At 35.1% G+C, this 144179-nt stretch overlaps 3 protein-coding genes across 5 annotated transcripts; 2 read left to right on the top strand and 1 right to left on the bottom strand.

Annotated features, from left to right (window-relative positions):
* Positions 1-8278: 8278 nt before the first annotated feature.
* On the top strand, positions 8279-15260 carry LOC129252310 (prolyl 4-hydroxylase subunit alpha-2-like). Its single transcript, XM_054890918.1, has 9 exons — positions 8279-8540; positions 10703-10854; positions 10920-11070; positions 11165-11352; positions 13994-14130; positions 14208-14663; positions 14731-14784; positions 14859-15024; positions 15102-15260. The coding sequence occupies exons 1-9, from the start codon at positions 8350-8352 to the stop codon at positions 15161-15163; spliced, it is 1557 nt and encodes a 518-aa protein (XP_054746893.1). The 5' UTR covers positions 8279-8349; the 3' UTR covers positions 15164-15260.
* A 2512-nt stretch (positions 15261-17772) lies between these two features.
* On the top strand, positions 17773-27947 carry LOC129235761 (prolyl 4-hydroxylase subunit alpha-1). Its single transcript, XM_054869793.1, has 8 exons — positions 17773-18000; positions 23664-23815; positions 26143-26299; positions 26384-26732; positions 26808-27284; positions 27353-27412; positions 27624-27789; positions 27857-27947. The coding sequence occupies exons 1-8, from the start codon at positions 17801-17803 to the stop codon at positions 27925-27927; spliced, it is 1632 nt and encodes a 543-aa protein (XP_054725768.1). The 5' UTR covers positions 17773-17800; the 3' UTR covers positions 27928-27947.
* Positions 27948-31487: 3540 nt separating this feature from the next.
* LOC129247826 (J domain-containing protein) lies at positions 31488-114539 on the bottom strand. 3 transcript variants are annotated; one of them, XM_054887159.1, is made up of 5 exons: positions 114290-114539; positions 113275-113411; positions 58529-58630; positions 39024-39179; positions 31488-33841 (listed from the first exon to the last, which is right to left on the bottom strand). In XM_054887159.1, the coding sequence occupies exons 2-5, from the start codon at positions 113359-113361 to the stop codon at positions 33620-33622; spliced, it is 567 nt and encodes a 188-aa protein (XP_054743134.1). In that variant the 5' UTR covers positions 113362-113411; positions 114290-114539; the 3' UTR covers positions 31488-33619. The 3 variants fall into 3 exon arrangements, with proteins under 3 accessions (XP_054743134.1, XP_054743125.1, XP_054743144.1); XM_054887150.1 differs by having other exon boundaries at positions 113275-113446; positions 114290-114531; XM_054887169.1 differs by having other exon boundaries at positions 39063-39179; positions 113275-113446; positions 114290-114460.
* Positions 114540-144179: the final 29640 nt, after the last annotated feature.

Here is a 144179-nt window from a genome sequence, read left to right as displayed (position 1 = left end):
TATAGTAGAACCGAAATTTTGCGAATTTCTAAAAGAAATGCAAAACTGTTCAAATACGATGTAGTGCAAGGCGGCGCAAAATTAATCTGTCTATCGGAAGTTTTTTAGTTTTGCATATGTCGTAATAGGCCATCATATTTTACACTTGTGAACTAGAGAGACAGCAATGCATCGGGTGAAGGTTGAAATAAAGATTTCCATCATGGTGTGATACGCACCAGAATGAAAGGATCTGCTCCTAAATTAAAAAAAGAAATGAGTGAACAGTTTTTCCTACCTTTTTGTAAGCCCCTTGAGTTATGGAACAACACCAAGACGCACACTACGAATTCGCCAACTATGTGTAAGTATATATACATATACGTAGGTATATGTATTAGGAATGCCTATTTTTTGATGCTTACGATTCCGGGACTTACGGGATGCCCTTTTTACAATACGGGAATCACGAGACCAATCTCAGAACTTAGGTTTTTGTATTATGTGCATGTATTTAAAGCCGTTATATACCAGTTTTATATGTTATTTTTTTCTATTTCTACTAAAAGATGCAAAAATACCCATATGCGAGCGAGGTTGCGGATAATGGCGCATTGGCACACTAGCCCTTGGTAGTGCGTATGTCTACCCTTATACTGGGTGTTCGGTGGCAGGAATTAAAAGCTAAATTAGAAAAGAAGCATGATAAAAGTTTATTTCAGTATTTTTAGTGCTGAAATGGTCGCTATGTTAGTTTCATAGACTTTATTTTTCAGGTACTCCCATTGCTCCATAGGGAGCCAGGATATGTCACCGAAACGGCAAACAGATAAGGGAAAAAATCATGCAGTATCACCATGATATTTCTGGTCGTAAACGATGTGGCTAGAAACGACGTGGCCAGAAACGACGTGAAACCATATGTGCGTACCGAAAGAAGGATGCTCTCGCTTTATTGGCAGAAAATAATCGTTCAGCATGCGCTGATAAGAGACATTGTCCACAAAAATTGCTTACTCTTGACATTGCACAACAAATTGCACACACTTTGGGATTGTGAAGTGGCTGTTGGAGTTCTAATAGTGGATTCAACCGTTAAAGTGACCAGTAATGACGAATTTGCGTCTTTACACTTCCTATTTTAATGAGCTTCATTGAATGTTATAAGCCATAACTCGAGAAAAAGTTTAAATATTTTTAGGAAATTTAGCAAGGGCACTTATTTTAATAAAGAGTAAATTTATGCTAGAAATGGGTGAAATCTGTTAATACCACGCCCACGTTCCAAATAACGGTAATTAAAAAAATGAAATAATGTGACTACTCTGTTAAGGGGACAGATACTTGTAAACGGCCATATTTTCCCTGATTTTCATTAAAATTATTTAAAATGAAGAAGTCAATTTATTTTTTCCAAAATTGGCATACAGTTTATTTATATATTAAAATAATATTATATAATTTTTTTTTAATCATTTAAAATGGCGGATGTATACTCAATTCTTCCAGAAAGGTCGAAGCGGGGCTTTTCAATCGGCGGGCATTGTAGCATCGGCGTCAGTGACCTGAATACAAAAAACCAAACATTTTTTTGTTTATTAATTTCATAATTTCTATATGAATTAAACAAAAAAAAAAGAAACAAAATCGCGGAATAAAATACTTCAAAAAAAAAAAGGAATTTCAGGGCGAATTTCCCTACTATTTTTGCTTCGTAAAAATGATTTTTTCGAAAAATTTTCGAATTGTAAATTCCCACAGAAAGTAATATCATAAAAAGATTTTTGTTTTTTTTTTTTATTTAAAAACTTTATTTTGTATTCTGTCTATACTTACAATTCTTAGAAGACATTTTACAAATATTTGGTTACATTTAGGAGTGGCTTTGATTTTAGTATTAAAGGAATATTTCCAGTGAAATATCCTTTCTAATAAATAAATTCAATATTTTATAGATGGCTCTTGGACGAACTGAATTGGTGTTTTTCTTTTCAACCTTAAAAAGACACATGATGGTGACATGAGGGTAGAGGCCAGTTCATTTGGGTGCGATTGAAGTCGATTTCGGTATTTACTGGTTACATTTTGTATTTCCCCTTTTATTGAAGGGATGTCTAAGTCCCGATGAATTTGGGCATTTGTCACGTACCACGGAGCGTTGACTAGGGTGCGTAGAGTCTTGGACTGGAAACGCTGCAGGATTTCCAAGTTTGAATTTGACGCAGTACCCCACAGTTGGATTCCGTAAGTCCAGACTGGTTTTATCACAGATTTGTAGAGGATAAGTTTGTTGTCCATTGAGAGGGTGGATTTGCGGTTTAGCAGCCAGTACATATTACGAAATATTAAAGCTAGAGCTTTCCTTTTTGTAAAGATATGCTTTTTCCACGTAAGCCGTTTATCCAAATGAATGCCTAGATATTTAGCACTATCACATTGCGGAATTGGAATACGGTTTAACTTGATTTGTGGGCAGGTGGTTCTTTTTGTGGTAAAGGCTACGTGTTGAGATTTATGTTCGTTTACTTTCAACCGCCAGCTCCGGAGCCATTTGGAGATTTTATTTATGCTTATTTGGAGCATATAAGAGGCTTCTACGGGATCCACTGCTGTCGCCATAATAGCGGTGTCATCGGCAAAAGTGCCAGTTAGTACACCTTTTGTGGTTGACAGATCGTGTGTAAAAATTAAGTACAGGATTGGACCTAATATACTGCCTTGTGGGGCCCCAGCTTTAATTTGTTGGAAATTGGAAATTTCATTTTCGTAATTTACGTAGAACATTCGTTGGTTTAGATATGATTTAAGGAGCAAATAGGCATTTAGTGGTAATTTCTTTTTTATTTTAAAGAGTAGGCCTTGGTGCCACACTCGGTCGAAGGCTTGTGATATGTCCAGGAAAACTGCTGAACAGATTTGTTTTCGGTCGAGCGCTGTTTGTATTTTTTCGACAAGTCTATGGACTTGCTCAATTGTCGAATGCTCATTCCTGAAACCAAACTGATGTGTTCGATAAAAACCATTAAACGTTTAAGGAAGATCTTTTCAAAAACTTTTGACAGTATTGGTAGAAGACTGATAGGGCGATAGGATTTCACTTCATCGCCTGGTTTTCCTGTCTTGAACACCATTTTAATTTCTGCTACTTTCCATTGAGCTGGGAAAATGTTTCTGTTTAAGCACGCATTAAACAAATGGGTAATGAAATTAAAGGGTTCAGGAGGTAGTTTTTTGAGAATTTCGGCCGTGATGCGATCATATCCTGGTGCCTTGTGATCTTTTAGCTTTTTAATAGTGCTAACTATTTCACTTTTGGTGAACTTCTTCATCGGTAGCTCCATTTGGTAGGGTTCGTTTAAAAAGGCAGCAACAGTGCTGTCAAAACAAAGATCAGCTTCAGTATCGTTTGGTGTAAAAATATCTTTTAGATATTTAGAGAAAAGCTCAGATTTCTCGATTGCGGTTTTCGCCCATGAACCATCTTTTTTACGAAGTGGAGGACGGTGCTCTTTTGTGGTACTTACTTTTTTGCTGACTTTCCACAGGGAATAATTGGTGAGGTGTGTTGGCTCCGAACCCCATAGAAACTGCCTCATTTCTTTATCGTGTTGCTCTTTCAATAATACTTTTATTTCTTTTGATAATTTGTTGAAACGGCTTTTATATTCAGGAAATCTGGTTTGTTGCCATATTTTTCTTGCCTGACGTTTCTCTTTCAGTTTGTTTCTTAGGAAGATACCGATGTTTGAATTTCTTTGTGTACGAGTATGAGGACTCACATGAGTGGTGGATGACCACGCTGCATCCTGGATGCATTTTGTTAGATATTCAGTAGCCTCGATTACATCTTCCTCGTTTTTTAGAGTAACTTTTATGCCAAAGGTCGACGTCAAAATGGTTTTAAATTGAGTCCAATTTGTACGGCTGTTGGTAAGTTGGCAGTTTTGGGGCCTATTTTCGAGTTTATCATTTATTGTGATTATCACTGGCGAATGGTCAGAAGAAAGATCCAGGCAGGATTTACAGGTTATCTGCAGGTACGATAAAAAAGATGTGTGCGAAATTTCAGGGAGATCGGTCAATAACTTTTCGAGCGCTCGAACGCAAAGAATAGAGTCGTCACGGTTGACGATCTGTAATATAAGAAATACTTAAATTTACGTTCTAAAATTTTTTTGACATATTCTTAAAGGATTATATTAACATTTAATGAAAAAAATTTTTTTCCGAAATTTTACAGGTATCTGTCCCCTTAAAAACGAAGTAAAATTACTCAAATTTGGTGCAAATGATATCTGTCCTACAAGAAAAAAAATTATTACGAAACCAACAAAAATAATATATGCCTTAAAATAACACTTCAGGCTGAATTTTATTTTATGAGTTAAATAATAATTTATTTTTTAAAACTGTTCTCAAAAAACCTGGAAAATAACAATTTCAAAGCAAATTATGAAAAAGCCTTAAAGGAGATTTGGACCGTTTTAAGCAAAAAATAGTTTTTTGTGCTCTGCTGCCTGTGTACGTTGCTTCACTTTTACTTGCAAGCTTTAAACTGGGGCGAGACGGCTGCTCGATCTTGACGCTGCACGTTACATAGTAGAAAAAAAATCAAACAAAATCATAGAGGCATCCACAAAGTCATTGATTAAAGCATGAAATGATAGGCAGAAGGTACTCTTTGAGTGTGTTAACCTTGACCCAGATCGCTCCCTACTTACAGCTTATGTACACATACATTATCTATACTAATATTATAAAGAGGAAAACTTTGTTTGTTTGTTTGTTTGTTTGTTTGTTTGTAACGAATAGACTCAAAAACTACTGGACCGAATTTAAAAATTCTTTCACCATTCGAAAACTACATTATCCACGAGTAACATGGATTACATTTTATTTTGGAAAAAAATAGGGTTCCGTAAGATATTTGGATTTTTCGGACACAAACTGAAAAAAATCTTATATATCAAATAAAGTCAACTTTTTGTGTGTGTTCGCTAACCGGCCGTGTCTGCACCGAATTAAACCAAACTTACACACATTGTTAAGAAGGTATTGAAGATGGTTTCCGTATAATTTGGATACCTATTGGTGGATAGGGTCTCGAGATATAGGTCAAAACGTGGACCCGGGTAACCTTCGGACGTGTATGTACAATATGGGTATCAAATGGAAGCTGTTGGTGAATGCTTTAGTACAGAGTATTTTTCATGCCGCTCCGTGACTGGGGTCTCGAGATATAGGTCAAAACGTGGACCCTGGTAACCTTTGGTTGTGTATGTACAATATGGATATCAAATGAAAGCTGTTGATAAGTGCTTTAATACGGGGTAATTTTCATACCTATTGATGACTAGGGTCTGGAAATATATGCCAAAACGTGGACCCGCCGTGTCTTTGCACCGAATTAAACCAAACTTACACACATTATTACGGAGGTATTGAAAATGGTTTCCGTATAGTTTGGATACCTATTGGTAGATAGGGTCTCGAGATATAGGTCAAAACGTGGACCCGGGTAACCTTCGTATGTATATGTACAATATGGGTATCAAATGGAAGCTGTTGGTGAATGCTTTAGTTCAGAGTATTTCCACCCGCTCCGTGACTAGGGTCTCGAGATAGAGACCAAAACGTGAACCCTAGAATGTGTTTGTACAATATGGATATCAAATGAAAGCTGTTGATAAGTGCTTTAATACGGGGTAATTTTCATACCTATTGATGACTAGGGTCTGGAAATATATGCCAAAACGTGGACCCGCCGTGTCTTTGCACCGAATTAAACCAAACTTACACACATTGTTACGGAGGTATTGAAAATGGTTTCCGTATAGTTTGGATACCTATTGGTAGATAGGGTCTCGAGATATAGGTCAAAACGTGGACCCGGGTAACCTTCGTATGTATATGTACAATATGGGTATCAAATGGAAGCTGTTGGTGAATGCTTTAGTTCAGAGTATTTCCATCCGCTCCGTGACTAGGGTCTCGAGATAGAGACCAAAACGTGAACCCTAGAATGTGTTTGTACAATATGGATATCAAATGAAAGCTGTTGATAAGTGCTTTAATACGGGGTAATTTTCATACCTATTGATGACTAGGGTCTCGAAATATATGCCAAAACGTGGACCCGCCGTGTCTTTGAACCGAATTAAACCAAACTTACACACATTTTTAAGTAGGTATTGAAGATGATTTCCGTATAGTTTGAATACCTATTGGTAGATAGGGTCTCGAGATATAGGTCAAAACGTGGACCCGGGTAACCTTCGGACGTGTATGTACAATATGGGTATCAAATGGAAGCTGTTGGTGAATGCTTTAGTTCAGAGTATTTTTTATGCCGCTCCGTGACTAGGGTCTCGAGATAGAGACCAAAACGTGAACCCTAGAATGTGTTTGTACAATATGGATATCAAATGAAAGCTGTTGATAAGTGCTTTAATACGGGGTAATTTTCATACTTATTGATGACTAGGGTATCGAAATATATGCCAAACCGTGGACCCGCCGTGTCTTTGAACCGAATTAAACCAAACTTATGCACATTGTTAAGTAAGTATTGAAAATGGGTTTCGTAAAGTTTGGTTGTAAATCGGAGCAGTGGCAACGGGTACAGCGTTCTTTTGAGCCAGCCATAATGTCGCTTACTTTTTTAACGCTTGGGGCGGAACTGAACTGTCAAATTGACAGTGTGAGTTACAATGTGTCAATATTTCTTTCTGATTTGGATGCCATAAGGAAAAAACGTAAGTGCAACATGTAAAAATAATTTGTGAATTTTTTTGGAGTGGATTTTGGAACAGTGAATAATTTTTTACCAAATTTGAGAATTTAATGTGAAATCCGAATGAAATTATGTGTTCGTGGAAAAAACAATTTTTTTCGTTTTTTTTTTGAAAAATATAAATGGATAATGGTTAAAAAAGCTCCAATGCTTAAAAAAACATATAAATTGAAACGAAAAATTCATGGATGATCAGGAAAAAAGACGATTGTTTATTCATATGCGTTGATTTGAAATTTAAAAACAATCTTCTTTTTTCCTGATTTTCAATTTATATTTTATATTTACTCAAAAACAAATAGAAAAACAAAAAATATTGTTTATGCCAAAGCGCTTGAATAAAGAATAAAGAAATAAATAATATGAAAACCATATATTTTCTGTTCTAAACCATATCTATTCTATTTTAGTGTGCCCAGCGAAGGGGGCCGGGTTTGCTAGTTTTCAATAAAAAACGTGAATCAGGCAAGGCAATGACTGTTTAATATCGAGATACTTCAATCTCAAAGAACCGTCGTTAATTTTCTCACTTCTCTCTTCCCATTATGCTTAAGCAACTTAGCTTAACTTGCAGGGCGATGAGGGTTGCGGCGAAGCTGTGGAGAAATGCAGTGAAATGCGTCGCCAACTACAGTTGAATGATATCGAACATATGTGAGGGAGGAGAGACGTCTTCTCGAGAAGACTGTCTCGACGAAGATAATCATCAGATCCTTACAAGCTTGACACTCACATCAACTCTCCCCAGCTGAGTTTTAAGTATTTTCTTGCTGATTACTGCAATCCATCAACTAATGACATTTAAAAATCTGCACATTCTTCAAAGCAAATAACTTGGCAATAAAAGTTATCAAATTGGATACGCAAGCATTCATCCGCCGTTCGAGTAAATCACCCAGCTCTAATCAATGTGCATTTTTACACGCACCGGCGTAGTATCTTTATAGTGGCAACAATAAATAAGTGACTCAAAATGCAGCTGATAAGCGAACAAATTGAAAAGAGTTGTACGCTATTCATTTTTGCTTCGACCTGATAAATGAGATAAATTAAAACGATAAAAAAGCAGGGCCGTTTCAGGTGGGAAAAGTGCGCGAAATTAACCTATTAAAAAGTAGCAAAGATCAACAAGCAGTAAGAGTACCAGTATTTAATTTTGTTTTGTTGTAACTAAAAATGTGTTACCTTATCAAAAACACTATGTAATCGTACACCAGCTTGCACCTACATACGTCTGCACAAATAGTAGAAGCGCACCTGATAACTACTCATGGAAATCAACGTGGTACAGTGCGATGTTGCCCACCTAGCAGCGATTTGAACCACCAACGTGATTTGGTTCAACTTTAATTGCTTTTATTTGTCAAACATAATGATAAACAAAACAAAATAAAGGCACAAACAAGCAGTGAAAAAAAGTTGGTATCATCGCGCAACTAAACATACTTTGATACGTTCTGTTAGAATTCCATCTGCTACCACTTCGAGTTGAACGCCTGTAGTATTTAATAACTCTTCTGGGTGTTGGGTCAAACTATCGCTTTCATTTCAAAAACCATTGGCTGCGCATCGGAGACATGTGCACTTACGGTTTATTGTTTTTGATATTCGGTTTCGGTTTTGGTGCGACGCAAAATGCTGCGGATGTAGGCAGTCTTACGACATCTATTGCCGGCCTGGAACAATTGCTAGCAACAGAATATTTGCTTATAAAAAATTTGGATGACTACGCGAACGCGTTAGAGGAAAAGCTACTTGTCATACGCAGGTGGAATATTGAGTCGAGTCTTTGTGTTGAAATTATTTTTAATTGAAACTAATTGGGTTTTTATCGTTTTCTTTACAAAGTGAATACAATTTTTTGTCGATTCAAAAGCAAACTGCGGTGGAAACAGCTGGTGTTCAATCGTTAAATAATGTAAACATAGATACCAGCAACTGCAAAGACTTTCCCAAAACCAATGAAGTGAGAAATTAACTTCCACAACTCTCGATAAAGAGTCAAGGGTCAAAAATCGACTCATAGAAATAAAAAAAAAATGTTAATATAAAAAAATTTATTCTGCGTTAAAAACATGTCGAATTCGTATTTTTCTATGTAATAGTGCTGAATGTCCTTCCTTGGAAAATTTAATTAATTCGAAAATGTAAATTCGCACGCTGCTAAATCAAGCAAATGGATGATTGTTCAAATGTGACTTTTAGTCAAACCATAGGTCAAAAGTGTCAATCAATGTGATGACTCATTATTGTGCAAAAAACGATCGCTTTCTTCTGTATGAGTTACATATTACGTGGCGCAAAATTAATGAACCAATTTTGTTTTTGAATTACTTGTTTACTAGATACAAAAAACCAAAAAAATTATTTCGAGTGCAGGAAACCTTTATTCTAATCGTTACGCGCTCCATTGCTTGTCTGCTGGTATACTGCAGCTGTCCACTTTACAAGTGTCAAAAAATATAGATATTCGGAATGATTAATTTTGCGCCACTTTGTACAACTACCAAACGCTTCGCAACATCAAGATAGGCTGCTGCATTAACAATTGGTTCAGTGAAATGAAGTCTTTGTGGGCAATGCCTTTGGAGGCGTAAAAGCAAATAAACATGCAAATATGCCCTTAAAACCTTTTTCGAGTGCTTAAAGCATGCAATTAAATTTTATAAATATGCTACGCGTTAAATAACTGTAGCACAGGAGCTTCTTGACATGTTTTGACAATTTATTTGTTTCTAATTTAATTTGAATAATTTTTCTTGGAAAATGCAGCTCAATAGCCCAAAAAAATTCAAGTTTGAAGCTTAGTGCAAATTACAAAAACAAAAAAAAATCAACAAATTTTCAGCAAAATTCAGTTAGAATTTGTAAACAATTCTATAGCCCATTGAGTCTGTTATAATAAAGTGCAACTTCCAAATGGCTCAAAATTCAGGAATGCTCAAAATCAGAGGTGGGCATTTTGCACTGCCATTGATTTTTTAGTGGTAGTTAAAGTAGGGGTTTCATTATCACTAAGCTTTCAGTTCTTCAGTGTTGAACTATCCGTTTATTGCATTAATTATTTAGTGCACTACGCCCAACACTGCTCAAAAGTAGAAAAAACCAAACACCATCAGCAAATCTAAAAATAATTTAAAAATCAACTTGCATTCCAATTTCTGAAATCAATGGGCTATAAAACTGCATAATCTAAAAATGTTGAATAAAAATGTGTAGTTATATGAAAATTTGTTGAATTTTTTCTCATATTTTCACTAAGCTTGAAATATGGATTTATATGGTTTTGGTAAGATGGAATGAACTATGTTTTCAAAAAAGGAATTATGAAATCTAAATTGGCATCAAATAAATTGTCAATAAGTACCTGTGTTACAGTTATTAAACGCTGTATAGTCATATTGGTACGTGCCTACAGACCATATTAACTTATTTTAGCGCTCTGCCCGATACTCTAAATATATTGGAAATATTCGGAGGCGGAAAATTTTTTAATTATTACTAACTTTGAACTGTGTCGCACGTGATGACTAGTTGTGAATCAATAGCAAAAGCCAATTCAACGATCCAGCCGAATTGAATAATTACTTTTTGTAGTCTTGCCATTAATATGCCAGTGTGTATGTTCACAAGCATCGAAACAAAACAAATGACAATTCCTCCTCCGCGTTCTCCTCTTCAAAAGCGTCCTCCACTCTACCTAAGCTACACTAATAACTTTTCCCTTGCTTTTAATTAACTTTTTGTATTTATCTGTTGTTAACTTTTAGTAGAATTTTTTTATCGCACGACCAGGTTTCTAGTTAATAATTGATTATCAAATAGTTAGCGGAAGGTAGCGCTTTTTAAATAATATTTAGGCAGGCATCAAAAGTTTTGTTCATTAACTCCTAGGGATCCACTCTAATGTTATAACTTTCTTGTCTATAGAGTGGCTACCATCCTCCGTGAAGAAAATGAAAAAGCACAACAAAATTCGGAATATTATTTATCCATACCAACAAATATATTTTCTTTGGTGCGCCGATTACAAATGGATTGGGTATATTTGGATATTTTTATGAAACAAAGAGCGGGTGAAGGTAAATATCTTCTATGTTTTTTATTTAAAAGCTAGCATAAATATTAATGCAATAATTTTCCATAGAGCAAATCAAAGTGTTAAAAGATCATTGGATTCATTTACCTAAAACTGATGATTTTAATGAAGCGGTGAATGCTATAAGTCGGTTGCAGGACACCTATGATCTCAAAGCAGCAGACCTAGCAAAGGGAGTGATTAATGGCAAGAAATATGAGTGCGTATCAATGAAAATAAAGGGAAATGGTTTGATAAAAATTAATTGACTTTATTACATCAGATAGTTAATCGATATTGAATTTTTTTTATAGTACGAAACTATCTTCCCTCGATTGCTTTGCTTTGGGTTCTGAGCTTTTCAACCAAAACGATTTTATAAACGCTGGCTATTGGCTATATACAGCATTACAATTATATGAGGAAGATGTAATGACACGACTACATACCTTAAGTCAGTCAACTATCATGGAACTCTATGCCGAAACGCTTTTGAGGCAAGGTAAGTGTGCTTAGTACATAACAGGTCTGTTTTGTTTTCATTTTCGGTCTAATGAGCGTAAAAAAAAATGCACTCTTAATAGAGCGTAAACAGCCCAGAAGCAGTGGTGCACAAAAAACATTACTTTTTGCCAAGAATGCAAGATTGCGCTCACAAGAATGTAAGAAGAAGAAGAAGTTACATAAAAACCCACGAATAAATTACACAACTGTGACGTGACATACACTGCGATTCTGTCAAGTTCACTAAGCGCGGAATAGCGGTACGAGATGGCCGTTACCTTGAAACTATATTTTGTACACCGTGATTTCTTGTCCGAAACAAAACGTTAAAGTTATATGTTATTCTTTGTTATTGTTTTCCATTCCTCTACTTCTAACACAAAACAGTGGACAATTCAATTTGACAGTTTTCAAAAACTCGCCTGGATTTCTTTTGTTGCCGACTTCCGGCAAATGAGAAACATAAATTAGTCTCTCAAAGTGACTCTCAACAGCCTGAGGACCGCGAAAAGAAACACAAAGACAATTTCGCGCGCCCGCGGGCGAGCAGAGAAAGCTCATTAAGACCGCCGTTTTTTGAAAGAGTTGAGACTGTAGACTTATAAGTATGAGACACAATATCCAATGAAGGCAGGATTATTGTTATTATTATTATAAAACTATTATTAAGGTAATACTGTTAATTTTATAGCCTTCCCTAGCAGAGTTTTAGAATGGTTGAATGAGTTATGGTCTCCTTTTTCCTTTTTTTCTTTGACCTACCTCGGTAGGCGCCAAACACACTCCTCTTATATTGCACAAGTCCACATGTGTGTTGTTTTTTGTTTGTGATATGAGACTGACTTCTGATATGCACAGAAAACGTGGTCGAAACCTCTCACGTCAAGGTTTTGAGAAAATCGGGGGTAAAATCCATAAGCTCCATGAATTACTAGGTTAGGTTGAAGCGGTTGCCCTGTGGGACACACTCAGGCTCATAGCTCATTATGATGCCGCGTGGGGTGCTTTCTCTATTTCCCTATTTCTTCTAAAACCAGTGTGTGCTTTTCAAAAATTTTAGAATACCTCGTATTTCTGCAGAACTGGGAGCATCCAATTCATTAAAAAATTGTCTGCCTAGAATGGCTAATCTCCATTTGGATAGAGCAGGACAATGGCACAGAAGGTGCAAGATTGTCTCTTCCTCTTCCTCATCAAGACAACTTCTACAGAGGTCATGTGCTTGCGCACCCATCCTTTGGGCTTGCCTACCTATTACACAATGTCCCGTTATGATTGAAATTAGTGTGCTAAGGCTGTGCTTGTTTTGGCTAAGCAAAGATTCTGTGCGTGTAGCATTGACGGGTGATTTTGCAGGTGGCTTCAATATGCCGTCTTTCCTTTGCATTCCTAACAATTTCTTCATTGCCTACGTACTCATCGGTCAACTTGGTGCCGAGTCTCGCTAGTTCATCGGCCTTCAATGTGGCGACGGCCAGGAACCCATATTATCCTTAAGCGAAATGACTCAGCCATTTAACCACTTACTTAGAGTGTTCAGCCTTATTGCCGCACTACACGCGGTATATTTCAATGGTGTGGTTGACATCGCGCCAGTTATGAGAACAGATGCTAGTCTTTAAATTAATTACTAATTCCAAATTATTAAACTACAGTTGGACTAAGGCCATAAAAATGGATACTTTAAGATTTTCGGGATCGCTTATTACTAATTCAAAATGACGGTAATGGGGGCTCGGGCAAACATTTCGGAGTACTTAGTAAGATGACAATAGTTCAACACCGGATTTGTAATCAACGACCACAAAACCTCCGAGTATCCATTTTTAGAAGTTCAGCTTAGTCGTAGCTAAATAAATAAAAAAGAAGCGAATAAATAAATTTTGTAAGGCTGTGTTATGCAAGTATTTCGCTTTACTGAGTATTCTCGCTTTATTGTATCGCACAATTTCACTATGTAATTAGTGAAGTAGATATATATATATATAATATATATTTATGTATTGTATATATATATTTATAAATATATATATTTAGCTTCTGCTTCTATTTGATTTTTTTCACACAAGTGGAGGCATCTACAGTTTTAAGCCGACACCAAATGGCGGATATTTGTTTTTATGAGGACCTTTTTCATGGCAGAAATACATTCGGAAGTTTGCCACTGCTTACCTCTATTAGAGACAATTTTGTTATCAATTGCGCTTTCCGAATGGTATATATATTTGCCTTTGCAATTTCACTAATTGCGCTTCGAATATATGTCGACGTTTAGTTCAGAAATTGTTCTCAGGTTATTGACTTAAATATTTTCTTAAAAACACAAAGCGTCTGAATAAGAAATTTAACAGCATCAAATTGCATGGTCGTGATGGCAAACTCAAATTACCCAGGTGCGATATAATATAATTTTCGAATCATCGTTGCAAGACTTTCATCATTTCCATAGTGGGCTTGCATAATTCTGTACGTTGTCACACGCGACAGCTGCGAAACAAGAACACTGCACGAGCAACACACACATTTTTTTCTACCTGAAAAATATATGCACTTATCGTCCTTGTATGATACTTGCATATCCTTTGTAATATTTACTTTGATTTCCTGATACATTAGCAAACACATACTCGCCATTTCAGGTCGCCATCAAGACTCTCTATTAGTGATGAACGCAATACTGGTCTTACCTTCCGATGCGCCGAAAAATTCGCTTATAATTAAGAAAAAAGCCGATCTGGAGTTGCACATTAAAACATACAAACCACTTCCAGTAAAGGTGAGTCAGAAGCGATTCACTCATATTAAGGAACGTTAGTTTAATTCTATAAAACCCCTTCTACCTACCTTCCCCAGCATCCGAAAACGGAGCCAACTGTGTATCAACGTTGCTGTCGTGGTGATTTTTCAAATCGAAGCTCTAAATTCTACTGCATCTACAATACAACAACAACCGCATTCCTTAAATTGGCTCCTCTTAAAATGGAAGTTATAAGTCTCGATCCATATATGGTCGTATTTCATGATATTATGAGCGATGTGGAAATCACCACGCTTCAGGATATGGCGCGACCTCACTTGCAACGTGCGACAGTATACAATCATGCCCGTAAACGCAGTGAAGCTGTTGCTGGGCGCACGTCAAAGTTTGCCTGGTTTTATGATCATATGAACGCAGTTACCAAACGCGTTAATAAACGCATTGAAGACATGACTGGGCTAGATTTGGTTGGTTCGGAAATGCTACAAGTGATGAACTATGGACTAGGGGGTCATTATTCTACGCATTACGATTTCTTCAATGTTTCAACGGTACGTAACTTATTTAGCTAAAAATTTTATGAAATAGGATATTTATCTAATATATGTGTGTTTTCAGGAAAACGACATAGTATCCATGCAAGGTGACCGTAAAGCCACCGTACTCTTTTATGTAAGCAAAATCATTTATAGTACTCAAATTTTTCCAATACATCCAATAATATTATATTCTTTGTATAAATCTAGATGACTGATGTGGATCAGGGGGGCGCGACGGCGTTTCCAAACTTAGAAACTGCTATTTTCCCTAAGAAAGGCACAGCTGTAATGTGGTATAATCTAAATAATCGTTTCGAAGGGGACCACAAAACTTTGCATTCCGGTTGCCCAGTATTGGTTGGTTCTAAGTGGGGTAAATAAACATTTTTATTGTGTGTTTGTATAATTTTAGAATATTTTATTAAATTTTTTGCAATTAATTCATTACAGTCACAAACAAATGGATACGCGAGAGGAACCAAATTTTCAAGCTTCCCTGCTACAAGGAATAGTTTTTATAATAAGAAATAATAAAATTTTTTGTATTTTTTATATTTTAATATTGTGCAGCCTCATAGTTATTAATTAAAGGAATCTTAAAAAAGCAAATCAGCGCCTAAATTCGGGCGGAGTGGATCTTTGATTTGCAAAATCTTATGCGACTTTTATTTCCGACTTTGTGACCATAGTTTATGTGATGAAATTTTATTAAATACAAAACGTTGCTACTCGACTCTCAGCTATAGCATAAAGCCTTTGTTACAGATTATGTGACTTAATTCTTCTTCTTCTTAATTGGCGTGATAACCGCTTACGCGATTTTGGCCGAATTTAACAAAGCGTGCCAGTCGTTCCTTTGTCGTGCGGCGCCAAGTCCTACCTTCACCATTTTCCAACGCAGAGGAGGCCTTCCTCTTCCTCTGCTACCACTAGCTGGTACCGCATCGAATACTTTCGGAGCCGGAGCGTTTGTATCGATTCGTACCACATGACCCAGCCAACGAAGCCGCTGGATCTTCGTTCACTGCGCTAGGTATGTCTATGCTTATGCCGTCGTAAAGCTTTTACAGCTCTTCGTTCCATCGCCTGCGATATTCGCCGTTGCCAACGTACAAAGGTCCAAAAATCTCCCGCAGAATCTTTCTCTCAAACACTCCAAGCGACGCTTTATCGGATTTTGTTATTGTCTACGCTTCTGCGCCATACGTTAGGACGGGCATGATGAGAGCCTTGTAGACTGTTATTTTTGTTCGTCGAGAGAGGACTTTACTACTCAATTGCCTACTTCGGCCAAAGTAGCACTTGGTGGCAAGAGACTTTGTGACTTAATTGGATTTACAAAATACTTGCGAAGAGGTGCATGGGAGTTCAAGGTAAGAAGGGGATCAATACGTGTAGGGGTAGCAGCAGTTGTCTCTGAGCCAGTGTGCTTTTGCGCTTGCTTGTTGCTAGATAAATGATTTCTTTCTTATCGCTCTACATGACCCCGGAATATAAACTCAGCTCTATGTGTATTATTTTATCAAGATCGCATCTTTCTCAGCTTCTTGCAAGGATGCGCTGACAATGCTAACAATGGGTAATTCACAAACTCAAAAAAAAGTAATATGGTCCTCTTGGATAGATATAATATTAATTCGTACCACACTTAAAACCATACATCAGGGTACTAACATTCTAATAATAAATAGGTGCAGGTATGACTCCGAGCGGAGTAACGTGAAAATTGGTGCTACTCATTGGTGTCCAGTACCATCTGTTCTAAGTGATACGCCACCGTTATCTGTGCTGAAAATACTGTGCAAAGTTTAGGTCCCGGGTTCTCATCTTGTCGTAATTTCAATACCGGCTTACGATATTGAATAGCCTTTAGTGATGGCTCCGAAATTGGTAGAGGTAATAGGACCAAACTGCACCTTTCTCTTAGAAAATATGTCTCTCATAGTCAAGCTGCAGTTATGGCATTGGTAAGCTCTCTAACTATTTAAAACTGGCTCGGGAGATAAGAAAGTACCGGGAATGTTTAAATAAAACAAAACAGAGCTCCATAAATTTTAGTCAAATTTATTTTATCTCCTTCAAAATATCACCCATCTGAAGCAGCACACATATGCCAACGTTTAATCCAGACCTCCATGTACCCCTGGTAGGTCGACGAAGGGATGGAATTCAGCTCTTTCGACGCATTGTGTTTGATCTCCTCTGTCCACTGAAATCTCCTTCCACGTAGTGGTAACTTCAACTTGGGAAGCAAAAAGAAGTCGCACGGGGTCATTTCGGTGATTACGGTGTTTGACCGATGGTATTTACTTGGTGTTTGGTCAAATAATCCAGTACAATTTGGGTTAGGTGCGATATCATCATGCAAAATCGAAGAATTGTTTGCCCACATTACAGGGCGTTTGCGACGTACATCATCTCTCAAACGTTTCGAAACGGATAAATAATATTTTTTATTAACTGTCTGGTTCGATGAAAGGTTCTCATGGTGCACTACGCGTTGGTTATCGAAGAAAACAGTCAACATCACCTTCCTGGTACTGTTTTGATCATATAATTGAATAAAAGTAGTAAAATATGTAAGAATCGACATTTTTATATGATTTATTTTAAAACAACATCTCGGCGCGTGTTTTGAAAGACCTTTTATATCCCTTCAAGTTAAATTAAATATTTTGGAAGTTAATTGAATGCAAAAACACATCCGATATTATGCCATATTTATCTCTTTTACCAATACAAATATGAGTGCTGTTTTGAACTTACCAGTTGGCGCATTGACCCGAAAGCTCGCCGCTGCCGGCAAAACACTCAGTTTACAAAACATGGTACATATGTAAATTAGAAACCGGTTAGGTAATCGCCCCACACAATCAACGAGACTACAGCGGTTATGCCACTTAAACTATAATGGCCTTTCTCCAACCTTTTCAGCCATGCCGATTGCTGTTAACAGCGAATTTGCTAAAGCTTACTATTATCGTGTCTATGTGGTCGATTGATCTCCTTGGGTTTATGTGACTTTTAGTAAGAATTTTGGTTTTGGCTAGAGCGGGTAGTTATATATGTACATAAATAGCTATAGTGCAGCGTGAAATATACTAATTATTGGATTTTATGTTTGTGTGGTGATTTTGGCTTGTTAGAAAATGCAGTTCAACTTTTGTACTATTTTTCCGGTGAATTGCATTCTCCTGCTGCTGCTTTGTGCCAACGTGTTTACGTTTAATATGGAGTTCTACTCATCCGTACATCAAATGGCCAAATTGGTGCAATTTGAAGCGGTCTTTTTGCGACATATGCAAAAATATATAAAAGCTAATGAAAATAAGTTGGAATTTCTGAAGGCGTAAGTGAGGGTGCGAGTGGTAAAAAGCGTGAAGTGATTTGAGATTTTCTCAGTACTCACGTACACCAGGCGATGAAACAATAGCACATCTCTATTTTGATAATTTTGTTGTTTTCTTTAAATTTTCTTGTTTACCAATGCAATGTTCCCTTTACCAAGGGATAAAGGTATAACAAAATCAATTAATTTTTTGGCAACTTCAAGATTGTACTTATTATATTATACTAAAATTTAATAAGTTGTGAAAAATTTTCGGAAAATTCGAATTAAAAACCTTGAAATTGTGATGAAAAGTTTAGAATTCTTCTAATTTTTGTGCAAAGTTTGAAACTTGGATTTGGTTTTCCTAGACATCGAGGCATACTTTTATAAAAAAAAAAATGATGAATATTTACAAAAAAAAAAAAGTAGTCGAAACTGGTCAAAATATTGATGCGCTATACAGCATTTGAGAAACTTAAATATGTTAAGGTAAAACTTGTTCATTAACACGTTCACGCCGGCGCTGTTATTCATGGCCTTCGCCCACAGACGGCAATGTTTACATCTTTTCGCTCTATCGGACGGGAGCGATTGCAGGACATAAAACGAAATTTGTTCGTAAGGGTAGTCGTTTATGGCATCTCATCTCATAGGAAGCGCTGCCAGATGACGCAATATTGTCCGGGTCACCGGTGGTACGCGTCGCCCCATGAAGCAGACTTGTGCGGGCCACCGGTGGTACGCGCCGGCGTGAACGTGTTAATGTTAATAATTAACTCCAGGCGGAATAGAGTGATAAAAATTATGCGGGTACGCGCAAGGTGTAATTTCGTCTTCAATGCTTTAGTAAGGCTGCGAAGTTTGATTCGACAAAAAGGGCTGTTCATGTTTATATTTCCGTGGAACACTTCAGTTAATTATGTTTTCCTAGAAAGCTTGTAAAAGGCAGTTTTAAGTTGGAAGACTCACATGACCCAAATAACCTCTACGATCGGCAAATTTCTCTGATGGGAGTAACAGCTTTTTTGAGTTATTTGTCCCTGACTGATTTAAAGCAAATATATGGATATTAGAAAACACTGAATTCGTTGAAACTGATTTATTGTGTTTAGTAGCGCTATATGACCTTATGTTTATATGGCATAAGAGAAGAAAATCAACCCCTTTTAATGACATCTTGTCGCCAAACTGGCGGCCTCGACTTTTAAGACGACTTGCGAATGCCGCCACTGTAGTGCAAATTGTTAATATATAAATTTATATTTTCTTTTACTGTTTAGTAATGTTTAGCGAAATAGTTTTTAATTCTTTAAACTAAATCTTAGAACTTAAACAACTTCGTGTGAGCCCTTCTACCTGTCAAAAATGTACTAAGAGTGAGAGATCATTTGTATAGCTATTACTGAGATATTCATCAAATACAAGTAAACGAATATTTTCTTTATTAACCAGTTAACTGTGTCGCACCGCTTACAAAGCGCCCACAAATTTGTGTCGCGAAAATCGAACGACTACGGGTATAATTGCCAAGCGTAGAGTAAGAATTGCATGAAACAGATAGGTTTATTTTGTAAAATCAAATTAAAATTACGAATATTTATTTATTTCACTAATGTTATTCACTAAAAACGTAAGTATACAAAGTTTAAGATTAATTTTCCTGTTGTGGAGTGGTATTTTCTGAAACGAGGTACAACACACAAGGGCACATTCCAACAGAACACCAGTAAGCATCTTACGTTTATTATAACACAGGGAACACCTTCGCGGGGCGTTGCTTGCACTCGAGGTTCCGGGTATTTGTATAATCCGGAAAATGATTCGCGAGTAATTGGGTTACATGATGTGTGTTTTCAGGATCGCTGTCGGTCAGTAATGCTTTCAGACGACGACGAAAATGTTTGTAAATGTATTATCTTTTTGTAGGCGAAATCACATCATCGTCGCTTCCGCGATTGCTCATTTTGAGAATAAAAAAATTAAAACTAAAAAAAGAGTATTATTAGTATTAGAGTAGAATGGGGTAAGATAGGTATGGGGACACAATAGGTAGGTGGGGTTTTCGTCGCACTGTCTTTGCAGAGGTCACTCGTCTTATGTGAATTGAATACGTGGTGGGGAACAACGTTCGTGACTGTCATTTCGGCCGTCACCATTGATTAGTTATCCTAGTTCTGGCGTCGTTTAGTTTTTTGTGAGCTTTTCTCCGACATAGCATTTTTTTTATTCTACGGTGCAGTGCATTTAATGTATGTAAATATTTGTCAGGTGAGTTTTATTTTACGTAGAAAATAATGCTGAACACGAATAATGTGTTAGTTTTTTGATATTTTTGCTTTTAAAAAAAATATCGACACTAACATAAAATATGTGCTTGGGGGCACTATAGGTCAGCCGTCTGGGGGCATTATAGGTCACTACTTTTAATTGAATAAAATAAATTTTAATTGTTTGGTGGTGCGTAATTATGTGGGAAAAACGCCGAAACGAAGTGAAGAGGAGGTAAAAAACGCAATCGCGGCAGTCCGAGATGGCGCTAGTGTTCGATCAGCCTCTAAACAATATAAAATTCCGTTCGAAACATTACGTGCTCGCGTGATGAATTAAAGAAAAATTCCTAACTTTTATAACATGTGCAGTGTTCATACTCTATAAATAAAAGTTAAAACGTTAATTTCCAAGCCATGTACATTGTTCTTTTCCCCTCACATATAGTGACCTATTGTGCCCCCCGATTTTGAAAATATCGAAAAAAGTACCTTTGTCTTATTGAATGCAGCTTCCCAAATATTTAGCCAAACATAAGTCAGTATAACCAAAATGTTAGCAGATAAATAACCTTTCAAAATCTTGCTTATTTTTCAAAATCAATGCAAAAACACCGGAGCGAGAGCTCTCCAAGAAAAAATGACCTATCTTACCCCATTCTACTTATTTATTAGAATAATACAATATAAAATATTACACTAACTTAAAAACAAAAAAAAAAAAAAAATGAGCACACTAGCTGCTTGGGCCTTTACAAATATTTCTGGAAAACTTTGTAACATTTATGCACTCATTTTATAAAAACCATTGACTCGTGAGATCTTATACTCACTTTTATGGTACGCTTTGTACTCAATTGACAATAACTATTCCCCAAATACCACTAAATCGCTGATATATACCATGGCTGATTTGGTATGCGAGCTAATACGCTGCTTCTGCCGGTGTATGCGGGGAAGCATGAGTTTATTACACAATTTTTCATATTTTTATGTTTTTTTTTGTTTTATTTCGGCCTGGTCTCATATGCTTCTGAACATCTTGAAATTTAAAAATAGTTTTTTTTTTACAAAAATGACAATTTATATACTCAATGGTAACTACTTTTTTGTTATGACTAGTATTGTCGTGATGACAAAAAATTTTGCCACTTTTCCATGACGAATATACTCGCCAAACACAGTTAACTGGTTAGTACTCGGGTAAAAATATTCTTATCGCGATAAATACCGTTGCTGTAGCGCTCCGCTGTGGATATGAAGCATCAAACATTATTTATCCAGCAGCAGTAGCTCGTAGGTAGGTAATGGGCAAACCTCTGAAAAGGGCCTTTATAAGGCCGTTAAGCCTTTGTTGCTGGAACCTACTCGAGAGAATGGTTTAAGATGCATATGAAAAATTAGATTATTGTCAAGAAATTGCAGTGAAAGAAGCTAGACGGCAACTTCTTAGGGCGAGTCATTCAATCCTGCCTCAATTAACATTACTGAGTACAATGTGTTATATTATTCATGTTAAACGCTCTATTTTTTAATGAAAGTAAAAAAAATCATCATTTCAAAAATATAAGTTGTTCTAAAGGAACTTATAAACAGAGAAAAAGAGGGGATTACGGTAAACCGAAATTAGTGAAATGAAATGCGGAAATAATAGCATAAGAGACAAAATTCAAATCGGGAATATCTTTAATGAATACTTTACTAAGAAAGTACCATTTTTTTTAATTATATTGATAATTGACAACAGAATTCAGTTATCCTTTTCCATTGGAGGAATGCAGTATTTATTAGCTTGAAAGGGCAATCAAAAATTTGAATATAACGTCAGCAAATGATCCGTATGGGATATCAGCGCGTTTTATAAAGAAATATAAGACTTTCAAGTTGGCTGATTGTCCAAATTTATCAATGAATGTTTTGCAGTTAATCAGGAGTTAGGGGTATTAAAAATTGGCTCCGTTGTCCCAATCGACACAAGAAGAAGTTAATAAATATTTTCAAGCTGCCTATAAATAACGAAATTAAGCAGTATTGCTCCAAAATTTTAAAATGTTATTTAAATCGATTCAAATTCTTTCTAAAACATAACCAAATATTTAATGAGAACCAATTTGGAGTTGCACAAATCCCAAACTCAAGAAAACTCTGCTTGTTTCTCATGTACAAAAATATTGTCTATAAATTAAAATATGTACTTCGCCTGGTGATTTAGTTAAAGCAATTTATTTGACTAAATATACAATAGAAATAATGGTCAGAAGACTTTTAGAACTGGGAACAGAAAAGAATTTTGTAATGACGTAATAAGTTCCACGCGCGCAATAGGGACAGGTGTACCGCAAGCTCAAGGCTTTATTTTTAAAATATAATATCTTAATAACGTACTTGAATTAAACTCGATAAGAACACTTTATGCTGATGATGAGCTTTTCATGTACTCAACGATTTCGATACAAGAACTTTTAACAAGCATGAAATCAAACCTGCAAACAATTAAAAATAAATACACAATAATTATAATCAAACATGATATCCATATAAAGCTGAAATATAAGGAAATTGCCTTATTCCTCTTTGATTTATTACTTTAATCGCTTAAGCGATTTTAATCGAGTTTAACAAAGCGTACGTGTCGCTTTTTTCCGTGCGCCAGTTGGATACACCAAGAGAAGTCAAATCCTTCTGTGCTTTATTTTCCCAGCGCAAAGAGGGCCTTGCTTTTTTCTACATTGTATACTTTCAGAGTTGGAGCGTCTGTGTTTTGGGGGTTATGGAGAATACCGTATGTTGACTACTTGCGGTTGTGTCCTTCACACTACTGGGTAATTCCGCAGATGAATGATAGATAGAGCCATGATGCGAAGTACAAGGTGCTTAGATGGTTGCCGCTGCCAAGCTTCATAAAGCTTTCGCAGAATATTTTTCTCGAAAACTGTAAGGACCGCCAGCATGCGATGTTGTCATCGTCTAATCTTTTGCGTCATACAATAGGATGATGAGAAGTAATGTGTAAAAATTTGTATGATACAATATTCTATACTAAAAATTTTAGTTTTCAAAACTCTACCGGTTCAAATTCTGTACCTCAAAAAACTTATAAAGTGTGGTTTAATTCGCCTACTTAGGCAGCTTATGTTGCCAATACAGCTTCTCCCCGACCCCAATCGTCTGTGAATTAAATAATTTTTTTTTACAACTAACAGAATATTTGTGCAGTGAAGTGTAAGAAGAGATGAGGAAATTATATTCAAAGTGCAGGTATCTCTGCTGAAATGAATATGTGTATAGACATTTTCAAATTGCTTTTCGTGTTGCTTGGTTAGAAACATTTTACATTATTACGAATTATGAAAATTACCACTCTGAAAATCCTTCTCTAGTCACTCAACTTACTGGTTACTTACCGTTTTGCAGTCGATTGGAAGAATTGGAAACTGATCGCGATGAAGCACTTCGAGAGGGAGCGGATTACTTTGAGAGCCCGTTAAATATCTATATGCTAACCAAACGCTTGACAATGGATTGGGAGCGTGTTGAAAACCTTATGCAATATGAATCAGGAAAAAGTAATTCAAACATGCCAATATCTTTAAACATAATGTAAATTTAGTTTTAACCAAGGTCATATTTTGTTATCTGTATCTTCTTTTTTTACGGAAGAGGAATGCATCGACAGCCTATGGCCATTGCAGCCGTCAGTGTGAGACTTTAACCCGAATTAAAACCCCCTCTTGTCCGAACGGATCAAGTATCTGTATCTGTATCTGTATCTGTATCTGTATCTGTATCTGTATCTGTATCTGTATCTGTATCTGTATCTGTATCTGTATCTGTATCTGTATCTGTATCTGTATCTGTATCTGTATTTGTATCTGTATCTGTATCTGTATCTGTACCTGTATCTATATCTGTGTCTTATCTTATCTTTATCTTTATCTTCATTTCGAAATTGACTTTAGAGTTATGCTGTAGTGGACCTTTTTTCTTAGAATCTTATGTATGTAGACCCTGAATCTGCTGCTAATGATGTCGAAAAAGTATACTTCAGGGTTTGATTGAAAAGTAATGAGCATTATGTTTTTTAAGCAGTTTTATTAAACCTTTTGGCTTATACAACTAATATTCTTCAAAATAGGACCCTTGGCGTCTATACACCGCTGGTAGCAGTCCTTCCACTGCAGAAAACATTTTTTAAACTCAACCGCCGGAATCGCGTTCAATTCGGCTGTCACAGTTTCTTGGATCGCCTCGATGGAGTCGAAATGCCCCTCCTTCAGCTTTCTTTTCAGGCGCGGGAACAACAATAAGTCCGGAGGGGAATGTTCAAAAATTCACGAACCCGGTTCACATCTTCGTCTGTTTGCGTCGTCGAAGATCGCTGTTCATCTTCGACGTCCTCCCGGCCTTCCTTGAACGACTTGTATCACCGTTTGACCTGGGCACTGGGCAGAGATTGGTCCCCGTAAGCCTCCTTGAGTAACCCAATGCTTTCGGTACTCGTTTTGTTTAGCTTTACGCAAAATTTGATCGAGTAACGTTGCTCTAACGATCGCTGCATTTTCGGCACTGCAAAATCCTAACACACTTTTAAAACAGCTTTCACGCGCGGAGCGATGTTGACTGCACCGCTGTTGCCAGCGAACTGGGACCGGTTTCTAGTGGAAGGGGAAGGTCCAACGATCATTTTCCCTCACCAGCCGATTCGGTTGAACGCTTGGCAACCACTCCGCGCGGGAATGCTCATTACTTTTCAATCACACCCTGTAATTCATAATTATAGCACGGGAACTTATTAGACGTTATGTAAGTTTAGTATTGAGTATTTTTAGTATTTCAATATTTTTTTTTGCTAATAAAGTTTAGTTTACTATAAAACCTATATAAATTCCAGTTGCAAACCTTGTGTCAACTCATAAAAAAATCTATACATTTAGATAAAAATTTCAAACCTCTTAGTCAGAATTAGAAAGCTTTCAGGTGTGCAGTTTTATAGCTCATTAAATTTTGGTTTAATAAAGTGTTAGTTTGAAGTGTCACACAAATTCCGTAAATTTTTGAAAAATTTTTCTGGCTATCTTCAGCGTTTCCTCCATATATCGAATGCTCGATACTTTTATATCTTGTGATTTAGGGGTTTATTACAGTAGTTTCCAAATTTTATAATTTAAAGATAGTCGTTGTAGCTACTAACAATCATTATTAATAGAAATTTATTCTCAATAATTTGCTGTTTAAAGTTCATGCAAGCCTTTCACAAGATGTTGCTGATATATAAAAGAAAATGGGAGGAGAGCAAGGAATCATTAACGGGTTTCCTATTTTGAAAGACTTTTTACAAGAAAAAATACCTCCATCTGAATTTTTATAGTACAGGAGTAGCAATGAACCATATAAGCAAATTCATGAGTAATTACCAAAATAATAATGTCCTTATGTATCAAGGCGGACTTTCTCCGTAGCCCTGTAAATGTGATTTATCATTATAATACTTATTGTCTTTATAGTGCTCTTTCAAATATCTGTGTTTCCTTTTCCTTAGGTTCATGTTTTATTTGTTGGTAAAATGGTTGACAAAGCTTAAAATGTTCGTATGAATCCAACAGTATTACTTCGTCTCTCATGTGCAATTTTTTTATTATGACCTTATTTCACTTTTTTCATAGAACTAAAGCTATATAACTTTATTTCTCGATGTGAAGCGAAATAAAGTAATATGACTTTATGAATTTATACATATAGCTTTGGAATTGGTTACATTATTTCGTAGTACTTAATGTTGGTGTTGAAGCAATAAAACCATAATGAATTTGAAATTTAGGCACAAAACCTATACGATACAAAGAAAGACGAGTTTTTAAGAATAAGAATAAATAAATATGTTTGATTTCCGCAGAATCACTCGACGCAATTGAGCGCTACAAGGACGCCCTTCCATATCCTGCAACTTCCGAATTAGATGGCGCTATTGACGGCTTGGTGCGCATACAGGATGTCTACCGGCTCAACGCAGCAGATATGGCTCAAGGTATACTGGATGGTGTAAAGTATGAGTGAGTGCTGTCCTAGTAATTCCATCACAATCATTTAGGAATATTTTCTTCAATATCTTTATTTTCTCATTCGTTCATTCCCAGCGTCAATCTAGATGCCCGTCTTTGTTTTGATATTGCAAAATACGCTGTCAAAGAAAATAAAACGCGACTCGCTCATGCGTGGGCTACAGAAGCGCTACGCTTGCGCAACGTCGAAGTGTTACCCAGCGAAATGCTTTCGGTAGAGGAGAAAATCGATAAGGCAGAAGTTTTGTTGATGCTGGCCAAAACAAAAACGGAGCTGGGAGATTTGAAGGGCGCAAATCAAACCTTTGCGGAGCTGGTGCAGTTGCGTCCAAATGTCGAGCACTATACAACGACTTACTTGCATTTTCAGGCTAAACATTTTGAAAGTGAATATGCGAGCGTTAATCTAACGGAAGACCATGAAGTGCGTGAAAATTTGCGCAATGTGAAATAATTTTTATTTTCCCAGTATAAAATCTATTCCTTACCACATTTGCAGCCATTACCAACCAACCTATTCACTACCGATCCACCTACGCTTTACAAACACATTTGCAATGGCTTATTTACGCAAAGTCCGAGCGAAGAACGGGATCTACGTTGTGGCTACCTCACCGAGACGCATCCTTTTTTACTGCTTGCACCCATAAAAGCCGAAGAACTAAATCACTATCCTTTGCTTGTGCTCTATTACGATGTGCTTTCGGATGCTGAAATCGAGATAATGAGAAGTTTAACAAAAAATCGCATTGTACGTTCGAAGATCTTTGGTGCTAATGAATCTGTTGTCTCACGTGTGCGCACAAGTCAAGCCATATTTTTACCGAAAACAGTGCACAAGATACTGCAGACGATTGATGTGCGTGTTGAGGATATGACAAATTTAAATATGAACTTTGCAGAGGATCACCAGTTTCAGAATTATGGCATCGGTGGGCATTATGAACAACATTATGATTGGTTTGATTTAAGTTTGGTGAGGAGGATTTATTTGTTTTAGAAAGGAATTCTAACAAATCCAAATCTTTTATATTTTCATACCAGACTGATGGTGTTGTCAGCGATAAAGAAATGGGCAATCGAATTGCAACAGTTTTATTTTATGTAAGTCAATTCACTTTTGCTTCGCCGAAATTAAAGTTCAAAAAAGTTCTGGCACAGTGATCCAATATTAGCTATGCTTTTCTACATTTTTTCTTTTTAATTTTTGAGGGATGAAGAACATTGCGAATATTGTAAAAAAGTCACTTTGCCAGAAAGTCTTTAACTCACTATACTTGTATCTATAATTTTTTATTTGAATTTTTTTTTCAAGTTAACTGATGTCGAGCAAGGCGGCGGCACTGCTTTTCCCTATCTCAAACGTTTGTTAAAGCCCAAAAAGGGTGCTGCGGCTTTCTGGTACAATCTGCATGCTAGTGGCGAAAAGGATCAACGTACTCTCCATGGAGGTTGTCCGATTATCGTCGGCTCCAAGTGGGGTATGTTGAGAACAAATGAGTTCGAAGACATTTTTTCCCATAAATTAATGTTTTGTGTTATTTTCAGTACTCAATCGTTGGATACGTGAACATGATCAGAGTGAGCGCCGTCCCTGTGAATTATGGTCTAATGTATAGGTTAAAGTCTTGTGTAGTTATGTGTGTGAAATAATAAAGTGGTTAGTGTTAAGATTTTGAATGTTTTGTGTCTTCGTAATTACTCACACAAATTTGCATTTTCGGAGTTTAGTTTGGGTTATGTTAGGCTGGCTCAAGGCGCATTTATTAAAAGTGACGGCACTAGCCAAACAAAACATTTAGTACATTGTCATTTGAGTTAATTATACTTTCAATAACTTTTTTCAATCATTATTGTTGTAAAGGTCTTAACTAAAAATATAGAATTAAAAATAAATTGAAATTTCAGTAAAGTATAATTTTCAAGTATATCACTTTTTTCCTTCATTTTATCAAAAACAAGGCGAATCTATTAAAGGTGATATCAGTGGACCAGCTGATTTGATTATTTTCTTTGTCCGTGTACATTTAGATGTCAGCACAAAATGAAAAGCCGTTTCATTCGCATCATCGTCGTATGCTTCTAATTCCAACTACATGTCGGCTGCTCAACACAGTTTGGCCTTTCTATTTCCTTTGTCGCGACATTACATTAGGTACAAAACGTTGTTGTTGGTCTAGTGCCATCACCTTTATTTAATGCGCATGGACCAAAAACTGGCAAATTTGTTTTCTTTTTTGTTTACTGCATAAACCAAAATATATACAGGGTGCTTACGTTATTTGAGGGCAACTTCAGAGCAAGACTAATTAGCTTTTATTTTGAACAAAATTTAATAAAACTTTTCGAATTTTTTACACAACTTTAGCTTATTAACTTATTTTAACCTACTTGATCCCGGTCCAGAAACGATTGCATGCCCAAATCAAAAGCTTTTTATTCATACTAACCATAACAGTAATAATTGGTGTTTTCAGAGAAGAAATGGTGTTATGAGGATTTTTATTGGTTTCACGCTCAACTATGGCTTATACGTAGTAATCCAGATGATTAAGGTTTGGGGAGTAAGGCGGCCATAAGTTCGTTGTTGGGGTGGTTATGGAAATTTTCAGCCTTCAATCTTGTGTCGCCATCGCTTTGCGTGAAGGAGCAGAGATGCTAAATTCTGCAGATCCGATGGTGTCCGAACGTTTCTCATGTTTTTTGCGTTTTTCAACAGACTCCGCATTGCGGCTTGATGCCTCCAATTCACGTCGAACCTTATGAGTGAACGAATGGGCGCCCTTAAGAAAATATGGTATTTTTAAATCGGTGTGATCTCCACATACATCAAAAAAAAAACTGCAACTTGAGTTAAATTGCAGTAGTGCATGCCATATCTGAAAAAGAGCAAAAATAAAAATAAACGTTTCGGGCAGTTATAGCCATATATATGCATGCCCTTAACTCCCGCATACACCCAGTATTTTAAAAAATCCATAGTCCATATAGTTAAAAGAACTAAATTTTTGAGTAGATGAGCTTTTTATCGTAATTTATATCAAATATGTACAATAAATAAACCATTTTTCGGATTCAGACTTTTGTCATAGTAAAAAAGAGAAATCTTAATCTTAAAAAAAATATAAAAAGCAACTATAACATACAAACTTGCCTGAGAGATTGCATCAGAAGTATTTTTAAATTTCTGTTTTTTCAGTTATTATTACAGTGGAAATATGGTTTTGACTAAACGTTTTCTGTTAAAATGGGTTTAACGCATATACTCGCATACTGCCATAACCTGCCGCGACTGTGGGGTGCAATAGAGCTGGCAAAATATCGATGGCAAAATATCGGACAGCGATATATCGAGTTTTTTAAATTAAAGTGTTATTATCTATATTTTTTTTCCACTAATTATAGTTTTTTTTTTTAAATATACATATTTCTCTGGTTCAGGTTTAAAAAACTTGGCCTGAGAACTAAAATATGGGTAATCAAAATGCATTAAAATTTCATACAACAATTACTTTCAGTTTAGTTTCTATTATTATATTATAGATGACTTCGAGCATGGAGAAATTCTTGTTTGGTACCAACGAAGATGACAAACATTTTGTATCCTGGCAGCACAACTGACCTAATCATCACTAATAATGAGATTGGATTTTACCATTGAATAAGTCTATATTTTTCGGGTTTAAGGGAATATTTTTGTTTTTGAATGAATTTTAATAGTATAGATAGGATCGATAACGAAAATATCGAAAGGAGCCACAATTTTAGTTTGCCAGCTCTAGGGTAGGCACTTTCTGTAGACAAGTGCCACTTAAGAGGTCAAAAGCTACTCATGTGCATAATATAAATCAAAATTTATAATGTGTGTTATTGAAAGCTTGAGAACTTAGAATAATAATACAAAATAGAAATATGATTGGAATGCATTTTTTTCTATCATAATCTAGTTGATAATTTCATGGCGTTTATTTGTGGAATATGATATCCGGCATATGGCCACCGTGGCTATGAGTTACATGATTCATTAGATCAGTTCTATTTTTATACTTTTTCCAATAAATCTGAATCAGTGAAAATTCGATTGCTGTTAGCTAAAATATTTCTGCTAGCAACCTTACTGCATGGATGTTAGTTGTATGCCAGTTGTGATAGTCTGTGTCGTAGTAAACTTAATGTCCTCTACAACAACATCGCCAGATACGTGTATTGTGTATAACGTCGTCATCATATATCAGTTCTTGTCTGAAAAATATTTTCTATCATTACTCCAGCTTAGTATGAAATAGTGGTACCTGGTATCTAAACGACAGATCTTCGTTTTTGCTGTGCGTTTTTAGCACTCTTTCAAACCCATCTGAAGTACAGTACGCTTTAAAAATGAATTCCGTTATTATTTTGACGACTAAGTTGTCATGTTGTATATGTTCTTCTAATGCTTCATTGTTCTTCCTAATTCATACTTCCACTATTTTAGAACCTACTATTTCCCTTTGCTAAATTTTTTTCTCTAAAACAGCTCTATTTTTAATGTTATTACTAAGCTTGTAGAATTAAGCTCAAACGCTGTAAAATAAGTTGTGTTTATGTGTTCGATTTATAAATGAATAAAATCTAAATGAGCTCAATCAGTAAAAATGCAACGTAGTCTATGATCATTTCGGTCGAATTCTTGCTCGAGCTGTATTTTACTTACATAAGCACGTAAGGCAAGATGCTAACGTAAAATTTTTCCGCGTAGTCGAATGACAAAAGCCAACAAGTTGAAAACGGTGACGAATCGACATTTCGCTTTATCAACCATTTAGTTTGTTTTCAAAGTAAATTTCCGCAATGTGGAAACTTATTCTGGCGTTAAACGATTCATGATGGCTTGCCAAAACTTACTGAACTGAAATGTCAATACAGTTTGCCATTCTCAGCTGTAAAACCGTAGTTATCGATATCGAAAGTTCTCATGCAGCTAAAAAACACTCGACATATGAAGATTATTTTTTTTTAATTATTTTTTTACATGAAAATTCATACTTACAAGAAAATTCAGGCAAAACAAAGTTCATTTTTTATTAAGTGTTTCTTTTTATTTTTTTATTGATTTAATTTTTTTTTTGTTGTGAGTGTCTTCTGAAGAAATTTCAGCAATTGAATGTGGTTGATTCCATTTTCTATTAATACAATGTGGTTCGTTACCAAACAAGTTCTATGTTTTTATTTTTTTTTATTCTTGCTTTGATGTAAACATCTAATAAGTTCGATTAAATGGGTTAAAAAATCTTTCTCATTTTTTTCTAAATTAGCTTTATTTTTAGTCACTGCGATGCTGCACCGTGTATTACATGCTTTCAAAGGAGTTCAAATAAAAGAAAAAAAGTATAAAAAATATACAAATTCATGAAATATTTTCTTTGCTGTTATCTAGTATTTTTTACGCTCGTTAAGGTTTATTTTAAGTTTACATTTATAAAACAAAAATATCTATTTTTCTTGTTCGTTTTGTAGGTGGTCAATTTCACGTGGATATTCGTAAGTCAGTATTGTATTTTGCAGTTTTAAGTTGCTAGAATGCACATACACACATCTGATATAAACTCCGCCGTTGAAAGCAAAATATCTATGCATATATAATATATGTTTTTTTTCTTTTTTAACTTCTGATGTGCTGTATTAAGAGGATCGTAGTTTTTCATTATTAGTTCTCCAAAGTCATGGTTTGCAAGCAAACTCCAAACTAGCCTCATAATTGATCTATCTTTTTTTGCAAAGTATATTTTTGACTTATCAATTGTCTTTATTATTTTTTTAAGTTTAATTTTAATTTTGTTTTATAACATTTGATTTTGTGCGGTACATCAATTGCATTAGAGGCAACGGAAGTAGTGTTTGCATTTTAAATAAATTTATTTCCTTTTTCACTGGGGCTCACAAGTTTCTAAAATTGTAGTTAAGTATTTTTCACACTTTTTAATATTTTATTTGATTATTTTTATTTTTCTCCCTTTTAAATTCGCTTCAGATTTGATTTTAGTTTACGGTGTTTTTGAAATACCAATTTGACAGCCTTTGCCTGTTCGTGTGTTTGTGTAGGACTTTTGGACAAGCTGCTAACTTCTTTTATGGTGTATAGAATATATGTTTGTATGTAAATATTATTAATATTTTTTTGTTGCAATCTTTTCGAGTCGAGCTTAGTAAAGTTTTCAAAAACAGGGATTGTCATAAGGGGCACACATTTAACATCAATAGATATTTTTCTTCAATACAGTATAGATCTTAACATTAGGTATGTAATTCATATATTTTTATTTTTAATTTTTATTTTTATTTTCATTTTATTTTTATTTCTTTTTTTTTGCTTTTTTAACATTTTTAAATTCAATCTGCGCAATAAATAAAGACATTTAATGCAGTTGCTTTGTGGTATATTTATTACTTTCAAGTTCCTCTTAAAATATATATTTCATAATATTTGGTTTACACTTAATATAAATTAGTTTTTTTCTTAAGGTTTTGTTTCATAATCATCGTCTTTTTCTTGTTCTTCATCATTTTAGGCGTTTATTGAAATTACAGTTTCTTAGTTTCGTTTTTTTTTTTCATTTGTTTCATTCGCTTCTAGTCATATACGTTAATATATTTATTTATTATATAATATTAATAATAATTTTACTATTTAATAAGTAACAACATATAGTTAATATTTTTCAAAACATTCAGTGTATACATTTAGATAAGTTTTGAAAATTTTGGATATGATAAAATTCATCGAAATTTTAGGCAACCAACCATGGTCAAACCGACAAAACGGGCTTGTTTGCCTGTGTATAGCTTTTTCTCCTTCTCCTTATCCCGCTTTATTTCGCTCACCAGCGTGCATATACAGATATGCATACACACAGCAGGTGTACAAAATACTAATAACTGTACGTGAGTACGAATGTATGGTTGCGCACCCAAGTGGCTAAAGTGCAATAATGCTGCTTCTAAAAGGTTACTCATACATGCTCGTACACACGTACATACATTTGTATGCTTAGTACATGTGGAATTATGCATGTATGCAATGTGCTAATATGGTTTTTGTTGGTTTTTTAATTTTATAGTTTCAAATTTTCCGCTCTTCTACAATTCAATTAAGTGCCGTGGCGTCAATAAAATTTTCATACTGATTTAATTCTTATTTACTCTGCTATTATAGTTTTTTTTGTTGTTGCGCCCACTCCTATTTTACGGGTATTGTATGAATTTTGCTTCTTCGTTCTTTTATGTTAGTTGTTATTGTTTGTTGCTGTTATTGTTGCGGCTGCTATTCTCTGCTTAAATTTCATAGTTGCGGAACTTATTGGCCACATCGGAATTATCTGTGCCCCATTCCGTTTTTCGATTGCCATAATAGAGTGCGGCGCCACCCTCGGAGGCACGTCGATGGGCTGGGTTTGGTGAAGCCGCCGAAAGGCCACCACTGCCGCCGGCACCTGCTGTAGCGCCCGTCTCGGGCAGCATGCGATCTTTGGTCTTTGGTGTGGCCCAATGCATGGACTGTTTTATGGTTGTAAGAATTTAAATTTATTGATGAATTGTTTTTTTGGATATATAAAAGCGGAAAGAATTGTGGATTACATTTAGTTTAATATGGTTTGTTTTACATGCGGGTTCTATACAGTTAAGACGAATTGATTTTAACATATAATGGTTTTTAAAATATTATTTGTTTATAAAATTTAAGCACGAAATTTTTAGCGAAATATCATTAGTAACTGAAAATTTCTGCTTTTGGCTAACCGAATTTTTCAACTTTTATGAAATTATGCATGAAAGTTGAGTATAACGGATAAATGTATTTGACAATTCGTCCTAACCAATTTCATACTTTATTGATAAGTAAAAGTAATTTTTTTTTCTAAAGGGTGATTCAAGGGTGATGCAGATTTTTACAATTATTTGCGATATGTAAAGTTTTTTTCCGGACTCTTGGTGAAACAGGCTTTGAGGCAAATTTAGACATCGAGCGATACTCAGTTGAACAACGCGTAGAAGTGATCCAAATATTTTATAGAAATATTCATTCAGCGCTTTCCATGACCTTGCCATGAGGCACATTTTCATCTAAGTGGATAAGTTAGTCGGCATGTCGTTAAACAAAAAAGAAAAAGAAAAAAGGGACAAAATATGCACCCACAACAAGTCACAGTTTAGTTTGGTATTTCGGCTGACGGAATCAGCGGACCTTATTTTTTGTTATGTTATTATGCTGGTAACGTTATTATTACGGTGAACTTATGTACCTTCTGCTCAAATATGAACGAGACGGTATCAATAAAACGGTCCGCGGATGACTTATGGCAAAAATAAATTTTTTATTTTTTGGTAGGACTGTTATAAGCTTACATGGCAAATTTCAGCGTCATATGTCACATAGTTTGTTTTCTGTGCTACTGTAAACAAGTCAAGCTCGAGTGTGTTCTTCGAATTTAACGGGGGAAATTCAAAGAATTTGTTTGAAATTTTGTTATTCCAACAAAATTTCGGCTTCAGACGCCTTAAAAATGTTGCAAACAACCTATGGGGACTCTGCTCTATCGCGTGCACGTATTTTCCAGTGGTACAAATCGTTCAAAGAGGGCCGTACATCGGTTGAAAACTTGCCTCATGAACGTCGTCCAGCAACATCAGTAAACGACGAAAACATCGGAAAAGTAAAGGAAATTGTGCTTGAAAATCGCACAAATCGCAAAATCGGTTAATAATAATAATCGTTAATTATTTAGACGTTTTAAAGCGTTTGCGCGAGAACATTCGTGTTAAAAGGAAGGAATTGTGGGACAACAAGTCATGGTTCTTGCATCACGATAATGCACCAGCTCACACATCACGTCTTGTTCGCGATTATTTGAACAAAAATAATGTTAATATCGTTCCGCAAGCACCGTCGCCTGATATGGCTCCATGTGACTTTTTCCTGTTTCCCAAGCTCAAGTTGCCGCTCCGTGGAAAACATTTTGAGACAATTGAAGTAATAAAAGAGAATTCGAAGAACACACACGAGCTTGACTTGTTTACAGTAGCACAGAAAACAAACTATGTGACATATGACGCTGAAATTTGCCATGTAAGCTTATAACAGTCCTACCAAAAAATAAAAAATTTATTTTTGCCATAAGTCATCCGCGGACCGTTTTATTGATACCGTCTCGTTCATATTTGAGTAGAAGATATTTGTTAAATATGTGGTTTCACCAGTACGGTGCCATTTGATACACATCGCATGAATCAATGGCCATATTCCGAAAAAAGGTATCAGCACGCATTATCTCAAGAAACGACGCTTGCCGAGATTTTGTGATTTATGACCATTGGACTTCTTTCTCTAGGACTACGTGAAAAGCGTGGTCTTTGTCAACAAGCGCGAGACGTTTGCAGGGCTAAAGAACGAAATCATACTCGTTGTAAATGATATAAAGCCCGAACTAGGCCAAATGTCATGGAACAAATTTTGACATGCACATCTTGTAGTTGGAATTTGACCGCTATTGTAAAAAATATGGTAAGAAAAAAAATATAAATTCGAAAAATTTTGTTGTGTTTTACTTATAAAATAAAATCTGCGGTCTTATTGGATCACCCTGTATTTGTAATGGTAAGCATACATATATTTATCTAAGTATAAAAATGGATATGGAGTAGGGCAAATACACAACATCAAGTAGATTTATTAAAAATTTACAGATTATTCAATAAAGTGAAGAGATTTGAGGTACTTCATGCAAAGTCCTTCGCACTACTAGAAAATTGAAGACAGAATTTGATTAAATATTCATTCTCATATGCACTTTGTTAAACCATGTAGATAGCTGGTATAGTTACAACATATTTTTCCGGAAGTTTTTATTATATTCACATATATGCCGGAATCTAAGGTCACAGAAAAATAATGGCTGCGCCATTGGGCAGACCGAACATAACGGCGCTTTCAATAGTGAAATAACAATGCTGTACTTAAATAAAAAGATATTCTAAAATTGTATGAGATTACGAACGAAATACGCTTAGAAATTGTCAATCATTACTACCGAAAATTTTGAGCCGATTATCGCAACCACAAGTCGAAATTAATTGAGTATTCATTTAAATAATTTGGCGAGTTTTGTGTGAAGATCTTGGTCTATACATTTTCGTGCCTCTTGACCTGCCGAAATGTTTCTAAATAATTATATTATGTCTGCATTGCCAAATCCTATAAATATACAATCTACTTGGTAGCCAGACTGTGGAAAAACATCCCATCTCTAGAATATAGAATATATATTGATGAAATACAAATTTCAAACGGGCTCTTTGTTGTAAGAAATTCGCTAGAGAGAAATATGCAGAATACCACAAACAATGACTAGTTTAAACAGCTGTTATGCACAAACTATCTGACAGTTAACTCTCAAAAGTCACATGGAAACAAGTCAATGATGTAACAACTTAGACAAAAGAATTATTTTGACAATATCTCAGGCGCTGTAAAGAGTACTTGGTATGGGAGTATGGTAGTACGGCAATCATGTCTGGCACTGGCTACGCAACACTCGGCTTACTTCCGCGGTTTATAGGCAGCGTAACGTTATGTGCGCTTCGAGTATGCTGCGCCTTTGAAACTGTGCCCGAGGAAGCAGAGATAGTAGTCGCTGGAATTCATATAGTAGACATACTGGCAAATGAAGCTGCAATGTTAGCTGGGAGTGAAACGCAACGCTTCGTAGCACCCAAAACTAGTACAAATACTACATAGTATCTATCCAAACTTGGCAACGTAGATGAAACAACACAATGAAGGGCCGCTGGACACATCGCTGCATCGCAGATGTGCGAAGCAGACTAGAAAGAAAGTACGGACAATTGGATTTTTACCTGATTTATTTTTTAACCCGGCATGGATGCTTGAAAGCATACCTCCATCGATTCAAACACGAATCGGTTGAGATTATTGTGGGGGAAAAACGCGGTAGAAGATATCGACCCCGTATTTTTTGAATGTGGTTGAGGAACCTTCATATTTGACGGAAATTATTATCCTGAGTCATTCGTGAAATCTATGCTACAAAGAAGCGAAAAATGGACGGCAGTATGTGACAAAAAAATAACAGTTTTGCGCCGCCTCCGAACGGCAAATAGTTTTTTAAGCGGAGCTTTTTTCATGGCATAAATACATACCTATACCAGTTTATGGTAGACTACTAAAGAAGTCTTCACGAGGACGTGAATCTGATTCCTCCGCAGTAAATTATTGAAATGATTAAAGGTTAGGGTTAGGCAACCCTTCTCTGACGGATTTATCTGTGATCTCCTCATACTGAGCCATTATAAAGGGTTTTTCAATAAGGGCGGGTAGATGTGCAGAATGTCAATCGTGGCGTTTGCTGTGTGGCACGTAGCGCCGCCCTACTGGAACCACATGTCGTCTAGGTCCATATAGTTCAATATGGGCCATAAGAAATTGGAAGGGCCACCACTCTAATGCGCGCAACGTTTGCGTTAATGAACACTCATTTTGATAATAAAGTTGTATCATTTGAACGTGCTGTTCAATCGTGTAACTTGCCATGATGATTTGGCATAAACAACTGAGTAATAAACAAAAGATTTGACAGATGTCACCAAAACAAAATGGCTGCCACAGGGCGCCAAAATCGACCCGGACCAATAGAAAAACCCTTTAGTTATAAACCGATTATTTTCTTTCAAGGTTGCCCACAAACCGTAAATTTTAAACGAAATTGTAAAATTGTGCACTGAGAATGGCTTTGAGCATGCAGTTTACCGCAAAAAAAAAAAAAAAATGGATACTTGCTCTCAAAAAAATATTTTCAAATTTTATAATGTTGCTTTTTCTAATGAAAATTATGCATATCTTTATTTACAAATGTAGTCATTTATGCAAAAACATCCAAGTGGCTACAAGGACATGTGGAATTTTATTTTTTTTCATTCAAATTATTGCTCATATACAACATAAATTTCATACGAAGTCAAGTGGGAGGGAATGGATGAAATGTGCAAATGCATATTTATTACACCAAGGACTAGTTCTGTTGGAAATGAATTTGTACACAATTGTAAATGGAAAAAGGGAATTCAGAAACAAAATAAATTTATCAGAAACACACAAACGCGCAAAAATTTAAACCGACCCATACTTTTATGCGCTCATTTGTATATTCGTATAAAGCAGGGAGTGCAGCGTGGAAGTAGGGATGCCACTCCCCAAGCGATATGGCGACAGTTTGAATATAATTTTGTATTTTTAAGTAGGTAGATACAGACATACATATATACAAATCTGAGGAAAGGAAAGGGGATGTTGTCATAATAAAGCAGCGAAACAGCGAAATGGTCAGCTGGTTGCTGTAAGAAAGCTAATGCTGTTACTAATACCAGTCTAAAATGGTTTTTAGCAAATTGTTGAATGTTGAAACTTTTTAATGTTTCATTACTTAATGTGCTGTTGCGTGTTCTTTCGACACAAGCGTTTGCATTGTGTGTTTGGAGAACTAGAAACGTGTAGTTTAGTGCATTTTAATTTTTTATAGTTGTTACGCTAACTCGTATAAATGGATTGTAGTGGTAGTGCGGGGTACACTCATTGCATTAAAGGGGCACGTTGAGTAAAATTTTTGTAGTTTTCTTTTAGCTTCGTTTTCTTTTATACTCGCTGCGTTCGATTTGCCACTCGTACCTCCTTATCCACTTTCTCAGCAATTGTGTATCTTCTCACCTGTCCCACGTGCTCCTTCATACCCAACCAGTTCTTGTAGCTCATTGCAATGCCACTATTGCGCCATTTGTCATAGTTGGCGCGCTTCTCCGGGTCGCAGAGCGTCTCTTTAGCTTCCTGCAAGTAGAGGAAATTGTGAATATCGTTACGGAAGGGATTTAAATAAAAAATGTCACAAGAATTTAAGTAGAAAATTTCATTATTAGAATTTATGTTTTGCATACAGTTATAACAGCAAGTTGTTCTTTGTTGCAGAAAACTGTCTCTTAAGAGAGTGGGAAGAGATGAAAGGGAATGTTTAAGATATGATTTCCTCATGGGGTATAAATGGCGCAATTTCTATAGAAATGTAGAACGCTACAAGTTACATAGAATGACAGATTGCAGGATTGCGTCATCCGTGAGAATATTTTTAGCTGTAATGTAGATTATGTTAAGTAACTGTGGTTGCCACTCTCCATGAGGGTATGGGTCTGGACTGGAATTGTGATACTAGTAGCTTGGTTTCAAGCCCACCCTCTAATTGCCAATATTGTGAAACTTCGTTTTCTAATAAACAATGAAATATTGTGCATGGCTGATACAATATACAAAATACAAAGGCAGCACCCATAATTTTTTTTCCATCGGAGCGGAGAATCTTACATAGATACCGTCAATATAGACGACATGTACGATTTATTCTGCTCGCTATAGGCGCACCTCATTCGGAACCACTCGCAATCAGTATTATCTTAATAAATTGGACTTGCGAAACAGTACACGTACGTACTAAACTCTTAACTCTGACCTCTGTAGCTTTAAAATTGCCCTGCGTTACCACTGTTAGGCATTGCTTCTCAGGGACAAGCTGGATTGTTGTGTCTTTTCATACACGCATCCTACTACATTATTCCACAGTCTATTCCTCATCGTTTGGTTATCTCCTTTTTGCGCTATGTTGCCATTTTTTCTGCCGCGATCTTGTAGCGCATTACCATCGTCCTTTCGGACATATATTCCGTGCAGTAAAAGGAGATATGTTCCGCATTTTCACTACAACTGCCGCAGAACGAGCACTTCATTGCGTGATCATGACCAAATCTGTGAAGGTACTCTCTGAAGCAGCCATGCCCCATAAGGAATTGTGTCAAGCAGATATCCGTTTCGCTATGTCTTCCTTTTAGGCTTTTGGCTTTGTAATATATTCTGTGTTGTTTGGAAGCCCGATATGATACTCACCGCTTCAGATGAGACCGTTATAAAATCACAGGCAACTCGAATGGCACTTAGCCTCGACTGTTTCCATCTTTTTGGGGTAGGATTTTTGTATCAGAGCTTTGCCACATATGGCTGCTACATACATAACTGAGGACTGGTTAACTTTAGCCAGAAAGCTTAGTCTCGCATCGTTCATAACGCCCAGATATTTCAAGGCAGTTTGCGTTGTAACGTTGTGCCCATCAATGTTCAGCGTGATCGTTGCTAGATTTTTCCTGCTGGATATAAGTACTGCCTTCGATTTCTGTCTTGCTAGTTGAAGTTGCGCTGTCGACAACCATTCTCTAACCTTCGCCGATGCTTCGCTGGAGATGCTTTTGATGTAAGAGATTTCTTTGGTAACTATTGTCAGCGCAATGCAATCTTGTGTTTTCAGAGAAGGTTAAAATCGAAAATGTCAGAAGTATCATCAAAGGTAACGTCACACTAATGATATGTGGAACATGATCCCACTAGTCCTATAATATTCCTCCCCTTTCGGTTGATTCCACCCTGGTACTGCTAAAAGCATTGCATCAAGGTGTTTATGGCTTTTAGATAAACCAGGTACCTGCGTCCAGGTTCCTTTCTTAATTGCGTATTGGGGTTATATGTTATCGATAGGCTCTATTGCTTTGTGACCAATGCATCCCATTTCTCTTTCGAATCTCAGTTCCAAGCACAATCATTCTTGGATGGCTGTGGATTTTAAGTCTGAAAGACATCCAAAGAAGTAAGAGTTTAAACAACGAAGTAGCGTTCGGGCAAGGGCGGGACAGTGGTCGCATTCTTAAGCAATCACTGCGTGTGTGTGTGGTCTTGCGTGCCAGCATTGTAATGAAAAGAAATACCGAATTATTAGGTCAACAAATCAGCTGATTACGTCAAATTCCCTAAGAGCATGATTACGGCTCCCGGATTACTTCATCTTCTATATTCTTTCGTCCGTGATAATTTTACGCTCCTCTCAAACAATATATTGTTTTTATATAATACAAATATAGTAATATAAGTAAAACTTTTAAAAACCGACAATCCCAATTTTTTCCACATCACGGTGCAAGTAATTACCAGGTATTCCTGCCTATGGTGTGTGATTTGGCTGGTGAATCGACATAAACAAGAAAACTTGTTACACACTTTTGGGTGTTTGGCTTCTCCTCCTATTTGTGTCATTTTGTCTTGCAGTTGTTCCCCAAATGGAAGCACCTACAGCTTTAAGCAGACTCCGAACGGCAGATGGTTTTTGTGAGAAGCTTTTTCATGGCAGAAATACACTCGGAGAGCGACCGGCTTTAGAGAAAACATTTTTAATCAATTGCTGTTGCGTACCCAACCCATTCGCTACGACCTGTTATGTCACCTTTATTTATAGGAACTTACACATTTCGAAATGGACCGGATTTTATATATTTTCAAAGATTTTAGTCTATTAGGTGCTGCCCTGCATACAGTAAAAGTGCAGAGCTGCGTTTTCCTTCTTCCTGATTTAAGGAAGGTAAAAGAGATTCAACCCCTTTTTAAAGAAGAAAAATACTTAAAGTGCTCAACAATACAACCATTGAGTACATCTAATTCTTCGCTACTTTTATGGCAAAAGAAAAAATTTCGATTGAAATTGAAAATATCTTAGACCATCAACTTATAATCCACCAGAATTTTGAGTAAGAGCTTAAATGAAGTGTATTTATTCAAGAAACATACATACAGAATAGCAAAACAGAGCTTTGGTCTTTGAAAAATGGTATTGAAAATGCATATATGTATGTATATGTACATAAAATGCACCATATACTCGAATATTAGCTTTCGTTTGCGAAATAGTATCTGATTACAAAATATATTTGGAGACGATTTTGCTTGCATACTTCGAGGCATTGTTTACGTATTTCCACAAATATGTGTATGTGTGTATATATACATATCACTCAACTTCCACATCTTTTATTCAACAGGTGCTGAACGTACGTACCCAGCGGGGAAAACTTGAACTAGTGAAACAGACTCTTGGTTAAGAATTAATAATATTGCACCATATGTGAATCATAAAAGCATGGCAATAGAGGGTTAGCTTAGATTTGGGATGCAGTAAAATGAGAAAATTATGCTTTCTTTTTAAGTCACACGCTATTTGGACACTTGGGCTCAATATCATATCTCCGCTTTAACTTTGAAAAGGTAAAACAGTCTTGCTCCTATTAAAAAAATATTATAAAATAATGTATTAAGTTGCATATAAATAAAATAATAAATATTAAAAAAATATATAATAATAAAAATAATTGGCGTGTACACTTTTTTGCTTTTTAAATCGGCTATAAAAAAAAACTAATCAATATTTTTTCAAACTTTTGTTTTTATTTTGAAGATTGAACATTGTCATTTATGAATAAAAAATAATATCGTTCAAATGACTGCCACGACTGGCTTCACAGTAGGCCATTCGATCAACCCAATTTTTAAGCACATTTTCGATTGTTTGCGCTCCAATTTCATGAATGGCAACTTCGATTTCGTGTTTTAAATCATCAATCGTCTCTGGATGGTTCGCATAGCATTTGTCCTTAACGGCTCCTCACAAAAAATAGTCCAACGGGCTTAAATCACAGCTCCGAAGCAGCCAATTGATATCGGAATTTCGGCTGATTATTCGGTTTTCAAAAACGGTAGCCAAAAGTTCGAATGTAACTTTGGCAGTGTGACAAGTTGCACCGTCCTGTTGAAACCAAAGGTCGTCCATGTCATCCTCTTCAATTTTTGGAAACAAAAACTCGTTGAGCATGTCACAGTAACGCTCGCCATTTACTGTAACCGCGGCTCCCCGCTCATTTTCGAAAAAAAAAATGGCCCGATGATGCCGCCAGACTAAAAACCGCACCATACAGTGACTCGTTGTGGATGCATTTGCTTCTCTACAGAAACGTGTGGATTTTCTGAGCCCCAAATCCGACAATTTTGCTTATTGACGTAGCCACCGATGTGCAAATGAGCTTCATCAGAAAATAAGAAGAAGACTCACCACTTTGGAAATAGGTTTTCAATATTTCCCAATTTTGTTCAAGCGTATAGCGTCCCATTTCGTAAATGTCAAACCTTTAAGTAAATTATGAACACATTTGACATGTCATTTGTGTTACAATTCTCAAAAAAAAGCTGGTTCAAAAAGCAAACGCTATATGGTCCACCCTGTATTAGGTGCTTCGCGCTAGTCAGGTTTTTTTACAACTCTGAATGTTAGAAATACCGTAAATTATATAAATATATGTATATGTGGTGTACATCTTCTTGCGTGAATGAATGGATGAACCCACAGTTTTATGATGCTTATGAAGGTAGTTTTTATGAGGAGCTTTTTCTTGAAAGAAATACACGCAGAGGTTTGAAATTGGTATTTCGTGTACGAGTTTTTGAACCTGTTACTTTCACCAATAGTTGACATCGGTTTTTTTTCGAATAATGAGGAAAAATAGGTGATGAATGCGGTACTCAAAGCTTTATGCTAGAAAACCCAACAAAATTAATTAAATTAAAAATTAGGACCTGCTAATATTATTGCCTATTTTAATATTTGTTTTTCTACTGGTTCGGAACATTAACATTAGTCATATCCAAATATGTATGACAGGACCAGTTCGAAACTCGTAAATTTCCCTGCAGAGCATGTTCTCTTTCGCTATGAATTACAACTCGTGCCTATAAGTGCATATATTCATTGCAAGGAAGAACAACAAGTGGTTGAAATTTAGACAATGAGGAGCAACAATAGCAGTCAAGTGCTACGAGTACGAGTATGTATAATAACCACACTGCCGTATGCATAGAGACAGACAAGAGAGGGAGGAAGGGTATTAGATAGGGAAACAAACCATCTTATTGGTCACTACCCCAATGAAACTTATGGAACTCAGGCGCAAAGCCTAAAACAACTATGCTGTTTGAGGTGAAAATGATGAAGTGAAATGAATTCAGTCGCGTTGAAAATAGTGGATTGCCACAAAATGGACGCCCGGTAGGGGCATAATGTTTGAAACCACTACTATGTACAATGGGATGTAATGAAAGTGTAGGGTTTGCTTATTGGAGAGAGGAAATACTATAAATGGAGTGGAAGTACGATGGGAAACTTAATACTCAGGAGAGTTGTATAAATATACAGCATATTGAATAGAGAAGGAGAAAAATGTATATACACCTTCTTGGTTTGCCTGAAATTTTGTTTAAGCTCTATATAGGGAGAGATGTATTGAGATTTGTTTTGTGATTAATTTTGTGATTCTTGGCATGGAAATTTATTTTGAAAATTTCTGGCTTGAAACCAAATATATGTTGTTAAGAAAGGTGTTCGATTTGAATAGAGATGGAGAAAAATGTATGTACACCTTCTTGGTTTGCCTGAAATTTTGTTTAAGCTATATATAGGGAGAGATGTATTGAGATGTGTTTTGTGATTAATTTTGTGATTCTTGGCATGGAAATTTATTTTCAAAATTTCTGGCTTGAAACCAAATATATGTTGTTAAGAAAGGTGTTCAATTTGTAAAATAATGCTTCATATACCCTACGATCAAAAAGTACCGGGAAGGTGATGTTGACTGTTTTCTTCGATTGCCAAGTGCACAATGAGTACCTTCCATAGAGCCAGACAGTCAACAAAGAATATTATTTATCCGTTTTGAAGCGTTTGAGAGATGCTCTATGTCGCAAACGGCCGGAAATGTGGGCAAACAATTCTTGAATTTGGCATTATGATAGCGCGCCATCGCACCTAGCCAAAATTGTGAAGGATTATGTGACCAAAAACCAAGTAAATACCATCGTGCAAGCACCGTATTCACCAGATATGGCCCCGTGCGACTTCTTTTTGTTTCCCAAGTTAAAGTTACCACTTCGTGGAAGGAGATTTCAGTCGATAGAGGAGATCAAAGAGAATGAGACGAAGAACCTGAGGGCCATACCTTCGTCGGCCTACCAGGGGTGCATGGAGGACTGGGTTAAACGTTGGCACATGTGTGTTGCTTCAGATGGGTCATTTGAAGGAGATAAAATAAATTTGCTGAAATTTATGGAGCTCTGTTTTGTTTTATTTAAACATTCTCGGTACTTTCTGATCATAGGGTACACTAAGGACTATATTCTTATGTAGGCAAGAGCACAAAAATAATTACCTTCGGCGAACTATCTTTGTTGTCGAGCGTGCCTTTATGTTGGCGTGTGTGAACACTGTGAGTTGGCATTTTAACTGAAAATTTTCTAACAGGTAAACAATAATCGATTAACGCTTTTCTCACTGAATATTTAGGTCAGCGCTGGACTATTGCTGTTGCCGATGTTGCTCATACATGAAATGGAATTTCGCTTAAATTTCTATTTCGATTTTGTTTTTACTTTATTTTTTCTTCTCACTTAGGAAACATTTAGATACTACTTTGTGATTGTTGTTGTTGTTGAATCGATTTTCTTTTTAAACATGAATGCACGCGAACACAACACAAAAGAAGAAAAAAATAAATAAATTTGCTTACCAAAAACAAAAGTTCATTTGGTTTTGCTTTAAATAACTGGAATTGAGCTGTGGTTTATTTTTCGTTATAGTAACCGTGATGATGATATTGAAGCATGAAAATTGTTAAATATTTACAGTGATACGGACACATAACGTATATGTGCACACATAAATATGTAACCACATACCATTTTATGACTTTTGCAAATTCTGACCATGCACTGAAATGGAATGTGCAAAAATTCATTAAAGCGCAGTAATTTTTCAAATAAATATTATTTGCAATTAACCTGAATAGAACGGCAAACAATAATTAAATATTATATAATTGAATGTGAAATGCAATGCATCATTATTTAAGATATAATAATTAATTTCCTGTTTGTTAATGAGTATAATTCATAAAAGTGTTTGCGGCTAGTTTCATCATGCTTTTATTAGTGTACTGACAAAATTCGCTCTATAGCCAAAATTTAAATACAACTAGAATTTTATCAAAATTTTGTCTCGATCGAGTAATAAATTAAACATTTTTGATCACAAAACCTCGTTGCTCGCAAAGCTCGTTGCCAAATAATTGGCAGAATATAAAGTTTCTCCGAATTATGAAAGGAGTGGGAAAAAAGGAATAAAAATTCCTTGTCCTGAAAAAAAATTCAATTGAAATGTAATAGTTGGAAGCTAATATTATTTCCTGCTTTGTGGGCATTTGTATATATGTACATATGCATACATTTGTATTTAAAAAATTTGCTGAGTGTTTGCTAACTGCACATTTTTATATGGCATTAAAATTAATAGTCCAAAGGTGGCAACAGTAGGTCATTAGCTTAACGAGCTAACCTGTCTCGAAGTTACGTAAAAATGAAAGTATTGAAAACAGTTAATATAGGGTTTTTCAGTAAGAGCGCTTCAACTTTTGAACTTTTTTGAATAAAACACAAACGGTTTGACTTTTTTAACTAATTTTTTTTTTATTATCGAGTTTGAACATATACATTTAAGTATGAAATTCGATTTCTTTTGCATGACCACCGCGTTCACGTTTTACGAAGTCCAATCGTTGAACCCAATTTTCGACCACTCTTTTGCATAAATCGGCCGAAATTCCAGCAATTTCGCGTTCAATATTGGCTCTGAGCTCACAAATCGTCGCCGGCTTGTTACTGTAGACCAATGACTTCACATAACCCCAAAACGGGACGGCTTGTTAAATGGACCGTAAAATGGCCGTAATGCTCTTAAAGTAGCAGCAACAGAACGATTATTTTCATAAAAAATTTGCAAGATTTGCAATCGTTGCTCAAGTGTGTAGCGTTCCATGATGAAATGTATACTAATGAAGTTTACAAATGACAAGCGAAAAATAAAAAATATTGCGTCGTTCGCCCTCCCTATCGGAAAAAAGTTGAAGCGCACCTATTGAATAACCCTATACAACATAATTACATGAATTTACACACACAGACTCGTATACGTAAATATGTATGAATATTTTTAGACCCGCACATTTGTGCCCAAGAGTATTTGCCATATTGTTCACATATCGGTTGTATGCAACAACATAAAATATATGTAGAAACAATTATAGACATATGTATAATATATATATGTTTGTATGTATACACCAAAACGCTTAGAACTAAGAGAGGAACCGATTTATCCATATATGTATATTGCTCTCTGGCATAAAAAGGCACTTTTCAGAAAGCAAAATGCAAAATGTCTCTGTTAAATGTCAAATCATGCAAAAATAATTAAATTTGACACAAATAATGAGCCCAAGAAAAGAAATGCGCTGTAATTACAATTTTAAAAAGTGGGTAACTTTCGGTAAATCTCGATAATGACTGAGTAAAAATTCCCCACACATATAGCTCCCCACCCTATTTAGATCCAACATAAATATTAATGAGGTCGGATAAAAGCCGCGCTCATTTTTCACATGTTGGAGTTAAATTTCCGCCCGTCCGTCTGACTCTCATTGTCTATGAGGTTGTTTGCTTCTAAAAATTAACTACCAGCCCAAATAAAATGTTACTAAAGTGTGCGTGGTTACATACATTCATGTTGCATGGATACCATCCCTGGAGCCTACAAAAATAATTAATTAACGTGTGATAACAACTGGTTGCAGTCTCAAGAGGATTTTCATTTTCCTTTATTCTGTTCTACATACATGCACACATACGCGTACGTGATTTTGTAATGAAACGTCTGACTAAATTACGAACGCAGGAAACCACTAAATTCCACATCACTGAGCACGCAAATTAGTGAACCCAACCGCAAAAAATTTTTTGCCCAAAAATAGTCAGTTTGAGCTTTTGGTTTGTATTGAAAAAATATTTGTTTTCTCAATAAGCAAAAATCTGCATATGCGTTACAAATTTGGGTAAAAGTGTTGGTATTTTTCCGCTTGATATGAAAAAAAGTGGTACTCAGTGGTTGAGTGGGCCACTCTCCAAGCCAATCGTACGCAGTAAAATATGCACATTTGTGTGTGTGTGTGTGCGTGTGTAAGTGCGTAGGCATCGAGATTTATTTTTGCTGCATATGCTCAGGCACAAATTCAAGGCGTGCTGCTCCTCCATTTTGTGGGGTACGTTTCGAACTTATTCTATAAATTGGGAAACCTAAAGCTTTATGTCACCTCCGAAATGTAGATATTTTTTTTAAACGTAGTCTTTGGAGCAGATTTTCTCAATTGTTTTCGCCTACCAAAAGGCAGGACGTTTTTTATAATTTTGTTGCTTCCTTTGATGGTGGACATCGTATCCCGTATAAGCCCACTTAGCTATGGTAGTCGGCCCTTGAAGACTACTTACTTCCGCGCTTTTAAAACTGGGTCGAAGTAACAATATTCACATAACTCAAAAGGCCGTCTATTCCATCAATTGGCAAATGGAACCAAAGGAACTTCGGGGAAGTGAACTACTTCTTAACTCAGTTTCTCTCGGGGCACAGATACTTCCGGAGATATCTATACCGCATGGGCAAGGTAACCGATTCCACGTGCATATACTGCGAAGCGTTGAGCGATGACGCTGAACAAACGTGTTTTAGTTGTAACAGATAGCTTACGGAAAGAAATATTCTCAGGGAGTAGATCGGTGACATCGTGCCGAGCAATATACTAAGCAAAATGCTCGAACGCGAGGATAGCTGGATCACGGTAAAGAAATACATCGAGAACGTACTACGGAAAGAAAAGATTGACCTAGAGACAGTGCAACAAAACGAAGCCGCACAGATAGAGACCCAAGAAGTCGAGCCTATAGCATGAAAGCTGGCTACAAATATGATGGACCCAGACGTGGGTGAATATAATTGGTCCTTTATGGATGCCGTTCTGGGCCCTCCTGAAGTAATATAGAAAGCAGTTCCAGGAAGGGTGTCTCCCCAGAAAGAGAGGAGGGATCGTTTTAGTGGCCACACCACACGACGCAGTAGACGACGGTCGCTCTAAGTGCGAAGGCATTTTGAACCCTACCTCACCCCCCAAAAAAAAAAAACAAAAAAACAAAAAGCAAGGCCGTCGTAGAGCCGTTCTCGTCTCGTCCCACAGAACGATCATATGTACTATAATATTATACCTTAAAGCCATCAAATTAATTTGGAGTTCAACTTTCAAAAAGGATTCCAGATCCATGTAGTTACATTTAGAGATTTGCCAAGAAGCAAATTTTAACGTGATGCCTTCAACAGTAATGCTTGTATTTGCCTGTGTATTCAATCAGTGCCCTTCCATTCTTCCATTCCCCAAACATTTTTCATTACTTTGCGCATTAAGGCATTCAAGTGTAAGTTAGCTGAGGTAAGGAATGTGTGGAAATTTGAATGAACGTCAAAATTCCAGGCTGGCGGGGTTTCCAGTTAAGGGCTCTCATTGACGGTCACACGAGTTGCTCTCTATGCTCTCTATGCTCTATGTGATCTCGATTTTTTCTAGAAAATAATTTCATCATCTTTTGGATCACTAACAGAATATCTGAGGTTAAATATTTAAACATAAGTTTAAGTAGCCCAAGGCAAAATTGTTATCTTTTCAACTCAGAGAATGTGTTGCAGAGTTTAAATTTGACACCAAGTTAACTGACTCGATCATACGAATATTTCTGATTTTAAGTTTTCTAACTTTTTGTCTCGATTCCGATTTTCTATTTAAAATTGAATGCTTACTGCACAAAAAAACCGAATTAAAGAGATGAATTAAAATGTAATAATTACTATGGAGTAATTAATAATTACTGTAGAGCTAGCAAATTAAGTCACAAAATAAATAAACTTTCGTTGAGCAAGCCAGTATAGTTATTGAACCCTTCATAAACAGTTAACTCTGCGTTAAAAAAGTAACCCTCAGTTTTGCAAGAGGACCTTATTGCGGCTTTCTACGTCATATTCACACTTCATAGGCAATCGAATGCTCATAAGCGTATTAGCCAAGGGTAAGTGATATCGGCTCTATCGAGGATCGTACCATCCAGCCTAACGCAGTCTACACCTTTTTCGGATTTCCCGAGCCGCATTACATTTAACCATTAGTATAAAAGCTGAATTGAGTTTTCACTTAAACCTATCTCATTTTTTCATGTGATCTATTCCATTTCAATCCTCCAAGCTCACTTGTCGGAACATGTGGCAATATACATACATAAGTAAAATATTTGATTTCTCTTGCATTTGGGGTGATGTACCCATAAAATTATATGGGACTATGTTCCGTATAGGAATCAAATGATCAAATACATTATATATACATATACAAATATATATATTTCGCGCGTACACCCCTTTCGGGTGTTTGGCCGAGCTCGTCCTCCTATTTGTGGCGTGCGCCTTGATGTTGTTCCACAAATGGAGGGACCTAGCAAAGTTGCTAATTTCATATTTCATCACAATTTTCAACGCTTTAAAAATATCAACACTCCTCTATAAGTTTTAAACCTTGTACACACTTTTTCAAAATTTTCCAAATTTCATCAAAATTTTACCCAAAATTTTTTGAATTTTTCTGCTCATAAAGCTCATAAAAGTTTTGCATAACAATGCCTAAATTTCAAATGACTGCAAAATTAATAAGTGCTTTGCTCGATGTTTGGTCGACCTCTTCCTCTAATTTGTGGCCCGCACTTTACCTTGTTCTACTATTATTCCTCTTCCTGAAAATTTTCGATCTCTGCAACCACTACCGGGTCGAACTTTTGGAATATGATCTGTTATGTCAGAACTCATATTGGATTTTACTAAATGTGCCGACACCAGCGTCCCCTAGTGTTTGATACTTGGGGTTAAAATTTAACATTTAATATGCCCTCAAATAACTTCTACCGGATAGTTAGATAAAGTGTTTCCTTTGAAAACACTTAGTTAGGTTTTTTACTTACAATAAACTTATATGAGTTTAAAAAAGCCATTATTTCAAAATCACCGACCGATGCTTAAATTTTATGTGCGTGTTAAATTTCTGTACAATTTTGTGTGGTTGAATGTGTGGATGTGCTACCAAAAAGAGTTACATGTAGATGGGCGGGCGGCTTCTCGTTTCAATATTTTGCATTCGCCCTCCCCTATTGCTAAATTTACGTGCATATTAGGTGAAATGAAAAGTTCCCAAGCTTTTTTCCTTTTAATTTGACGATGAAGTTAAAATACTTATCTCAAACTTATGCAAATGGTTTCAGATAGTTATCTGAATAATTTTTAACTCCAGGGCAATGGAATAAGTGTCCACCTGTCAGTCAGACTCGACGATTTCCATGATTTTATGGGTACGAATGAAGTCCGAAATACTTGGAATCAACGCTTTGCTGTTGCATTCGATACCATATTGGTCGCAGAGATATTGAAGAATGTATACAATTTTTTTTAGCTATATTTTGGAAAGCTGTAACACATAAAAACTTTTTGGAAGCGTTACGTCACCTTTGAATCATTGTATAGTTAGTATGAGTCGTTGCATTGTGAGATATGACTCACGAAACATGTGTAGCGTCAAACATGCAGAACATTTCAATGCACCTAATATGTACGTGACAATGTATGTATCCTAGACATTACGCATACACCCTGGCGTTTCGTGCAACATTCTAGCCTACCACGCGCTGTTGAGTGTTGTGGTTGCATTTTGTGTTGCAACTCACAGTAGGTGGTGAAAACTCCTACAGTTATACAGACATATATACGCCTGCACGGGAAAAAGTGCGAGACAAGGTAAACTTCGGTAAATTCGTTATTTTCGTTTTTAAACCTACGCCAGCAATTTCGGCACGCAATGTATAAGCACACACGAACCAGCTCGTATTATGGCGATATAATCGAGTGTATTGTGAAGTTGCACCTCTGGCCTAGGGAATTAATTCCCAAGTGTATATTGCATGATTTTTCAACTAAGTAAATAAAATAAAACTAAAAAAAATAAGCTTTACTTTGTAAGTTTTAACTTCTCATTTGCTGTGCGTGCATTCCATGAATTTTACTTTTCCATATTCCTACATGCCTACATATATATTTGTGTATGTATATGTGACAAATGCTGCATGCATTTTTAAGCTGCTTGATGTTTCTTTTTGTTTTCTCCATATCCATGCGCCTTTATAAAACTTTTACTTTATGTAATTTGTATTTTGTACGGCGGGTGCAATAAATAAAGTAGCACAGCACGAGTTGCACAAAATGGCATACACGCACACGCATCTACTATATGTGAAATGTTGTTGTGCGAGTGTTTCTTTGTGTTTCAATCAGCTTTCAGTGGTGGCTTTATGTGAAGTTTTAAACGAGTTAGTGACATACCAACATCTGTTCAGGCTATGCCAACGCACTCGCCGTCTGTCGTTCACATGCAAGCTGTTTGCGTGATTGACGTACAAGCATTGCTCCTGAAACATTTCCAAGTGGTGGTAATTTATTTTTAGTGCAAATGAACAATGGTGGGCGGACATGTACGGACAGTGGATGTGAATTCTTTTCTGCAGAATTGTAAAATGTAGATAATAGGGTGTAAATGTAGGTAAAGTTTTATTTGCAGTCAGGACAATAATCAGAACATATGCTAGTTTAAGGTTACAAAAAAATATGTGTCTAATGAAAATTTGATAAAGAAATTATCATAAAGGAAGAGGCCACGGAATTATTAGATGATATTTTTAGGAAATTCGAACAAAAGCTCCGGTTTTAAATCTTCGTAGTATCTTGGAAAGAGATTTTCGCATTATGTTCCAGATACGAAATCGTACTCGTAGTTCTGTCTCAATGAAGTGTCTGTTTCTAAATGCGCGGATAGCGCTTAGTGCGTAATTTATGCCTTAACCAAAACTGTTATTGTTAAAGAACTGCTACAGACTTGGCGACACTTCTCAATTCTTTCGAAAAAAATTTTATATAATTCAGCTCCGTATTATAGATTTTTAGACCCTTCTCCTATTCGTAATATGGGAGTGGTGATATCCTCCCTATCCCACCTGTAAGTCTGAGAAGGATGCAAAAAGACCTCATTAGATAATAGTTCACGATTTATGGCAATTCGTTTTTATACCAGCGAACACTTATGCACAAGGGTATTATAATTTTATTACACACCGGTTGCATGTGCTTGCAGCATATGGAATCGGGATATATGTGAACAGAAACATCAGATACAAGGTGGCGCAAAATTTATCAACAATTTTTTGTTTGAATCATTTTTCACAAAATAAAAAAAATGCTGTTAAGTGATGGAAATCTTTATTTTGAACTTTAAATTCTCCATAAGCTTAAGGATAAGTATCCATTTGTATCAATGCAACTGCCTAATTCACAAGTGCCAAATATGATTGACGTCTGAGACCATTTGCAAAAATTATAATTCTTCTGTATGGTGATTAATATTGCGCCACCTTGTATCTATGTTAAGGTGGCTGATGTTATAAGCTATAATTTGAAAATAAATTTAAATATTTTTGCGAGGCTCAGGAAGGTAACTTACCTTAAAAGAAAGATGTTATATATGCTAAAACTGAGCGAGAACGCCCATCTTCTATAAAAGCTTAGTTAAAAAAAAATCAAACTGTATTTCTCTGTTGCAAATGGAGCAAAATTACTCAAATTTGGTACAAATAACGTAATCAAGAAAATATTATTTGAAAAATTCCAATCCACTTTCGTGCCCCCAGATATTTTAAGCGTGTTTTAAATATCGCAAGACATTTGCAAAGGAGATACTCTACAGTTACCCTTGAGCTCTGCTACATTTCCTGCATTCCCCGCTGTCCGATATTGTTTACATCTTAGTATTCCTGCAGATTCGGACAGATTTTCCCAACTTGTCTTGAATTTTCTGATCATCTTTTCGTTCAGTTCGTAGTAATAATATTTGTGTTGACTTTGGTATTTTGTTGGCAAAATCCGAGGATATAGAAAAATGGGGTCTTCTCTATATCGTCTTTTATCTCGTGTACCTGATATTACTAGCTAAAACTTTCATTGTCTAAGAGTTTGTTTGATTCCAGAAACGAATAGTTAGTCCAAATGAAATTTTACTAAAATGTGCGCGGGTATATAAAAACCGGTCCAACCCGAATTCAACACGACCTTTCTTTCTTTTAGTTCATGGGCTGTTGTTGTTTCAAGCCGAACTAGTCGAGATTTATTCCTTCTTTACTGCAGCGATCTCCAACTCAATGCGTCACCATCTATTCTATTCTATTCATTTCACACGCCTTCTTAAGTTCAAATTATGCATACTTCGCATAAATTTTAAACTGTCAGATAAAAATCTGTTGAATGCGTTTTGCATAAGTCCGGAAATTAACACAACTATCGAAATATTAGGAGTCTTTTGTATTGTATTTACATTTTTCTGAAAATTTTGTGAAGTGGCATTTCAAATGCAGTAATACCAACAGCACTATTTTTTCAGACCTGCATGAAAAGCATATTAGTATATTATTAAATTAATAAATAGTAATAAGCCCTGACAATCGGGGTGTTCCATTATACAAAAAAATATAAAATGTACATGATTTCTTTTTTTTATAACAATAATCTATACTATAAAAGTGAATGTCTGTACGTTGTCCGCGCATCACGGCGAAACGACAACACCAAATGACGTAAAAATTTTTATACATTCATATTTTCACCCAATGAAGGTTATAGGCATGTTTTTATGATAGAACTCCCTTCCCACAGCCCCCAGGCCGCCCCGCCACTCTCATTCGTCACTAATAATCGAATATTTGCTTAAATGTAATCTAAAAAATATTCGTTTTTCCTATTCCCCACTATTTATAGCACACTCTAGACTTTATAGTCCGCATAAGCTGTTCAACTATGACCCAAATGCAAAGTTCAAAAACGGTTTGAGATAGAAAATTAATAAGAATAATTTTGCTTGATTGGTTGTTTTGATTTTATTCAACGAGGCATAGCAACGGATGCCGGGTATTGTAATATTATGGTTATTAATAAAAAATTATTTTTCTATGAAATTATTGTTTGCAATTCTTTTATATACATATCCTAAATCCCTCAAAACTACTCCTACGCGAGGGGGGCCGCGGGTTAAAGCTAGTTTATCTATATAAGTACTTCTTGGAAAATTATAATATATTTGCAGTACATTTCTTTTGGTCGTTCATTTTAACTCTGATATCTTTGCAAGAGCCTACTCTACTCAATACCATCTGCAGTGTAAATCAATCCGCTTTATGGTGCGCTACAACAAATGGCGACGTTTTAATACAAAAAGTAGTATTGATTCGCTGGGCTGTAAAATTAAGGGAACATTTTTTGTAGGTCTTACGCTGTGGCGCTGCCTACATACGTACAAATATAGCAATGCTTTTCTCGATATGAAATAAAAACTGAGACAAAATCGAATAAATGCATGATTCAATAATAAAAGGTTGTGAAAAGTTTGGCAACTGATTTTGGATGTAAGGGAAAGAGGGGCATAAGTTTATCCTCTTTCTGTAAGGGTAGTAAAAAATTGAAAAAGGTCGATGTAAACCACATAATAATTTTATGTTATTTTATGAATCGTACTTAATAATTTATTTTTTTATCTTAACCATTCCCGTGTATTTGTCACATATATATTTACAACGCATGTGGATGGCATCAATATGTGCCTAGTTACCGAATTCTTTATATACTATATTCCATGGCATGCTCGTTTGTAAAGCTTTAATTTAGTAGTGTTTCCCAAAGCTTCTTCAGGTTTTCAAAAGGTAAATATCCTCAATCCAAAAGGTCGTAGTGTGACCAATATTTGTGACAAGCGAAACCATACAGAAATAAGATACAAATTAACTTTATTTCCAACTTAATTGTGGGATTTTAACAACTTCTACAACGTTCGGTAAGTTTCACAAAAGCTTTGATAACCTATTTCTTGAAAACTTTAAGTTTCTCACAAAATAAATATTTTCTCTATTCTGAGAGGACCTATGTATGTTAATCCATTACAAATTGCTTGTCTCATATCGTTCAATGAATTGGTTTCGTTGGATCCAAATTTTTAAACTGCCCCTCAGAAAGTATTTGACTACTGTTGGGCTTGAAGTTATCTAGTTTCACAAGTCAGTCCTTAAGTCCAATTTTTTTTCCAGGTGAAACACACGACAATCGGTATATGATCTATATCAAACGGCATCAGAAGAGCAATGCTTCGTTCAATGAAAAATTTTAAAAATCTTACTAATCAAATATTTCAAAAGCGATTCAATTAATCTCAAATTTAAAAAGTTTGTGTAAAGCCATTGAACGATTAATAGATTGCCTGAAATAATAAATAGATAAGAAAATTGAATATGTAATGTTATATTTTTTTAAGAAATACTGATTTCTATATATGATTGCAGCCTTAAGTTTCCTGAAGTTGTGCGAATAATCAGACCTTTACGCTCTTCCAATCAGACGTTGTTGAGACGGCAACGATATAATGTGAGTAGTGGTTTTTTTCTTATATATAATGCCAACATAATCTCAGTTTCATCGTAAACAAATCGCTCTCGTATTCCCTGTTACGTCAGCAAATCATTCAAATTTGATTCCTTCAAATTGGCGGAGAGCCGGTTAATGGTCTGATGTTAACCACATTTTCTGAATTTTTTTACCAATTTTTTGTTTTGGTTGCATATGTATGTCATTAATTCAAAAAAGCTGTTGTAGCCGTAAAATGAGAGGCCGTATAAGGCCACTGTGAAAAAAATTCACTATCACCAAACTTTCAATATAAATTTCGAAACAAATCACGAACTGCTGATGTCAACAGAAGACTTATTTATTTGGCACTCTTGAAATTCCAAAAGTCAAACACAGGTTAGCTGAATTATGTTACGAGCTGGAAATTTCTAATATACTTTTGATGAACTGAAAATTGCTTACGGAATTTAATATTCAAACACAATAAAAGTTACTGCAAAGGTTTAGAAAAATACTTTCGTTTGCACTCTGAGTCCTGGGATGCAGGTATTGCAGCAATCATCATTCCCGATATCAAATTAAAATTTTGCAAAAACTTGCTTGAAAGTGCTGAGTCATTCACGCTATAGTAGATGATGTCTTAGATAAAGTTAAAGAATATGCGCTGAAGTTGAAAAGACAACCGGTAAGAGAAGGAAGTAATTTGCATGCATTTCGATGAGGAGTCCACAGGTATTCGATTAAAAGAAACCAACCTGCGAAAGTTTTGTAAATAAATTTCTTTTTTTTCAGATAAAAACTATTATATCGACTCCCATTGCGGACCTATAGCAATAGAAGTAATAATGTATATGAATGCCGATGATATAGCATTGATGGTTTGCTTTCAATATAAGCAACACGCTTTCCTGTTACAAGCAACACGCTTCGTAAAATACAGCACACTTGTTCCTTCATTGGTAATTTTAAAAAATTTATATTGAAAAAAAAAGCAAATAAAAATTAATAATGTTTTCCTACTTTGGTTGCAGTTTAATTACAAGGTTCTATTCAAAACTATGGTTTATTTTGAAAACATTTCCATTTCCGCGAATTTTATTTATTTTTTAGTGCATTATGCCTAACCTTGACCTCGGACCTAGTCCCATGTTCGGATTCAACAAAAACAGCCTAAAACAAAAAGTAAAATACTGGGCCAAAACTCTATTAAATCAGTATTGAAACAACGTAGAGGGTCTTAGACACTCCAAAAAGTTCCTAAGTTTCAACTCTAAAAGAGCTAACATGGCCCTCACGTTAAACAAAAAGAGCATCCGCACTCTCACAGGCGCCCACACGGGTCACTTCACCTGCAACAAACACCTACATAAATTAGGCATAACTAACACCAGCACCTGCAGATTTTGCTGCGAAGATGAGGAGTCTATAGAACATCTCATCATCGAATGTCCGGGGTTGACGCAAGGAAGGAAAAGGTTTTTAAACAAGTTCATGCTTACAGATGAAGTCCTTCAATCACTCCCTCAGAAGGAGCTAGTACAATTCATAAGCATTCTTAACAGTGAATAGACAGCATAGGGTGCACAATAGATCAATATGGTCGCAGTGCTAAAGGGCCATACCTTAACCCTTTACTACCATTAACCATTAACCTTGATAAAGAGTTTTGAGAGCTACATATAGGCAGTGAATCACTTTAGCTCCCAATTACTCAATCAAATGTAGCTTCTTTTAAAAATAAAATATATTTTTGTACAGCTGCATTGCTTGGATAACAATTTTTTTATGCTGCTTGAAGCAATGATGTTTTATTTACCTTTAGTTTTTGAAACTTAGCCTCAGCATCTTTATCGCCGTCATTTTTATCCGGATGAAACTGCAGAGCCAAAATTTTGTATTCAGCCTGAATTTGCTCAACCTGAAAAATAATGTTTAATGTATAATAAATAAAGTTTAATGTATAATATAGGAATCAATATTTATAATACTAAAAAGTGGTATATAATATAATTATATGTGATTTATGTCTATCATATTAAGAACAATGTCTATGTTAAGAACTATTGCACTCGAAAGCTTTATGAATGTAAACGTCTAAATTATGTTGCATAGTATATAAGTAAATACCAGGTTTGTAAAAAGGTAACTTTGAGTTGAAGACCACAGTCGCCATAGCGCTTACCCACTTTACAATTTTTATTATCCTTATAATCCTAAATAAAAGCAGAAATCTATTGATTGGCGGAGAATGTGGCTGATCCATTCTAAGTATATCTGCTTAGTCTGACGAATATCACATAAAAACAAATAAATTTATTTGCATTATCATCACCCTCCTGAATGGAGATATATGTATACGAGGACTGAGCGCTCGGTTATGACTATAATAGCCACATGTTAGACACATGTTGTAAGAATAATTTTAATTTTTAGGTCATTCGTAAGACTTTCCGCTGTATTATTTCACGACTGGAGCATAATAGCGGTTATCTTTAATTTTCTTTCTAAAATTCAAAGGCCTAGACTGATTTGCAATAAGTAGTCGTTTTTATTGCAAATAAGAGTAAAATATACAACATTTTATAATTACATTTTTTAGTACTAAGAAAAAATAAAAATATTTACAATAAATCAACGATAATAGCATGAGCCATCTGTCGATTTATTTTTCGTGCAACAGAATTATTCGGTTTACGGCTTTTAATTAATATTTAATAAAACGCAAAAGTTTATCCCAATGATAATTGTCCCTATTGAAAATCTCATTCAGTTGGGAATCATTTAAGGTAAATTTTCCGAAAAGGACTTTTCTATATTTTCGTGGTATTGGGCAGCGCGTCATATTTTTTTAAAATAAACCAGACCTTTTGACCAATCTAACTCGTTATACATCCTACTAAATAGTACTTAAGGACTACGAGATTTGCAATAATGAAAGATTGTTCAGTGTTATTTGATTTCAACCTTCGTTTAAAGTATACACCATATGGGTACCTATTGGCAACCTGAAAGGAATGTTCAGACTTTTTCCGATCAGCAAAGATCTTGATTCGAAATAATAATTTTAATGCTCGAATTTGGAAGGAGTAAGACTTCATAATTCCTTAGCTCTCTCTACAGTTACTTCACTTAACCTGGTAGATTGACCATTGATACGATTGTCTCAAAATTTAACGGAGGTGTAGTTCTACCTTGTCAGGTTATCCTTTTTATCGGGTAGAAAAGACCTCTGCAGAAGATGGGTAAATAGCTAAAATCCATCTCACTTAGTCCCCGAAACTTAAAATTATTTGGGGTCCATTTCATACGGACCAAGTGATTTCTTTTTGGAAAAAAGTATATGTATGTAAATTGCTACCAAATTGCCAAAAGGAGCGGCAGTCTTCACAAAGTTTACTACTACGAGGGGAAAAACAAACTTCATTAGTTTTATGAAATTTTATAGGAGTTTGAAAAATCGAAAATTGATATTTGTTTACCAAAAATCTTATGACGTTTGATTCTAAATCTGCGCAAAATAGGAATCGAAACAAGAAAACGTAAAATTACTGACGGAGGGCCAACAGAAACTCCTCTACTAAAACCGCAGGCAATTCGCCATGTGAGACTTTACGGATTTCGACACCAACTTAAGCCTGTGGAAATATTCAATGAGTTTCAGAATGCAGATGAAATAAGCCCAGCATTTCCTTTGACCATTTGTGTATCATAGATTTCAGACTGTGAAGAAAAAATAAATAAATAAATATGCTCGATGTGTCACACGAATTTTGAATGGAGTTAGAAAAAAACTGAAGTTTGTTTTGTTCAATATTTCCTAAAAAGGTTCGAAAATGGAGAGTCTAGCAATTCTAATACAAATGATCGCAACAAGAGATGGAACTCGATTTTCTATTTTTACCTGGAAAACTAAATAGCAGTATATGACATGTAGTCCACAAGGATCAAATCCTCCTGTTGAGGCCAGGCCAAATTGCGCTTTCTTGCATCGAAGAAATCGTCCGCCACCATTTTTGCCAAATGTGTCACTAAGTGATTTCTGGCTTCATATTTCCAAAAATTTCGGAATAATTTTAGCAGAAAAGTCTGCGGTAGCATGAAGAGATAATTCACGCCAATAACTTAGATCTTAAGAAGCTACAAGGGTGGGGGCTGCTCTAAAACAGTGGAGCTACGAATTAAAAATACATATACTCGTATATTGAAATTAATGGTGATTATAAAAAATAATGAAGAGTCCAAACATCAGATTAAAATTATTTTTGTATGTTTTTTCCGGTTAGAAAAAGTAATTACTCAGATTAATTAAGTATATGCGGAAGCTATAGTAGATGTGTCTTTTTGAAAAAGATTTAACAACAATAAAAACGAAGAGACAACTTCTCACTTCCTCGGTAACTACACTAAATAACGAATTCTGAAATATAGAAAGGACAACAAGCGTAAACTTCTGGCAACAAATCAGCAATACATTTCTAATTAGAGTAGTTACAAATATATAAATATGTATATACACATATTTATGATACAATATACTTCTGTAAAACGTCAATCCTTAATCCACTGACCGCCATTAATTTCCTGAGTTCTGCTGCCGCTGTCGCTGTTGCTATTCATAAAAGATAAATCTCACTTAAGCTTTTCCGGATGAAGTGCTATTTTACATTCCGTGTGCTAGCCATGATAATGTAATTAAACTTGTTTTGAAGTTCTGAGAGTTTGAGTATGTAATGTACTGTTGTTAAGTGGATCGTTTAATGGAAGCCACTCGGCCTAATACTGAAGCACATGCTCTATAAATGTATAAGTAACACAAATGCCTAAGAAATTATTATTTGCACATATATGTAAGTACGTATATATTTTTATAAGCACATAAGTACACTGCAATAACACGCAATTCTGCTTTCAAGTATCGCTTCATGCAAGCCAACGGGCCATATTCGTGTGTATATCCTTGGGGTTTTACAAGTTAAGAGCACCCCGGCGCATTTTACAGCCAGATTTAAAGCCTTAAGTGCATAATGATAATTTTTGTTTTTCTTCTCTACCCTGCAAATACAAACACAATTCCCACACATACCATACTTGTGGTGCACTTTGCTTCCGGATAACCTACTTTGTTGGGTAGGCAAACAAATGAAGAATGTGTGAAATTGGTTTTAGCTGGGAGTAAAAGTAGAAAGTTTGCACGCAGTAGGAAAATAACTGGACATTGTAACTGCAATCAAGCTATTTGCGAGAACCGTCGAGCAGTTGTATGGACAATTCTTCTCTTTTTTACGCTTGGGGACGATGCATTCATTGTTGTCAGTTGTAACCTTCTAAGAATTTTGCACCGTTTGAGCAAGGGAGTGATTTTTTTATTGCTGCCGGTGTGTAATATTTTGTTTACTTAGCCAGTCGTTGTCAGCCGCTTGGGTATTTCGCTTGTGTTTACAGGCTTGCATTGTTTACCATTGCTGCCATACTTTATTAGCCTTCTCGATCTTGGCTCGCCTGCCTTTCATCATTATACCACATAATTAAGTTCTGTTTTGAGAAACTTGTTTTGTTGGCTACAAAGTTTTTCGACAGACACTTTAGTTGGCTCTGACAGGCAGTTAAATGGATTTTTTGACACTTCTTAAACGCTTTACTTTTTGTTGAATCGCAAGTATGAGCAAAATAAGTTCGCTGACAATATGTAACAAAAAAAAACCATGTTAGAAAATGTCTAAGTCCAACAAATTATTAAGTTTTTATGAAATCTTATATATGACTCGAAAAAATTAACAAAAGTATTCGCGGTACTCTATAAAAGAAGAGAGATTTCAGAGGAGTGAGAGTTGACGGCCGAACGATTAAATTAATTCTTTGTCAAAAGTTGAAAGCTTTAGGCAATAGCCTTATACCTATGCTAGGGCTGATTATATTTTTGATAAATGTAATTGTAACAAATAAAATAATAATAATAGATGAAAATAATTGGGGGTTGACATCAAGCGGCAGTGGAAACTCAGAAAGGTATTTATATTGGCACTGATCATATCGTTCACGTAAATCTGGCGGTAAACCTCAAGAAGTTCAAACTGGAGAAGCACCTTATCTATGATCTTCAAAAAGCGGCTCAGCTGAATTCCTACCACTTTATAAGAAATTTCCTTTAGTAATAGTAATACATAAATATATATGTATATATTATAATATTTACACCTGCACCTATCAGTTCTACTTTAATTTAGAGTTCGATAGTATAAGAACTTATTAAAACAGTGTAAAGATTTGACTTGCAGCAAGTTGTGTAAGTGCCTCCCAAACAATGAGATGTTTGAACAAATAAATAATAATGAACGCTTAGAGCAAGACAATACATACAATTAGAAAGTGCTCTTTGTTAAAAAATAGATTGCAACTGGAGTGGTTATCGAGCAAAATGATACTCAACTTGAGCCAACAAGTATTTACAATAAGTGTCCACATTTTTAAATAAATTGGTTTTGTTTTTGGTTTTTGTTTACGATACTACCACATCATTGTTATTGCTTTGTCTATTTGCATTTAAAAGACTAACAACTGCAGCTCCATAAACTCAATTTACGAGGCCCAAGTCAAAGTCAAAGAAGAGCAACTAAAAAATCTTTGCATCTCCACAGATTTATTCCAATATTTATTTTTACTCAATTCGTTCAGTCTGCTTTTGATTTGATGTGCAGAGTTACATCAACTTTGAAATTCCTGAAAGTACATCTAAAACAATAAAAGTTTGCGAAGTGTGCGAAATAAGCACAAACAAGCGATACAGACGAAGTACATGTATACATATGGACCTTAAGGAAGATGATTTTTCGCATTCTTTTCTTTCTATTTTCTCTACATTTTTATTTACTCCACCTTAGAAACATCAATAAAAGCATACAGCCCCAGAGCACGCCAGCTGGCCACAAAAGGAGCAAAGCAGCTGCATCTACTCTTCACGGTGGTAAAATATTTTTATTGCGCTTAAATATATTTGAATGTGTGTATATATGTATATGTATATATAAAGTACATTTTCATATTATTTGAGGGTATGTACCATTATGTTGAAAGCGGTTGAACCTTAGAAATGAAGAAAATATAAATTTTATGAAGGTTTTTCCCAGCTGACTCATGACGATGACGACTTAAAGCTGAATATTGATTCACTGCTCCAAAACACGCATACAGCTTACATATTTTGCGTGTATACATATATGTTTTTATACTACTTTTTTATAGATGTTTTCTCTCCCATCCACTACATTTTCTTAACTTCCTTTATTTTCTTTATTTCATTTATTTTCTTCTACCACGCATTTGACTTCTCATGGCAGCTACTAACAAAGTTTGCATTCATTTGCTCACCTCGTTCAGTTACATCATTCAAACTCATATGTCTGTATATATATATATATATATATATATATGTACATATATTCAAGTAAGTGAGGTCATAACTCCTCAGGTCTACATATCTGCAAAAAATATTAGAAGTAGATGATTTTGTATAAGTTTATTTTATATTCTTGTTTTAAAAATGAATGCGATCTAAATTGACATTTCTTGTTTCCCCACAACACGCGCGATATAGCGAATCACAAAGAGGAATTTAATACATGTATTTATGCCTTCTTATCTGTATCTTGTTGAAGAGCATTTCATATGCAAATGCTGTTCTGCTTACTTATCAACATACATAGCAATACGCATCTATAAATGTCAAATACAAGTGCAAGTAGGTATATTCCTGCAGGGAAAAAATCATTCTAATTTAGTTACTGGGACGTAAAAGAAGAAATCCTTTTGATTCCTCATGGACTGGTATAATACCAGTAATAAAATTATTAACATTGCCTGCCAGTTAGTTGGTTTTTTTTTAAGAAATTTTTAGATTCTTCTTTGGGCGCACCAATGCATCGCGGTGATTGGTGGATTATGCATAATTAAATATTGAGGAATGCATTGATTTGAAAAACGTTCATACGTACATAATCACATATTCAAATTATATCTATTAGAAATGATAATAAAAAATTGTCAGTTAAAAGTTTCAGTAAAAATGAGTAGCAAGAGGAATATGAGAAAGTTTATAAAAAAGTAAAGGATCTATATTTGAATAGTTTAATCAATATAGTGCACTCTATTTCGTGAGGGTATAATGAAGTCAATCGCTCCCATCCACTTACAGATAGTCCTGAATTTCCTGAAAAAAATTCAAATTCATGTACGCATATCGCTGAACGCTCGTTTAGAAAGAAAATCTTAGGTTGGTAAATTGTGTTCAGACCGCCATGAACATAATTTGAGGTCTTATTTTTTATTTTCCAAAAACTAAATTTAGGGCAAATATTGAAACTATTGCACCAGGACTATATTGCCAGGGTCGATTAAATCTTCTTTTTCTTTGAGCTCTACGGAAGACTTAATTACGATGATTGAAAAGGTGGTGCCAGAAAATCGTACAATGAAGATGTATATTATCTTCGATCACAAAGAATACAGAGTACAAAGTATTAAGTTTATCTTTGACAGATTTCTGTAAGGACGAATCTGCTTCAACACTCGAAAATAGGACATCACAGAAAAATTCTCACAGCAACAGGACACATTAAATATGACTCAAAAATGTAAATACAATTCATTTCATTTGAGTTTCTAAAGTAAGTACCTTAAATTTCATATCTTTATTAGTTCTTTTTAAATAATTTGTTTTAATTTTTTTAGGATTAAATTATAGTGCAGGTTAGGTTAGGCTACGTTAGTCAGGTTGCTTGTTTAAGACAAGACACTCGGTGGCGTCAAGGCCCATTGTGATACTTGCATTGATTTTCCTAACTTAGTTGCTTGAAAAACGTAGATCTTTTTAAGAAGGTAACTAGCCCCCGTAGTGAGACATTTTGCAAATTTCCCAGGCTCTCAAGGAAATAATCGTCGTTGTGAAGGACACCCATTCTACTGGATAGGGTGCCAATAATGCAATATCTCGTTATAACACCTTTTAGGACGCTGGTAGTTGATCTGTTGAATCCAAGCAGTCATATTGTCCTTTTGGTCAGAGCGCTTTGGACACACTGCAGTTAGTAGTCAAAGACCACCTTCTATTGGTTTCCGCGATTACGCTCAAGCCAATCGCAGTGTATAATCCGTTGAGAGTTATGCTTATGTCCTCTTTCATTCGCTGAAGATCAATCTCAGAGCCTTTTCTTGCACACTCATACGCTCTTCAATTCTCTCCACTCCAGAGTGGCCGGTAACCCAACAAAGTGTGGTGTTGTGTTGTTGGATGAGCGAGAGCGACCTCCTGCATTCTTTAACACATCTTGAATTGATGCGTGATAAGACCAGTGCTTTCATCGCTGCTTGACTATCAACAAAAATGTTAAGGTTTGCTGGAGGTAAGACCATCAGTCTTATCGTTTTTGCTGCTCGGTCTATAGCGTATCAAAATCATTAATTAAAGTTGATGATTGTCAAAACACCCTGTATACAGGAATAAATGTGAAAAATTCGATTAAATAATATGGGTCTTCCTTGCTTCGTTACTTGGCAGTTTTCCATTATTTTGTTTTTGTAAATCCAACGAAATACTAATAGCGGTCGCCTGTCGGCAGGCAATGACAAACCTCGGAGTGTATAACTGCTATGAAAAAGCTCCTCATAAAAACCATTTGCCGTTGGGAGTCGTTTTATATCTGACGGCCCCTCCATTTGTAGAACAACATCGAACCACACGCCAGAATCCGGCCAAACAATTATTTATTTGTATCAAAGAACGCTAAGCGCTAAATAACGAATCGCCACAGTGGCAAGCTTGCAAATTGATGGGTAGTTGGTAAAATTATAATGAACTTTTTGACAATTAGAATATGAAAGTACAAAAAAAAGTGAGTACGTTAAAATTTTAAGGGTGAAATGAAAGTAGTTTTCAAGTGGTGAAAAAAAGAGCTTTACCAAACTAACAGAATTAAGCGAAAAGGGTAAAAGTTTAAAACACATTTGCTGAACTGCCATCTAAATAACTGCCAAAGTATCGAAATTGGTGTGAATGCTCATAAAGTTTTTTCTCGGCAATGCTTTTGAAAATGTATACAGTTATTCTCTTTTTGGGGTCGAGGAATTCTAATTTGGTGAGTTTTTACATAAAACGTATGCTAATAAATTAAAAGGTTGGGTACTTTTATAGTTTTATGCTGGAAAAATTATATCTTTAGCCTTTTTAAAAGTGAATAATTAATTTTTGTAATAAAAACATATTTTGTTTTTTTATTTAAAAACTCATCTCTGTAAAATTAGTATTTTTTCTTATAAAACATTTTACATAAGGTTTTCCCCTCATAATAACTCTATTTTTTACAGAAGTAAGCTTTGTAAGAAATCCCTGCAGACTCACGGCAGTGATAAGTTTCTTTTGGTCTATCGGGGAAAATGCAGGCAAAATGAGCATCCCTCACAACACATCCTGCCACATTTGTAAACAACCACCAGACAAAAAGTAAACTATTTTCCATTTCCTCTGTGACTGCCCTGCCTTATGGAAGGTGAGAATGTTAACCCTGGGCAAACCACTGTTCGAGAGTTTCGAACAACTGTATGGATGAGAGTCAACAACCTAATATGGCTCTTAAGCCTCACTGAACTGATTCGATATAGTCATGCTATAAATAACTGTTAGACAAGTTGTTACAGAGGATGTGGCAACAAAATGGTGCGGAAGCGGTAGTTGGATTCTATATGAATCACTACTTTAAAAAACTAACCAACCAACCAAACTTTGTAAAATCGTCTGGCATGAGTTTCACAATGAAACCCAACCTTAAGAACAGGAGAAGTATAACCTATAAAATATAGCAAAAACTGTAATACAGCACCCCCTAGCGAACTGTACATGCAACTAGCATAACATATCTGCAAACATAAGATTGTCACAATTTTTAACGGACACGCACCAAGAAAATTTAAGAACTTATAACTTTATAAGGCTCTCAAAAAAAAAAAATGTGCATTCGAAATTCACTAACGTGACTATCGTACAAGTGTGTATGTAAGTTTCGGTGTAGATATTATCAACACTTTTTTGAAACCTATACAAATATATTATAATATTTTTTCTAAGGTTGATTTCTCTGTTCGATAAAAACTATGAAGAAAAAAATTAAAAGAGAGTTATAGACTGTACTGTGTGATTCATTTTTGGAAGAAATTGCGAAAGAAAAATATCTGAAAAATGTTTAAGTCTTCTTCCATTTTATGTTCATGTTCAGAGGAGTTGATTACTGCATTTCCTTTGAACTACTTTTATATTTTCTTTGAAAAGCAAAATTTATAATTTTCAGCAGTTTACTTCATTCCTATAGGGAAATTGTAATTCTATTATAAAATCATTTGAAGTGCACCAGATTGACATTTGAGTTACAGGCAAGCGAGTGAATAAGCACTTGTGCAGTAATAATTTATAACGTCATTTATGGTGGAGTAAGATGAAAGTTTCTTTCACCATGTGTTAGTGATACATTAGTGACACATAAATATAGGTATGTATATGTGTGTGGTAAATATATGTACTGGTTCCTAATTATAGAAGAAAAGGAAAATTTAACATAAATATTATTATAAATAAGTTGGGATATTTTTGGCAAAGAGTCGAAAAATATGCAGACTTCTATTTGTAAAAAAGTTATTGATTAACCTAATGTACATACGCACATACACTTGGGTATAAATCCCCAAAAAAATCCCAACAATCCCCAACAAAGTAAAAAGATATTAATTTAATCATAGGTAAAGTTAGGCTAGGCTGCAGCGGTTATTAACTATTGGACACACTCAGGCTTTTAGCCCATTCTGATGCCGCGTGGGGAACTTTTTCTCATATCTCCTAATATCAGTGTAAACTCTCGAAAACTTTTAGAAGATCCCTGATTTCTACAATGCTAAGATTTTCCAGCCCATTAAAAAATTATCTGCGTCAAGCATCTACGTCTCGGTAGAGCAGAACAGTGGCACAGAAGGTGCGAGATCATCTCTTCCTCTTCCTGATTTAGACAGCTTCTGCGAAGTTATGCGTCTGCACGTCAATACTCTGCGCACGTTTGCCTGTTAGGAAGCGCCCCGTTACTTTAATTTAATCATAAATTAACAAATAAAATTTTATTTATATTTTAACCAAAAGTCGAAAAAATACCACGACAAATGTATGAAATGTAAAGAAGAAATGTATGAATGTAAAGCTACAGATATGAACCGATGTTATTACTAGATCTTATTAGATCCAGCAGTCTTTTCTACCCTTGTAAAAAATTATGTAATTTTTTTTAACATTTTTCAAACAGTTTCTGCTCCTTTTGATGCTTTGCTCGTTTTCTTTGCTCGACGTTACAGATCGAGCTTTAGTCTAAAGTAAAGAAAATGGTTTGAAAAAACGAAAAAAAATGAAATCTTCATAAAAGAGCCTAAGTCTATATAGTTGACGCGTTTATCCTTTGTTGGGTATTGGACCGATCTCTTTCAAAAATTTGTGACATGCACGCAAAATGGACATCCCTCACAACATACACTGGCTGTGAATGTTCTACCCTATGGAGGGAGGGAATGTCAACCATGAGAAAATGAATATTTGAGAGTCTCGAGTAACTACCTGGCTTAGACATCAACTGTTAAATAAGTTGGTAATAAGGATGTGGCTACAAAACATATACAGATTCTCATGTATATGTACATATGCATAATTAGTGTTTACACCCTTTGTTGGTGCATGAGGTTTTTCCACAAACAGAGGCGCCTACAAGTTTTAGCCGCCTTCGAATGGTAGATGGTTTTCATACCTGTCTAGGGGCGACCGTTTTTAGAAAATACTTTTTCTAATATATGTTATCTAAAAGTGGACATGACATTGCTAAGTTTTTCAAAATTTGACAATCATCGCATTTATTTTCTTAGGATACTTAAAACATGGATTAAAAAGTCCCGGACCTAACAAAGAAAACACTTTTTTTTGTTCAAAATTAGCTTTATTCATCAACGTAATTTACATCAAGAACAACGGAATCATTCCAGCGCCACTCTAACATTTCAATACCACTTTTGCAGAACGATTTATCTTTTGCCCCAAAATAGGTCTCAGTTTCAACGATCGAGCGAAATTTCTTAGCGGCGAGCGGCCAGTAGTTGCTGGGAGCTAATTTTTTTTTTTAAATTGCTTCAAAAAGGTTTTACCCCTTTTGAGTAGCTTTTGTCACACAAGTATTTTGTACAGATATTTGCAACTTAATTGGTAGCACTAAGCTGATATTTTTACTGGAAACTATTATATTAATCTAAGAGAAAAAAAAAGAATACAAATACTGAATTCTCTACAGAAATATTATGATTTATTAATCTGCAAGCAAAACTTATTAAAGCCGAATAAGTTGGATCGTCAAAAGTGATGTATAAATGTATGAATTAAAAGTTGTATGTTCACATTAACACAACCCATAAAAATAAAATATAAAAAAGTGTAATAAAAATATATTTATTTACACACAAGAGGCATTTTACGAGGTGGTATATGACTATCCTTCAATTAAATTTTTCCTCATTAAATGAAACTTTTCGATAGTGTTTTCCGCTAGTTATTGCGAATCGTTAAAAACTTTATTATCGTTTACTTTAGTTATACTTTATTTACTTTTTTATACAATAATTGTACCAAGAGAGTGTATGATTTAATACAGTTTCAATGTAAGGTGTGTAGTTGGTGCGAAATTTTAGTATATGAATACTCGTATGTATAGTGAGAAGCTATACCCGTCTAGCGAATGATAAGAAGGGAGGGGTGTGAAATAATATTGGTATGGGAATATGTTTCCTTCCTTTCGTAGCCAAAGCTACCAATTATTTAAACAATTATATAAACAATTGCTACAACTTTACTTCATCTTTCAGGCAGCATACGGATTGCTCTGACGAAAAATTTGAGTTCTTTTGACTTCATTTATCCATTGAGTTTGCGATGCTCTCGTAAGAAGTGCACCACTCTCCAATAAGCGCTGACTGTATTGATCGGAACAGTTGATAATCCGAAGGTGCAATGTCTGAGGAATACGACGGGTGGGGCAAGATTTTGCAATACAGTCCCTCTAAATACTTCTGGACCGATTTAGCAACGTGTGGCTTGGCGTCGCCATTCAGCAAAATCAGTTTGCCACGTCACCATCCCATTCCGATAGCTTTTTTTTTGAGAGCACTATTCAAACGTAGTAGCTGTAGTCGGTAAGGATCGCCACTGATGGTTTCAGATGATTTAAGGAGTTCATAGTAGTTGACACCCTTCTGATCCCACCAGATGCACAACATAACCTTTGAAGCATGCATTTTTTTCACTGTCGATGGACCGGGTTAACCTAGAAAGCTCCAACATTTTAGACGCTTGGGTTACCTTAATGGATTAATTTTTCATCGCTAGTGTTGATGCGATGCATAAAAATTTTTCTTTTCTGCCGTTCAAGAAGCACCTCACACGTCACCAAACGTCTCTCGATGTCTCTCTCCTTTAACTGATGTGGCACCCAGTTACCTGTTTTCTGGACCCAGTTACCTGCTTTCTGACTGGTGCCCCTTCGCGATCTTTTTTACTCACGTCGAAATTGCCACTTTGAAAGCGTCGAAACCACTCTATACAAGTAGTATTTTATGGAGTGCGATTACCTTAAATATTGATCAATATATGACACTTTTCAGCTGCACTTTTCTTTAAAAGGTAATATAATAGTGAAGCATGTCTTCCCTGAAATACTGTTTTTTCGGGACGAACGTATACATTTTCAAAGTCAGATAAAAAAAAATCTTTACGCTTCAAACGAATGTCAACGACTGCGATCGAGACCTCACATATACAGCCTCAAATTACCAGTATATTACTAGAGCAAACACAAAAATAGTATCAGCCGCGACATCTCTTTTACGAGGGCGGAAACTTATTCCCATATCCTATACATTAAATTATTTTTCGAAATAAACAAAGGTGTGGAGGTATAAATTTGTGTTTGAGGGAAGGGTAAATCTGTGGTGGTTTCCATTGTACAGCCGTCGTAACGTGACCCTTGTGAACGAGCGGCTAGTCGTGCTAAAGAAACGCGGGCTCAATCTGTTTTTTTTTCATTATTTTTTTTAATGACTTTTCTTACTTTTTTTGATTCAATATATTTCATGCTCTCTTAATATCCACACCTTCTTATTTTTAATTGGCTAATAAGATAACTTTTGAGTTACAAATAACTGTTGTCATTATCTCTTTAGTCGATTGGGGCTCTTTGAACGTCTGTTGGTAGTGCACCATGAATAATCGACGAGCTCTTCTTCTGAAGAGAATCTGTAAATCTGTCCTTTGTGTAGTGAGGAGTCTAATCACGACAACAAATTGAATTTTATATATAGCTGATATGTTCTCCTAGATTAAATAGTTTATCCGGCGATATCTAAAATACTAGAAAACAAATTTGGTTCAAGTTAAGTGCTTTAGCTTTATTGAGTCGCTCAGTAGCTTTAAGCAAACAAAGATCATCCATTTTCTTTTTCCCATCTCACTATTTCGAAACTTTGAATAGCTGTTAAGCCATCGATTACTTAGGAAATATTTTATTCTAAAAGTAATTTAAGTTACCTGTGAAAAGTCTTAGGTTTCCCATGAAATTGCCTATACCTATAGTAACTACTTTTGACGAACTGCTACGCAAAAGCACAAAATCTTATTTTAGTCAGGCGAAAATATCAGAAAATTGCTCGTCGTTTGAAATATGTACATGTCATTGAAAATGGAACTGTCGAAATGATGAATTTTTGTATTTTTGTTTTGAATCTTGGGATAAATAGTCAGACATGATAAATATTTGAGTGACATTAGGAACTAAATATATTACTCTTCAGCTAAGAGCCCTTTATTTGTATTTACTCTCTTATATTTGATGAACTTGTTTTCGTTCAAAAATTCGCCAATGAGGCAATTAAGGCGGTCGCTCCAGAGCATTAAAGAAAATTGTTGAGTTATCAAAATGAAATGTTAAACTGGACTAAATAAAATATAAAGTAAAGAAAACGATCTTATATGCGGCGAGAAAGCTATTTTTGTGACAGGAGCTCAAATATGTGCATTGGTTTCCGTACTACTACCTACTTCTATTTTTTGTGAGAATCATTTGCTTCATAATGCACATAAATCGATTTTGTTCAAAAATCTTACGCAGAATCTTTCTCTCAAATACTCCAAGCCACGTTTTATCGGATGCTGTCATCCTCCACGCTTCTGCGCCATACATCAGGACGGGCCTGATGAGAGTCTTGTAGAGTGTTAGTTTTGTTAGACAACGAACTATTATTATTATTATTAAATATTGCCACCTGAAAGATTTATTGTACCCCTTCATTGATTTGGCACCTAAGTACCTCAATAAGTTTCAATACAATGGCGACACTGTTCCAATCGTTACCAAGGCGTTTCTATACCCTTTCTGCTAAGCCTATTAACGGTATGTTAATGTTCGTAAACAACAGGCTGACGTGTGGATCTAAGTCACTTCTTACGACAGGCATGATTTATCTTGCGCAAATTTTAACCCCATAACCAGCTGGTCGAGGCAACATCCTATAGTTTAATAACAAAATAATGAACATTCAAAAACAAAAAAAAAAATAAAAATATATCAAAATGTAGATATGTATTCCCTAAATTTGTTGTGCCTCTATACTAATCATGTATGATTAACCCCAATGCTTTTTTTCAGCGAGCTACGCAAAAGCTGGCCAGACGGAATGAGTAAATTATACACTAATCCTGACGATTTTCAAATGAAATTTTATGGTAATTTTTAGGAGTAATTAAAATACAATTTTTATGTTGCCTTGCCTAAAAGTGGACTCCTGTTTTAAATACATATGTTTGTAAAACATTCTTGCATTACTTACATGTAAAAACATACATTCGCTGGCATTTCAAGGGCGGCACTTTAATTAAATGGGAAAACTAAGAAAATAGAATTCTAGATCTACAGCAACTGTAACCTTGCGGACGACCGCATAAAAGCATTTCACATAAATTTGTATACTTACTAAAATTGCTTAACTGAAAAGTTAAACAAACCTCGCACAATCACACTAAGAAATACTGAAAGGCTTACGTGTATGAATCCTTCTCAGAAAAAGTATTTGTACCCTCAGGTAGGTACATAAGCAGTACAAGAAAATGCAAATAACTTTTTCGATAATAACTTAAAAGAATGCTTTCAAATACCTTTTTTAGGATTTTGCTTTTCTCTTTTCGGGTACTTTGACTAATAACTATGTCTGTTGTCTTCATCAAAAGCTGAGCAGATTTTCCTAATTTTAAAATATAAAACACTGCGTAGTCAAATATTTTACCTGCAATTTTGAAGTTAAATCGAAATGGGAAAGGCATTCGTGCCATCAGCCTTTACGTTGCTAATTGAGTATCTGAACTGATGAAAAGCCAACGAGGCGTATGATTAATTAATGCGTAAGTACAGTACCTACGCGATAATATCGACCAATAAAGATCAGCGCCATCTCACACCAACTGTTCTAAGTAATTTAGACGTTTGAGTAAATTATTTGAAAAATTGTTTTATTTATAAGTTTAAGTTTAATAAAAAATAAAGAAAAAAATATTTTAAAATTATAATAAATTTGAAATTTATCCAGTATGGAGAATTGTGGTATATACAAGTATATATATGTATTTTCAAAGTTAAATATCTTAGGTTTGTTTTAACATTCTACAGTTGTTTTTTTAATTTTTAGGGAAAAATGTTCTTTTTAAATAATTTGTTTTTTGGTATAATTTGGTATTTACTATTTCTCTTTTTTCTTTTCAGATATCAGCATAATCGCTCTGTAATATCTGTTTTAAGTAAATTTGAAAGCCGGATAAGACAATTTTGCTCGAGTCCAGTCTGGAAAATTCTTATCAATTATAGTCTTATTAAAGAAGAGGAACAAGCTTCACAATGGAAGTCCCTTAAGTCCCGCAGAACAAGATTTTCAATGATGATTCTAGATGGATCCTGCAAAGAGTACGTGAAAATACACGTGAGAGCAGCCCAACAATTACAAATGAAGTTGAAAATATCTTGGGAAAGAGTGCTATTCTCGAACTGTCCCCAGAGTCCTAAGAAAAGCCGATTTCCCTGGACGCACAGGGCGCAACAAGCAATTTATCAGTGTCGAAAACTGTACTGCTGGATTGAAATGTGCAAGATACCAAAACTTCAGGAACGCCATATTTTTTGCTGGCAAAAGCAAGTTTCAAAACAGGCAACAAATGTTTTGTTAAAAAAAAACAATCATGTTATGAGAAATTAAACTTTTATTGAACGTCATTTGGATAGGCATAAATAAATAATACACCTACCACACATTCAAATATTCGAGAAAATGTTTGCTTCTATTAGGATAACGACCGGTGATTGTACAAAATTGGCCCATTCCCATAAGGAAATATAAATCATGGTAATCTCAAAAAGGCGCGAAAAGAGGAATGGCAAAAGTTGTCTTCTGAATGTACTAAGGGGTGCAGGGAATCGGTTCCAAAGATGCGCCAAGCTGCTATTGGCAGATCCTCCTCTGATATATATTAATCCATTTCTACTACCTTAAAGTTTTAATTACTAATAGGTATTTATAAGCAATGTTTTTTAGGACTGCATAATTTTATCTGACAGTTGCTTTTTCAGTTTGTTTTTTTCTAGTTTACAACATATGTACAACTTACACGTCGTAGATATTCGATTCGACTCGATATACGATTCTTTTCTATACATTTTGAATAAAACATTTTATATTACCAACTTGCATTCACATTTTCTCAAAAATGTATTTAATTTTCGGTTAATCTGATTATTGGGAAGATTTTTCTTTATTATAACCTTGTAGATAATTTCATGCATTTATTTCTCGAATGTGATATCCGGCATATGTCCCGATTTGAGCGCGCTGTATGGGATGTTGCGCCGTTTTGTTTGAACCAAATGTCGTCAATATCTAGCTGATTAATTGTTCAAAGTAAATTTTCACAATGTCGAACTGTTGTTATGGCGTTAAACGATTCATTATGACTTGCTAAACCTTACTGAACAGAAATGTCAACACAGTTCTTTTGTCAAATGTACAACCGTGAACATATCTTCGAGACGAGTGCACCAGCATAAAAGAAAGAATAATCGAAAGTCGAATGTACGTAGCCCTCGGCTACCATGGGAAACATTAACTATCCAATATGCCTATCCTGCCGCGAAATGAGGGCACTGAGAATTTTTTCTCTAGCTGTCCGGCGTTTTCTAGAATCAGACTTAGGCTATTGGCATGCGATGTCCTGAGTATGGATAAAGTTTATACTTTTCCTCTTCTAGACCTAATAAGTTGAAGTCTTACAATCCGTATGATATCTATCCTGTCCCCCTATTCCTTCCACTGTAATCTATTCGGGTGTAGTACAATGGGCTTCCTGACTGAGAGCTTGTACCTGCCCAAGCCCCTACAAATCTAGTTCACGAGAACACTTCCTAAATTCATCACTAAAAACTGAGCTGTTGGACGATATACCCATAAACATATAATGGTATAGCTGTAACTGAGTTTCTCCCACGGTTGATGATTTTTTGGGAGACGATTTTTCAGGCTTGTGGGCTTGTTAAGCCACTGTTCACAGTGGATTCTGAACCCGGGATTAACCAAATAGTAGTCACGCAGAAGTCATTTTGGTATAGCTACCGCCGTAAAAATGATAGTAAAGAAGACATGGAACACAATTCAAAATACTAAAGACCAAAAATTCCACTTTTGGGATTAAAAATACGAGTTAAAAAAGGTGGCAATTGTAGAGGTTTCAATGATAAAATTTAATCCTCGTGTAAATTAATTGTTAACTCGCTATAATAAAGAAAAGCCATTATTGAGCAGTTACCTACCTGAATGATTGGGCAAGCCAGCTAAGACGGAAAAAGTATTTGGGAGAAAGTGTAGCTGAAGCGTATGAGAGAATACTAGACGTATGTATTTCCTCTTCTTAAACTTTTTACTAAGCAAACAAATTGATATGCGCATTAGAGGTATATATGTGTGTATATGTACGTGTTTATGCTAATTTTAATACGTACTATAAGTTAGCTTGGAGTTTACGAACTTATCTGCCTTGCAGATGCCCTGAAATCGCGGCCACTATTCAAGATGAATGCTAATATTTTGTCTAAGGAAATTTTACTAATGTACTTGTAATTTCGAATGCGTGAAAACGTTCGAGATGCCTCACTGCCGCAGTCACTGGAGCAAGCATCAGGCAAGCAAGAAGTGATTTAATGAGTGTGTTGCTTGCCTTCTCCCAATAGTGAGTGGTGTGGTTTTAGTCAATTTAAAACCACGACTAGTCGCTTTCCTTTCTTTGTAGATGTCAAATGTGTCCTCTGAATTCCATTTTTAATATTCAGAGCTGATTTTAAGCTCTTTCGTGAGACCTATGCAAAGCGCGCTTTCTGTATTTTCCCCTCGATAAATGAGAAATAATAAATGGCATCCTAGTTCTTATCTGTACTTATGTTCACATGGTGGATAGAGTAGAACATCGTAATGTTCAAGATAAACAATTATTCGCGTTTTACATTCCATTTCAACTCTGCCACGCTCAGAAGACGGATTTAACCAAGCACGACTTAAGAAACAAAGTAAACCAATTTGCTCAGTTTCACTGCAGGGTTACGTGAGATATTTTTATATAAATGGCACGTGTAAACACGGACTTGAAAGGACTCACATGCAAACCCACATAAATGCTTCGGTGAAACCTCTCGAAACACTTCAATGAAAGCAATATGCTAATGAGTTGCTTCTGAATATGACGAAAAAGAACGAGGATTAAAAGGAAGAAAACTAAAAGATATGCGTAGTGTGCGCTTTGACATACTTATGAGAAAAAACGAAGCACATCGTAAGGGTAGAAAATGTTGTAATTTAGAAAATTATCAATGGTAGTCGGAGCAGTTCACGCAATAACATTATTTCCTTTCGAAATCAAAACAAAAAAGGACATTTTTGCTTTGGATTAAAACTACACTGTACAAAATTCCCAGATGTTGTGAATCTGACTCCGTTATAAAACACCAACATCTTATGAAACGGACTTAGAATTAAACATTAATCCCTTATCTTCCTTCCTTTTTAACGTCTAAAAAATCACTCGATTGTCGTAGCCCATACTCGTAGAATGCAATCGCCTTGAAATATTGCACAATACAATTTAATTGGCTCAATTAGAATCGGCGTATCAGCAGTGCACTCGCATTGTACTGAGCGCCATGAGGGGTCGAAATGCGGTGATTGCACAGAACTCAACGCTTGAAAGGGAAGTAGAATGAACCATATAGGGCGAGGTAAAGAGAGGCAGAGTGCAGTTATTTATCCATTGATATGTTCTGTGCTGCATTTCGGCATCAATTGGATTCATATCAAAACCAAAATAGAAATAATTGTAGTTGGCATAGATATTGACTGCATTAAAAGCTCATTCATTTTAATTTATTTCAAAGCAAATATTTCGTCGGTAGTTACATGACAGAAAATGTAAAGCTATTCAACATGATTACGTACATATCACTCGTGTGCCATAGTATGTACATACATATGTAAGTATATATTATCTATTAAATTCGGACGGTAAATTTGTGTGGGAAAAATAATTGATTCCAATCGATAAAGTAATTATGAAAATACAATAATACAGAGAAAGAATATAGAAGTAATGTCTTACAAATAATTCTACAAGGAAACGAAATCACACTTTTCCCGTTGCTTGCAATTTGTCTAACTGTTTCTTGTTAAGTTTACGTCTTTGCCTTTAAATCTAGCCTAATTATTATCCAATGCTTTTTATATGTATGCACTTAAAATTTAGTTCGCACAAGTTTTAATTTGTTGGGTAAAAAAAGAGTTAGCATTAGAAGTAACTAGCGGTACAAAAGAATTCAGTATGAGAAGTAATCAGGTTGATTCTTTTGCGTTTTCTTATACGCATGCATACCTGAAGAATAACTTAAAATTTTAACGTAAATATTTTAAATAAAATGTTCGAAGCAAGTGCTGTAAGTGTTGGATCAATTGACTTCCAAAAGTTGAAGAAATTCAACAACGACTGTTCAAAGTATATACGTCTATGATATCGTAACTGGTGATGAATCTTAGATCTATGCATATGAACCGGAAACAAAATAGCAACCGACAGTATAAGTGTTTTAAAACGAACTTAATCCAACAAAAGTTTTCCGCGAAAGAAGCAACTCCGAAAATGTTAAAAAATCAATTCTGAGTGATAAAAAACCATTTGTTTGCCTTCATCAAGACAATGCGAGCTCTCATGTGCCGGCTAACACAAGAGAGTTTTTAAACACTCAAAAGGTCCAATTTATGGGTTTCTTGCCTTACAGTCTTGATTTGACATCTAACGATTTCTTTTTGATTCTGATATCAAAAACAAAACGCGTGCTCAACGTTTTTCAACGCTTGAAGAAACTGTTAAAACTTTTAAACATTTCGTTATTGGGAGCATCCACTTCTATCAAAAGTGCTTTGAAAATTGGTTGAAGCGAATGCAGTGGGTTGCCTTTTAGAAGAATATTTTGAAAAACAATAAAGCAATTTTTATTATTATTTTATAATGTTTTCATTATTAGGTGCAATATCTATATATACATATAAAAAGAAGTTACATTTCCTTGGTAATCTTATAACTCAAGAACGGGCTCACCTATCCAAACCAAATTTTTAGGCTTTGTTTGGACTATTCATTAGATAGTTTGTGTTTTGAAATTTTAAGAATCGGATACCAGGGTCTCGAGAAATAGGCCAAAACGTGAACCCGGGTAACCCTAGGATGTGTTTGTACAATATGGGTAGCAAATGGGAGCTGTTGATGATTGCTATAGTATAGAGTATTTTTAATGCCCCTCCGTAACTAGAGATATAGACCAAAACGTGGACCTGGATAACCCTAGGATGTGTTTGAACCACATGAGTATCCATTGTAAGTTGTTGATAAATGCTAATGAAAAGAGGACTTTTCTTTTCGCTGGGTAACTAAGGACTCCAGATATAGACCAATTGGGAACTCGCCTTCAGGTTAAGAGATTGCATTCTTATGTACTACAACCAGTTAAAATGTTTTTAAAAATTCAGATCCGTTATCTACATATATTTCTCGAACATTACAGATTCAAGGTCAAATATACCATAGAGCTGGGTCTTTGCTACCATTCCCAGATGGTGACCATCAATTTTTGCAAATATATCAGATCAATCGTGAATGAATTGCAAACAATGTTCCATCAACACAATGAATTGGTGAAATTGTTCAAAGTGGCACTCGATCTGATGCCCACCGATGGCCACAAAATCATAATAAAAGCCAATAAAACACCAATTGGGAGCACGCCAGACGATTCAATGTACCAACGATTGATGAAGTAGCTATTGTTGTGGTTGGTGAACAGTTTCAGCCACGAGATATTGTTTTGTATCGTAGAAATGAGCAATTACAACGTATTTCAGAACTCCATCGCTGTTATGATGCATTGCAATACCCCATTTTGTTTTGGAGAGGGGACGATGGCTATCATATCAACATACCAATGATAAATCCAACAACTGGTACATACACATTTTATTTTTGTTTAAATATGATTTTTAAATAATTTTCTTACGCTAATTAATTTTTGCATCGCAGGTCAAAAATCAACGAAAACCGTCAGTGCGATGAATTTTTATTCGTATCGATTGATGATTCGCCCTCAAGAAAACAATTTTATTTTGCGATGCAATCAACTTTCGCATCAATTTTTTATCGAATTGCAAGTCATTTTGGACGCAAATATAATAAAAAATTGAATGCTCCAGGAGGAACTGGAAAAACATTATTAACTTTATTTATTTTAGCATAATTTATTAAGCGTAAAAAATTGAAATGGAAATTAAAGAATCAAAGTTTAATTAGAAGTTTTTATCGGCTCTTTCACCTTACCTGTATATAGGTGACCACCACAATCAAATTTTAAAAAAGTACAGAAAAGGCTATTGTGACATCTTTAGAAAGTATGTTGAATGAAAAAAATCAACTAATTCAACTGTTTAAACCAATTACGAGTTCTATAAAGAAAACTTAATATGAAAAATTTCTTGCGATATAAAAAAACATTTTATGTATGGTGGTGCGAAGCCCACTGGGTAATGCTAGTATAAATATAAAAGGCAACCTCGTATTTGATTAATAGAAAAAAAAATCCCATTTACACTTCATTAAGTTTAATTATCTCTAATTTCAGAAGAAGCATTCAGCACTTCTGGTTGAAAAGCACTTTGTCACATGTTACCCTAATAAACCTTTTCAGTATTTCAGCTGATAGTTGAATAGCACCGCCATTCGGCGGTTTTATCGATTTTTTTTATGATACTGACTATAAAAAATGCCCTCTCTTCAGAAGCATTAGATATTGATGTGTGCCAAGGCCAATTTTGAAATATTTTCAAACTTTGAATTATTGGCTGCACGTTTTTCATATACAACTTTCACCAGGTATTCCTCTAAAGATTTAGCTTCATTATCTAATCTCTCGAATAGAGCCCATTGTTCGACTGCAGCATCAATACCAACACGAATATTTTTTAAAAGTATAAGTAGGCACAACATCAGCTATATCACGTTAATTGTTACTAGATGCAGTTTCCGTACAAAACGTGAATAGTTCTTGGGACGTTTCCATGTTATATGGAATCTTTTGCTGTAACTCTTCAGCCAGTTTGATATTGAATACGTTTTTTATATCACGGTTTTGCTGATTATATTGAGACTTATTCAAAATCCATATCATCAACACCCATGAAATAATTTTGAAACTAAAACCGACGCGAATAAAACCTAAAAAACAGTGTGCTACCTCAAAACATTCTTTTTGAATTTTTCCTAAACGCATTTTCTTAAAATATTTATTTTTATGTATACATATATAAATGGAGTGAATTGTCGTTTTATGTCACTTCTGACCAGCAGATAATTTCCTTGTGAGGAGGTTTTTTAAGTCAGCTCTCAAAGTCAAGCCTTACAAGATCCAAAAGGCGCATGCTCTCACACCAAAGCAGCAACAAGTCAGGCTTGAGAGAGCGAAGGAGTTGCCTCGTTTGGCCGAAAGCGGCCAATTTCCGAACATTGTGTTTTCTGACGAGAAAATTTTTCAAATAGAGCAATTCGTAAACTTCCAAACCGATAGGTATAATTTGATCGACCGTTCATATGAGAATTGGCCACCAGAAGGCAGCAGCGTCCACAGGTTTGGTTAGGACCGCAGATGGGTGCTCTCCAATCATTTTCATCGAGCCTGGCTTCAAGGTAAATACGAAATATTATCGGAAAAGTATTTTGAAGGTTGCTTTGAAGCCGTGGGCAGACAAACATTTCGGTGGCAGACCATGGACGTTTCAATAGGACTCGGCACCGTCTCACAAAGCTCGAGTGAACCAAGAATGGCTAAAAACTAATGTTCCGAATTTCATGATGTCCACATAATGGCTCTCAAACTCACCTCACCCCAATCCGATAGATTATTCTCTTTGGGTCATTTTGGAGAGTAAGGTCCGAATTAAAAGATTCCCCAGTCTCGAGACACATAAAGAGCCATTGTCCGCGAGTGAGCCAAAATACCTGCAAGTCACATTCGAGTAGGTTGCGATTCGTTTCTGGACCGTCTGAATGTCATAGTCAAGGCAAAAGGTGGTCATATCGAGTAAAAGTAAATTGATTCTTAATTTTGTATTATTTTCACACATTTTTTACGTTGAATTGAATGAAAGTAATTTTCGAAACTAAATTTATGGCCTTTTTAATTGGTTGCACTTCGAGTGCCAGACCCTGTATTTGCTCAAAACTAAAAAAAATTACTATTTAATTTGTGATTTAAAAATTTTATAAAAATTAGTTTTTTAGTTTTATACTTTTTTAGAACTCAATAACTCAAAATATCGCTCAGTTAAGCTATTACGGCCTGAGTGATAACTGATTACCGTTTTGATATATTCAACACATTTCAACACAACATCAGTAACTATGCTGAAGTGTTTTTGAGTGCGAGTAAGGGGGTGTGAGAACAGGGACTAATTTTTATTGTTGTTTAAAAAATAAAAGCCACAAAGTAATTACTACGTGTTAATTTTTTTGTTTTTGCTTGCAATAATTACGGTCCCTGATCGAATGAACCAAGTAATCTATAGGTGCGACAGACATATAGCGGATATTATGTTTAAAAAGTAAATGTCATGAAGTTATCTACCAAATTATAATAAGAAAAAAAAATTCCAACAATAGTTCTTTTTTTATCATTTTAAGTTCTCAAGCTCTTAGAAAAAGCACCCTTTAGTTGAGCTGCCAAATAAAAAAATCGATAGAGCAAATTTCAAGTGCTAGATAGATATATTTTTCATTTAGTTGATTTGTTCCTAACCTTTATCTCATTAAATTGTGTGCCTGGTTTTCGTTATGACATTTTAGTGAAAAAAACTTACGACTTCAAATCTAGCCTAAATGTTAAATTTACCTCTTTTTGGCAGTTTTAAATTACGTCGTCAAAAACGATTTGCGCTTCACTAAAACACTCTGCTTAATTTGTCTGAATATTTTCAGTTTTATTGATATGGACAGCACATCTTTTTAATTTGAAGAGCTAATTTTCTAATTTTTTCAACTGGGACAGAAACCAACTCGAAGTGAGATGTTGCGGTGGGACTAACGATCACTCAGCACTCAGCAACTTCGCTATTAAAATTGAAATTCCCTTTGAAATATGTTTCTTCTAAAATAATAATTTTATTTTTGAAATGCTAGAAAAATTAAAAAATAATGTACAGAAATTTAAAGAAATAAATAAATTGGATGCAAAATATGGTAAAATTTTCAGAGGAAACGCGTTTCCTTTTATTTCTTCCCACCACTAGACACAGTGCTATCGAATCCAAATAACTGACTGAATGAGATTTTATGCACAAATCGCGTAAAATTGAAAGAAGAAACAAACACAAGCAAAATGTGAAATATATTGTAAATTCGATCAACACTTTGAATAATTGTACTTGTACGTGTATATGTGCGAGTATGCACTCGTAATTAATTAGATTGCGACCACAGGAGGCCGCTGTGTTTGTGAGTGATATACCGACAGCAAACTCATGAAAATGATAGCATTTTTTTTTGTAGTAGCGACCGCATCTCTATGCACTTCAGTCATTGCAGAAAAGCAATTTTTATATAGCTACCTTGAAATTACAATTCAAATATTCGCTCAATGATGGGCATGTTTATAGCAAGCTCATGGCAACAAGAACAACAATGAGTATATAAGTATGTGTAGTCCTAGATTTTTCATGCCTTTTGGTTTCTTTGTATAAATACTATATAATACTCCACAATCCGCATTAATATTTGGTCCACGCACTCGCAACAGTTTGACGAAGCGCATTTCTAACCAGTCCGTATGTTTGAGCATACCTTTCATATAAATATGCATGTTGGTGCTTTGAAAACTTTTCTCTTCAATACGTATTTTATTAACTCTTTATTTTCCACATTTTTCGTCCTCGCAATTTTGCTCAGCTAATATCGGGTGTTTTTTTAAAAGCGTGATAAATTAAAATGATATTACAAAATTCATTCGAATGCAACTTCTTTAATATAGTCTGGCAGATAATTTGATCTATCTATAACTTCATGGCATTTATCTGTTCAATGTGAAATCCGGTATATGTCCGCCGCTTCTACGAGATACTTGGCATATTCGATGAATCCAATTTTTGTTTACTTTTTCCAATAAATCTGAATAATAATATTAAATGAGCCCAATAATCAAAAATACGACGAAAAATGACGGTCATTTGGCTTTAATTCTTGCAAGAGCTGTATAGGCCCTTAAGCCAAGATCCTTATGAAAAATTTTCCACGCAGTCGAAGGACAAACGTCAACAACGACGAATTGAGAACGACGATGAATTGACATTTTAGCTATGAATTTTGCGAACTCATTCATTTTTATTAATATTTATTTGTTTTATTATTTATTGTTATTTTTATTATTATAATTTTTTTTCATAGTAGATTTCCACAATTTGCAAGCGTTATTCTAGCGTTAAACGATTCATGATGACTTACCAAACCTTACTGAACAGAAATGTAAACATAGTCTGCCATTCTCAGCTGTGAAATCATAGTTATCAATATCGATAGTTCCCATGCAGCCAAAATAACACCCGATACAAATATATGCATACATATATATGTAAATACATTAACGTAAGTGAGGCTGCTTGTATATGAAGAAATTTTGCGAAAAATGACTGCTACATTATTTACGGTAATTCCTCCTCTTTCATCCTTTCACTCTTACTCGCCTTTGCCTTATTCGTTTAAATTCCATTAATACCAAAAGCTTGTTAACTATATTTTAATATTGTTAGATATTATATTAAGCAAAAAGGTATGGCAGAAACCCTAAATATAGGAAAATTTCAAAACTTTTGTAATGCTTCACCATGTGGGCGCCGCTTATATGTAGGTAGCGTTACACGTTTTAAGAGAATAATCAAGAAACAATTTGATTTAAGAAAGTTTTTATTAAATTTTCACCTAAACTGTCGTAATTTTGCTGACGTCTGAAACTTCGTCCCGTTAGCCAAACGTATATAAATTTATGTCAGTCTATGAGAAACGTATTTGTGGCATTTAAAATCGAATTAGCAATTGCCGTGTGCGCGGCTTACCCTGAACAACCTTATTCTGAAAATAATATTTAATATTTTGAGCGCCATTGCACATGGTGGTTAAGTTGAATGTAACCCTAACTGCACTACAATGAGGACATAATTAGTGCATTAGTGAATAGTTACCCCGTTCACATCAATCCATGGCTTTGGTAGCGATTTATATTAATGTTTTTCATTGCTATTTGTTTTTGGTTTAGTATATTTTGTAAATGTACTAACTTTATATTCAAAATAAAAACAAAACTTAAAAAAAATAGGTAGGTAGAAATACAGATAAATTATTGGGAGTAGCAGAGTGAAGTGAGATCTAAGGATTTTTTGAATTCTTGTCACACGTCCTAACCCTGACAGCCCAACAAACCTAACCTAAAATAAGTTTAGTAATCTCAGATTGAGAGCTTTAGTGAGTGATCTTTAATATTTTGTTTCTAACGACCTGGAGGTGCGGTAGCAAGAAGTCACCACTATGTAAAACAACTACTAGGATTATGTTGTGAGGTGTGCAGCCAATTGATATCGTATAGGAATGAAAATACTCAAATATGGTATCCCTTTACGAAAAAGATTCATTTAATTTCATTAATTAATAAATAAAGAATAGTCTTAGAAGTTGGCCGCCGCACAGTGCGGCCGATTCCCGAAAAGCTGGCCAAAAGTCAAAAAAAAAGTTTCTAGATAGAGTTTTTTTGTCTTTGGGTTGGCTACAGTAATGCCTTGAGTAGTGAAAACCGTTCATAGCAACGTCCTGTACCCTAAGTATCCTTTGTATTTTCAGTCGCAACGTGGCCTTCGTTTGAGCATCGTATTACTGTCGATGAATAGTGAAAGTTGTACACATTTGAAAGATTTTGTAATGGAGTAAATTGAACAAAACCAAATGGAATCATCTTCGGAAGGTTAGCAAAATACGAGAAATCTTTAGTACATATCAATACCTCGACACAAAATTTTTAGCTGCAGCAATACGTAGATACATTTTTGCAATTTTTTTTATAAAATTTGAGTTTTCAAACTGTATAGTAACCGTAGCCGAATGGGTTGGTGCGTGACTATCATTCGGAACTCAGAGAGAACGTAAGTTCGAATCTCGGTGAAACACCAAAATGAAGAAAAAGTTTTTTCTAATAGCGATCACTCCTCAGCAGGCAATGGCAAACCTCCTAGTGTATTTCTGCTTCTCATAAAAAAGATCTGCCTTTCGAAGTCGGCTTAAAGCTGTAGGTCACTCCATTTGTGAAACAACATCAAGAAGCACACCACAAATAGGAGGAAGAGCCAAACAATAATATATATATATATCCCATATATCCCAATATATATATATATCCCATTTTGGGACATATATATTTATAAATAGTCTCACAAGATATTTGATAATTACCATTTGGCGCAAAATTAATCACACTATCGGAAAATTTATAATTTTTGCAAATGGCGTCATACGTAAATCATATTTGACACTTGTGAACTAGACAACTGCAGTATGCAAACAGACAAGCAATGAAGAGAATCAAGGTAAAGGTTAAAATAAAGATTTGCATCACTCAAAATCATTTTTGTTTTTATTTAGTAAAAAGTTATTCCAAAACAAAATTGGTTGATAAAAATAAAAAAAAAACAGAAATATTGTAATAACAATAATAACAGCGCTCAACTCGGTATGGGCCAAATACACTAGCACATCTTTATAAAATTTGATTTGGGCTGGCTGTTAATTTTTTAAGCCAAATACACTTATAAACACTCAGAGTCATACAACCACTTAAACTATTATAAATGCGCCACATATTCACAAGTTTTTACCATTTACTTATTTATTTTTTAATTTCATTTGTTTTATAAAAATATATTTCATTCAATAAGAAATACCGTTATAATGCAAGTTTCGAACTTAAAAAAAATCCTCAAATTTGTATGGATATTCCAAAATTATGAATCAGAACTTAAAAAGAAATTCGAGTACACAATTTTATATCCCACTGAATTATATTAAAAAAATTGAAGTTTGATAATTTTTTTCCCCCGATGATGTTTCGTCTACAACGAATGCATGGAGAAAGCGCTCAACAGCTTCGGGTTGAAGTAGGCAAGGCGCCGCCCGTTTTTAAGCATTTTATTTGCCTCATATTTATTTTCTTGTATTGATCATTTTTACCGAATTTAATTAGTTTAGTAATTTCGCACCATTTATGAAAGATGTGTAACATTTTTTGCCTTTTCGAAAATCCACGCTAAATGGGCGGTTTCGCCCATTTGCAATACCAACTTGTTCAAGTCTTGAATACGTCTCTTTGATTTGGAGTTTTTTTATACTTCTCACGTAGCGCGCCATTCGAAAGAAATTTTACTTTCTTTAAATTTTGGCTTCCCCATGCCATTCATGCTATTCATAGTATAATACAAGTTGTTCGTTAATTGGCCTGAATCCCTTTGAATGTAGACGAATAGTGAATTCTTTAATTTTTATCGTGGAGTCATTAGTGGCAGCACTAATCACCCAGAGTTTTTAGAGCATTTTACGTTTAATGTTGCTTTTAAATACTCACGACGTAATATTTTTTTTATATGAATTTACACCGAACCAATTATGCGTTAAATGACTTTATCACTAGATCGCTTTTAGAATTCAATAACTTATTCATGAAGAAATATATAATTTTTTAAATACTTCATTGTACAGAAATTTTCTCAAACGAAATTTATATAAAACGGTAAACTTCACCAAAAATTATTTATTTCTATTATTAGTTTTATAATCTATCTGAATTATAATTTTAGTCTGTAGGGATGCAATACTGCATTGACTTCAAATAAATAATTCAGTAAGTAAATAAACTTACTTTGGATTAAGGGTATTATGCATATAAAGTTTCATTGAAATATACGGACGGATAGATGGTATTCCTTTCATCACTTCAAGCCTTTTATATATGTTAGACTCGTATATGTCTAAATCTTTAGGCAGCTTCATACTCGTAACACCGCTTAACACAACAGCTTAACAAAATTATAACACCCTTGTGACAAGTGCACAGGTATAGAAATGGAAAAGGAGAAATGTTTGCAAGAATTTGAGTTTGAAAACTGTCTGCCTTAGTTAAAATGTATGAATTGAGGTTAATTAACTGATAAACTTATTTAATAAGTTAATTGTATTTGCATACGCTGGAATAGAATCCCGCAAGCAAGAATATTTGAATGAAAGCGACGTTGCCGCTGACATAAACAAAGTTGGAGTCAGGGCCGAGTTTCGTGTCAAACTTTTAGAATGAAGAAAATCTTGCAAACAAATATATAGGTACATACATGTATATATAATTGTAGCTTACACCGTTTGTTTGGTGTATGGCAGAGCTCCTCCTCCATTTTGGGCGTGAGTCTTGATGTTTTACGCAGAAAAGGACTTACAGTTTTACACCGCCTCATAACGGCAGATGGTTTTTTGTGAGAAGGTTTTTCAGGGCAGAAATACAGGGAGAGGTTTGCCATTGCCTGCCGAGAGGCGACCGCTAACAACTAACAACTTTTTCTATCATTTGGTATTTCATGCATTGAGTTTCGAGACAGCGCTAGTCCGTTCAGCTACGGCCATCTCTATATTATTGCTTTATTTTTTATTTATTGACGGCCGGCCGTCGTAGCCGATTGGCTTGATGCGTTACAACCCTTCGGAATTCACAGAGAGAACGTAGGTTTGAATCTCGGTGAAACACCAAAATTAAGAAAAATATTTTTCTAATAGCGGTCGCCTCTCGGCAGGCAATGGGAAACCTCCGAGTGTATTTCTGCCATGATAAAGCTCCTCATAAAAATATCTGCCGTTCGGAGTCGGCCTGAAAGTGTAGAGGCTTAATGTGCCAATTATTTATTTTTTTATATAAGATCTGAGGTGCTGTGCAGATTTCCACCTTCAGTCTAGCTGCTTCACCACCATGGCTTCTTACTCTATATGGATTTTAGATAATATTACCGGTTACTTCTGCAATAATACATATAAGGCAATTGAGGCTCTTAGAGGTAAGCTTGAAGAAAAGTTGTTGTCTGGAATGAAATCTATGTACTTTAACCCTGTCAGAAAATAAAAGTGGAACATAACCAATTCAGGGAAGTTGAAAGTTAAGAACTTAAGGCATCTATTTGATTGGGAAATAGCGTTTTTATGTTTTCTATTATTATTTAATATCTCGTGCAGACGCAAATTTTCCGGGATAACAAAATCGCTGATTTTCGTAGCACGGTGTGATAAGAGCTTTGTCGCCTGCAAACTTATATAAGCAACCTACTGCTTTTCAGATCTCTCAGCAGTCCATTGATGAGAATTACCCTTCCTTTTCCGAATACGCACCCGTCTCATTCCGGGGGACGCGCCTAACTTTCATATAAAATACAAAGTACTTGCTGGATTAACACTTTGTTGACTTAAGATACGCTTACTGATAACTTATACATTTTAAGCTTTTTATTTACGAAATAATAACATCTTTCTTTTATTACGAGTAAGTACTTACATTTGCCCTAAACCTTGATTCTGACACTCGTGGTCAAGTTACTCAAAAGATGAACACATTTTTGGGCATGGAAATAATTTTACTAACTTCGCTCTTATTTATTGTAATATAATTTCTACAAGTTTCCAAAACTAAGAGGAAAACCAACTGAACTTTTATTTAATATTTTTTACCTGCTAATATTAAAAGTATTTTTCCTATTTTTACTGTTTATTGCATATAAGAAAAAGGAATTTAAAACTAAGAAAAGAAACACTCAGCCAAACTATTCTGAGAGTAAGTAAATACCGAAACAGCTAACAACTCCGCCGTACTTATCCGTTTTTTATTCACCCTTTGCTTAAATTTCTCAAACTTATCTATTATTCAAATTGTTCTTGCATTTCCAACAAAATAAAGAGTGAGGCAAATGCAATTTGACCGACCCAAGAATGTACTTATGTATGAGGGTATACATATATACATACATATAATATGTACATACATACATACAATATTTCTGAACGAACTAAGTGAGTAAGCCGAGTTAAGAGAGAACAGTGTCAAGGTTTCGCACTAAAACTCGAATAAGAAGTGGAGAAGAGAATTGTTGGTTTCCTGCCGACAATAAGTTTCATGGAATTGTTAGCTCATTCATGGCTTTAGCAAACGACAAAATCACCAAACAAACGTAAATTTGCGCAAAGTACTTAGAGTGTTACAAATACTTCACTACAAAATACCTGCACACGTACATACATAGAATATATATTACTAAATTTGCATAATGGAAAGTACTTTGTTCAGGGTAGTGAAATTAATGTGCTGGCGTTAGTTTGGAATTTCATAAATATTAGAAGAGACTGTAATATGGCGCGATGAGATTTAAAGGATGAACGAAAACTGAGAAACAAATTCTTGGAGTGAATAAATGTGGTAGTATAAAAGCCACCAAGTTCCCTATTAGGGTATGCATTTGAGACTAAGCAGGAAAGTTATTTATTTTTTTTTTGGCGAATACCATAGCCTTAAGCATTTGTGCGTGAATCACCTATTCTATTCTCACCCAACCACTTTAAAGTTCACAATTGCACGAAAATTTGATTTTTATGTCTTCAAACTATTTGTGATCCCACTTCATGCTGCAAGACACCTCAATAAATTTGAATATCAAACTATTCGTCTAAACTTTTGTCAATTTACTAACCCTACTTTCCGTCTTATTTTTAAATCATATTTGCAGTTGCTCTTTATTTGCCGATCACCTATTATCGGCAGATGACTTGAAAATGTTTCCCCCAATAAGAAGGGGGAATCACAATGCTATAGCACAGAAGAGAAGGTAACTATAAGACACATCCTTTGTGAGTGTGAAGGATTGGCTGGAAGAAGACTTTACATGTAATAGTTCAAACTTCTGAGACCCTTACACAATTAAATTTCTGTTTAGGCGTTTATTCGATCTAAACTGGAATATGTTTCATTTATTTGGAGAACTTGCAACAACAATAGGACGCGCACAAAAAAAGATTCCTTAAATTTGCCTAAAGATCTTTCGAATTTTCTGTACCATTTCCTGCTTTCGCTTGTAATTATATATGTATATATAAATATTTGGCATTTACATCCTTTTTTGGTATTTGGCCGACTTCTTCTTCCTAGCTTTTTCAAGGCAGAAATACATTCGAGGTTTGCCATTGCCTGTCGAGGGCCGTCCGCTATTAGAAACAAATGTTCCAACATTTTGGTTGTTGTCCGCTTGTAGTTAATCAGATTAAAGTCGCTCGAGTGCAGAAGGTCGACTGTCTTTTGTGTTTATTTAATTCAAAGAGACATTGAAATGCAATATTTCCGCCACGCGTTAATTTCTTATTCCGGCAAGAACTTTACGAAGCTCTTTCTTATATCAAGATATTCGCACCGAATTTCGAGTCTAATTCATTTATTGCTCGTCTCATCGCACATTTATTGAGATCTCGAATTCCATTTCGTTAGTTTGTTTTGCTGAGTGCATTATTTTAATCGCTAATATGATCTTTTTTGTATTGATGAAGTTGTAATTTAGTTTTAGCTCGTTTTATTTGATTTTTATTTGTTACTTACTTTTGGCTTCTTACAGTAGAAGCCAAAGCCAACTTTATCGTCAAACTTTGAACCACTCACATCTAGCTGGAATCTCAGTACTAAATAACCTACTAAAATATGGTTCACCCACACAATACTCAACAGGATTAGTTGGACTTAGACCGAGTGTCCAACACCTAAATTGTGCCAAAGTCGAGTAGCAGTGTTTCTTGCATCTTATCAAGCAAGTCTAGGGAAGATATGAAGAAAAGAGAATTCAGAGCATCAGAGGGTGTGGTTCTATGAGCGCCGCTGGTACAAATAAACGCCACATGTCGAACTTTAAGGGAAACCATACTCGACTCTATTCTTATGTCAGGTGAAGCCTATTTCGATCAAAAGACTATGTAAATAAGTAAAATTGTTGAGTAAAGGGTTACTTTCATAATCTGCCACAAAATGCAACCACCAAGCAGGGTATTGCAGTTTTGATAAAGAAATCCATACCCCACAGACAACTCAATCGGAAAATCGTATTCTATTGAACGATAACAAACCAACACACTTTTCCACACACAAAACTTTTACCACTGTAGACCTGACAATCTGTTCCTCCAATATTGCCCCGAAACTAACTACAAACACCCTCTCTCACCTACACGATAGCGACCACTTACCTATCCTTAGTGTATTCTCCACTCCTTCTATTTACAAAACCAAACCCAAACCAAATTTTTTAAAGGACAGAGCGAGATGGGAAAAGTTTCAACTTGTTGCTAGCAGCTTATGCAATAATCTGCCGGGTTCCGATAATATTAACAAAGAAGTTGGCACAGTTACAAAAATAATCCGCACCTCAGCTCACCTATCTATCCCACAATCCACTAATAAAATCTTTTCAAAAACGGTGCCGTACTGGTCTGCTGAGCTAGATAAATTAAGAAATTAAAAACGTTTCTACTGGACAGAATATAAGCGAATAAGATCTAACTATAATTTTATGCTGTATAAAAAGGCAAATGCTCTATTTCGAATGAAATCAAAGCAATCTAAAAAGGAATATTTACATACATTTCCGGAACCTATCAATCACAAAACAAATCCAAAAAGGCTTGGTCTGACATCAAAAGGCTGTCTGGTATTTACCTACAATCCACCCCAATTGGCATAAATAAATTATCAAACTACTTTGCATTTTATTGGACTGAATACTCGCACGACTCAAATTTCCATTCTACTTTCATTTCAGATAAACACAAATACTTACAAAATTCCAATAACAGTTCTTACACAATATCTAATATCACTGGATGCATACAATGAAATAGAATCCACTTTATCTTCTCTATCTGGCAACATCCCTGGGGCCGACAGAATATCGTACCCCATGCTTCAACATCTACCTTTGTGCCTAAATATTAGATTACTTAAACTATACAACAATATCTTCAATCAAGGTATTTATCCGCAATCGTGGATAAATACAGTTATTATTCCCATTCCAAAGCCAGGAAATACTGCAACGGAAGTTTCTGGGTTCAGACCCATCGCCCTACTTAGCTGTTTGGGCAAACTATTCGAAAAAATAATAGCCAAGCGCATTTCATGGTATGCTTTGAACAACAACTATATAAGTCCACAGCAAGTAGCTTTCAAAGAAGGTCAGGGCACTATTGATGCCTTGCTCATATTCGAAAACTACGCTTATACTGCTATTTCCAATAGAAACCACCTGTCGGAGGCTACATTGTCCTACGGCAGTTGGAAAAATGGAACCTTAGCGGTAAAATACTTAAAATTATACAGTCCTTTTTCATTAATCGCAGATTTGTGTCCAAAGTAAAAAATACCGTTTCGGACTTTTTTGTTCTGCACAACGGCATCCCCCAGGGCTCTCCACTCTCTGTTGTTTTATTTATAACTGCTTTCAATGAAATTAGCAAAATTATTAATAAATATAAAAATGTTTCATACATATGCTATGCTGACGATTTATTATTGTGTTCTCAAATTAATGACCTAAACATCGTCAAACAAGATTTCATTAATATACTATCTGACTTAAACACTTGGTCCGAATCATCGGGTGCCAACGTATCTATTAATAAATGCAAAAACTTCCATATTTTAAGTTTAAGTTATAATAACATGCAAATTGTAAATAGTGTTAACTTAAAGTTTTTGGGTATAATTTTTGACAAAATTTTAGCTTTTAAAGAACATTGTACATATTTAAGAAAACAACTGGCTGCAAAACTTAATATTAACAAATATTTGTCATCTAAGCACTGTTTAATTAACTATTCAACGCTAATAAATGTAACCAGGGCACTCATATTATCGAAGATAGACTATGGCCTTCCCATTTATGGTAACTGTGCGAAAAGCAACATAAAACTAATTTACTCAGCTTACCACACGGCTGTAAGCAGAAGTATCCGTGCTATGCCTTAATCCCCAACAAAATGTATACTGACGGAAGCCGGCCTCCCCATAATTGAAGAGAGATTCACGACGAATACGAAGAAACTTATACCTAAGCTATTTCTTTGCTATAACAGCGCTTTATATGAAGCAGTGGTAGGCGAGCTTCAAAGAAGTAAGGCCCCACGTCGCAAATCGACAATTGCACTGTGCATCGATTACGCCAGAGAGATTGCTATAACTTCCACTTCCCTTCGCCAAAATGTACTGCTTACCCCATGGTTGATGAAAGAGCCTAATTTTATATTAAACCTAGCGAAATATGGTAAAAATGACACCAATGCTACTGTTTACCAACGTCTTTTTGCAGAAGCCACAACTCCTCTGCTACACGAATGGAGCTTAATTTTCACTGATGGGTCAAAAACTGATACTAACACCTCATTTGGAGTTGTCAACTCGAAAGGAGAAACATACACGGCCGGCATCCCCCCTAGCTATGCCTCCGTTTATACAGCCGAAGCTGCAGGGATCCTTCATGATATTACCTTCGCTGAAAACTCTTTACCGAAGCAGTAATTTGCACGGATAGCAAATCAGTCACTTACTCGATAATGACCACAATGAACAAGACGCACATCATCTCCTGTATCCGAAACAAATTGTTAAAAAATACCGACCCCATAAAACTTATGTGGGTTCCAGGCCATGCAGGCATAAGAGGGAACAATCTAGCGGACGAACGGGCTAAACTCGCTGGGAAAGAACCACTATACTATATTTCGAAAAAAGACGTATACAAATTTATACATCAGAGGCACTATAATGCACAAATGGTCAATTGGGGATCCTCTTCCCATCATTATATCGTAAATAATCCAAACAGGATAAAACCAAACTACCCATTAAATTGCCGTTCAACGATATCAAATCATTTGTCCGCCTTCATCTAGGGCACACAATTGGCCCACATTCATACGTTTTCAATGGTTCCAGCCCTCCATGTTGCCAACACTGTCACTCACCATCTTTAACGGTCTGCCACCTACTCGAAGACTGCCCACATTTTGAATAAATCAGGAAAAGTATCTTCCGAAACCAAAGTCCTTCTACACTGTTAAGAAATACTTCCTCAGAAAATATATAAAAATGTCAGAATTTCTAATTAAATCAGGATTGAAAAAATTGATTTGATGTTTGCTCCTCTAACATAGTTACTATATTTTTACCATAGTCTTAATTAATTAAGTTTTCTAGTCTCCTTTTATATGCAAGACCTTTAAGCTAACTTTCTGTTACTTTTACATCAGCGAATCGAAGGTCCTGCTCCTGTTTTACGTGTAAGAATAAATGTATTATTATTTTACGTCTGTAAATAAATGAATAAAGGGTTACTCTATCCGCGTGCTGGAATAATATCAGAAGATAATTATTTTAAGCTATGCTATGTGTGACCCTAAAGGATGCGGCAAGAATTCTATGAATATCGAGAAACTCTACATTTTGTTAGCCTATATCTGATTTTTCCTTGATTGCTTAAAAACGGAACCTTTAAATACGAATGACTTAAAACAATCGATGCGATCAAAACCATTGTGTGATAGCAAAAATATACTTTCTTCGAGCCATACATCAAGCTATAGGTCTGGTCAAGTAGAAAAAACTACATATTCAGAATTTTGAATTTACCCTCAAAATCTAGACCTCGGACCGAAAATCCTTTTTTCATTGGTTGATGCATATATATGTAAGGTGGCGCAAAGTTAAACACCCGCTCGGAAGATTCATAACATTTGCAAATATTGCCATCGTTAATCTTAATTGCCACTAGTGAACTAGACAGCTGCACTATTCAAATAAACCTCCAATAGCGTAAAGGTCGGTATAAAGATTTCTAATACTAAAAACTAGTCCTCTTTATTTACTAAAAAAGTTGTTCAAAAACAAAGTTGATAATTAATTTTGCGCCACCTTTTGCTTACCCATAACTTTATTTGTTTGGTGAAAAAGTTTCAAATATCCAAATAAGATATTCATCTACTTATAATGGCACATTAAGGGTTATTGTATCTTAGGGAATGTCGGAGTAAAAAAGTAATATAGTAAACAAAAAACCTTTAAAATTTTGGAACATTTTTTATTATTTCGCATGGCGTTTCAAACGACTATTTATCTTGAATAAAATTTTATATAATATAAAAATAAAAATTTCACCTATTTCCATTTCTCGTTTGTTCCAGAATGTATAGTGCGAATTTTTTTCTTAGTTCTTAGCTGATCCTGAAAGGGTTTTGATCACTTATATCCCGTTGAAACAAAAATTAAAGCTGCTTATTCTCATTTAATCATCTATAAACCAGTGCAATTGAGTATAAGGGAATCCGAAACCAACTCTATTCGAAGTGATGAACAACTTTATAGATAAGACGACACAAATGAATCACCCACCATGGAGCTCATTTCAATTTTACTTTTTAAGCATAAAAAACACCTAACAAACTTTAATTATCTTTTAAATAAGTATATTTTGCGAACTACAACGGAAAATAAATTTTGAATTTTCTATTGGAAAACAAGTCCATCAATCATCCTGCATATCAGTTTGACTTTTGGAACTTTTTTGTACTTCTGAGCGCTGTTTCTCAAAATCAATGTTACACAAAACTTCTTAGAGTCAAACTTTCCATAACCATACATTGGCATTGACCCGTGCGTGTGGCAATAGTCGCGTTGCCAATTATAATATTTCGCATTACTCATTTCATTGCAGCACTGCCCCTTTCGTAACGAAATCGACTAAAATGGGAATATAATATAATATTTCCATACTAATCAACTTAGTTTGCTCAAAGCTACTTAGTTTACACAATACTCAATAATTGAAAAGTGTCTATGTCAATTATGAAGTGTCGGCGACAGCGCAGAAACAATTTTGCTGATGCTGACGGCAAAAATACACACAAAGGGAAATCAAATTGAGCGATGAGAAATGTTTCTTTTTGTTTATCCTGTCAACTTGTCACTGACTTTTGCCTACTATCGTTTAGATACACTTACAACGCCCATTTAAGTAACTAAGTGCTCAGAGTCCAGTCTACAAATACAGTGAGTCAAAAAAGTATTGGCACACTCGAAAAATCAAAGTTCTCAGTGCTATAACTTTGCTGCTAATGAATGTATAAAAAATAGGAAACGGTTTTTCTAAATGTATTTATTACGTATCTGAAAAAAAAATGATATAGACAGCTTACCAGCTCAACCTTGAAAGGTAAAATAAGGCACAAATTCACATAAAAAAAGTATTGGCACATTATTTATGTGTTAGCTCATGCTTTTGGCATCGTAACGGTTAACTCCCGTTATTTTCACTCTTGCTTCTGCACTTATTCGTACGTTTTGAGCATTGCATACGATCGCAATCACTTTTGATCGCGATTTCAACGGACATAGACCAAAATGGGGCGTGGTGCTGAAATTTGCATAGAATTACGTTAATTAATGATAAAACTGTAGAAAAAAAAATCCTACCGCGAAATTGGCAAACTTGTCTATAAATCATGGTCCAGCGTTTGAAACATCGTCATGCATTATTGCAATAGCTCTTGAGAGCAGATCTGGCCGCACAAAAAAATTAACCGAACGACAGGAGCGAATTGTGGTGTCCACGGTGGCACAAAATCCAAAAATTTCGGTTCAAATTGTGCGAGACCTTGCAAAATTTATTGGAAATCAATTTCCATCCCCAAACTATTCGGAACACCCTATATAAGGCTGGGTATCATGGCCAGGTTCCTCGACACAAACCCTTCATTTCGAAAGTAAATAAGAAAAAGAGGCTAGAATTTGCTAAACAGCATTTAAATAAGCCCGACGCTTTTTGGAACACCACCATATTTAGTGATGAATCAAAACTCAATTTATTTGGGTCAGATGGAGCATAAAACATTTGGCGAAAGTCCAATAAAGATCTTCAAGAGAACAACCTGCTCAAAACAGTTAAACACGGTGGAGGAAATGTGATGGTTTGGGGGTGTTTCGCGACATCTGGTGTCGGAAAGCGCGTGTTCATAAATGAGACAATGGATAAGCATGTGTATCGCGACATTCTTAACAAAAAATTAAGTCCAAGTGTCCCAAAACATTCGTCTTATCTTGTGCAGGAGTGGTTGATATGCCATTGCAAACAGCTTAAAACTTATTTTACCTTTCAAGGCTGTAAACCTAAGACGAAATTAATTTGTTTCTTTTTTCAGATATGTAATAAATAAACACATTTAGAAAATACCGTTTTTTATTTTTTGTTTTTCATTAGAAGAAAATTGATAGCACTGAGAACTTTGATTTTTTTGATTTTTCAAGTGTACTAATACTTTTTGGACTCACTGTATATTTATAATTAGCACAAGGTCTTCGAATTGAATGTTCGCAAATAAGTACCGTAGCTTTTGTTTTCGATATTACGTGGAAATGATGTTTCTATGCATTGGATTAATTGACGAAAAACCAAATCTTCGTTTGAATGGATATTTATAAGTAAGTGTTAATATATGTATGTACATATTGTGTATTCGAGCACAAACAATTGACGCATATCTCTTATCTATGTGCGGCTAAACACAAGCATTCCGAACTTCGCAGAAGTTATGCGGGCAGTGGGCAGTGGATTTACTATTTACCGATTTTCCCACCCGCGCTCTGTCCGCCAGCAGTTTAGTGTTTAGTATTCTAGTACTTAAGCGTGTAAAACTTCAAGTTGTTAAGGCCACCAGCTGACTTGAGCTCGTATAGCTTTACCAGCACCACATCAATACACTACACCGCTACTTGTGGTTACCTCTATGAAGTTTCATAATTTACTCGCCCACCTACTATCCTATTTCCTTGTCTTACTTTGCTATTTCCCCACTCACATCTCTATTTAGAAGGCATTACTGTAATTATTGTGGAATTACATTTCGATTGTTAATTGGAATTGGATATGTATATACATACATATAAATCCATGTATGCATGCACTTAATAACACTATACAACACGGGAAAATAATTAGGCTCCTACAATGGTTCCTGTTAGAGAGGACAATAATATACGTGTAACGGCGATTTCAGAATTTATGTTTGAGTTTTACTTTAAGGTATAAAAGTTCCCACTACTTGCACATTCTTAATGGGCCATAAAATCGGCATAGGAAACCACGCCAAAAAAATAAATACTTATCGATGATTTGTAAGTTTACGTCTGAATTTACTCATAACAGAGATATATGTATATATTTATTTATATGAAAAATAATTATAAATATTTTCCTTACTGCTGTAAGGTAGCAGCTGGAGCTATCGACTTAAGAGAGTGTGTCCAAAGGGTGTCCTTTCCCCTCTGCTGTTCAACTTCTACATATATATCGAAGCTCCCCCAGCAACCAGAGGGAGTCCCCTGGTCTCCTATGCTAACAATTGCAGGATAATGACGTGGGGCAATGACATTGATGGCCTATGCGCTAAAGTGAATGAGTACTTCACCGATCCTTCTCGCTTTTTCATTGCGAAGAATCTTCAACTTTCCCCCAGAAAGTCCACGGCGACTCTCTTTGCCACCTGAACAATAGCGGTCAAACTGAAACTCAAGGTAAAAGTTGATGACATACCAATTTCGACTGTTAACAATCCCAAAATTTTGGGTGTAACCTTTGACAGCTTGGTTTCCTTCTCTGCGCACATAACCGCAATTGCCACTAAAGTCCAAAATCGCAACAAGGTCCTCAAATCGCTTGCTGGCAGCACTTGGAGCAAAGACAAAGGGCTGTTGATATCGACATTCAAGGCAATTGGCCGGCCAGTTTTAAACTACGGTGCGCCTGTCTGGTCGCATGGAACTAGTGACATGCAATGGATAAAGCTCCAGACTTGCCAAAGCACTGCAATTTAGACAGCGACATGTTGCCTCTTGATCTCCCCAATGACCGAACACCGTAATCGGAGTCCAACCATCACCTACAGCACATGAAGAGCTGCAGCTTCACCGTGAGACCCGCGTAACATTGGCACAATTACGTTCTGGATATTGTAGCAGGTTAAACTCCTACTTATCAAGAATAGACCCCGACATGCTAAACATATGTCCTGCAATTGAAGGCACCGCACGACATTAACCACCTATCTAACAGTTCTTGACCCAACCTTTCGAAACAGCAAGTTTCCTGGACGTACCTTTAGATGAGTTAGACGAAGACGAGCAGTGATTTGCACTACACTGACAGACACTGAAATAAAAACTGCCACACAATCTTGTTATAAGTCGCTTAATATATCAAAACTTAAAATTTGACTTAAACGAAATAAGGAAAATAAGGGTTAATTTCATTAATATCACAGGTCTGCAAAAAAATGGGTTCGGAATGTTCTATAAAAGTGTAGTGTCATTTCCGAAGTAATTTTTTGCGTAGAATCCGAATCCGGTTTTTTTTTTATTTTTTTTGTGCGACTATATAATCGACCGTATCACGTCTCATGTTATCTCAATGGATTTTCGAATATCGAAAAATTCACAAACATGGAAACTTCAAAATGCGATATCTCAGTGAAAAATAAAGATATTTAAGCAAACTTAACAGCATTGAAAAGAGGAAGACTTATAATTTAAAATACCACGTCTACTTTTTTATGAAGAGCAAAATCTGCGTAGCTACATAACCTCAAAAATGGGCAAAAACAGCGTTTTTTGCACTTTTAGGTTAGGATATCTCAAAGTTCTGACGTGATAGAGCAATTTAAACCCCGGATACGGATTCTACGCAAAAAATTACTTCGAAAATGACCCTACACTTTCCTAGAACAAAACGTTGTTGACCTGGTATAGTTCAACCCGTTATGTCCCTAGTACTTATATTTCTTTCGTCCCCGTCCGTAACAAGAGCCTTGTTATTTTGGAAAATGCTAGACTTTGTGGAATGGTGTAATTATTCCTTATATTTTTTTCTCGTATATGTATGTAAATCCCATTATTATGCTATTGAATTACAAATATCGTTTCCATTGTGTGTACAATGAGTGAACTCATTTTAATAAGTATAAAAACATTCATCATTTATGGCGGCCGCCATTGCCGAATGGTATTGTTCGGATTACCAATCGGTTGGCCACGGAATCGAAGTCCATTGTGGATATAAAGTAGCAAATGATAGAAAAAATTATTTGTGATAGTGTTGAAAGACCATTACCTGTCGAGTGTACATACACATCAGATTTCATAAAGTATTATACTTATATATTCAGTGAAAATCTACGGCTTTATTTTAGCATAAAAGTAAAATGAGAATGTAAACTGAAAGCCTACTTGTGAGATAATGAACACTTATAGACTCTTCCTGATGCTGGGGGCCACCACATTGAGAACACCTGTCTGATGAAGATGTGTGTGAAGAGAAAGCAGATTTGGCGCATTCCTACGCAAGCAGAAAATTTATTTGTAGGAACCTCAAATTGATATAAAGACACTTTAATGGCAAGGACACAGAAATCGGAAGATTTATAATTATAAGATTTATATTACTACTTAGTACTGCCATAAGTTCTGTTACAAGTTAAGCCCCTTATCGATATGAAATTATAGTATTTTTTTTTTGTTAATGAAGTTAGTTTTATTAAATCACGTAAATATTAAGAACAAATTAAATTTTCATCCGAAATGGTCACCATTTGCTTTTACACAGCATTCAAACAATTAGGCCATTCAGCTATTACAGCTCGCACGGTTCCCATGGGTATTGACGTCGCTGTTCGAACCAAAGATTGTTTGTGGGGTCTTCGACAGGCCATGTTCACCAATTCTGACTACAAACTGTACTTCAATGGATTCAGATCTGAACTTCCAGACGGCCAGGCTTCTGCGAACTCAGGAATATTATTTTTTAGCCACTGCTGGGTGGTTTTTGCCTTACAGGCTGAATCGGAATCTTATTGGAAGATCCCATTGAAGAGAGTACTGCTCAACTACTTCATAATGTCTTCTAAGACATCCGCCTCGTACACTTTTGCCCGGGTTTAACCTCTTTTTCGCAGGAAAAGGCATTACATCTCGCCTTTACAAGACACTTCCCACCAAATCATTATGGAGGCTGGATGGTGGCCACGCTGAACCCTTGGAACAATATTTTGTGCGTTTTTAGAAGTTTTAGCATAGATTTTGTCGTTTTGCTTATTAAAAACTTCTTCAACATTGAAACTTTTTTCATTTGTGGCCGTTGACCGCGTGCCACCAAAGAAGCTGCTTGCATCTGTCGAGTGTAATGTTCTTTAAGTGCGTTGTCAAAAGATCAAGAATTGAGTGACGGAAGGTTTTCATGTGAAGGTTATCTCTAATTAGTCTTGACGTGGATCTGGTTGATACATTCATTTCCCTGGACATGATTTTCAGCTTTCTAGGGGGATTTCTGCGAATTATTTTTCGAACGGCTGCACTGATTTGAACCACACGAGGACCACCAATTTTTTTTCTGACTATCAGTTCAGAAGTTGCGTGCGGTAAGCAAACTTTCTCGAAATATTCAGTTTTTTCAATAAAATCACTGCAATGCGATTTTCCTTAGCTCCCCACTCCATTGCGAACAAACGAAATTTCCCACGAAACTGAGTATAATTTATGAGTAGACAATGCACGAACGAATAAAAAAACAACGTAACTTTTGTCTGCGAATTTGTTCTCACCGTATGCGTTGTAAAATTTGTCACAAAATTTATGGAAAGATAAAGTAGACAGGCGTAAAAATAAAAATAAAGATTTATAATAATATAATAATAATATAATTATAATTTTATTACAATATAAATGTTATTCAGAAACAAATTTGGATGTTTAATTTTGTGTTGCCTATTGATTACTCCTTTTAGGAGGTAAAAAAGTAAATTTTCAAGCATTTTTCTTGCCTCTTTATTTAATATTTTTAATTTAATACAACTTAATTTTGCAAATAGCGTCGGACATCAATCATATTTGACACCTTGGAACTAGACAGCTGCTGTATACAAACAGACAGGAAGTAGAGCGCGTAAAGTTCAAAATAAGGAGTTGCATCACTTAAAATAATTTTTTTATTGGGTAAATAAGTTATTCAAAAACAAAATTGAATGATTAATTATGCGCCTCCTTGCCCTAACTATCTGTAAAAAAATATAACACGTTCGTGAACGCAGACATATTTCTTTCGATCCTGATTCATTTACTACTTAACACAGGGAAATTCGTCCTAGATGCGTAAAGACATTATTATTAAATAGAATGGTAACCACTTCCGAGATATTTGATTTTAGAGATTATTTAAAAAAAATATTTTTGCTCGTGTGTGCATCCAGTTTTTTTAATGTTAGTTCAAGGTACTGATTTTCTTTCTGTTTTTAGCTACACAGTATGTCAATGCTGGTACATACATATAATAGGACTATGAATAAGTTCGCGCGGTTTTACAACAGATGGCGTAACTTGATTATTATTCCATCGATCCACATTTCCAAACATTCATTGGAGAGCTACTGTCGTAAGGCACAAACGTCAGTATAAGTTTTTTATTTGAAGCGTAAACAACAATATTTTTACCACACTTGAAAATGTCGAATTTCGTGCCAAATAATGTGTTTTTGCGGGGAATTCTTCTTCATTATTTTAATATGAAGAAAAAAGCAGCCGAAAGTCATCGTATCTTGGTGGAAGTTTATGGTGAGCATGCTCTAGCTGAGCGAACGTGCCAGAAGTGGTTTGCACGCTTTAAAAGTGGTGATTTTGGCATGGAAGACGAAGAACGCGAGGGTGCGCCGCCAAAGTTCATGGATACCGAATTGGAGGAATTGCTCGATCATGATCCGGCTCAAACGCAAGAAGAGGTTGCAAAAACTTTGGGAGTTGATCAATCAACCATTTTCAAACGTTTAAAAGCCATGGGAATGATCCGAAAGGTAGGCCATTGGGTGCCGTATGAATTGCAGCCAAGAGACATTGAACGCCGTTTTATGGCATGCGAACAACTGCTTCAACGGCACAAAAGAAAGGGTTTTTTGCATCGAATTGTGACGGGCGATGAAAAGTGGGTCCATTACGACAATCCAAAACGTCGGGCAACGTATGGATACCCTGGCCATGCTTCAACATCGACGTCGGCGCAGAATATTCATGGCCTGAAGGTTATGCTGTGTATCTGGTGGGACCAGCTGGGTGTTGTGTATTATGAGCTACTGAAACCGAATGAAACGATTACGGGGGATGTCTACCGACGACAATTGATGCGTTTGAGCCGAGCACTGCGAGAAAAACGGCCGCAATACGCCGATAGACACGACAAAGTTATTTTGCAACATGACAATGCTCGGCCACATGTTGCACAAGTGGTCAAAACATACTTAGAAACGCTCAAATGGGATGTCCTACCCCACCCGCCGTATAGTCCAGACCTTGCGCCATCCGATTACTATCTCTTCCGATCGATGCAACATGGCCTGGCTGACCAGCACTTCCGTAATTACGATGAAGTCAAAAAATGGATCGATTCGTGGATTGCGGCAAAACCGACCGAATTTTTCACAAAGGGAATCCGTGAATTGCCAGAAAGATGGGAAAAAGTAGTAGCAAGCGATGGACAATACTTTGAATATTAAATTTGTAACCATTTTACGTCAATAAAGTTTCAAATTTCGAAAAAAACCGCACGAACTTATTCATAGTCCTATGTGTGTATCACTCTGGACGAAAAGTTGAAGCCTTGAGCGATCACAGAGCCATAAATTTGCAGTTTATTTATTTCCTGTGGCTGAAGGTGCTAATTAAATACAGGGTATTAAAAAACAATGTAAAATGTTTATGGAGGTAATAGTATAGCCAAAAGAAGGAAACAAGTTTTTGTAATAGTAACAAACGGTTTGTATTTTCTGAAACATTTATTTCTAACCATTTCTATATTTATAACGTATAAATAAACAAAACAAAAAAGCAAAGGGCACATAGGAAAAAAAAACAAAGCTACATATGATGTTTAAAGTGTCCACTTTCTATCATCAAGCAGGCAGATCATCATTTCTTGAAGGGTATGCGAACTCATTGTAAAACCTTCTCAGTGGCTCGATTTGTTTGACATTTTTGATGAAAACGCTGCTGTATTGCTTTTATTTAAGCTGTTTAGAAGGTTTAGATCAGGCTTCTTTTCCATCTACAGTAAAAGTCCGGTGTAAATACTTTCTAACCACAGCTTTATCACTGCCATGTTGCAACCACATTTCTAAGATTTGGTACAAGGGAATGTTGTCCAAAAGATCAACTTGTCACAACTTTGCTCAGAAATTATGTTTCCGATGGCGAATAGCAGTCAATACAAATAATTTCAGACATCAACAAAATATAATGAGAATATCCAAAGAAAAATAATAGTACTGAAACAATGATAGTAAGTAATCAAGAATCTAACAAAAACAACTTTATTAAGGTTTTTTTTGCTTCTTTTGGTCTACATTAGTACCTACTTAAATATTTTACAATCTTTTATTAACAACCTGTACATCTGTTATATCAGTAATAAGAGTAATTTTTGTGGTGAAGATATTTATTCGCCACATAAACAAATGCCAATTTACAGGCCTGTTCTGTATAAATAAAAGTTGTTGCGGAAATTACAAATTTTTCGTATTTTGTAAACAATTGCAATCCCGAGGCAATTAACGAATCAATTCAAGAAAAAATATTGTATATACAGTGGAGAGAAACTCGAACAGTATTATCGAACATTCTCGAAGGTTAGTTGAAAAGAGAAAATTATTTAGGTGTTTGCAGTTCGCCATCGGTATTCAGTGGCCGCTTAGACCGCTAAGAGCTTGTGGATTAAATATGTTGAATCCCTATATTTCTAATGAAGAAAACATTTATTTTTAGTAGTAGATTACATCTATGTACATATATAATATATACGCATAACATAAAGTACCTATTAAATATTCAAATAAAAAATAATAACTTTTCTACAGCGGCACATCATCGCAAGCTGGGTTTTTGCTAATTAAAAAAAAAACCAAAAGTTTTAATTTGTAGCTTTGTTTGATTTTCCTTCTAACCTAAATATGTAGAATGTCTTGGAATTATTGAAGGTGATAACTAGTAATGGTCCGGATTTCACTAGAGCCGTACTTGCATTTCACCTGGTTGAATCATCTCCACGCTTTATGAGAGATAAATTTATGTAATTTCAAAAATCTCTTGAGGCCAAATCAGAGCTAAAAAAGTAAAACAACTGAAATAACTGCGAAGTATGTTACGTCATACAAATTTATATCAATAAAGGCCCATATACATACATATGTATGTCAGCATGCATGCACAGATGTAAAAGCAATGTTTGATTGAATAATTGCATATAATAAATTTGTGAGCGTAAACTTAAATAGGAAACCGTAAACTGCGAATGAAAGCAATTCAAATATTGGCGAATAGTGAAAATAAAAATTAATGATAAGAAATGTTGTGCTATTTACAAAATTTATTATTTTCTCGCTAAGGGTTTTAATAGTTTTATCGGGCTTTTTCCAGAATAATAAATCATTAATGTGTACGTAAGAATGAAAATAAAAAATCATTATGCAGAGAGAGAATTTATATAAAATTACTTTAGACTATTAAAAAATAATAATAATGACGTCTCAGATTAGTTTGCGTTGTTCCACAATTAGGTAATGCATAAGCGAACTCATTACTCAGAGTTGCATTAATTACTTTGCACTGGCGTTGAATTATAAATGAGTTGTCGAAAATTAACAAATCTCTTGCCATGCTTGACTGCTTTTCGTCTGCGAATATTGTTGTAATTGTTTCTTTGTTTTCGTGCTTTATTTTTTATTCACGCTGTCTGGCAGCAACCTTAAAACTCAATAAATTGTACAGTACATTATTGATAACAGTAACTAATTAAAACCAAACCCGATTGCGTTAACTGCTCATTTCTCATTCTACTTATATTTCGCGTGGCAGAAATGAGTAATTGAAGGGCACATAAGCTTAAGTCACATAAATATTTGATTCCACTTCAAGTTTTAACAGTCTTAAGTCTGTGTCGGTTTTTGCAAAATTGAAGTAAATTGTTTTAAATTTGACAGCATCAAAATAATAGTATAGACATACCTGTACATAGCATCATATCAGATACATTAAAGCTTATCTGCCCAGGAACTATTAAGCAGCCAATTATTTCATTAATAACATTATACTATAAACGGCGCAAAATTAATCACCCTATCTGAAAATTGATAATTTTTGCAAATGACGGCGAACGTAAATCATATTTCTCTATATTTATATGCATGGGCACTCTTAATTTTTTGGTCTCGTGCCTGAGTTTTCTCTTGGAGCATATGGTAAAATTTTTGCTATCCGCAAAATTGATTTTCGCAATCCATATTCGTCATTATCTCATTAATGTGGATTTTGAGGTTTTCAATTTTTCATGCATGTACTTATGTACATTCTGCCAAAAAAATATCGGGAATTGTTCATTTAAAAAGCGCGCGTTATAATATGTCTAATTTTTCTTTGCTGGCTCTATAGTGTCGCCGAGTTTGAGCACGATCTGCCAATTAGCTTGTTTTTGGCATTTAATTATATCAGTCAACGGCAGGTGTGCTTTGCGATTTTCAGTATGGATAAAAATATCGAACAAAGAAATTGTCTTAAATTTTGTGTTATGAATGGGATTTCGTGTGTCGAATCATTGCAAATGTTGTAGAAAGCCCATGACGAGTGTGCTTTATCAAAAACACGGGTCTACGAAGATTTACCCCGATTTGGTCGCCCATCAATATCTTCAACGGATGAAAATGTTGACAAAGTCAAGAAAATGGTGCTAGAAAACCACCATTTAAGTTTGAGGGAGGTAGATCGTGACCTTAGCGTGACTCACGAATCAATTTGCAACATTTTACACCCTCAATTGGGCATGAGACGCGAGTCGTTCCAAGAGAGTCAAATTTTTTTGAAAAAATTCGTGGGTATATGAGTTTGATATGCAAACCATGGCGATATCCACTTGAACCGAAACCCAAAAAAACCACGTCAAAGTCGGTAAAAAGTGAAAGTCATGCTACTCGTTTTCCTTGATTATAATGGTGTTGTGCCCTCGGAATTCGTTCCAAATGGTTCTACGGTAAATAGAGAATATTATTTGGAAGTTATGCGGCCTTTGACAGAGAATGTGCTTAGGAACCGTTTCACAAGGCTCATAATGTTAACACTTTTTTGACCAAAAAATCGACAAATATCATCAAACAACCACCGGATTTAGCCCTCTGCGATTTTTTCCTTTTCCCAAAACTTAAATTGCCACTCGGCGGACGTCGCTTTGAGTCGATAGAGGCCATTAAGGAGAATGCGCTGAAGGAGCTGAAGAAAATCTCTTCAAACTTGTTTAAAAGTTGCTTTGATGACTGGACTAATCGTTGCCAAATGTGTATTGCTTCGAACGGAGCCTATTTTGAAGGTGACAAAAATTTTGATGATTAAACAATTATTTTGCGTTTTATTAATCAATTCCCGGTACCATTTTGACAGAATGTGCATGCAATAAAGAAATAGATTTTTAGTACTCTGAGCTTATGGAGTTTGCTAGCTAAAATCAGATTACTTTTATATTATATGTAAAATCGAATTCAACAAAATTCCAAAGCATTTGATTTTTGTAAAAAATATAAACCAATATTTTTTCAAACTTACCGGTACATGCGTGTTTGTATGTATACTTTTTTCGTGTTTGCATATGTTCGTAAACGACATAAGCATTATTACCTTTTCTCTTCACTCTTTCGTCGAGGTTCGCAAAAATAAGTGTAATCCGTTTGATGGCAAAAATAATGGTTCTGCAGTAGATGGGGCAATCTACTCTGTTGTATACATTTTTATAAAGGAGAAAATAATTATTCGATATATCTAGATTTTGTCAATGTCGGAAGAAACAGTATCAAAATTACAGAATATCTGAGATTTCGATGCACCTTTATGGCTTATATAAAATAAAGTATATATACTTATAAAGGGTGATTTTTTAAGAGCTATAGGAATTTTTTTCAAAAAAACACACGTAAAATTCAGAAAAATGCATGACATTGTTATTTAAATCCATAGTACAGTCCATATAATTTAATGTTTCAAGATTATTTCATGCAAATGTTAATCGCGACTGCGCTTCAAATGGTCCATTCGCTTAGTCCAATTTTGGCATACTCTTTCCAATGTTTCGGCCGGTATCTCACATATAAATGCTTTAATGTGGTCTTCCAATGCGTTAATTGAAGCAGGCTCTCTGAATAGACATGAGCTTTAACATAGCCCCACAAAAAATAATCTAAAGGCGTTATATCGCACGATCTGGGTGGCCAATTGACAGAATAAAATGTTCACCGAACTCGCCTCTCAACAAGTCCATTGTTACGCGTGCTGTGTGGCATGTGGCACCGTCTTGCTGAAACCACTGTCATGCAAGTCAAGCTCTTGCATTTTGGGCAAAAAAAGTTGGATATCATTTCACGGTAGCGCTCACCATTCACAGTTACGTTACGATTTGCAGCATCTTTGAAGAAGTACGGTCCAATGATACCTCCAGCCCATAAACCGCATCAAACTGTGACCTTTTCTGGATACATTGGTAGCTCTTGCAATTCTTCGGGCTGATCTTCACTCCAAAATCGACAATTCTGCTTATTTACGTACCCATTGATCCAAAAATGAGCTTCGTCGCTGAACACAATTTTTCGATAAAAAAGTGGATCTTCGGCCAACTTTCCAAGAGCCCATTCACCAAAATTTCTACATTACGGTAGGTCGTTCGGCTTCAATTCTTGTACCAGCTGTATTTTGAAAGTCTTCACACCTAGATCCTTTCGCAAAATTTTCCACGTTGTTGAGTCCCAGAGGCCCAATTGCTGCGAACGGCGACGAATCGATAATTGAGGGTCATCATTAACACTGGCCGATACAGCTGCGATATTTTCTTCAGTTCGCACTCTACGTAAGCCACCACCAACAGGTTTGATGTCCAATAATGTAAATTTGGTTCTAAATTTAGTCACAATAGCTCGAATAGCCGCTTCAGTGGCTCGATTAAACTGATCATAAAATGGAAGAAGCGCGCGATAAACTTTCTTAAAAGAACACGCATTTTTATAATAAAATTCAATGATTTGCAAGCGTTGTTCGTTTGTAAGACGATTCATGATTAAATTATAGACCAAACTGAAGATGTTTGACAGTGAAACAAAACACGAAACGTTCAGCAGCTGTTTAAACCAACTGTTTAAAAAGATAATAGCTAAAAAATCACCCGTTATGTACTATATACAGTAATACATATTCGTATAAACACACTCTTTATTTTAATTTAACTACCTTCTCTCTCTTTTCTCAAGGCATTGCTCGCAATAGCTTTTAACTGCTATTGTTCGTCAAATTAGGGGAAATTTAGATGGCATATAAAATCCCAGTTTCGTTGTTGTTGTTATAGTTAAATCCTTGCATTTTAACTATCGTACTAAAACTAAGACCGCTATTATAAAAAACGTGTTCTTTATTTTGGTGTTTCACGGTGATTCGAACCAACGTACTCCGAATTCCGTATGGTACTCACGCATCAACCCATTCGGCTGCGGCGGCCGAATCATTAATCAGTATTTATTTATAACTTCAAAAATACGTCTTGGCATTGATTTCACTAAATTTTGCAGCAAAGTACGGTCCAAATCATCCCAAGCTTCATTAATGCCCAATTTTAGCTCCAGTAAAGTTTTATATGAGCTTTTTGTACTTAATTGTACATTTTTATCCCTAATATTTTTCCATTTGTATGTTGTATTATTTTTCCATTACAAGGAATTATATTTTGAGATAAGAATTAATTATATGACAGTAAGGTAATTTTTTCCACTACTTTGAAAGAATTGGGAATGTTATAATATAAATTTTTTGAACCCGTTGTAAGGAATTGTAAAATATAAATATTTTGCTTCCAATTCCATTGGCGAATTCACAAATTAGTTTAAATAGTAATTGAAAATAATGTATTAAATTAGTAGTTAGTTGACTATTAGAAGATCAGTAGATGAAGTAAAAAAATTGTCATAGGGTACGTTACAGGCAGTCGTTCAGTCGAATATCATGTGAACAACGCACCAGCGGGAACGAGGACCTGGTTCGCCCAAAGAACAACACTTTTTACGACTTTGGCGATGAACAAAATATTCTTAGTATCAAAAACAAAACAAAAAAATAAAGCTTCTAATTTACGTATATTAGGTTCCTCAAAGGGATTAAGGGGTTACATGCGTCCAGAATTTTCAAAAAATTGATTTTTTTACAGATTATTATTCTTGATATTGGCGTATTGCTGTGGAAGTCGATTGTAAAAATGTCCCATAAATACAAGGGTAGAAAATATAACTGCCCGACGAGAGTTTGATGCACACAGGTAGCTGTCCTTCGTTTGAGGCACTTGAAAGTTTAAAGTCGTTTTTCTCGAAACTTTTTTTTCCGGCACGGTCTGCATGATAACTTATACAGTTTTTAATATTTTTTGATGTGGTTTTTGTTAATATTCGAAAGTGTTTTTTTATAGTTTGTAGAGCCAGATTTTTGATATTTTATTAAGAATTTCATAAACATAATTAAAGTGTGACATACTAACTTATAGCACTAATAAACATAGAATACATTTTTTTTATATTTATTTCAATTGTTATCCCTTCTAAAAACAGTTTTTCTTTTAGCGTATTTTTGGCGCTGCTGGATGTATGTAACCCCTTAAAGAACTTAAATATTCTTGCAATTCCACCACCAGGAAATTAAAAATGTCTCTTTAACTGTCATGACTTGGTTGACAGTTTACAGATGATTTTTATTAATTGACATACTAACTAAATTTTAACTAAAAGCAGAAAAAATTAGACCCTTCCGCTGACATTTAAAAAAAATTAGACGTATGCAAAGAAATACTTTTTAATAATCTTCAAAATCGAATATCGTAGTTTACGGCACTTCATCTCCGTATCTGTTTTCCAGAATTATGTGGCATTAATATACATATATAGTTCATTGATAAAGCTGTGTTAACAGTTTTCGGTATTTCAACAGCTTCGTTATATATCGGGTGTTTTTTGGCTGTTTTGACAGCTGAGACTGGCAAACTGTGTTGATATTTCTGTTCAGTAAGGCTTGGCAAGGCATCGTGTATCGTTTAACGCTAAATCAATAATCTCTCTTCTGCTCTTTCGAAGAAATTTTCTACGTTTTTATATATGCACATATACACGGTGGCGGAAAATTAATCATCCCGACTTGTTTTTGAGTAACATTTTTACTAAATAAAAAAACATAATTTGTAGTGAAGGAAATCTTTGTTTTGACCTTGTATGTTTGTATAGCGCAGCTGTATAGTTCGAAAGTGTCAAATATGATAGACGTACGACGCTATATGCCAAAAATATAAATTTCTGATTTATTTTTGGCCACCTTGTACTTATGTATGTAGTGATTGCATCTTAGTTTTTATGACGACTATTTATACACTCACATTAAGATAAAAAATGAATTACTGCATTTAAAATGATTTACCCCAGAGATTTAGCAGAAAAACTTGCTTACATAGATCCGGGGAAGGAAGATTGAAATGCATGACTTAGAACAAAAATAAGGAAAAGCAAATGTTTTCTTATCACGGGTTGTTTTCAAATGCAATGTAATAATTTTTGATCGTACTTACCGATGAATTCTCATCACAGTTAAGCATTCCGTAGAAGTCCTCGTCGGGACTTCGTTTGAAACTCAACACCGCATCGACTGCACTCATGTTGCTATTGTTATTGTTGCTGATGTTCTAGGTTTGATTTATTTGAAATACTAAGATTTTACCAATAAATAGTAAGTACTTAGCACTGTGGAATTAAATGAAAACATTAAGAAGGCACACAAAATAAAAAAGTAAATCATTAAATATTAGATCAAATGTACACCCAATTTTATTTAAGTCAAGCTTTCGAACGATATTTTGTTTGATAAGCGCGGGCACAATTGAAAAAACAATAACAGCAAGAGTTTTTATTTACTCGTATCATTACTTTCTTGATTTTATTTATTTATTCTTCTAAGATAAGCCTCTATTCAAACTGAATTGTGCTTATTTAAAGTAAATATAGAATACATTTTCTTACGAATAGTTGTTTGTACACAAATCCAAGTGTGTGTACGTGCTTGAGTAGCTGGGAGATAATCCGACACAAAACAAACACATTATGTTAAAGAGTATGAAATTCAAGTGTAGGGGAAGGGCAGGAAAAATAAAAATTCTTGACTGAAGTCAGCAAAAATAAATTGACCTTCGGCTTAAGAATAACAATTTTGCTAAGTTTTTGAATAACAAAGTCAATAGACTAACAAAAAAATTGATTGGTATCGCATACAGAAATGCTGTTTGCTGCTTTTGTGGTGCGATATTAGCTAAGGCGTCAAAAAATAAAGCATGGATTGCGAAAAAAACCACAACAAAACAGAAAAACTGAAAAGCTAGCAACCGTCACTTTCACTTCAATACACGTTGTAACGCTTATAAACACAGTCTTTGTATAAGTCTATATTTTTTTATATGTATGTACATACAAGTTCATATACGAATAATATTTTAATAACTGAAGAAACACCAGAAAACGCGCGTAACACGATTTATAAAAAATAAGTTTATACAACGTCAAAAACAGGTTCTTTCAATTAAATTAACAAACCTTTTTTCAAAAAAAACTTTAAAAAATATATTTATAATTAGTAATTTTCCTATATGAATTTTTCAGTTGATGTTGCACGCGCGCGCCGCGTTGTTATTAACAGCACGACGATTTAATAACTGCCACAGGCTCACAGTCGCTCAATCGCTCAGCGAATCAGTTGCTCAACTTGCTCAGCTACTCAGCTGCTGCTGTTGCAGTTTCGCCTTCACCTTCGCCAGCGCACTCGCAATCTGATTTTATTTTTTTATTTGCTACTGTTAATCGCAACAATAGCAATCTCGTTCAACATTGAAATGCACACCTGCCGGAGTCACCACTGGAAGTCAGCAAAAGCCCCAAATGTTGTTGCTCCACAACTGAGCAGAGATGAAGTTTTCAGCGAATAATTTGAAAGTTGCACAACGAGCTTTAATATACAGCTCATTCCATACAATGTAGTTGTTGGTTGTTTTGTTTTTGTCCGCCACCTTTATTGTACTCCGCATTTGTATTCGTCTATCTGGTGAACAGCAAGCTGAGTTGAGCAAAAAACTGAGCTGTTGCTGAAATGAAATTCTATATTATACTTAAATGTAGTTGATAAGGGAGTCCCAGTGTTTATAAAAAATTCTGGTTTGCTATTCTGAAGCACAAATCGATATGGTCAAGTAGAATTTTGAATACAAATAGATATTGTGAAAGTGCCAATGAGTCAATGAGTTGATGTTTCATCATATGATACAGGCGTGATGTGTTAGTGATGCGTAAAAGTTGTTTCTACAAGTTTATACATATATTTGTATGTAAGCAAATGCAATATCGATGTGATTTGATTTTTCAGAGATCCCCACTATATAAATATCGGCTTAATGTAGTAATTGTTGGAGAAAACCTGTTGCAAAATTAATTCATTTGAATTGCAGTTTGACGTCACTTACACACCGCTGGTATACTTAGGTTTACTCAAATACCAACTAATTTCATATTGAGATACAATATTCTATATTTATTCTACAATATAATTTTGAAACTAATAATTATAAATTTTGTGTTGGTCTGGTTAGGATCTAAAAAGTACACTTTTAAGATAGCTTCAAGCAGAAAGTAAGCAGCTTCATAATAGTTCATGTACGAGAATGCTTCAAAGACGATTTCCCTCTTGCTTGACATGTGAAGAGAAGATCGATTGTTTCAGCCGTGACGTCTGAGGCTGTATGCAACCATATTTCCGTACTTGAAACTGTCTGTATAAAGTATTATCCGGTTACGCGTACTTTATATGCATATATCCAGAAACTTATTCTTAAGCGATCTAGTATGGTGGAGTCTTTCTGAAAGACAGACGGAGGAGTTAGATTACGTAATGTTGAAGTCGCAGAGATGAAGTTGCTCTCCTGTTTTACCATGTCCCTAAATTTTGGCCAGGTAGGAATTGTGCTGGTTTTTCGTTTTCTTCCAACTAAATTTTTTATTTTTGTAATGCAGTTTTTATTAGAGAAACTTCTGTATTTACGATCTTTGCGATCGTCTCTAAGCGCATTCTTGCATGGGTAGCTTGGTTTCAGTCAGTTTACAATTGGAGTCTATAGCATTTTAAAGTCTTAATGTTAGTTTCGATATATTCCTTTTTTAAGATTGAGAGAATTGCCGCTTCAGTTATTTGAACAAGTCTGTTAGTATATATATTTTCTTCTAATAAACATATTTTACGGCATTTAATCAATTTAAGGCATGTGCATAGATGATCCATGTGATCATTCTAAATTCATTATATATATATTTTTTTCGTGTTCACTCCTCTCGGGAGCATGGGGCCTCGACAAGACATTTGTCTTGCGTTGGTTACGTGAATTTAGTGTATTAGAAGGTTATATGTATATTAACAATTACATAATACTCTAATGCATTAGTGTCCACTAGTTTGAACAGAGTGCAAAATAATTTGTAATCGAATCCAATGATCATGGAAGAGAGACAATAACAGTTTTATTTTCCTATTCGTTATTATTCGTAAAAGTGACGGCACCCTGTTTTATTTTTAAACTTTCTCATGTATTTTCCGGTTATGTTTCTGCAGTTTTTAAGCTTTAAAATCGATTAAATAATATGCATTTATTTTTATTCTTGTGTAACTCAGCATAAAAACAAAATCCTTTCTGTACATTTTTTATGTATAGGATCCTATTAATATGAATTTGAAATAAGTTCAATACGACTATGGTGACGTTAGTGTACAAAAAATAAATATGAGGTTCTAGGATGAAATAAGTTTTAGGGCAAGGAAATACAAAAATTATTTAGAAAGGTTGTCCAGAAAATTAAAAAAAAGTAATTCAAGAATTTTTGTTCGATATTGTACGCCAATAATATTTAATTCATATTTAATAATATTTATTTCAAAAATTAGAAATTGATCGCAATTCGCACTGAAAATACTTGTGTTCCGCTTAAATGTCAAAAATAAACTGTATAAGCGATTGGTTTGCATAATATTCAGCTTTCACTACCCTTCACAAAATAAATAAAATAACTTTTCATAAAAAAAAAAAATATTGCGCCTGCAAAATGAACCCACAGAAGCTTAAAATATTTTACTATATTAATAATACTAATAATATTATAAAAGCATATTTATGAACTTCATTTGTATTGAAACGAAAAATATTTTCAAATTTCTTTATCATTGGGAGTCACTGTATACATCTATTTTGTTCGCATGTACTTCAATGGATAAGATGTGCTCTAGAAAGCTGCAGTATTTTCCCATGCAAGCGCTTTCCATTGAACTCTCTCTTTTCAGCCAAGCAAAAGCTTGTTGCTTTGTGGGAAGAAAAGCTCTTATGAAAGTGTATAACTTTTATATGAGGTGTTGTTAAAGCTTTCTGCTTTATAAAAGCTTAGTTGTGATAACAGGCTACAGCTTTTGAAAGTACAACATATTGGTTGCCAGATTGGTTAGCCAGAAGCTTAGCAAAGGCTTGAGATATTTTTTTTTTGTGGACTTTAGTGGCTTTCTCTAAAATTCGTTCAAATATCTAATTATTTTTAAATTTTAAACGACAAATAAATTGAATACTTTTGGGCAAAATTAAACGTGATGAGATTATTATTTTTTTAAAGCTTGATAACCGTTTCATTAAGTTGTGCGATGAAGAAACTGAATTAAACTAAAGATTAAATTTTGGAAAATCCTTAACAAAAACTATGTCTCTATGGCGTTTGGTTTTTTTTTGTTTTAAATCATAAATCAATGCATGTTGCTAAGGGCTAAAAATTTTCTTAAAAAGCAACAGAGTAATCAATGATAAATAAAATAATGTTAATTATATGCTGCATTTAATAAAAAAATATATTTTGGGAAATATATTCTTATTTGCGTTCTGTTATACTCTATGGTCCACTTTTCTCATCTTCTATCTGAATTTAAACGTTTTCGGTTTGGAACTTTCGGAAAATGTTTATTTAAAGTCGGTATAAACCCTTTGTAAATTTTTCAAGCTTAGGCGCCTTGTTAAAGTCAAAACCGGTTTTAATATTGTAAAAAATTTAAACACAAAGGGGGTGACTTCCATATAATATAAGTAGAAAGAGAATGACGGCATAAAACAAATGTTGAAAATTTCATGACTGGAGGGCGAAAGCTTACTTTAGCTATAGTTCAGATATATCTTAACTCGATTATTTTGCTTTGATGTCATCCCACTATAGAATGAAACTTTCAAAAACTTAATAAATAAAATGCACCCACAACAGCAAAACACCCATCCACAAATGCTATAATATTTTAAAAATTCAACAACCCAAAGTATCAATAAAATTGACGAATCAATGCTCATTTTTGAAAAATTTTATGCATTTAGGGTAACTTCATTGTTTAGGTAATTTCTGATTAATCATATCCAAAACTTTCGAGATTTTCGATTTTCGAGAGATTACGTAAACTTGTTTCTTTGCTTGCCCACTTTTTTAAATTAAGTTCAAGAGTCTGATTGTGTTTTTTAATGTCAATTCAAGGGTCCAATGTATTTTTCTGTTTTTTTTTTTTTTTAAGTTAACGGATATGCCAATTAACTAAAATCCTCAATAAAATGTTAACCAGTCCTTCATAGTTAAAAAGGGCTGCTTGATAAAGTTTTGAATTCACGAATTTTCACTAAGGGTTTCCTATTTCTCATTAGTAAACAAAAACATTTTTATTTGGAAACCGTTAATTATTTCGAGACCAGTATGTCTTTTTAGCTATCCAAAAATGTATACAACTTAAATTAAATAAGGAACCAGTAGGTGGACTGCGAGCTCACCTAGTGGAGGGTAAAATTTCCCTGCAAGCCCATATACGTATACTTTCCCCAACCACTATTAACCCGTACATCTACAATCTCTCCTGACATACACCAGATTGCAAAATTATAAACACACCATTATTTTTCTATTTTAGGCAAAGTTTCAAATTTTGTACAAAATTTTCTCCAATTACATCAAAACTTTCAAAACCTTTAGAACTTTCTGGGAGAGCAATTTTATAGATCTTTGAATTTTAATAGATCACAGTTCAAGTTTTCAGTGACTAAAAAATAACAAATTTTCCGCAATTTTTTAACAGTAGTTATTGAAATTTTGCAGTTTTGAAAACTATCGGTAAATGTCAGATTTATCCCATTTTCGATAAGTCCATGGACAATATGCAATTATATACCAAGTTGTGCTGAGATATTTTAACTTTTTGATAGAGTTACCATGCATTCATAGGGACGGAAGTTGTGCACTTTTGCAGACGGTTACACAAAAATAAGTCAGTTTAATAGTATGCTGGATGTGAAGATATACAAGGTCTGGCACTCGAAGTGTAATCGGTAATGGATTTGAAACGTAATAGTGTGATTGCATTATTGGTCCGGGAGACAGGGGTCGATTTTGGACTGCGTTTTTATATTGTTAAATTCTTGACTATACTTGTGATTTAGCGTTCATAAATAACGAAAGTGAACGTCAGCTGGCGTACCCGCGGTGGGTGTGATTGTGGGAGGGTACGAAACGTATGGAAAAAAAATTTCTACCAACTTATTTTATATCGGCGGAAATATTTTTCATGTGTTGTTGACATTTAGTAGAATAAAAAAAAATAGTCAGCTGCGGGGTAGAGGGGGGAAAATACGTCAGCTGAACAGGCGAACTTGTAAAATAAATTAAAAAGTAAAACTACGAGTACTTTATGCCGATTGAAATTTTTTAACATAATTTTGGACAAATATGAAAATATAATTCATATTTACATTACATAATTACAAGAACCAAAAGACGCATTTTCTCTCACCAAATCAACAACAAGTCAGACTTGAGAGAGTGAAGGAGTTGCTTCGTTTGGCCGAAAGCGGACAATTTTCGAATATTGTGTTTTCTGATTAGAAAAGTTTTCAAATTGAGCAATTCGTAAACTTCCAAAACGATAGAGTTTATTTGACTGATCGTTCATACGAGAATTAGAGTCATCGGTTGACCACCAGGAGGCAGCACCCGCCACAGGTAATGGTTTGGGCTGCCGTAACCGTAGATGGGCGCTATCCATTCGTTTTCATCGGGCCTGGTGTCAAGGTAAATACGAAATATTAGCGGGAAAGTATTCTGGAGGTTGCTTTGAAGCCGTGGGCTGACAAACATTTCGGTGGGAGACGATGGACGTTGCGACAGGACTCGGCACCATCTTACAAAGCTCGAGTGAACCAAGAATGGTTAAAAAGCATCGTTCCGAATTTCATAACGTCCACACAATGGCTCTCAAATTCTCCAGACCAGGCACCATCTTACAAAGCTCGAGTGAACCAAGAATGGTTAAAAAACATCGTTCCGAACTTCATAACGTCCACACAATGGCTCTCAAATTCTCCAGACGCGAATCCGATAGATTATTCTCTTTGGGCCGTTTTGGAGAGCAAGGTCCGAACTAAAAGATTCACCAGTCCTGAGGCGCTGAAAAATTCCATTGTCTGCGTGTGGGCCAAAATACCTGCAAGTCACATTCGGGCAACTGGCGATTGGTTTCTGGTAAAGTAAAATGATTCTTAATGTTGTGGTTGATTTAAAATCTTTGGCAACCTCCGTCTCAAAAAGTATATGTTTCCCACAAAACTTATATATTTCTCATTCTGAGAAGACCCATAGTGTCCGAAGCTTAATGAATTGTTTAGGTTGGGTCTTCCAACTTTTTAATCTGCTCGTCAGAAAGTATTAGACTGGCGTGGGATTTAAATTTTCCAGTTTCACAAGTCGTTCCATAAGATGGGCCAATTATTTTTCCCGGTGAAACACCCGACATTCAGCATTTGATCTAAATCAAAATTCGTTTAAATAAAACTACACTTTTAAATAAAAAATGTAGTCTGTTTATATAGACAATTTCGATAGGCATCCGAAGAGCATCACCACACTACTTCGCCCTCTTCCGATCTGACCTGGTCTTGAAGTCCGTTGACGAAAAGTGATACACTCAAATTTTTTCGCCTAGTTTCAATAAAGTGCCGCACGATTTTGCGCAATCTTTGCTTTTCATGTTGTCTTTTGAGGCATGAAAAAACGCCTTCTTTTGCTCATGTGGTGTGGCACAACAAAAACAGTATTAACCTGCTAACTTTTTTAGCAAAAGTTTTAATTTATATTCTTTTGAGTACTTTTTCTTAAGAATTTATTCTGAAATCAAAAAATAGCTTTTTCAAGAGGGCATTCCAGATTTATTAAAGTAGCTCAAGATGGCTGACACAGGGTGAAAATTATACATATTACAAGACCTTTAATTATTGCTTCAGAGGCATACACCACGAAATTGCGACAGCGTGACTTCTTTACAAAGTTATGGCAACTTTGACCTTTCATTCTTAATGTGGTTACCCTTGATTTTATTGTTGGCCTTCGAAAGGTTATTTTCCTCGAGTATTCGTACATACTTTATCCCTTATAACCTTATTGACTTCTCACTTTTACAAGACACCCGTAGAAAATGTATCAATTCTGAACTAAGAATTTATTGCATCAGATTAATGTTGCTCGAAAGGGATAGACGGATAGATTTGTAAAGGAATGTCAAATCTCACAATCACAAGTAAGCAAACCAGGTCGAACTAAATTATAAGTAGTAAAGAGCGAAATTTTTGTTTTGTAATTCTCCGGTTTTTTTGGGATTCGTTATAAAGAAGTTTGACTGTAGTATTTCATAAATTAAGTGTCGCGTTGAGGCGTCAGTTCTGTATTGAGGCTTTTCACGAACCAGCGCACACCAACGTAGTACGTATAGCAGCATAGATATTTACATACAAAAATACTCGCACACAACTTCAACTTCAGATAAAACATATTCAGTGTGGGAACACATATGCTCTTATATGACAGAATTTTGACAAATGCAAATTAAAGTATGGTATGCAAAACTGATTTAATTGATTGCCACGGCATTGGGTGCTGAATGGTTTTGAAATTACGCAATTTACACATTCACATGCATATGTTCTTTCATCTGCCGACTACAAGCAGGTTAGTGTGCTCGAACAGTTATGCATGCAAAAGACAAATACTCATACACTCGTATATGGTCTAGATTTCTATACTCGTATCAACTGACCATTTGCAAACAACTGCTCATGTTTTCCAAGGCATTCTAGCTAAAGTAGTTCCTTCCGTTTATGGGGCAATGTTGTTAAAATAATATTTTACTTTCGAATGCTTTTACAATTCCAAATGCAAACATAATACAATACATAAATACAAACATAATTTCAGATGTTTCTCCAAATATTTGAAAATAACTTTTGTAAACATGCAACTGCATGTAAGCAAACTTACTAGATGTAATACGTACTTTTCCCTCCTGGCTGAACATTTCTCACTTCTGTTCTATTTTTACTTTATTATTATTGCTTTTTTTGTCTGTTTGTTTATTTTCGGACTATTTTTTAACGTAGCCTTAATTGGAAGAATAATTGCGTAAAAAATTTTCCATTCAGAAAGTTCCTGCTGAAATCATTGAAAAGGTCATTCGAGTGCATTTATTTTGAATAACTTGGCTATTATTAAACAAACGCATACCAGTATATAGTACAAGCGTATAATGCGTATTTTCACAGACATGTTTGTTAGGGAGGGTCGAAACGCGTTGAAAATTTGGATATAATTTGACTAATCAACTTTTAAGATAAAGTTGAAGAAGAAGGGAGAATAAACCATAAAAAAGAGATCATAATAAAGTAAAAGAAATACCATTGAAATGTAAACTAGGACCTACAACTCCATGTCAGCTAGTGATTAAAGTCATTTTGAAAAGTTATTAATCTCAAGTGTATTATTTATATTTTACTTTGTACTTTGGTATCAATTAGATACATACATATCGCTCATTTGCTGCAACGTCGTCATAACTCAAATATCGCAAAATTTTAGTTAACATCACTAATATATCGGAAATAATATGTTTGATCAACTGACAAAGTGTTGTATCCGAACTTTTAACATTTCACGCAGCATCGCGATATTATCTCAGTTATGCGTCGGCTTTTGTGTGGTTAACATCGTGAAGTTCTCTAGAAAAGTGTCATATTTCGTTTTGTGACAATATTAATAAAAGGTAAGTTCACTTCTCTTTCTCTATCGTGTATATTGCATTATTTTAAGATATGACGTTGTGCATGTAAAAATTTGAGTGAATTCCTGTAGTGTTTTTGAGTGTTATGACGTTTTTGCAGAAAATAATAATTTTTATTTCAGTACTTTTTGTCTTGAAACACTATTACAAATAAGATGTATTAGTGAAGCAATAGTGTATTAATGTCACTGTTATGACATTCTTGCACTAAATATTTTTAAAGTATAAATTATTTGCTATGAATCATTTCCGTTTATGTCAGTATTGTTGTCATTTTCAGTCAAAAAATAATGGAAACTAATTCTCGATCCGCCAAAATGGGGGGAATGTCTTTAAAAAAACAAGATGGAAAGGGTAAAGAATGCCAGATAAAAAGTACATCAACAGTGAATTTTGTTGATATGAAATCAGACTCATTAAGCTCGAACTTATTTTCTGAGGATGATGACGATTCCGTGCGTGATACCACATACATTCCACCCGATATTGTCAGCGAGAGTAAAAGTCACTGCGAACAAAATTCAACATCAGACAGTTCTGAGGCTAACACAACTGATGTCGAAACTCCGATGATTTTAACGAGTCCACTAAAAAAGGAGTAAAGCGTAAACGAAATGAGAGTAATTGGGTAAGAAATGTAAACAAAAAGTTGAAAAATAGTGGAAAAGTATACAAAATGAGGTCTACGTGTCAAAAAGTTCGAAAAGAGAGAAAAATTGAACCTCCATGTACAGAGAAGTGTAAGCGAAAATGCTTTGAAAAATTTACAGAAGAGGAACGGATGGTAATTTTTAGATCATACTGGGATTTGGCTATGTACGAAAAACAGCGACTATTTATTCAGAATAGTATGGAGCTCATTCAGTCTAAATATCGTTATGTGCGTGAAGGTGGTACGAGAAAGAAAAGGGAAAATAATAATGGCTTCTATTTCCATCTCAGTGGGCAGAAAGTTCGAGTATGCAAACTGTTTTTTAAAAATACTGTGCCGGAGAAACGATATAAGGTGGCAAATGTTTACTGATGGAGGATTGAGGAGGAAAACATGGAAAACAAAGAAAAGTTGATGAAATTGTAAGGGAAGGTGTTAAAAGCTTTACGAATAAAATCCCTAAAATCGAAAGTCATTACACTTGCGCAAACACCAGTAAACATTTTATTGATGGTAGCAAATCTATTGCAGACATTCACCGAGACTACGTCGCAGAGTGTAAAGATAAAAACGTTTTCTTTATTTAAAATTAATATTATATTATTTTTTGCGTGAATTTATGTTTCTTTATTTTTGTACCTGAAGTAATATGTTAATTTTTATGTTACAATAAAATATGCAATGAATGCAATAAATTTTATTTAATATCCATATTTTTTTCTCTTTATAATGTTTAGTAAGGTGCAAATATAATAGAGTCACAAGTCAGAATTTGCAATAGGTTTTCAGCTATAAAACTTTTTGTTATTTGCAGTAACGTCACAATTTTAAAAATGTCAGACCACAAAACCTATTTTTGCAGCAAAAACGACATAAGAAAAACTCGGAGTACTTTTGAAGCTACAGAAAAAAGTCCATTATACATTTCAACCTTTAATTTACATATACGTCTTAACCAGATGCTATTTCAGCAAATTTGACCATAATCTTCTTTTCATATACAATTTTAATATATATAAAACAATTTAAAAACTGAAAAATGCGTCTCCTGTAAAATCACAATTTTTGAGTTATGACGACGTTGCAGCAAATGAGCGATATGGCAACATAAGATGGCGCAAAATTAATCATCCAAATTTGTCTTTGAATAATTTTTTTACTATTAGGTGCGCAACTAAGTTCTCGCTGTTTTTTTTTACTTTTTTGCAATTTTATTCTGAAAAAATGGTTGCAAGTGAATCATTGAAAGTATTGCCCATCGCTGGCTACTACCTTTTCTCATCTTTCTGATAGATCTCGTATACTGTCGCGATAAAACTGTTCATTTTTTGAGGCTATCCACGGATCAAGCCATTTTTAGATGTCTTCATATGAATGGAACTGCTGGTCAGCTAGACCATGTGCCATCGATCAGAACAGGTGATAATCGGACGGCGCAATATCTGAAAAATATGGCGGGTGGAGTAGGATTTCCCATTTCAGTGTTGCTGTAGAATCACTTTTTCATGAATCTCAGCGTATTACGGCCGCTTTTTGCGCAGTGCTCGACTCAATCGCATCAATTGGAGTCGATACAGATCCCCAGTGACGGTTTGCCTTGGTTTTAATAGTTCATAATAAATAACACCAGCTTGGTCCCACCAAATACATAGCTAAACCTTCGCAGCGTGAATATTCGGCTAAGGTGACGACATAGAAGCAGTCTCCATGACTTTCTTTTCTTTGGATTGCTGTTATGAATCCATTTTTCATCACCCGTCACGATGCAATAAAGAAAATCCGTCCTTTTTAGCCACTGGAGCCGTGGTTCTTAAGGGAGAAAACGACGTTCAACATCCTTAGTTTTAACTCATAAGGAACCCCAGTCCCCTGTTTCTGAATCATTCCCAAAGCATGCAATCGCTTGGAAATGGATTGGCGGGTAACTCCTAATATTGAAGCAAACTTGTTTTGCGTTTGACATGGATCCTCATTGAGCATTAGCCTTCAATTCACCATCTTCGAAGGTTTTTGACCTTCTTTCACGCGAACGGTCGTCAACATTAAAGTTAACGTCTTTGAAGCGACGGTACCAATCTCGGCACGTTGTTTCACTTAAAGCAGTATCTCCATTAACTTTTCGAGGCTCTCGAAGCGCTTTTTCGAATGAAAGAGGAAAATCAACACTTCCCGCAAATGACGATTATTTTGTTCGAATCACACGAAGCATTTATTCTAAAATTGAAAATGCGTTAGCAGATTTGTGTGACATTATATGATTTTTCGTGATTTATAGAGAAAATTATTTATCCTATCAAAAAGTATCCCATGGCTAGTTTTAGGGATATTCTAGGCTTAAAAGTTTCATCCATTTTTGACAGGTATGTTGGTTTTTATGCCCACCATCAATCAATGTTTCACTATCAATTAGATTTTAGAAAAATTTCGTGAATACACAATTGATTTACACTGCCTATTTGTATATTTTAAACAGGCATTTGAGAGCATGAACCTAGCCAAAATTAAACCTATGCTTATAACAAATGGCATATCAGCAAAATTAGCAAACGTGGTGAATATTACACTGCAAAACACAATTAGCAAAGTGCTAGTTCAAAACAACCGGTCAGATCCATTCTAAGTGATCACGAGAGACCAAAAATTACGTATGTATCATGCCCTTTTACGTCTAGACCTGACATACGGCTGTAAAGTATAGACGATGAAAATGAATTAATATACTTGAACCAAATAACAACATTGGAAAAGAAAATTTTCAGAAAAATATATGGCCCAATCAAATTGACAGATGGCACAAACCGAATTCGATGCAATCTAGTACTTGAACACCTTATAAAGGGGCGCAACATCAGAAAATACATAGTGGCCCAACGAATATGCTGGCTTGAACACGTAGAAAGAGTGCCAGAGGAAAGGCCAACAAAACGAGCCTTCAAGAAGCAACCGTATGGGAAGCCAAGTATGGGAAGACCAAAGAAAAATGGATATTCGGTTATCGATGACCTCAAAGAGATGAACATACAGGACGATTAACGGCGGATCGAGAAACCTGGAGAAAGATAATTGCGGAAGGACTGTCATGGTAAGAAAGAAGAAGTTTTTTTATATGTTATTAGAACTTCGTAACAACTTCTCTGTTTTTTTCTTAGATTTGAATGCAGAATATACATTTAGGAGCGTTTTATATAAGGGTATGCTTGATACCTCTGTATATATTGATATTGATAGCTCTATCGGTTTCGGAAATGTAGTGAGGTCTCGTATGTCGTCGAAATAGAAAAAAATATACAAATATCAAAGAAGAAGAGTTTTAGAAAGCTTTTTTAGAATATAATATTAAAGAAGCCAATAGTAAATTTTTTTACATGAAATATGCGTTTGAAGATTCTTGCCAATAATCGCTACAAATAAATAAGAAAGAACTTTGAAATACCAGTATACCACTGAATACCACATTCCTAAAAAAAATCGGAGCACCCTAGTGAGTACCTCTTTTTTTATAAAATATAAAAAAGGCTATATCTCAAATGCTTAAAATCAACCAAATAATTTCTGTTCATGTCACAATTATTTTCCATTACTAAAAGTTTTTTGTTTAGTATTATTTTTAAGAAGTAAAAAATAGTCTAGGTTCGAGAGTAGCCAAACTTAATACGCTTGGCGGATGTTTTTAGTGAACTGTCTTAAGATATCCAGAATATTTATGTCTTTAAAAAAATTAATAGACGTATTGCATTCGCTTAGATGTGATGTTGGCTGCGACGCAACCGTATGCGATGTGTGGCTGAAATTTTAGTTATATGAATATACGGTAGTCCCTCAAAATATTGAACAGCAAAATTGAAACACATGTGCGCAATAGCTTTGGTCTATAAAGACTGCAGGTGAATTTACTCATTGTACATATATTATATACGTATTTATGGGACATGTTTTGATAGCCAGATACCCCTTACCTTCTAAGATTGAGTGTGCCAGATAGCGTGCGGACTTGGCTCAGAATTTATTGTATTGCTTTTAGAGTTTATTGGCGCTTCTAGGCTAAGTATTTAATACTATTATTATATTTATTAGGTAGCAAGACCAGTCATATTTTTGACGTTACGTACTTAATCCAGCTAAGTGATAATAAAGGAAGAAGGAAAAAGAGAGAAAAAGGAGAAAAAGACTTTATAAGCTATTTCATATCCCGTTTATCAATAATACGAAGCACCTTGCTAGCAGCTGGGCAATGGAGATGAAATGTTTTAGACAAACCGACGACAGATACAGATGGTTGAGTCAAACACTCATTACAGTAGCAAACAGAAGACATGACAATAGTTTGTGCGTATCCGACTATTGCACCGATGTTTCATTCCCCACTGAATGGCTTTCGAAGGCAGTGGGAGGAGTGAATACTATCGATGGCCTAAAATTTCTATCCGTGCACAGGAGCGAAACCTGGACACAGGATCCTGTTGTGTCAATAGAAATAAACGCGGCTCAGCCTTGAAGAAATGCTAACGCGGTTCCAGAGTGGAAATCAGCCAAGGAGGAGGAATGTAATAGTGTTAGTGGGGGTATGCTTTACAGACAATTGGTGTGACGGCACCTTTGATAATGTTTCTGACATTTTGATTTGAACCTCCGACTAAAAAAAAAAATAGTGTAACATTGTTACAAAAAGGTTTTTGATTTTTTTTTTCAAAAACTTTTCAAGAAAAACTCAATTTCGATACTGAAATATCGAGTACTAAAGATCTAGAGATCTAATTTGAGCCACGAGGGGAATGAGTAATTCGGGCATTATGCGCACAGTTCATTCTGGGTCTGCTGAAAGGGATCGGATGATTATTACGTAAATGCTTAGCAGAAACAGGAAAGTTAATACTTCTTAATAATTCGGAACAGACGGTCTAAAAGCAGAAGCAATCGGGACTTGCAGGAATAGACAGGATCAACCCTATCAATGGAGAATGGTAAATAAGACCTGTATAATCTAATCTGGAACGAATGAAAGCCGTAAATAATAATTTTAAGGTACACATTTGATCTATTCCTTGTTATGGATTCAGAGATGGAAAACGATTTTGAGATAAAAGGAGAGCTTAAAGATTGCCGCAAATTATGACACCAATTGGCAATCCACTTGAAGTTGCAATTCCATAGAATTAATTTTAACTCAAAATATTTTAAGTCATATAGAGGAAAATTGGCAAGTCAAAAAAAAACTGTTGATATTATTTATAAACAAAGAGCAGGTTATCTGATGTTCCCTTGTGGAACCCGAGAAAACGCGGTGCATGGTCTAAAGGAGACGCCATCAGCAGGAGCCATACAGAAGATAGATTCAAGCACAACCAATAAAAGGAACCAAAGAGCCAGACTTTCTAGGTTTGATGAAATGCAAACAGAATTAGTAATGGTAAGGTCGCATTTGCAACACCATCTGTAATGAGCTTTAATGTATTTATCGAAAAGTTTGGTATTTTTTAGCATCAGATTACATATACAATTTTTTATTACGAATTTTATTTGTTCTTTTTTCAGTGATATGAAAAATTCATCCCGCCTAATAGATGAAATTAACTCATGAAAATTTTCGTGTGGTGATTTATTTAAATGAGTTGTCCAATTTTCTTGTCTTCATTAATACATTTCATTAGATCTGCCTTAAATTTAATGCCTTTAAAATATTTTATTATTATTATATACTAATGGCTGTGGTATAGGGTTATTAAGCTAATATCTACTATGCGTGTTATGTATCATAGAATATAAGAATAGAGGTTTTTCAAATTAAAAAATTAAACCGCTTTAGTGATTTTAAGTATAAAGCTAACCAAGAAAATGATTATTTGCTAATAAGAGAAAGTTCTACTGTGTGAGAAATTTTAGAATTGTTTGTTCTCCGGCAATAAATTTGAGGTAATTTTGTAGAAGCTAAAGTTGTTTCTTGCTATTTGTGAAGAATACAGAACAAAGAAAAATTAAGAGAAATCTACGGTCTCTGAGAGGAGCATAAGGCTCCAATGGGAGATGAAGGAAAGAACGAGGACGTACGCTGAATAATGGAAAGGTAAACCCATCGGCATAATGTAATAGGATTTTAAAAACTCTGGACAAAAATACCTGAATTATTTAAAGTCAGTATTGATCTATTAATTACAATAGATAGTATTTTTAATTAATTTTGAAAATTCGAATTTCATGGCTATAGTTGAATGAATTCAATTTTATGAAACTTTACCTAAATTGAGTCAATGCACGAATAAAACTTAATGAAATTTTCGTAATAGCGTGAACTCCATAAAAATTAAAACAACCACACTTATACCTATCCATATTCATTAGAGGTAGCGTGAAAACTGTCTGCGCGTCGGCAAATGAACACACGTGCCCCAGACACGTCTGTCGAAGTCATTTGTTAGGAAATAATGCCACAGATCGAAAGTCAAAACACAGGCCACAAAAAAAATTAGTACACTGTATAAACGTATGTATGTATGTGTCTGCATATATACTAGTATAATATATTCTAGTATATGCATGCGTGTATATCTGAAAGAGGCTCCAAGGAACAAGAAACGTTGAATATATAATAAAACTAATTGCAAAACGGAATAATGACGTCAAACAAGTTGAAACAAAAGCAACAAAAAATATGTCTGTATACATTTGCATAGACATATGTATGTGAGCAAGAACTGCAGAAAAGCCAGATATAGAAAAATGGAGTGAACAAATATTAAAAAAGAATAACAAAAGCAATGAAAATGACCACATGTTCACACGAGGGCCTACTGATTAATTCGTGTAGCCCACGCACATAATGAAAAAATAGTTAGATTTTATTATTTTTATTTTTCGAATGAGATAATATGAAAAAAATTACTCTTTAAAATATCTCTCTATGGCAGTCTTAATCTCTGGGACTTTGCTAAATTCTTGGCCCATGACTTATTTTCGATTTAAAAAAAGGAATAATTAAAATGAAAAGCGGACTAATATATTTGTCCTTTAATGTCGGGAAATCCTTCTCAACACGTATGTATCGGAGGCGCTCGAGAGATCTTTTCAGATTAACAAATTCTTTAGTTTCGTGGGCGCTCTTATAGGACAGAGCAGAACAGGTACTGTGAGACTCAGCATTACCTCGAGTAATTTTTGGGGAGGATGTTGTATGGAGGATGAAGTGGAAGCATCTCCTTAGCGATTCTGCTTACTCGGGGCTAAGATTTAATTCTTTGCTACTCCTGCTGATATAGCAGGCCTAAATATTAGCCACTTGATGGATTTCATAGCTGAAATGGTTAACGGAAGCGTTCAGTCGTCAGCCAACGTATGCACAAATAGAGATAATGTTAAACGACATTTTCAAATGAATTTAACCCCAGCAAAGTGAAGGGAGAAGTACTCATACACAAGAATTTAATTTAAGAATTTATAATTTACAATATAAGTCAATGATAACAGTTGTTCTGTTATTAAAATTATTTGAAATTCTATAAAATTGGGTGACCACTTTGCAGCTGATTTTATGGAGTGTTTCTTATTTTGTTTTTAATGCTTTGGCCCGGTAGTAAGAACAGGGTTGCGACCGAAGAAGTTACTTCGGCGCTTCCCCTCAATTTGGTTACAACTTGCTACTCCGTCTACTACTACTTATTCACCGAATGGATTGGGTCAAAGAAATGCCCACAGCTTTTCCGATCGTCTCTTGATATCCACCTGCAGCAAAAATGCGCAAAGCTGCCTTAATTTTGTAGCTGATGTTATATCAATTTGGTTTTCATTTGGCTGCATATGTATTCCAAGCACCTCTAAAAAATATGAGAAAGCGGCTTTGGTTAGTTTGCAGTACTTTTCAGTAAATCTACAGAGTTCTGCTTAGTATATTTCGATGTAAATCTTCTCTCCAACAGTTTAGAACTAGAGAATTCGTTTTTGAGAATTTGTTTTTGAGAAAAAATAAATTCGCGAGAGGACAATGCGTCGGGAATATTTGTAATCGGGCAGAGTGTCTCGAGTTGCCTAAAAATAGTCGTAATGAGTTTTTATGCAAACTTTTTCACTTAAAATTTCTGGTTTATACATAAATATTAGCCGTAGCTAAATGGGTTGGTGCGTACCATTTGGTACTGTCCAGATTCGGAATCCCGGATGGCAATGGCAACTCTCCAAGTGTATTTCTGCCATAAAAAAGCAAACAACAAATGATGTAAACATTAATCATATATGCATATTGATATTATATATAGACACAGTAATGACGTATCCAAGTTTCTGAGTAACTGTACCATCTAAATAAGATTTTTCTTGCCGACCTCCAAAAACGTTTTACGACACACTACCTTTTGATCAGTGGCTGGTGCTCAATGGAATTATTTATTACGTTTATATATTTAATTAAAGTTTTTCCAATACAATAATTTATAGGTAAGGGTGCTACTATTTTCTGAAACTTGTGGGGTTGAAAAATAAGAAGCACCCTAATACACATATGTGCATGAAATTTTCATTCACATAAAATTATACTTTGTAGGGTTTATTTGTTCACATGAAAATCGCGATAAGGCGGAATGTGTAAATGCTTTCTCCGTTACATTCCTACCCTTCTATACATTTTCGGATATTTTCTAATTCGATCCTTACTGTGATCGGTCATCCCAGGTGAGGTCCCACTAGTCCTAGTTGAAATAAGTGGGCACACTTTGCGGTCAACGTTTATGATTATTGTTCAAGGGATATGTTTTATAAGCATACGAGCAAAGAAAAACGAATGATGTCTAAGAAGCTTAGGCCGCGAACTTATCACGCGTTCTTCGTGCGTATGTATATATACATGTAACATGTTAGATATATACTTATACATATGTATATAATAGGGTAGGTCAATCTGTATGGAACTATCTTTTTTGGCATTCGAAATCTATAAAATCTATATTATAAGAAAGAGTGTCCAGTAGCTTTAAAGTCAAAGTACGCCAAATTTTAAACTACACTAGTGCTCCCATACACAGGTGACTGAACCTTTTTACAATATCTCCACCATTTTCCATGTTAATTTTTTTTCTTAATTTTTTTTTTATAAAAATATAATTCATTGTATAACTTATACACAACTCTCAAAAATGCACAAAACTCACGAAAATTCGGCAAATTTCAAAAAATTGTGGAGTTTATTTGGGGTGTTAATAACCCAATAATTAATAAAAATTCTGGATGTACAGTTTTATAACTTATTTAATTTTGGTGTAATAAAGTGAAAGTTTAAAGTTCCTTAAAAATTCAGTTTACTTTTGACATTTCTTCCCACGTAAAGCAAATATTCGATATACTTCTATTTTTCATATATATTTTTTATTTAAAGAATCACAAGATGGCGGTACGAAACCAATTATATGTAATTTCTTTATGTATTTCTTAATAGGAAAAATGATTGTAAGTAAATTTTTTATAGTCATATATAAAGTCATATATTTCTAGTTTCGAGATATTTAATGAACTGCATTTGAATAAATTAAAAAATATTTTTACATTAAGCGACCTACTTATTTAAAATTTTATTAGTCTTGAACGAAATTTATTAAGAATATGAAATTTTGTGTGAATTTCATACGAAAATATGGTTTTTAAAGTTGGAATTAACTTCGACCATTTTCAAAATTGACTGAATGTCCTATAATCGACTTAAAGCAATAAAGAGCAATGAGTTTTATTTCAAACAATAACTTAAATAAAACAATTTATGAACAAAAAAGTATTCCATTTTTATCGACTTTATCTTTTATCATTTTTACCAAGTTTTTAAAATTCTCAAAATGATCCTGAAAAACTGGAGAGACATAAACACATAATATATTTCTGTTTTTCTTCCATTACTGGTCTAGTGGCAGTAGATTAGCATTTCCGTGAATTGTTGGTGAAGGATCCAAAACAAGGACCTTAGAATCATCTAAAAAGTATAAAACATTTTATGAAATTAATTTAATGTTTACTCTTCTTGTTGTTGACTCTTCAAGTGATTTCGTTGAAAGAAAATCTGACCCGATACCAAAAATTTGTGGTCTATTGTTTAAATATTATTATTTGATGGCTGAGCACTTTTCATCCATGTCAATGTTACTTTAATGTTAAGCTTTTGGCCTGTTATGTTAATATAATTTCTTTAAATTAGTAACTTAGACAACTTTCATAATTATTGGCACATATGTAAATCGAACTAAAACTTGCAAAAGGAAAACACATTTGACGTTTTGTGCCATATAGTGGTTTTTTAAATAAAAAAAATAAATTCTTCGTCCCAAAATCTTTCAAGTGTAAATTAATTAAATATATAAATAAATATATCTTTGTTAGCTTCATATTAATTTAATATAGGCTTCTTTAAAATTTGGGGGCTCAAATTGGCTTTAGAGCTATCATGAATCATTTTCTTATAAAGGGTTTGCCAATAACATGTATTATCTATCGCTATTCAGAGATGATTAACGATTTTTATGGCCGGAATTGGATGGTATTGATCTGGACAACGTTTATTTTCAACAAGACGGCGCTACGTGTCACACAAGCAACAAGCAAACCATTGATCTTTTACGGGAAAAGTTTCCGGATCGTGTTCTTGTGATTTAACACCTTGTGACTTCTTTCTTAGAGGCCACGAGAAAAAGAAGGTCTACGCCAATAGCCCAAGGTCGATTCAAGACCTCAAAGATGGAATTCGTGAGGCTATCGAGGACAGCCACTTTTCAATTCGGTTATGGAAAGTTTCGTGAAAAGAATATTGTCCTGTAAGTGTGGTCGTGGTGGTATTTGCCTGATGTTATTTTCCACTATTAACGACATACCTTCCACTTAAAATGAAATAAACATCCGATCACTTATATTAAAAAAAAAAAACAATTTTCTTTGAATATCAAAATAACACCTCTTATTGGAAAACCCTTTAGTTTTAGGTACAATATGAATCTGCTATGAACAATATTTACCCGCCCTAATGTACATACATACATGTGGGTAATAAAAAGTTTAGCATATGATTTAGCTTTAGTATCTAGAATACAATAGATACGAGAGCAGCTGGGACTTGAAGCATTTTAGTATAGGCATAGGAAGATTTCACTAAATAAATGTAGATTAACGTCAATATTCATTGAAAAATCGGAAAATCTTTTGTAAAAACGTAATAAATCATGATTTCCGCAACCCAAATGCAGATGAGTGGAAGTTTATAAAACCTACTTGAGATTCTCTGACAGCACCAAATCAAAGCAACAAAGACAAATAAAGAGACCACAAACGAAAAACAGAAATTAACTGAAAGTAAACTTTGGCAGAAATAGGAAAAACGCAAATCGAACTCTCAATTCTCTGTATGTCTGACACTGCATTTCTTTATATGTAGGTATGTATGCACGGATGCCATGTCTGTTGCGCGCGAAACTTTCGAGTTAATTCACATTGACAAGCGCATGCGATCAACCATAAATACCGATAAGTACAACAAGTAATAATAATAAATCTCACAGTAAAATACAAATACAAATAAACTGCTTTTAAAGCTGCAGTCAAAGAAAATGTGCGTCAATTGCGTTTTCGGTGGAAATGCAGAAAGAAAACAAGGATTACGTACGAAATGCAACTAACCCAAACGACCTCAAATCAAATATGAAACAGATGAAATGTAGCAAAACGTCAGACATGCACAAAGCTCCAAGATATTGCGTAGCATTTTAGTATTTTGTATTTGTATATATATATGTATATATATGTATATAATTTATACATATTTACAATTAGCGCTTATACCCTTAAGTGAGTGTTTGGCCGAACTCATCCCCCTGTTTTTGATTTGCGTCTTAATTTCTTTTCCACAAATGGAGATACCAACAGTTGTTTCCCGACTGCGGACGGCTGAAATACACTCGGAGGTTTATCATTGCCTGCCGAGAACGAGTTGGTGCCTCATACCCGGGGTTTCGAACCCGGGCACTACTAAATGGTAGTCAGGCATCAACACAATCGGCTTTGGCCTGAGAGCTCTTACGTGTAACGAGGATAGTTTCACAGGTGCTCAACGCATAGCATGTTAAAAACTCACGGACTTGAATCCAAAGTATACGACTGTCTTCCCCATTCTATCAAAACTAGAAGATAAGATTGGCAGTGATTTATCGCAGCGTCTTTCAGGCTATAACAGGCGGTTCGCTGGCACGGGAGTACTCTCACATCACTACAGTCTGCCGCAGTTTTCTCTGAAGGAGCTGCTTGAGTGTGTCAGGCCTGTGAAGCATGTTACGAATGTAGAATGGGCCCCTGGATACAGCGACATATCCGAAAGCTATGCCACAGTTGATCTAGAAAGGGGAAGAAATATGCTACAGTCCGAAAACTTTGCCCTTAATGCGGCTGTTCTCTACTCCTATAATACTCCATACACTCCAGTATAGATCACTCCACTGTTCCTTCATTCGTGATATGGTGGGGATCATCGCTGAGCACTGCCTTTAGAGATAAGGTGGAGGTGGATGGTGTCAAGCAATATTTCGGTCATTACCCTACTCTAGACCAAGCGCGACATTTCCATCATAGTAAATATTTCTTTTAACGCTTGCTTAGTAGACTTGGAGTTTGTAACAATGATCTATGTACCAGGCTAGTGGCCTTTATTAATGTCCCATATGATTGGTCCATAACATTTACTTTGCAGAAGTTTTAACGTTGAAGAGATGTAAAAAAATACAAGTATGTATAAACAGAAACACTCGCTGAACAAATTTCCAGGACATCATCGTCGCTTTGGTTGCGCTCAATACCATACGAGGGAGTATGTGAAGTTTCTTTATATAAGCTTTCTCAATTTAATGAACAAAAAAACTTCGAAAATTGCGTTATTAAGGAAATAGAAGGAAATCTTCCATATTTAGAACCGAACTATTTAACTTTCCTCCATAGAGACTAAAATGGGGTAAAAACATTGAGGAGAATTAGATTTGCTGTCTATTGCTTTTACAATTATTAAACAAACCAATGCGGAATTTTGGGGTGTTCCACTTTTGACGTTCGCAGTACACCTTCTATTCGAGTCCATTGACATATCCAGCACAAAGTGTTTTTTTTTTCATAGTATGTAGTCTGTTTCTATTTGCTATTCGATGGAAAATGGAGCTAGTACATTTGCTGATAGGATAATTTTACGGGCTGTGACTTTTAAAGGCAAGCCAATTTGTTTGAATTGGCTATAGTGAATTAGTGATCACCCTACTTACTTCTTATAATAGATAAACTCAATGGTTGAAAATTAAAGACTCTAAGTTTTCAATAAGTGGTCGATAAAGCTACGCTAAATGATATACATATGATTAATTTTATGATCACAAAAATTGTGACTTCATCAAAAATTAGCGGAATTCTTTATTGAAATCCAACGAAGTGGAATTGGGGCGGTCTAAATCGTCGATTTGAAGCACTTTGGGGGATTATTTGTGATATCAAAGGAAGGTGGAGCGATTTGCTCGACATGAATTGATTGACGCGTAACAATTGTAACTTTCACACAAAAAATGGAGAAACATGTTTTTTTTACTATTTTGTGACTGATAATGTAACTTAGTGTTTCCAACATGTTTCGGTAATCCAACACCATAGTTTAGATGGAATAACTCCATTCCAGTCTATGAAATCACATGAACCTTTTAAGCTCAAAATATCAAAATAGATGGCGTCACCAGAAAATCATCTACAGCCAGCGAAAAACATATGTATAACAGCTAACATTTTAAGTGGCTACCATAGCCATATGAGTTGGTGCAGGAGAGCGTTCAGAAGAGCACAGATTCGTAACCCCGGGCACGAAAAAAGGTTTTTCTAACAGCGGTCGCTTTTCGGCGAAAAGTCTTTATCAAAAATTCCAAAATTTTGACTCAGAATTGAAAAAAAAGAAATTGTGTGAGTTTTTATATATATATATATATATATAATTGGCGCGTACACTTCTGTTATGTGTTTGGCCGAGCTCCTCCTCCTATTTGTGGTGTGCGTCTTGATGTTGTTCCACAAATTGAGGGACCTACAGTTTCAAGCCGACTTCGAACGGCAGATATTTTTATGGGCCGAACGCACCAATCCATTCGGCTACGGCGGCCGCCAAAAAAAAAAAAAAAGTGAGTATTTTTATAGTCCATGAAATTTTAGTATAATAAAGAACAAATTCGAAGTGGCTCAAAATTTTCGCCCATAAAAAAAAATCGGAGATATTTTGTACTTTTATGAAGAAAATGCAACTCCAGCGGGTTAGGTGGTTAGAATTTTTCCGCAGTGACGGTGGAGCTAGTTATGGGCATTAACTTAGGATGAGCAAAACATATATAGGGTGGACCATCTAAAATTTGCTTTTTGAATCGGTTATAAAGAAAAAACTAATCAATATTTTTTCAAACTTTTTTTTTTATTTTGAAGATTGAACATTGTCATTTATGAATAAAAAATAATATCGTTGAAATGACTGCCACGGCTGCCTTTACAGTAGGCCATTCGATCAACCCAATTTTTAAGCACATTTTCGATTGTTTGGCCTCTAATTTCATGAATGGCAACTTCGATTTCGTGTTTTAAAGCATCAATCGTCTCTGGATCGTTCGCATAGCATTTGTCCTTAACGGTTCCGCACAAAAAATAGTCCAACGGGTTTAAATCACAGCTCTGAGGAGACTAATTGATTATTCGGTTTTCAAAAACGGTAGCCAAAAGTTCGAGTGTAACTTTGGCAGTGTGATAAGTTGCACCGTCTTGTTGAAACCAAATGCCGTCCATGCCATCCTCTTCAGTTTTTGTAAACAACTCGTTAAGCATGTCACGGTAACGCTCGCCATTTACTGTAACCGCGGCTCCTCGCTCATTTTCGAAAAAAATGGCCCGATGATGCCGCCAGACCAAAAACCGCACCAAACAGTGACTCGTTGTGGATGAATTTTCTTCTCTACAGTATCGTGTGGATTTTCTGAGCCCCAAATCCGACAATTTTGCTTATTGACGTAGCCACCGATGTGAAAATCAGAAAAGAAGAGGAAATAGGTTTTCAATATTCCCCAATTTTGTTCAAGCGTATAGCGTCCCATTTCGTAACCTTTAAGTAAATTATGAACACATTTGACATTTCATTTGTGTTACCATTCTCAAAAAAATAGGTGGTTCAAAAAACCAAAGGCTATATGATCCCCCCTGACATTTGAAGCCATTATTAGCTTCTTCACATTTTGCCAATATCGATTCTGTGCACCTAAGTTGTATATAAAATTTGGAAAAAATTGGTCTCATATCAATAAAATATGGTCCATTTCTGTGCAAATTTATTTCTGAAACTTAATTAAGGTAATGGTATTCAACTTTAGTTAAGTATTTAAGTAATGTTGTTGCCTCATGTAGGGCATCCTCTACTATCAATGCAGTTCAACAAGATGCTCATAATACGAAGTCTGACAGCCAATGAATTATTTCGAAAATAATCTGTTGTGTATTCGAAAAACCAGAAACAAAAACAAATATCCATAAAAGAAAACAAAGCATTAATGATTTCTTCGAGTATTATTTTGAGGCAAAAATTAATTTTAGAACGTGCCTCATGTGTATTCTTTTTACTCGTACAAGTTTACTCATTGTACTGTATTCGGCTCATTTGCCCAATGCGGTACATGAGGCGCAATTGCTTTCAAAAATTAATATCTGTATGTGCATATAATTGTGGATATGTCTCTTGTATATTTTGTATGTGAATTTACTTTGTAAAACAGGGTGCAAAGATGTGAGGTATGATTGCTAGCCTAAATTTGAAACTCATATTTGTTATTATATGTAAATATGTACCTATAGTTGCTTTCCCATTCTCCCTATCATGGATCTCAGTTTCATGTTTAAGCAATCCATCCATAGAAATTTAATTCATTTCATAAATCAATAATGTGCAGTTATTATATAATGTCTGAACTTCACTTCAACAAATTTAAAAAAAAAGAATATTGTAATTTTTGATCCCACAAGTTATGCTTTTCGGTAGTTAGACTTTGACTTTGATATCCCTAAATTAAACGGAGTTAGTATAATGCTAAACCAGCAAGCAAAATACTTAGGAGTTGTCCTTGATCCCAAACTCAGTTGGAGACCCAATGTAGAATATAGGGTGAAGAAAGCTAATATAGCACTTTACACGTGTAAGAGAATGTTGGGTAAAAAATGGGGACTTCAACCAAAGTTATCCAACTGGTCCTACACAGCCATTGTAAGACCCACAGTAACATACGGCACTAGTTTGGCGGCCCGCGATGGAACAGAAATACAACCAAACCAAGCTAAACAAGATAAAAAGATGAGCATGTATCTTAACCACAGGAGCCCTTAGCACTAGTTCTACTGAAGCGCTTAATATGCTAACACATCTGTTACCACTAGACTTGAGACTCAGAGATGTAGGAAGCTGGACAACAAGATTGTACGGTCACAGCAAGAGCCTTCAATAGAGACCTTCACTGTTCAAAATCAAATCGGACTTCACTATCTCCAACATTAACTTTAAGAAAAACTTTACGGTACGTTTTCCACCGAGTGCCGAATGGAGGAAAGAGAACGTGGTTAGTAGATTTGATGTCGAAATTTATACAGACGGTTCTATGTTGAATTGTGATGTGAGAGACTTATCCAAATCAATTCGACTTTCTGACTATGCCTGCGTGATCCAAGAAGAATTGTTAGCAATCAGGGAAGTTTGAAAACCACTGAAATACTACAAAGAAATTGGTGCAGAGTAGCTATCTTTTCAGACAGTCAAGCAGCTATCAAAGCCTTAAACTCCAACTCAATTTCATCCAAACTAGTTTCACAATGGAGAGAGGAACTAGAACTGCTTGGTCATTAACTTCAAATTACTCTGATATGGCTTCCAGGATACAGGAATATAGAGGGTAATGAGAAAGCAGACGAGCTATCAAGAACAAGGTTCGACACTAGACATAACAGATTGCAGTCGCTACCCCATACACTACAACATCCATTGCGTCACACTACTATGCTATAGCCGAAAGAAGATGGAAGCAATTAACTACATGACTACATCAAGAAAAACATGACCGTCGTATAACACCCAGTGGATGAACTACCTGTTAAGGAGCTCTCGCTCAAACATTTCATGTATTAGTGCAACCCTTACAGGTAGAGGAATCATGGAATCATGGAATCATTGAAGGTAGGCGATCATGCTGCCAGACTCAACCCACCTGTCAATCCCATCTGCAGAAGCTGCCAGGCGGAGGGGGTGAAAGAAAGTCTTTTCCACTATTTATGCGAATGTCGGGGCTTAGCCAGAACAAGACTTCCCTCATTCGGTAAACCTTTCCTACAGCAAATTAATGAAAATGCAGGATCTCACGAAATGGATCTGACTTAAAAACAAACAAAAGAGAACAGTGGTAATAAAACGGCGCTAGTCCCTAATTAAGATTATTTCATCTAAAATCAATCCAACAAAGAAAATGATTTAGTTGAATGCCAAATTTTGTATAATACTTCAATTTAAGTTTTTTTAATTAACAAAATATCAGCTGCTAAAATTTTTTCATAGAAACAATCACAATTTCTTTCTTAAAATAATCGAAATTTTCAATAAAAATTAAAATTGATCGATTAAGTATCAGTCGCGAAAACAAAAAAATGTATGTAGGTCCGTTTAATGACTTTAGCAGCTATGTTACCCATTCCAATTCTGCTAGCTCTATGACATCTTCATTGAAAAGTAGCTACCGGACTAAAAATTGTAAGTACGTTTTTTCAACTACCTTGGAAATAATTTAATCGAAGTAAATTTACATGTCTTACATCTTTTCGATCGCCTGATAGTATTTTTAACTCTTAATAATGTCGCAATTCTGCTAGCAAAATGAACACAATATAAAGCTTAAAAAAATCCTGTATCCATAAGAAAGTTTTAAGTGAAACTTCCTTTTATTTTTCAGCCGAATATTGATATTAGGTTCATTTGGGTCACTGTTCACAGTGGCATAGCGGGAAATTGCTGGGTGGATGAGTTATCTAGGCAGGGAACCCTCGAGATGATTTCCCCGCAAAATGAGAGGATTAAGGCTCCTTTGCAAGCAGTCATCTGCTTCTGAAAGGTGGGCACGTTAACCCAGTGAGTGATGGGTTAGTGCACAAACGAGTAAAGTCGCGAAATCCTTCTAGCCACGGGTAGCGAGAATGCGCTTGAGAGAACTTCTAATGTTAGTAAAGCCGCAGTTCCCAAATTTTGATATTTAGATATTCTTACCAGGCATTGTCCTTGGTATTGCTTCCAATCCTCCTTGCCTTACTGCAGCATCTGTCTGGCGGAAGAGGTGGAGTCTAAGTACCTTCTCTTCAGCAGTCCTGCTATTGCCAGTCTAAAATTCTCACTTTTTTGTTACACCTGCGGCTTTATATTTTAATCCTTACTTTTCCTTTTCCTTCTCCGTTCTCTGCTTACCTTCTTTTCTTTTCTCGGGATGGTATCACAGAGGACTTGTTTAACTTTTTTGATCAAGGGGGCTTTTGCATGGGCAGCCATTTAACCTAACCTAACTTTCTATTTTTATCATGGTATCTCATTCAATCCCATTGTGATGGTTCTTGAAGTAAAGTGGTAACCACTCGAAAATATAGTTTCGAAAAAAAACGGGTTTAGAGTTTTCATTTTGGTGGTTGAGGTTCTGAGAGCTCCTCATTAATTGTCGAATATGTCGGAAACTATTCTCTTGAATGGCTTGAAATATTTTTGAATGACTTTGAATATTTTAAAAAATTTAGATTACACCTAAGCTCTTAAACAGTGTAATGAATATTGTGTTATCTATCCACACATATCTTCATACATCCTGTCCTTGGTTCTCGTATTTCAAACTTCCTTTCAAAGTAAAGAAGTGGTTTAAAACTATTTAATTTTGGATGAATCAACGGATTTCTTAGGATGATGAAAACCAAACCCTCACTGAGTGTATCAAAAGTTATTTCATACCAGCTCTGTCTGCTCAGCAATTGTCTCGCGCCTTATATTGACATTATAAATGACAATGAACAAAACTTCTGAGAGAGTTTTTTCGATTGCCTGATAGATACATACTAACAAGTGTTGATAAATTTTAAGAAACTGTCGAGTTCGACCACCCACTAACGATTGTTCAAGTTTGCCGTATTGCACAAAAAACAGTTTGGTACCTCTTGATACAAAAAGTATTTTGGCCGAATCTCACTATGCGAATCGCTACTGATTTGCAACAAAAATCTACCCATTTCTGAAGCGGAAACAAAACAGATCATAGTGGAGGAGGAATGGATCTCTGGATATAATGACTTCATCCATTAGAAAATTTTTATCAAATCGAATACGAGTTTTTGCATTGTATGTATGTCATTCTAAATGTTCTGCTACAGTCCCACCATTTCTTCACAAAACATTACTGCCTGAACAAAGCGAGTGATTCAGTTTTTTAGTTATTGTTTCTGTGCGTCGATGGAAGATCTAACTATCTAATTGTCTACTTAATAAAAAGTTACATTTATTCAATCTCAATTTCAAGTACGAAATAATTTTCGTTGTTAAGGACAGTCCCTAATCAAACAAAGGTGTACAGTCCGATATTATGTACGACAATGGCTTCTTCATCCGTTATTGGTGCTTCACGTTCGTGTTTAGTTTCATTATGGCAGTTTGATTTCGTCAAATAGGGAATTTAGTTTCTGAGAACGCTCAACGTGACTCAACGCGACCTCTAATCTCTTGCGGGTTCCAGTCCAGTGCCATTCTCGTGATGCCACATGGTGGTGTGTGACCTATCCATCGTCACTTTCTGCGTTTGATTTGCCTAAGGATGAATCCCTCCTTCGTTAATCTCCACAGTGCATCGTTACTGATAGTTTTTGGCCAGAATATTCTGCAGATGATGCGGAGGATTTGTTGATGAAGGATTGTTGCCTCTGTGTGATGGTGTAAATGTTATATTTAGTTGAATTTCCCAAATTTATTACGGCAGCACAACGACAATGCATTGAGTGCACTAATTGCTCACATCGCTGCTTCGGAATCTTCAGCCAAGTATTTTCAACACTTTGCCAAAGTTATTGATTGTTACTCGATTTGGCACTGTGTAGATCTCTTTTAAGCCCCCTACAGATTTTCTATGTGATTGAGGTCGGGAGACTGAGCTGGCTGTTCATAATCTCAATTTTATTTCTAATCCTTGGTGAACCCAATCCTTGGCCTTCCGACGTGTGTGTTGGATCATTACCCTGCTGGTCGACCCACTTTATTGTCATTTTCTCTCTGTAATACGGAAACATAACATTCTGCATTAATTGCACTTTAATATTGGTGTTCATTAAGCGATCAATTTTGTGTATGCGACCTGCGCCATAAATTGGCCCTAGGACGTTACCTTGAGGAACATACGCTACTATTGGAATCTCTTCAGAAACAAATTGAGATATTTTTATAGCAAATAGTCGATCAAATAAATCAGACAACAAGATTTCATGGAATTTGAAAGCCGTTAGTCATGCAAAAGTCATTCATGCCCCACTTTGTCAAATGCTTGAGTAACATAATGCAATATTTGTCAGCTCTCTAAACA

Source organism: Anastrepha obliqua, chromosome 1, assembly GCF_027943255.1.
Source record: "Anastrepha obliqua isolate idAnaObli1 chromosome 1, idAnaObli1_1.0, whole genome shotgun sequence".
Classification (NCBI taxonomy): Eukaryota; Metazoa; Arthropoda; class Insecta; order Diptera; family Tephritidae; genus Anastrepha; species Anastrepha obliqua.
Note: the sequence above shows the minus strand (reverse complement) of the source record. Positions and strands in the feature narration are given on the sequence as shown.

Excerpts from the sequence above, each read along its gene's own strand:
- LOC129252310 (XM_054890918.1), top strand. The coding sequence starts at position 8,350 with ATGTGCACTTACGGTTTATTGTTTTTGATATTCGGTTTCGGTTTTGGT. Across the intron at positions 14,131-14,207 it reads ACAAACCACTTCCAGTAAAG|CATCCGAAAACGGAGCCAAC; the intron begins GTGAGTCAGAAG and ends TACCTTCCCCAG. Across the intron at positions 14,785-14,858 it reads AAGCCACCGTACTCTTTTAT|ATGACTGATGTGGATCAGGG; the intron begins GTAAGCAAAATC and ends GTATAAATCTAG.
- LOC129235761 (XM_054869793.1), top strand. The coding sequence starts at position 17,801 with ATGCAGTTCAACTTTTGTACTATTTTTCCGGTGAATTGCATTCTCCTG. Across the intron at positions 23,816-26,142 it reads GCAATATGAATCAGGAAAAA|AATCACTCGACGCAATTGAG; the intron begins GTAATTCAAACA and ends TGATTTCCGCAG. Across the intron at positions 27,285-27,352 it reads ATTGGTTTGATTTAAGTTTG|ACTGATGGTGTTGTCAGCGA; the intron begins GTGAGGAGGATT and ends TTTTCATACCAG.
- LOC129247826 (XM_054887159.1), bottom strand. The coding sequence starts at position 113,361 with ATGAGTGCAGTCGATGCGGTGTTGAGTTTCAAACGAAGTCCCGACGAG. Across the intron at positions 58,631-113,274 it reads ACTGTGATGAGAATTCATCG|GTTGAGCAAATTCAGGCTGA; the intron begins GTAAGTACGATC and ends ATTATTTTTCAG. Across the intron at positions 33,842-39,023 it reads CTGAGAAAGTGGATAAGGAG|TCCATGCATTGGGCCACACC; the intron begins GTACGAGTGGCA and ends ACCATAAAACAG.